Genomic DNA, 124,941 nt, shown 5'->3' with positions numbered 1-124,941 from the left:
TGTCTGAGGTCTGATATGATTGGCTGAATGTTATGTTAGTCAGTCTCTGGTAGTACAGAGGCAGTGCCTCCCCCAGGTTGTTCTCTGCTATTACAGTATATTGTGAATGAGGATAAAGTGAATAGATGATGTGGACTAATAATATACATTTTCTTAGGAAAGGGGGGGTAAATACATGTTGGGGTGGTGGGGTTGGCCTAGCAATGCACACGGTGGCAGTTAATCAGTTAGAATTATTAGACTAAGAAATAATGTAAAGATATTACTGAGGAACATATAACGCTGTCCTGATCAGCTGGAGGATGGAGCTGTTTTATTTCATTCCTGAAGCTGAAAAAAATTCAGATTAAACTCTGTAGAAGACTGCACTCAATTAGCAGTAATACTAACTTATCAGCGCTCAGTAGCAGTAATACTAACCAATCAGCACTCAGTTGCTTGGCTCCCCCTAAACCGGCTTTGGTTGGTATGCAGCTGAACCAGCTTAAACCAGCCTAAACCGGTTTAGTCCAGTATAAACCGGCTTAGACCAGCACAGAATTCACTCCAGTCAGTGCTGTTTTTCAGCAGAGCAAACTCACAGCTCAGTTTCAAAATAACTCTGCAGTTCTGTGAATATGCAGACTTTAAGGTGAGTTAAACTGTACCTGGGTTACTGAGTTCTAGAATAATTTAAATATGAAGTCTGACGATAAATAACGTTAAAGAACACTGCTGAGCAGTTAGCTCACTCGCTTTTCTTAGCCTAGCCGCTGTGTAAATCAGTCAGACTGAACAGGACTGTGACGTAGCTACAGCGCTCACATCTGTGATCAACGCTACGTTTCTCTGTGGTCTGTAGTGACCACTGTGACCAAAAATAAGTGTGGACTGTCAGTAAGATCATGAACCGTGTAGTTTTGTCATGTAATCATAAAGTTGTGTGGTTTCAAACTGAAAACTTCCCTTTGTGAGAAGCTTTTGTTTATGCATTTAACAACACTAGGTTAGCATGATGCTAGTGTATGAGATTCACACCATTATGTAGCGTTAAGCTAACAGTTTGTTCACCAGTTTAACTCAAAGGGTTGAAAACCTCTAATGGCAGCTACAGACTGACATTTGGAGCTTCTGACATATTTTACTTTGTATTTTGCTTCTTTTTCTGCTGTAAATGCTTGAACTAAAAGCCTAACTCTGAACTGGAGTCTGTAAGCCTGTTAGCAATCTGCTGAGATGGAGTTTAGACCAGTCATCAGGTTACTCTAAACATGCGGACCCTTTATCCGTTATCTTTTGTGTTTCTATCTGTTCATGTGGGCAAACAGCTTAATGGGAAAAAGCCTCTCCAGAAGCAGTAAACACTCCTGGCTTAATGGTTACTTTTAGAGACCACTAGTTTCCAGTAACGGGAACCTACTGTGCTCTGATAGAGCTAGTCTCGTCACCGTTGCTGCAGCTACAACCCTGCAAGTGGATGAAGACCACTCTCCATCCCTTTATTTGTGCCCCCTGAGCGACGTCTGCCTGTGTCGCCACATGTGAGCCGCCACCAGAGCTGCTAGAGTCACCAGAGCTCCATCTCTGTTGGCTGATCTGCACCTCACCTGCATGAATCAAATCAAATCAAATCAAATCAGATTTATTGTCACATCACAAGAGTACAGGGACACAGGTGAGTGAAAAACTTGAGTGCGAGTTCCACAAATTATGCAGGGAACAGTATTTACACATAGATAAACAAAACTATACTGTTCTCTGCATAATTTGTGGAACTCGCACTCAAGAACTGACCCTCCTGCTGCTGCTGCTGCATAAACTCAAACTATCTAATTAACCTTTGCTCCACCTGTTTTCCCGTTTTGTATTATAATATTTTATACTAACGCTGTTTGCTGTCTGGTGTGGACCAGAGGAGGATGGGTTCCCCTTCTGAGTCTTGGTTTCTTCCTCTTGCTCTTAGGGAGTTTTTCCTTGCCTCTGTTGCCATTGGCGACGCTCATGTTGCCAATGTTGGCTCGGACCCGGATTTTTCTGTAAAGCTGCTTTGTGACAACACCTGCTGTAAAAAGCACTATATAAATAAACTTTGACTTGACTTGACCAATAAAAACAGACAAGATGAAAATATTTGTGGACACTTTAGATGCAGACTTTAGATGTTGTGATTACTAGATGGTAGATCCATATAACCTGCACATCTCTCAAGTTCAAAAAAATTCAAAGTGTGAGTTTTTACCAAGATTAATAAACACGGCTACTGAAACGCCCAAGGCTCCTAAATAATAAACACATTTAAGCTTGAGTTGGCTTCTTATTCGCCAGGCTCTAATTCGAATTTTCTGTCCCACCTTAAATGGTGCAGCAGTTACATGCAGGCGCCTCATACGTAGAACATTTTTTTAAAAAAAAGATGCTGGCGAATAAGAAGCCAACATCATATCACAGAAATCTGTATGCAGTGTAGCTTAATGAATGCATTAATCAGGAAACACCTTAAACTTTGGCTTGGAGATGTTTAGTGACTAGCTATGAAACAGGTCAGCAGAGCTATAATAAGTCTCACTGGCTGATCTACACACTTCTGTACTTCATCTACTACACTAATGAGTGCACTTCTAATGGCACTGCACTGTTTTGCATACTATTTGGTGTGCTAGTGTGCAGTTTTGGATGCAGCAGAAGTAATGCAGCAGGAAATGTCAGTTTAGATGAAATAAAGGCAACACACTCAAATATATTGGTTAATATGGTTTAAAAATTAGTTTTAAACTGTGTTCCCCCTCCACAAAAAAGTTTTATTAGCTTTGCTGGACTAGCTATGGCTTTGTTATATAATTTTTATCCTTCCCTATAAAAACACAAGTCTGAGGGAGGGAGTCAAGTTACTGAGCGACTTTAGAACAAGTTTAAAGCCCCTGAGAACCTACATCAGTGTTTTGTAATTAGCTCAGTTTGTGGACACTTGCCACAGTATGCCTTATGAATACCTTTCCAGTGTCCAATAAATGACATGTAAACTAAGTATTTCTTGTCTTTTGGTGTAAATTGGGTGGTCCTAATATTGAATAAAGCTTATAAAAGCTTTACTCTCACCAATCACAAGGCTTATACAGCCTTAATAAAAAAAAAAAAATAGGCTTTCTCCGTTCTCTTTAGGTCTAGCAACTGAGAAAGTTAACTAGCTAGTGAAAGGTGACCTAGCAAGCCTAACCAAGCTAGCAATTGACCTCATCTGTCACTGTCTACCTTTTGACCTCAGCAGGGGGTCTAAAAGAAAGAATATCTGCATATTTAGTATTTATTTTATGAATTTTCCCCTTTTTCATGCTTTCACACCTTATAAACAAAAACTTTGTGAAGATACTCATGCATTTTGAAAATGAATGAAACGTTCTAGAAATTCTTTAATGTTACTTGTGTTGACAGTATCTGGGTGTTGTGTAAGCAAAAAAGCTAACAGGCTCCTCCAGTAATCAAGGCAGACTTTTAGATCAACTCTTTTCTGATCTGTATATTTATGTTCCACTATACTAATGATCTATTTATTTGCTCACAAACTGCAGTATCTCAGTCAGTGATGGGATTCAACATCGAGTCAAGTCCTTGGAAAACCTTCAGTCTAAACCAAGAAAACCAGTCCTTCGGCTACAAAGTGATACAGAAAGATGAATCAAGGTGAGAGAGACAGCACATCAAAGACGTTTCACCTTCTGCTGTATTCTGATCTTGAATATCTTAGATATGGGATAAAAAGCAGGCTGAGTTGCCATTTTTTGGGATAGTAGGTAAAATGTGAAAAACAGAAAGCAGTGATTTATAAATCTACTTTGACCTGTACTTGAACTAAATCAGTACAAAGACAGGATAATTAATGTTTTATCTTATCAATTTTGTTTTAAATATGCATTCGCTTTGAAACTGATGCTTGCAATGTGAGAAAAAAAGTCAGGACAAGGGCAATTTAAACACTGTGAAATGTTCAAAAACATCTTAAACAGGTGATGCAATCATGCTTGCATGCTTGGGTATAAAAGGGGCATCCAGGAAGGGCCTAGACATTTCAGCAGTTTAAAAATACTGTTCCTCAGTGAGTGATTACAGCTTTGTAATGTCTGTGTGTAAAGAAAAAAGGCTGAAAACCACAACTGAATGCCTGTGACCTTCGACCCCTCAGATCGCACTGCGTGTTTCTGTGATGGAGATCACCACATGAGCACAGGAGTGCTCTGACAAACCGTTGTCAATAAGTCTGTTGCTGCATCAAAAAATGCAAACTAAACTGTACCATGCACCGTGAAAGCCATATATCAACAACATCCAGAAATGCTGACGACTTATCTGGACTCGAGCTCATCTGAAATGGACTGACTGGAATCGAAAACTGAGAAACTTGGAATGTGGAAAACTGACGAGTCAACCGTTCAGATTGTTTATGGAAATAATAAACATTGTGTTCTCCAGGCCAGAGAAAAGAAGGACCACCCAGACTATTACCAGCATAAAGCTCTAAAGCCAGGCTCTGTCATGTTGTAGGGGGTTATAGGGGGTAACATACACGTTTGTTAACAGTGAACACATTTTGAAGCAAAATCTGCTGCCTTCTAGACGCTGTCTTTTTAAGGAAGGTCCACACTTATTTCAACATAACAGCACCAAGAAACATTCTTTCAATTTCTCCTATTGAAAGTGTGTCTTATTAAGCTAAAAATACAACAACAAAGGCCCAATGAGGTTGCACAGCTGAAGACGTATAAAACAGAAGAATGGCAAGATATTACACTTTCAAACTGGATCAATTTGTGTCTTCAGTTCCCAAATAAGTGCTGTCAAAAGGACAGTTGATGTAACACGGTGGTAAACATGATCCTGTCCCAACTTTTTTGGAACGTTTTACAAGCATCAAATTTACAATTAGTGTGTATTTACAAAAAACAACAAAGTCAATAAGGTAAAACATCAAATATTGTGCTGTTTTCAATTGAATACAGGTCAAACTGAATTCACTAATTATTGCTTTCTGTATTAAGTAGTATTTCACAACTGTTTTTGGAACTTTTGTGGTTTGTACATAAAAATTAATTTGGTTTTCATCAGCATATAACACTATAAACATTAGGTAACAAAATCTTTTCTGTCTGTTCTCAGTTTGATTGTGAGTGATCCCTTACTACAACATCAGAATAAAAGAGGTCAAGTTTATAGCTGTGGGATAAACTCAGACTGCTCACCATTACAGATTAATGGTATTTAATCAACGCATTTAGTATTTTCAGACACATTTTCTTTCAAGTAATGTAGAGCATTTATTGTACTTAAATATTTATTGTATGTTAAGATGTTTTTAGAAGGTGCTGCTGCAAGTACTTAATCAAACTGTCCTCTTTCAAAACTGAACACAGAGCCTCCTGAGGCTGTTAACATGTCCCTTGGTCTTTCAATGACTAAAGATCCACGGTCTTCAAAGATAATGGTAAGACTCCAGACTCTCCCAATCCATACATAAAGAAGGATCAGTGACGCTGTATACAAGTACAGTAAATATATATTCTCCTTCTGTACAAATATCAGACGGAGGACCAAGTTATCTTCGAAATTAGATTGAAAACTGTTTGACAGCTTTGGTTAATTTTCTCAATGCTTGGTGAACGATGAACACTGGGCCCCAACCTAACAGGTTTAGTGTGACCTTTTGACCTTTTTTTCCTCCTCAGGTCTGTGGTCCAACCATCCCCAAAGACTGCAAATCAACCACCACCTACAACGGCATGTGTTTTATGATAGAAGGTAGAAATGTTGATACTGTACCGAGGGAATTGAGAGGTAAGTCAAATGGGGATCTACAAACCCAACAAAAGTCCAAAACTTTGTAAAGATCCATTTTTCATTTGTCCTGTTTTGTTCTTCGTTCTCAGATTGCCCGCCTCCCGCACAAACAGATATTGCTTTTCTGTTGGACGGCTCTGGGAGTGTAAATGACTATGACTTTAATAAAATGAAGCACTTTGTTACAACACTGATCCAAGGGTTAATTAGCCGGGATATTCGGGTACGTACAGAAAAGTTTCAAACAGTATTAATGTTTTCCATAAAGGGCCTTTAAGGGCCTCTACACACTACAGACTGTTGCAGGGTGAAAAGCATAGCCAGACAGTGAGTTTCTTTCACAAACTGTGCACTTTTTTTGTACTTCCATACAAATGCTTTCTGGGGACTTGATTAAATGGGTAATTAAACTGTTGATTTGTGCGTGAATTTCGATAAAGCATGCTCACGTGAAAAGTCTTATGCATATGAGCATAAGAGTTTAATATCAACAGGTCCTAGGTCCTTGGAAACAACTGAGTGAAAGACATCTCATTTGGCAAACAGGTTTATTGTCAATTCCTCCTTCCTCGAATGTTAACCTTGAATCTCTTTCTCGCATCCTCAGAGGAAGGAGCTAAGACGCAAGGAAAAGATGCAAATAAAGGAAAATAGTGTAGTGTTTCCCCGCAATTTATTAACAGCTGTAGTCAGCCATAGCTATGACCTACACAACGGGAGTTTGGCTTACAGTTCGCTCTAAGAATAAGCTCTGTAGTCACGTCTGCATTCCTTCACTTCCAGGCCTTGACCCAGTTTTTCCTGTTCTAACATATATATATTCCCACAAAGAAGGCTAGCAACACCTTCACAATAAGAGTTTTTATCAGAATAAACCCAAAGAATAACTGCTGTAGAACTGATAACCTAGAATAAATATGTCCACATTTCTTCAATATGCTACAATAGCTTACCTTTGTACCTGAGTTCCATTTTTACTTCATCGGTCCACACTTGGCTGATCTAGACGTAGTTTTGCATACTTCTGACATTTTCTGAGGAGGTTGCAGGGAATGTTTCCTTCTGATGGATTTTCTGTGCAGGTCATGTTTGTGCAAGCAACACTGCACAGTAGAATGGTGCACCACCACTCGTGTGTCGGCCGAACCTTCCTGCAGGTCCTTAGCTGTCATAGGGAGAGTTTAATTTTGCCTTTCTGGCCAGCATACGAGCAGTTCTATCTGAGAGTTTTTTATTGGTCCTCCAGATATTACCTTCATTTCCATGGCTCCCCTTAAGTGAATTTCCTTAATGACATTTCAGTCAGCTTTGAAATCTTTTTAAGGGTTTTTCCTGTTTTGTTGGCATCAATTAGCTTCATTTTGAGATCCTCAAAGAGACAAAGAGCTGCTTGGAGGAGCACATAGTTGTTGACTGTTAGCACAAGATTTGAAGAGTCAGAAATTATAACACTGGAATTTTCATCAGCCAAGAGTTTCTAATGACAACTCGACCTGCCCAACCATTTCTAATGAGTCGATTAAGGCCTGACGAGTTAATTATGTTCTGAGAATTTACAACTAGAAGAATTTCCAAACTTTAGCACATGCTACAAATACTATTTTATATATTCTATTTTTAACATCATCAGATTTAAAGTAACCATGTTTTATCATTAGCAGAAAAATGAAAAAAAAATTAAAATAGTTCCCACAGGTTGTTTACTTTTTTTAATGTAAAAAATCAACAACATATATTATTTGGCCAGGGGTTCCCAAACTTGTGCATACAATTAGATTATTCATAACATCCCAGAGGGCACAGTTTTCTCTGGGTAATAGAATTAATGGTTAGCATCCTGAGCTACCCAGAGATTTTGTGGCAGTTTAAAAATATGTGGTGGAGCTTCACATGTCTCAGGGGAAGCACATGCTGGCCTTCACCCTCCCAGCTTGTGGCATTGAGTGATAAGGGGAGACTAAACCGGGGGGACTGGTTTAAAAAATGAAAACGACCATCTCTTATTGCACAGATGACACCAGTCAGTCAGTCACACTGGCTCTTTTAAAACATGTTACAAGAATAAATCAGGTTAAGCTTCTTACTAGCATCATGTCCCACATGTGCAGGTCACATTTTGGATGAGAATTTATTGTATACAATTACAGTGTATAGGTTATATGATGGATTGGCCAGAGGTTAAAGACAATTTCTATTGACAAGACAGTTGCTGAATGCTATTAATGTTAGATAAAAAGTAAAGGTGCGCAACATTTTTCTTGTAAAATTTTAAAATGTTTGTCAGAGGTTGATCATCAAACTGAACTCTCATACTGTTACATTATTTTGTGCCATGTTTTGTGTATGTTGTATGCTTGCCTCACTTGCATTGTTCTCTTTTCCTTTCAGTTTGCTGTTGCACAGTATTCTGGTTACTGTACAATCCATGTAGACTTCACTTCCCATTTAAACACCTATGAAATAATGAGTATTCAACAGTTAAGAGGAGGTACCTACACTGGAAGAGCGATCAACAAGCTTGTGTAAGGATTGTTCATGTGTGTGAAAGGCATGAACTCTGCATTTTTATGTTATGGGAAATGACTGAACTAAATTGCCAGAAACTTCAGGACAAATAATGCCAGTTTTTAAACGTTACTGCTACACTGCTGAACTGAGCCTTTGTTTGATTTGTTACACACAGGAATGAACTGTTTGCCAAAACAGCCAGACCAAACGCTAACCGAGTTTTGATTGTTATAACTGATGGTGAATCTAGTCGTCGTGATGATAATCTGTCGGATGCTGCTGAAAATGCAAAACAGAATAACATCATTCGTTATGCTATAGGGGTAAGACATTCTCCTACATTAACAAAGTTTGAGATTCTTGCAACAGACATTCTTGAAAACCCCAAGTCAGATGACATTTTCTTTTGTTCTAAGTTCAACGTAGTTTCATATATAAATATATCGTTTTGTATATAAATACAAACTGAATTACGGCAATTCGAGCTCTGAGCGAAAGAGTTACCCACTAACATCCCCCCCTTACCATGACAGAAACTGATTTTGAACTTTGCGTTGGTAACAATCAAGATAGTCCCGAGTCCATGTAGTTATATTCATTATAGAAGTATTGTCAGTTTTAAATGTCATGCCGTCTGAGGGATCGGAGGTCACATTCAGTATTAGTTTTTGGCCTTGCCCTTTACACACAGAGGAATCTTTTAATGGTATTATGAATGTAGATGGGGAAATCCCTGAAGTCCCTAAATTATTAAGAAACGTTCTTAATAATTTGCTCACACAGTTTTTCACAAAAAAGTTGACTGAGCCTTTTGTAAATGCTCCTTTTATACCCAATCGTCATAGCATTGCCTGTTACCTATTCACCTGTTTACCTGTAGAAAGTTCCAAAAGTTCCAGCACTGCTCCTGTTTCAGCTTTTTTGGAATGTGTTGCAGTCATCAAGTTTAGGATTAGTGTATATTTACAAAAATCAATGAAGTTGATATGGTAAAATATTACATTTGTGCTGTTTTCAGTTAAATACCTGAAAAAGTTTACAGTTCAAAACTTAATTTCAGTTAAATTTTAATTTGATTGTGTTTTAGCTATTTGTTTTCCATTTGTTACTCTTTTTTACTTCATTATCAACTTTTACTTTTTATTTACTGCTGAGTTATTGTTTAACATTTTCTATTCTTTTTTATTTTATTAACTATTCTAAATAAATTCTAGCATTTTATCACTTTTGTCCCACTGTAAGTGGAAAAAAAAAAAAACAGCTTAAGTGAAAAATGGTGACAAATAGTGTGTTCCATTCTGAAGGCTGCTGCCTAACTAGTCCCTGCCTTCAAAGGCAGCTCTCTCTTTGGGCAGCATTTTAGCCGAAAAGGAACCTTAGCAGGCATTGCATTCTGGACAGTGCTTCAGAATCATCATACGACATATGTTTCACTGCGTTGTTCACGTTTCATCTGTTTACCTACAGTTGCTTGTTAGCTTATGCTCACCTCCGACTGTAAAGGTGGATTACCTCAGTGTAAAAGGCTCCCGAATGTTGTGGAAATTTGTGTATGAAGAACAGGTTGCTTTAAGGAGTCGTATCTGTTGTTATATACTTGACTAGGTGCCTAAGATAAATACAGATAACTGTGAATACTATTTTTTTCAATTATTTCAATTCATTCACTACTTTCATCCACCTTAATGGACCTACTTTATTTTGAAGAGCCAGTGCATTACTAACGTTAGCTTCACCTAAAGAGTTACAAACGCAGCCTGTCTGGTCGCGTTCGACAAGTGAACTGTCAAAAACAAACAACAAGAACAGTTTCTAGAGCTCTCCAAACACAAATATATTAAATACTTTACACAAATACTGCAATCAATCAAAATGGTAAAGACAGAAGTCAAGATATAACTTACATTTGTAAACGGTAACACACAACATTGTGGGCAACCCCACAATACTGTTCACCTTCTCACCATCTGAGAGTTCTATCGCTTCAGTCTGATAAACACAGCGGATGAAGCTGCCGTTTCGGCTGAGCGAGGAGTTTACAAGGTAACACTTTTACAATATTGTTTCGTATTTAATAAGTAACTGATCAGGAACTAAGCAGGAACGAATGAGTAGTGCCGCATTAACGCTTAGGTAATTACTCTTTACTACCAAGGACTACTAGTCAACTATTCTCTGGGTAATAGTGAACTGATGATTAGGGTAGTTCACTATTAACTAAACAATAACTACCTGCTGAACTACTAACTGATGTAGTGTACTCCAACACTTCTAACAGTAGTGAAATACACTACACAGTGTGCAGTCTCTACAATATAATGGATTATACCTTCCATTTCTATTCCCAGAAACAGGTATCCTCAGAGAAGGCTGGGGGCATCACACCACACTGTACTGACTGGTGTCCCTCGTATGTTTGTTTTGATCACAAACCTTAAAAGGCTAATGCACATCTTCATATTTGGCAGTCTGAAACAATTTGCACATCAGCCTACAAATGGGACAATTGCTAAAATTCTATAGTATTCAGTAGACCAGTCTGCTTACCTCTCATCTTTAGAAAAGAAAACAACATTCTTTTCTGCACGAGCACATGTGCCAGTGTTGTTTCTTCTGAACAATAGTTCTCCTTTGATGTCCTCTTGAAGACAGGGTCAGTTGAAGAGAGGGCTCATGGAAATATCTGAATGTGTATGTGTCCTGCCTTCAAATTCACTTGGTTCTACATATTACCAAGTGATTATGTAATTGCTATCTGTTAGATAACGACTGAGATGTTGCTGTTCTATATTAGGAGCTAATGATAATCAGGAACAATATAAAGTGAAACAATGGTAACTCATTATTAATGAACTAGGAGTTAATGATGATTAGGAACAGTATTATAAAGTGAAACACATGGTAACTCAATACTAATGAACTAGGAGTTAATGATTATCAGGAACAGTATTATGAAGTGAAACACATGGTAACTAACTATTAATGAACTAGGAGTTAATGATGATCAGCAACAGTATTATAACTTGAACTACATTAGAAATAAAAACGCCTAAAGAAATGTTAGTGCTTTATTAAACCTAAAGCTGCTGCTGATGTTCTCTTATGAGTGCATGCTAGCTGGGTAGTTAATTTAGCTAATGTGAGCTATGCTAATAGGCAGTAAAACTTTGTGCCTCAGATATGAAACAGAAAGATGTGTAATTAATGTACTAGCAGAACATACTGTGATCAGTCTCAGCTCTCAGACTTTCTCCTTCAGTAGTAATGACAAAATTTCATTTCATTTTGTTTGTGTGTATTATTTTCAATGGTATAGTGAGCTAACCCAGGGATGTTTTCACATTTGGACTGCTCACAAATAAAAAAAGGACTTAATAAACAACTTATTTACTCTAACATGTGCTTATAATTCTGAAATAACACAGTAAAACAGACATTGTACAAGAAGACCGTAGCTATTTAGCTCAGATGAGTTAGCAGCTTAGCTAACTGTATATCTACATTAGTGCTGCAGTCTGAATAAAACCTTGAATCTGAATTAAAAGTCTCACATTAGCGGCCCGGGTGTCTGCCATGAGTCTGATTCACTCATCATACATGAGGAAATACAGCGAGTCACAATTAAAATATGAACAGAATTATCAAACTAATCCACTGAGAATGCAGGATTAACTTTTAATCATTCTTTTGATTAAGATTGAGACTGAGACAAGATTTTTCAGAATTTAAAAATTAAAAGAAAGAAGAGAAAAACCACTGAAACCACAAAAAGTTTCCTTGTTATTCATTATGCATCATATATAGATGAATATTATATTTATAACATATTTTGTAAAACTAAACATTAAATAATATATAGGCTGAAAATATTGTGAAATATTATAATATTATAATATTTGTCCAATTCTGTATTATAACTTTGATGGTAGATTATTCCCTGTTCCTTCTTCTCTAAAATCGTATTATATTTACTAAAAAGATTTAAATTTTTAAATGTGACTTGATGTTTAAATGTGATTTCCTCATGTACGATGAGTGAATCAGACTCATGGCAGACCCCCAGGCTGCTAATCTGAGACTTTTGATTAACATTCAAGTTTTCATTTAGATTGCAGCACTAATGTAGAGACACGGTTAGCTGACTTGCTAACTAATCTGAGCTAAGTAGCTACGGTCTTCTTGTACAATGTGTTTTACCATGTTGTTTCAGAATTATAAGCACATGTTAGTGCTTTATTAAACCTAAAGCTGCTGCTGATGTTCTGTTATGAGTGCATGCTAGCTGAGTAGTTAATTTAGCTAATGTGAGCTATGCTACGGCAACTGGAAAAGATTGTAGTAAAAATGCTGAAAATATCCAAACGTAAATAACACCTTGGAGATGACTTTATATAGCAAGAATGATATGGTGTATTAAATAAATATGAACTACTAATTTAGTTATCTAGTGAATTATCTGAATGTGTTGCACATAACTTTGTTTTTGAATTTTGAACACAACAAGCAACTAGTCACGTGACCGTTTCACCGTGTAAAGCCAGCCCACTTTTACATGTGAGACGTTAACCCTCCAAGAATCTTGTGCCAACTTCAGCATCAGCTGTACGTTACACCAGCACCAAAGCACTCGACCAGCCAAACCTTGCCCCCCCGCCTCCAAAACCTGATCAAAGCTGTTGAGAGAGATTGAGACTCAAGGATGAACCTGAAACAAAACAAAAAGATGACCAATCTATGATTAAATGCTATATTTTTGTTTAGTTACGTCATGAAGCATAATGGCTAGGGAATAAAGGTTAACAGTAGTGTAATTTTTCTGCATTTAAAATGAGACTTTTAGTATGTACTGTTAAAAGCTCTGTATTTTTCTTCGTTAGGTGGGTGGGGCCTTTAATAAACAATCTGCAGAGAATGAGCTGAACATCATTGCGTCTGATCCAGACAGTGACTATAAATTTAAAGTGGATAACTTTGATGTGCTGGATAAAATCCGTAAAACCCTGGAGACGAATATAATTGCAATTGAAGGTATGTCAGAAACCTATTTTGGTGGATAAGCTAAGTTTTTTTCTGAGTAAGCTACTGCTGCTATATCAGAATAAGTGTAGAGATTCATTTTGTCAGATTAATGTTATCCATGGTTCAGACACGTACAGTAAACTACAACTTTAAAACGTTTTACCTTTATTTTTCTGGATGTGTGTTGATCTCTAACTGTCACATTTGGTCCTTCTACCTTTTCAGGTACCCAGACTTCAGGAGATTCCACCAGAATGGAGTTTGCGCAGGATGGGTTCAGTGCAGCGTTTATTCCAAATGTAAGGAACGGATATTATTTTGTACATTTAATTTTGTTATGTGGTTTTAGTGAATTTGCACAAATTAGTTAAATTCCTAGAAAAGGCAACACAGTCAGATGCTGCTTTTCTAGGACAGATCCACTTGATACTTACAGAGTCAGGTGGGTCAGACAATGAATTTCTAAAATAATAAAAGTAAAATAAAAGTGAAAAAACTCACAAGATTAGTTAGTAGTTGCACAAAAAAAGTAAATTAACAGAATTTAAATAAATAAATTTATACATATATATCAGTATATATTGTAACGGTTATTGCAATTTTAATCTGATTATAAATATGATTATTACTGCTTAAACTAAAAAGGTCAGGGTAACTTGGATTTAGTTTAAAGTCTATAGACCAATGCAGGGAAGAGACAGACACTCATGCCGAGGATGCTTCAATCAAAAGTAACTTTATTGGCTAAATATGACACTAAAGTTGGATAACTTGGTTAATAAACAAAAGAAAAGAAATAAACAAACAAGGGAATGGCTCAGGCAATGTAACTTATTTCACAGTGTAAAATGGTCTGCAAAGGTGGCTGAGGGCACTCCTTGGGAAAGCTACTCGGGCCAAAGGACAAAGGATCTATAGGGCAACTTAACCTAAATTAGCATATATCTAAAAGAGAATTCTTATCGAATAAAATAGCGTCGAACCTTGACTGCACAAATGAAAGATAGCCAGCCTTACTTTGAAGTTGGGAGACAGAACTGCGAGTCCTCTGAGATGGGTCGCTTGAGGATCGGCTGGAGCTCGCATGCTGGGCGACTTCACACAGGTGACACACTGTAGTGGATGACCGACTTCGGCGTCTCGCCTGCCCGAGGATGAAGCTTGGAACCAGGGCAGTCTTCTGGCGAGGATTCAGTTCGTCGGTCGAGGCGCGGCTCTGGCTGGGCTTCAGAGTCTCTGGGCTTCTTCTTAGGGCTGCTTGAGGATGGAGCTTGGGACCAGGGCAGTCTTCTGGCGAGGATTTGGTTCGGTGGTCGAGGCGTGGCTCCGGCTGGGCTTCAGAGTCTCTGGGCTTCTTCTTAGGGCTGGGGAGTGCAGTCAAATTTCGAGGCTGATGACCTGAATTACTGCCTATCTTCGTCAGAGCTGAAACTTGAAGAAATTCCTTACTTGGCCATGTAAAGAAATCTTCACTTCCTTCTCTAAGGTTGGGTTAAACTTAAAGTTATAAACAAAAGACAAATTACACGAACAACAAAATATCCAGATCTGATCTAAGCGTTCTAAACTTCTTTCTTTCTATCCGCGGTTGGCACAGACTTGGGGAAGTTTCTCCTTGTTCTCTGGAACACGAACTCGAACTAACTGGAACTGGCGTGCGTGCCGGTTTTACTCGGCTGTTGGCCCCTCCCTTCGGGGGTGGAGCGAAGGTGGTGATAGGTTGTGGTAATTAGCTATTCCTAGTTCTCAATTCTGATTGGGGGTGGTTTCTCTGTGAGCTCCTTCCCAGGGAACTCCCTTCTTTGTTCCCTCTATATTTGAAAAGTTTAATTAGAATAAATCAAAACAGTTTCAGATCATTAAGTTCCAAAATCCACACAGACAAACCTAACATTTGTGCGTCAACGTACAGTTTTATCCACATTACCTGAAAACAACTATTGTAAAGGCAGAAATAGTCTTACAGGTAACCCTTTTGATGTCTTTTCATGGCAGGAGATTTACCACAGTAAAATCATCACTTCAAAGAATAAAATCAAGTGAACGAGAATAGTAAAATAGAAGGCTAGATGTAATAAGTGAAAAGAAAACCTAGGTGCATGCCTAGTGTTCTAAAACCACTACTTTAACTGGTTATTTCAGTAACTTTCAGACAGTTATCCTACACATTCCTAACATCTGGTAAAAGAAAGGAGAATACACACTTTAAGTAACTGGGTACACAAATACAAACATCATCTCTTGCAAATTAGATAGGATTGATAGTCAAACATGCATATCAGTGAGTGTTTCTGGGGTCCTTTGTGAGCAACAGTCCTTACGGTGGTGATGTGGTAATTCTTGTTTTCACACCTTGGGGTGCTGTGGGTTCATGTTGAGATCCTCAGCGGATTTAGAAAGTTTTTAATTCTCAGTTCAGATGTCGTAGCAGTCCCGTTCTTGGTATGTCTAGTTTAGTTAAAATGAGTCCTAACGAATGGTTGCAGTTTGAAATGGATGTATACCTTAGAAATGTACTTTCTGTTACTTAAAGATAAGTCCTGTGGACAACTTTTGGAGAGCCATATGCCACATTCCAGAGGGGGGTGCTCTGTTGCCCACTGGGTCAAGAGAGAGAGGGTGCTGGTTCTTGATTCAGTCGTAAATTTGACTAAGTTTGGGGTTGGGAGTGTTATGTCGACAGATTTACACTTTCAACTCCAGACTCGCTGGAGCCAAAAGGCCCTTAGCTTTTGGGTAAACACTCATCTTGAAGTAACGTTTCAGCCAGTGTTCGCTACAATATATATATGTAGCAGTGGTACTAGTAAAGCTGCATGTGTTGTATGACAAATAAGAGTATTGTAGTACTGAGATAACGATATAAAATGCCCATAATAATACTTATAAAGGGTTAATCCCATTAAGTAGACTGATTTGTCCTTTTAATTGTGGAATAAAAACAAAGGCAGCATGTAAAAGGTCTAAAATTTAATAACCCTTCTGTGAAATGTGCAGGTAAGTCATTTTCTCCACAGTAAGATTCCCTTCAACAAGATTTCCCAAAAGGGGGCATTTCTAGCTCTCAAGCAGATGCCTCCACTGAGAGAAAGGAAACCCACACCAGCAGGAGCTTACTCAAGCTCATGCAGTTACAATTACAAAATTAAAGATGCAAGGCAAAATAGTTGGTTATCTAATGGAGACCTCAATGATGGAAATATGGAATTGCACGTAACATGTGGAAGAACATTTTGTAGCATAGGTTGTGTGATCCTTTCCCCGAGCAGATGAATCTGATGACTGAAAGAGAATTCAAGGAGAACTCAGTCTAAACTTGGTGAAAGACCCATCTTGTATGTATGAGGATGTGAGTCAATTATCTACTATTGTCATCATGTATTCATCAGTATAATGTTGATTTTGAGATCATTTGATATCTTAACATAGAGCTGGACCTTCTCTTTGAGCCTGTGCGTGTGACATTAATACGTAAAGACGTACAACGTGGCGTAAAAAACTTTAAATTAAATCAAACAAAGCTTTAAATTTGTTTTATAATGTTAGAACTACCTGATATTACATAATTAGTTATCAAGAGCACTAGGACTTTTTTATGAGTCAATTGTTTGATTAAAATACTATACAGTAATACTGCATATGCACACACACTCAGTACATCTTTTTCATGTGTGCAACTGTGATCTTTCTGTTATGGCACAGGATTCACTTCTCCTAGCATGTGCGACAATATTGTCCTACTGTACAGCCCTATCGAGGGTGCTGTGGAGGCAAATTTTCAACGCAGCGATGTTTGTGTGCCACCATGATATTAAAAATAATTTAAAAATAGAAGGCCTATCTTGGCACAAAGGAAGGCATGTCTTGGCATTAGGCTACCTTAGTTAAACAGTGGTTAGCTTACTGTGGTATGATTCGCTGAACATAATAACAGCACATATTGGTCTATTTGAAGCTTATTTTATACCAGAAGCCATGCAGCAGAACAGAAAAGTGGAAGGCAAGCTACACAAACCAATAAAGCTGCAGTGACACCAAATGAAAATAAAATTTGTGTAGGATGCAGAAATGTAAAAAAGGAATTAATTTCTGGTAGCAGTTATTTTAACATAAGTTCATCTAGTTGAACAGAAGGGTGAACTGTTACATATTTTTTTCTGAAAAAAACAAAATGGAGCTGCTTTTCAGTCACTGTAGTATCACATATCAAAACTGCAAAAATGAATCTAGTTAACTACCTAATGTTAGATATACCTTCCCTCCAAAACCGCATCACATCCGTACCGCCACATTGATCAACACAGGAGTGCACTGCATGCAGTGCGGTAGCTGCTTTTGCTTTAAAATGCACTTTTGCTTGCATAAAAATGCTTCCACAAAATAAAATAAATAAAGGAATCTTTCCTCCAGAAAGAGTCCTCCTCCGACTCATGCCAAAATACCGCTAACCTGAGACAAGACAAAGACCATTAATCTGGTACCTGGAGACCAAGACCAGACTTCAGCATTATTGTATTTAATTTTAATTAAACAACTGGCTCATAAAACAAGCCCTATGGTCAGGTGTAATACTAAGGTATAAACGTGTAAATCTTTTCTCTATTCAGTTGAATCAGTATTTCAGAAAACCTTCTCTTTGTCATGTGTAAGTTTTACTAAGTAAATACTTAAGCGGTTTGATATCATGAGATGCAAGTTCTTCTGGCAGCAGTTTTCCAGAACTTAGTGTACTCTACGAAGCGTCTCTGTGCAACAGCACTCGTTTTTACAACACACATTCCACCCAGGGGGAGCCTGAATTGGTAAACAATAGATACGCACATTCAGATGGTCTTATTTTCTTGGAGTTGTTATCTGTTTTGATGTTTATGTGCTGGAGCTGATGTTTGTTTGTGTGTTTAGGGAAATGTAATATTAAGTGCAGTTGGGGCTTTCCAGTGGAAAGGAGGATTCCAGGAGTATTCAGCTCGAGGGGCTTATGAATTTCAGAAGGGCAATGAACATGACAGTTATGTAGGTAAGAACTCTAAATTACACTAAGTACATTAATCTCTGGGACATTTGAGCTGAAATGAATATTTCACAAAGGGCTTTTCTGACCCATATAAGTCAAACAGTGCTTACCACATACTTGATTAGACGCAGCTACCTTGTAGCTCCACCACTTCTCCCACTTGTGATGCACAGTTTGTGTTGGCCATCCTCCATCTCAGCACATCATATGGAAAAAAAACATAATCGGAAGGATACAGCACTTGGAAAAGAGGCCTTTTACGTCAACAGCATCTGTGAAGGGATTAGAGGATGCTTAATTTTTAGATGGGAATACAGGTTGGAGATGTTTCCATCTCAGACTACCGTCAGAATTTTCGAAGTACTTTATTACGTATATAGTACCCAACCCTAGTAATTCCACAAAAGCAGTCCTGTGGTCAAAAATGCAAGAAGTGGTTTCTAATAAAGAGGATGAAAATGAATCATTACTGTGTTCGCAGGTTATTCCATGACAGTAGCAACAACATGGAGCTTCACATATGTTGTTCTGGGAGCTCCGAGGCATGAGCATAAGGGAGCAGTGTTCATTTCATCAGTGCAGACAAAGACAGTAAATCAGCTGAATTCATCTGAGGTCATTTTTTAAATTAATATTTTATAAAGCTCAACAACACTTGACTAATAAAGTAACAAAGCCAGAAAAAAAGTTATGCAATACCTCATTCGTACTAATAATACTAAAACTTACCTGAATGAAGGCCTACTAACAAATACTTTAAGGTCAGTGTTTCTCAACCCTGGCCCTGGAGTATCCTCTGACTGTCCAACAAAGTTTAGAGTGTCCTGTGCTCCCTAATTAACTGACTAATTAACAAGCCCTTCCTGAGGTTTTCTGGGTGAGTAAGAGCAGGAGAACGTTACAACATGCAGGTCAGTCTTACTCCAGGACCAGGATTGAGAAACGCTGTTCTAGGTGCTAGAAAAAGAATCAGGAATAGTCAAACAGTGCTGTGCAGAGAGATTTGAAACACTTTTTGAGTGGTGCAGTTTTTTAGAATGAAGTTCTGAACCAGTTCTCTTTCTTTCAGCCTCAGATTGGAGCCTATTTCGGAGCTGAAGTGTGTGCGGTGGACCTGAACTCTGACTCCTACGCTGACCTTCTGCTGGTTTCTGCTCCACTGCACACACAGGACGGTCAGGAAGGAAAAGTCTTTGTATTCTCCATGTCAGACAGGGTAAAGAGAAAGGCAAACATGTCTGTTTTCCTCATAAATTGTCCAAAACAGCACTTTCTTCTCCTGCCTTCTTCCCTTGTGATGATTATAATAAGATGTCACTGACTGGTTATGTAGACTTTTCAAAAGGGATTGCATTGATTTTTCAAAAATTCTGCACTATTTAATTGTTGAGATCTAAACACTTTAAACATTTGAAGTTTGAAAAACTTACTGACTTTCTTTACAGTGGTGGTGATAGGAACCAGACATTTTATTTACTGTCCAAAACCACCAGTGAACCTACATGTATCTTCTGAGTGGGAATGTTGATGATGAAAAATAGTGGAAAATCTGAAAAAAGTTTTGTTTTGCCTCACAACACCCTGCATGTACCTCTCCACCATGAATGGATTTAATTAAGGGCAAAAACTTTTCTCAAAACTAACGTAAAACAATGTATCAGACATCAGGCAGTGAATTCATAACCATTTCATGTAGTAACTTTTAGTGGACGTCTGGTTCCTATCACCACCACTGTGAAAGTCTGACTCTATAAGTTTCTCTATTTTACACCAAACCACTCTGACTGATTTTGTTTACATCTGCATTTATTTAAGCATGAATTTTAACTTCATCTGTATTATTTTTACAGCCAGAATTTAAAAAAATTACCCTGAATGGAATGGCAGGACAGAAGGGCAGGTTTGGCTCCTCAGTGGCCAGTCCAGCAGATCTAAATGGGGATAAGATTCGAGATGTAGTGGTAGGAGCTCCATTGGAGGATAATGGACAGGGCAGCATCTACATCTTTAATGGAAGAACAGAGGACATCACACCTACCTACTCACAGGTGAGCAAGAAAGACACTTTGTCATAAAATGAGAGTCTTGAATATTTTAAGACCGTCTTTCGCCTCCATGTGACTAATTCCTGTCTATACTGCCCACTGGGGAACCTGTGACTGTTACATCTCAGCCTAAAGTTCAGGCTATAATTACTAAAACTAAGAAAACAAGAAGAAACCAACCTCTACATTAATTACACTAATTTCTGCTAGCACTCCTTTGGGCCTTCTAATAATATATTCATACTAAGCTAATGTGATGCATATTTGTCTGTTCTAGATTAAACACAAAACTTTTAAAACGTTCCATATTGTTCCATATTCCATATGTCATATTGTTGATGTTGGAAGAAAAACTTGAGTCTCCATTTTTGTTGTTTTCCCTTACATGATTTGAAAATGTAAGTTGAAGAAGTAAAGGAAGTAAACACAGCATATTCTGTAAATTGGTTTAGAAAATAACATTATTCTGTAATTAATTGTTAATGCAAATATGAATTAACTTAAAATAGAAAAAAATACATTGTAAAAGTTTGAACACCCTTCCAGGTTCAGTCTCAGAACTTGACCTGTTGGGTCTGGTTAGGCAGGTCGAGATTTGTCATTAGGAACTGTCAGTTGATGAGAGCGTAATAAATTCTCTGACTCTTCAAACTTTGTGCCAACTCTCAACGACCATGGGCTCCACTAACCAGCTGACTGAGGATCTAAAATATTAGAAAATATAAGCTAATTAATGCCTACAAAGCAGGAGGATATAAAAAGTGCTTCCAGCTCAGAGTTTCCACAGTCCAAAATGTCATTAAGGAATGACAGTCAAGGGGAACCATGGAAGTCAAGGCAGGATGTGGAAGGCCAAGAAAACAATAACAGGAAATATAACAGCAAAGGACCTGCAGGAAGGTTTAGCTGACACAGGCGTGGTGATGCTTGGTGATCTGAAGTATGCGAGACAACATCTAGCTCTAGAAACAAGTGCTCCGGTATGTTTGGAGAAAAAAAAGGAGCAGTATTTGACGAAAAGAACACCTTGCCAGCTCTAAAGCATAAGGGTGGATTTAATATGTTGTGGGCTTGTGTGGCAGCCAGCGGCACAAAAAACATTGCATAAGTAGATGGAAGAATGGATTCCACTAAATGTCAGCAAAAACTGGAAGCAATTGTGAGACAGTCAGCCAAGAAACTGAGGCTTTCTACAACGAGACAATTATCCAAATCCACCATGAACTGCTTCAAGAAACGTAAGCTCCTGACTGGAAATCTCTAAAAAATCTTATATGGTGAATTAAAACTGTTTCTGGATTAAACATTGCTATGTTTAGGGTTAGTATGAACTGCTGTCATGATTTTGTGACTAAATTTTACAGAAGTTAAGTGTTATCACATGCTAGTTGGTCGAGCTCGACTCACCCCAAAACAGTTTAAAGTTCATTAAATATAAAGTAGCATTTGTAGGGAAAAATATTTTTAAATAATTAGCTGCAGAGGGTGTTGTAATTCCTTTCACTTCAAAAATCTACAAAATATATAATGTGGCCAGGGGTGCCTAAACTTATGTGTAAATGTAAGTGCAGCTCAAGTGCAAAGGGAATGGTTGAATAAAAGTTGGCTTAACGTCAGACTCGTATCTGACAGTCTCTGACTTATATGTGTCTGTTTGTGTGATGACAGAGAATCAGTGGTTCCTCAGTACAGACGGGTCTGCGGTTCTTCGGCCTGTCTCTGAGTGAGTCTGCTCTGGACCACAGTGGAGACCGTTTGACGGACATCGCTGTTGGATCCAAAGGAAGAGTCATTCTCCTCAGGTTCAGTCAAATATGATCAGTAACAGGTGGAGCTCATCTACACTCATGTGTTCATTTTAATACCCTTTAATACCCTCATACTTCCCTATAAATCAGTTTATAACACAGTTCCTACTTACCTCTCCAGAAACTCTGCTCTCTGCATTCTGCTGCCCAGGATTTTGGGTTATTATTATTATCAATATTATTACCATTGTTATTATTATTATTTTACTATTATTATTATTATGGATCATATATTCAGTTTCATATTCTTTTGGACACTTTTTATGAGGTATGTATGTGCATCTTTAGACATCTATTCAGAAATATCATGCCTAAATATGAGAATAAGTAAACATAAGCCCACCCTAAAACCCCGCCCTGGCCATATAAGATAGAATTAAAAAAATAGGTCACATAGCATCATTTAAATCTGATCAAATCTGTAAAAATGTAAGACCTTTGATTTCAAAGAGATGTTGCTGTTAATATAGTAGTGTTGTACAACAGCTGGTTTAAATGAATGTTAATGATGTTACATGAAAAATTCTTTTAGTAAAGTAAATTTTTTTTTGAGCAGTGACAAATCTAAGGGAGGGCCTGGCTTCCTACCCCCCCCCAGTAGACCACCCCCCTCCCCCAACCATGGCTACGCCCCTGATGAAGACATGAAAAATGTTTGAAAGTGACCGTAGAAGTGCAGTCCATTAGTCGAAATTGAGATTCCTAGATTTGGAGTAAAGTAGACTGATTGTATGATTTATAGGACTTTATAAGTCCTGAACTTTTTAATTTCACAATTTATTTTACATGAACATTTGTGAAACAGATCTGTTTGTGTAACCAGTCCTTGCATGAGGCCCACTGTATTTCAAAGAACATTTATATTCTCATGCATGTTTATGTTAATGTATATGTTTGTGATACTCAGGTCCAGACCCATTGTGTCCTTGGTGACCAAAGTAACCTATAGTCCATCAAAAATCCCCACCAGACCCACTGACTGTGCAAATCCTCTCATAAACACTCTACGCTTGTGCTTCACTATGAGCGGACTCAACACTCAGATAAGAGGTCTGTACATCTAACTTAATTGCTTTTCATAGAAAAGTAGTTGCTTCACTTCCAAATAAGAGCTGTGACTTGTTGGAAATTTGATGTAGCAGGTGATCTGTGATCTGTTCTCTTCTGTTCAGACTTGGCTGCAAATATTAACTACACTTTAAAACTTGATGCGAAGCGACAGAACTCTCGGGCGTACTTTTCACCTAAAAACCGCCTTCTAACTGCTAAGATGACTGTTCACCTACAGGAGGTGTGCAACAACCACAAGTTCAATATAGAAGTGAGTGAATAGTTTTGTATATTGTGACTAGGCAGGTGTTTATAAAATTATTATTTTTTTTTTATTTATTGACCATTGCTATCAGGCCCTGTGGTCAACAAAATTGTTCCAATATGAATATAAGCAAGCTAACACTGCTGTGCACTGAACGGAACATCATAAAACAGGCAAGTACACAAAAATACCCCAAACAAACCAGCAGGCTTTGTCCAGTGTGGCAGTTAAGTTGCTTTGGCAGTAGTAGAGTACATTAGGATAGCTGGTTTTCTTATATAAAAGGGTTGAAGATTAATAGTAGACTTACTTCCATGCGACATCAGTTCAGTGCTCAGGAGTGTTAGTTTACTATTAGAATGGATGTAGCATTGTTTGTATTTCAACTCCTTAACAACCTTGTAATTTGGATCCAGTGACATTCAGTGGGAAAATGGACGTAGGACAAAACATATCGGGTTTGGAACGTTTTTGTGTAACACAGGGTGAGATACACACACTGATGGGATCTGTGCTGTACGTGAGATCTGAATTTTGAAAATTAGCCATACAAAACAACTTGAAAATAGATTATTTGGCTCCAAACTGAGTGACTAACACTGAACTCTAGGAAGCAAATGTTGGCAGTCACATCCTAAAGTCATTCCCTTCAAGGTGGGCCGACCAGACTGTGTTATTAAAGTAGAAATGCTGGTATGTAAGCAGATACTATAGTAAGCAGGTCAGGTCTTGGTTTTTGAGGCACCCATCTCCATCCTCCAGCTGTAAATCCTACAAACCTGTGTCCTTTTCCAGCTTTTAGACGTATAAGTGAATGAGAATGCGTTATTGATTAGTAGAGATGAGCATCTTTTTAAGCGTCTTGTGTGTCAGCTCATATTTGTAGTACAGTCCAGAGGGAAAGGAAGTCATGAATGACTCAGTAGCTCCTAAAGATGAATGTAATACTCAAACAAATAAAGAATAATTATGCTGCATGTATTTTATTGTTGAAGAATTTACCTCATTTTGATTTCTCCTATATTAACAGTGTAAGATCAGCAGTGTTACATAACATTTATTGGTCATTCCCTTTTTTGGTTAGCTTTACCTGGGTGCTGATAATTCTCAATCACCATAATTCGTCATACTAATTAAATTCATTAATTTAATGAAGTTTCTGTTTACCACATGTTGAAATAACTTTTTATATGTCATCCAGCTCTGATCAAGGGAAACTCACTACATTAAAAAAAGGTAAAAGGCACACAGAGGTTCAGTGAAAAGCTCAGTGTGCACAAAAAATCTGTTTTTTCTTTGCTTTTTTGTCTCACGCAGGCCTGCGCAGAGGACGCTCTAAACCCGCTGTCCAACGAGTTAACATTTACTTTTGAGGGCCTCCCTCTTAGAAGACAGGACAACTTAACGCCTGTACTTCACCCTGACATAAGACACACCTCAGACCACAAAGTAAGAGCTGATGGTTTACAGTAAGCCTTTCATCTTCAACAGAAATATACATCTGCTGCTATTAAAGATGTTATATAAGGAAAAAACAGATGATACAAAACAAACTCAGCTGCATTCACTTTTCACGCTTCAGATATAGTTTATGAACATCTAAATGAAATCAAATGAAGAATTTTACCTGATAACCTGTGTAGAATAATGCATGTTAGACGTAGCATTGGCACGTGGCTTTATTAACTATATCAACTATATAATTACACAGCTGGATTTTGAAATAGACTGTGGACCCGACAACATCTGCATCGACAACCTCAAAGTGGATTTCAACTTCTCTGGGTAAGACATTAGCGACAAACCCATTAACATGACAGTAATTATGATGAAGTCACTCCATTCCTCTATACTGTATTACAAAAACACGGATAGTATTTTTAAAAAGTACAGAACTGTGCAAAAGTCAAACAAAGCCATTAAGTACTAGTTATTAATTTTTCAGGAGAAATTTATGAGGAAGTTTAAGGAAAATAAGTTGAAAAAAAGGAGTTTTTGAAACTGCAGTTTAAAATATTATTAGAGAAAATAGGACTCCTAACAACTGTGGAAGACCTGGTAGACCCCAAAACTGTCAGATAAACAGCACTTAAAGATTTTATCTTTGAGAGAGGAGAGAAATCAAGCTCCACTCTCTAAGACTGAACTGAAAAATACTAAAAAATGATATTATTTAGTCATCGAGGCTGTTAAATACAGGTTCTCTACTTGTACTTAATGATCGTTTGACTGGAAATGAAATAAATGAAGGGGGGTCTCTTACCTTCGCTCAGTACTGAACTTCTTACATACTTCATTCGTATTTGTTTCAGACACTCAGACATAAAAGTTGGAATAATGCAGGATATGAATGTGACAGTCTTTGTGGAGAACAGAGGAGAAAACTCCTACAACAGTCACGTCAAGCTCACGTACCCCTTTGGACTTTCCTTCAGGAGAGTCACCAGCAGACAGGTAAGACCAGTGCTGTGAAATGTGAGATCTGTTATCGAGAAAGGAAGGAAACACTGTAGTTAACAATGTGGTTTTGAGCAGAAGAAAGAAATCGGTTGCCATGAGTGAGTGGAGAGCAAGTTTGCTCATCTGTTTAGTCTTGATTGGTCTCAAAGTTGACTGATACAGACTGATACAAACTGATATGAGTTTGAGTGTTAAAAATTGCAGGAATGTATTTTTTAGTTAACAGAAATCATTAGGGCTCCTCTGAAGGCCCTGAGGGTTCTTCACTGACCTGTACACTACCAGACTGGGCTACTACTCTATATGAGCAGATCACAGAGACCTTTTAAGTATGTTTTCTACCTTATCAGGGCAGAGTGGAGTGCGTATCTGTGGACAGTGATCAGAAAGGTACACTTGGGACGACCACCTGCTACATCAGTAAACCCATCCTCAGGGAGAATTCTTTGGTGAGTCACAACATCATTGTTTATTTGGACAGACTCATCAACGGTTGCACAGTTAGCTCATTAGTTTAATAAAAATAGTTGAATATAAATGTTCAGTGTAAGATTAGAGGTTTTAGGTCACATTTGATTTAGTCTGAGTAAAGAAAAGGTTGAGGGAAGCTGAACATTGACTACAGTTACAAACAATGTTGTCTCTGCAGGTGGTTTTAGGGATATGCATGCTGCTAATGTTTCTATGCTCTTATTCTAGGCTGTGTTTGAGATCACATACAGCATAAACAAAGAAAGTAACTTTGACAGGATGGTGAGTTTCACTGCGACTGCTGACAGGTATGACCTGATATTATACTGACACACATATCAACTGTATCTATGTCTAAAAATGAGAACTTTTAATCACTGATTGTGACTTTCTTCTTGGAGAAGAGTCAAATATTTAGAACATTCATACATTGAAATACTTGTGGTGAAGCTCAGATCATTCACTCTACAACTGTACAACATCAGAAAGCAAAACAAGGAAAAAGAGAGTTTACAGGCAAAAATACCAGTTATTGAATATGAGTTAATATTCAGTGTCAAATGATAGGATGAAACTTGATTCAACATGAAGCCACAAAAATGTTTAATGGAGAGTTTTTTTTAGGCTGTGGCTGTGAGAGGGAGAGGATAGGAGAGAGGGAGAGAGGGAGGGATAGAAAAAGAAACAAACTCCAGGCCATATCTTATAGCTGGCCATAGCTGTACAGTGTCACATCCAATAAGGAAAAACCCCTACAAAATAGGATGACCACTGCTGCAGGGGGTTGGTGGCTCGAAGAGAGAAAGAAATCTCAAAACAATTACCAACAAAAGAGAGAAGGTGCTTCTACCAGCTACGGCTGAGATGCAAAAAAAATGAAGTATTTGTCAAGAAAAGAGGTGCTTTATACTGAATTCCACTCTAGACTGTAACAAAAGGAGGGCATCCAGTTAAAAACATGTTCAAGGCCTTCACAGGACAAAATAAGTGAACTCTCAAGAAACCATATAAAGAACACAAATAATAAAACATGATCTCTTTTTTCTTTCACATGATTTTCCCCTCTAATTTAACCTCTTTCTGCAGTGCCACCTAGTGGCTATTCAAACACAATACAAACCAATTATGTCGTTCTTGCATTAAAACTCTTTCTCTGGTTTCACAAAGACATTTTGTGATGAGATGGAACTCTGTTACATAACCCTTTATTAATAGTAGAAACAAGCTGAGTGGTCAGAAAACGAAGGGGAGAGTTAATTAAAAGTTACACATATATTTTCATTGAAAGTGTCCGAACATATAGATGCAGTCGAACGTCTATGGAGATACAATATGATTAAACCTTTCCACATGTGCTCTAAACAAACCCTGTCTATTTACTGACTCACTCTTCTCAAACCTTGCAGTTCCAATGATAAACATGCAGCTGACAGCAAACTGTCCAAAAATGACACCATTGGTGTGAAGTACGCCATCTACGTCGCTCTAATAAGGTCAGTTCTCCCTGTTTACCCTCCTGTGTTCTTACTGCTGTTAGTTTTCTACTAACTCAGTCATCACCAGCTCCCAGTACAGTAGAGCTGTTTAGCCCCGTGTGACTGAGCTGTGGTGTCTCTGTCTGGTTGAAAGTCTCTCTGTAGCACCATTTAGTCCTCTCGATATCAGCTCAGTGACTGTTAATAACCTCCTTTTACTGATTTTGTCAAGGCACGAGAATTCCAGCATCCACATTAACTTCACTGCAGGGAAGAACAACCTCGAGAAACCTGTCAATCAAATATTCAAGGTATGAGGAACAAAGAACTGTGGAAGCCCATTCTCACCATGTGGAGGAGGGTTTTTCTGGCAGCAGTATGTCAAAATATTGAATTAGCATCTCAAAATTATGACTTACTTTCTTAAAATATTGAGTTTGTCTTTTGAAATAAGGACTTACTTTCTCAGAATATTGATTTATTATCTCAAAATAATGATTTAGATACTAAGTATTGACTTAGTATCTCAAAATAATTACTTTCTCAAAATATTGACTTACTTTCTTAATGTATTGACAAAGTAATTTAAAATATCGACGTACTTTCTTAACGTAGTATCTCAAAATAATTACTCACTTTTTTAACATATGGGCTAATCATCTCAGAATAATGACTTCCTTTCTTAACGTATTCACATTTCAAAATAATGACTTACTCTCTCAAAATATTGACTTATTATCTCAAAATAATGACTGATTTTCTTGAAATATAAACTTCATATCTCAAAATGATGACTTATTTTCTCAAAATATTCATGAAATATCAATAGCGTGAAATAATTACGAATTTTTCCCAGAATCTTGATTTATTCTCTTGAAAATAATATCGTAAAAGAATGACTGACTGATTTTGAATATATGGAATATATATGGGATTTAGAAACCTTTTAAGAAAGTAGGATAACAGATCTTTATTATTAAGGTATTAAATCATTATATTTACATGGTACATTTTTATTTTGACATAATAAGGTAACATGTCATTATTCTCAGCTACTCAATATTTAGAAAAAAAAAATGTATGAGATACTAAGTCAATATTTTGACATACTGCTGCTGAAAAACAGGAGAAAAATAGGGGGTTACTTAAAGAACGCTTGGGCAGCACATAAAAGAAAGGTATGGATATTCTTGTTCTCTATCGTTCTGTCAGGTGGAGAATGACCTGAGGGATGTAAACCTCACGATTCTCATCAGAGTACCAATAAAACTCGGAGAGAAGGACATCTGGGCCACTAAGAACTTTCAGGTACAGTAGCATTATTAACAAAGTCACACGGGGCAGATTGACTGATATGTGGTGGTCTTAACTAGATCTCTGTCTTATAAGTTACGTTAGTTTTTAAATTGAACAAATGTCTGTCTCTTTAATTAAAGCCCCTCGTCTCAATACTGTGTCATTTACTGTGTAAGACAGTAAGACTTGTGATTTCTGGCACAAGCTATTCGTAAATATTAGAGTTTGCTTTATAAATATGTTATTCCGTGCATTTGCGTGTGTTTACAGTCCCATTGTAGGCAGTGTTAAAGTGTTACCCTTTAGTTTAAGGGCCAGTTTTGTCAGTACAGTGTAACGGTCTGGGTCTATACCAAACAATGTCATTTACCTTGTAAAAGTGAAATACTGACAGACGCTGTTCATAAACTGCTCTATGCCCTGTGCTGTGTTTTTAGATTCCAGACTGTAGCATAGACAGAGACGAGAAACCCACAATCCCTGATTTTGTGGAGGCACTAAAGAAACATCAGTCGGTGGTGAGTAACTGTTACACCTTTAGGCATCAGTATTCTTACCAGTCAATTGTGTAATAAAGGCTTTGCAAATTCAATATTATAAACAGTTCCTTTATTGTGTGTGGAGTAATGTAACCAGTGGGAACTCTCTCTGTTGGGTGCAGAACTGCTCTGTGGCTGTGTGCAGACTGTTCAGGTGTAGTGCAAATCTCATGAAACGTGACCTGAAATTCTACAATATCTCTGCTAATGTCAGCTCTGGCTGGATTGAACAGGTACATTAACCTGAAAGCACCATAGACACATCTGTCTTTCTATCCCTATACATAAATATGCAAAAGCTTGGAGGCGCCCTGGTCAGATTATATTGCATTTTTACATTTTGTTGATTTTCTAAGTGCAAACAAGTTAACACATCTCTATTAATATCTTTTGTTGTATCCTCTCTTAGACTGGACTCCGATCAGCAGTTTTTGAGCTGGTCAGTACAGCAACTCTGGAATACGACAGAAATAAATACATCTACTATTCTTCAGACTCTTTGCACACGGCACCCGTTAGAGAGGTAAATGATGAGTGTCTATTTTTAAACATTGTGCATCTATACAGGCATTACTCTATATTTCAGTGTGAGAAATACCTACCAGTAGTGCTGCTAACTCCCTCACCATTCTTCTTTAGTAAATGCTCTTTTCTAGTTTGGTAACGAGCTCATCCTCACATTACTGAGATCCTCCTCATCTCCTCTTCTGTCTTCAGCTTTAGAAATGAGTAACAATTCACTCTTTCCACCAAACTCTTGGGAAATTGGGTGAATTTTCAAATTTACAAATATGCTACGGTAACTATAAAGTTTTCAGAGTTCTCCTGGGCTGAGTTACAGGCACTAGGCCATGAGGGACCACCTTAGTAAACCAGTTTACTACAGCGCCACCCTGTGGGTGAAGCAACTAAACAATGACCTTTCCCTCAGTTTGCATTTCAGGGGTCCAAGAGGTTATTTAGGGGCTCCTGGACCCCCTGTTGTTTTTGTTGGGCTTCACTTCTACAGTCAGTGTGTTTTACAAATGTTTGTTAACAATCACTTAATGATGTTTCTTGTATTTTGATCACAGCCTGAGCTGGAGAAATGTTTTACAACAAACAGGCTTTGTACTTGAAACTGTAAAGAGAGATTATTTGCCTGAATTCAACAAGCAGCTCCTCTGTGTCTGTGACCCGCTGCTCACGTGGTGGACTGTTTGCACGTCTCTTCACCTTTCTTCTCTTCTGGCTCTCTCATTGGCTGATGCCTAAATCACTCATTCAGTTTTGTTGCTGACCATCTCGCACTACGGGACTCATGAAGGTTTAAAACATTTTTGAAAGTATTGGTCCTCTGATCACTCCACACTCCAGATCTCGATCAGAAAGATAAAGAGTGACTCATTTCCACTCTCACACTGCCAGATCATCCACACCATCAGTTGCCTCCAATCAATCATGACCTCAAAAAATGCTTCAGACTGTTGGAAGGGGCGAATCAGGGTTAAAATCTGGCCAAAAAACATGTAGTGTAGGCTCAGTTTTACTGTGGATGGATTTAAACCTATAGAACCAATCAGATTTAGGGCAGATTTTTATCAATGGCTAATTTCCACAGCCACAGAAGCCAAAGTCTCATTAGTTGTACCCAACTACCATAAAGCAAATTAGCTTAAAAGGAAATGTCTGCATAATTCAGTCACTGAGATTCATTTATAGTGGTTTGGTGTAAAATGGTTGATTGTAGAGTTTCAGATGTCTTTACAGTGGTGGTGATAGGAACCAGGGGTCGCCATGACTACAACACAGATATAGACATTTTATTTACTATCCAAAACCACCATCTCCTGAGTTTTCATGTTCATGGTGGTAAAATTGTGGAAAACCTGAAATAATACGTTTTTTTGGGGGACTATTTTGCCTCACAACATCCTGCATGTATCCCTCCACTATGAGTGAATTAGATAGAAGCATTTCACACCAAACCACTCTGAATGAGTCTGTTTACGTCTCAACCATTTCACATCTTAATCATTTAATTATTGAAAAAATTGTAAAAATTGCTGGAGTTTCCTTTTAACCATGGTGTTCTACCAGTGAAGCTGGGCTTTGGAGAGGAGCTCACAGAGCTGTTGTTTCTCCTTTCTCTGCTGTCACTGGGTGTCTGAGTTGCAGAGCTTAGAGTGCAAATAAAGAAACCCTATGGAACCAAGCGTCTCATCGGCAATCCATTCTGAGAACTGGTTTAAATCTACTGCCAGGGGAATTATGGCGCGTTCATATCCACGCTGACCACAATGAAACATATTAGCATGTAGAATTGTAGTTTTCTGTGATCTACCCTGTTTTCTCTCACTGCATAAAAGATGAACGAGGCTTTCTTTACCATTGGATACACTGTGAAAACTCAGGCTTATTATTGTTTTATCACACTAAAAATGATAGAAATTTTTGATATATTTCTATTGATGTTTTTACTTCTTTAAAAATGTCATTTCTGACAAACTGAATACAAATCTATTCATTTTAATTGTTAGATCACATTTATTACATATCAAAATAAATGCAGCAACAGTGCTGAGAAATTGCACCATTAACAGAGAGGAGCAGATTAAACATCAAGTTGTTTAAATGTTTTAAACAACTTCTATAAATCATAACCACTGAGCCACATTGCTATCTTTTAGCAACTGTAATGCTGTTTGTATGATAACACTCACCACTGCAGTTACCCTAGTCACTCTCTGTTGAACATAAACTGGAATCTCACAAAGGAGATAAATCCGACTTCTGCCAGAAAACAAAAGCTTAGAAAATGTTGTTTAGCTGTTGTGTTTAGCTTTTAACTCTATTTGAAATCATTTTAGGGTCTTTTTTATTAAATCTGACTTTGGTAAGTCACAAATCTTTAGGGTCATTTAGATGCATTTGTAATCCAGTCGACGGCCGCTTTCAATCTGAGCACATTACAGTTTGAATTCATTTGCCAAAGAACGATTTGCTTTACGGTCAGTTTATACTGTGTGCATCTGTGTGTGTACAGATTAATACCCAGGTGGAGGTGTATGAGGAGAAGAACATGCTTAAGGAGATTATTGGAGGAGTGATAGGAGGGCTGCTGCTTTTGGCTCTCATCACTGCTGGCCTCTACAAGGTCAGTGCAGTTATTGTTTTCACTCTCTACTCCCACCTCATTACTTTCAGCACTGGAAGGCTCTGCTGCTCTCTACATTACGGTTCTTCTCTCATTATCACCTCTAGGCCGGCTTCTTTAAGAGCCAGTATAAGCAGATGTTGGAGGACGCAGGAGCTGGGCCTGAGGGGGCCGGAGAGGGGGCGCAGGCGCCTGGAGGAGAATAAACCCTGCGGAGTGACCGCTGTGATTCTGATACACAGTTACTCACCTATATTTGCCAGTTTAAATCTAACTTTACTGTGTACCATAAACTTCATACTGATCTTTATTCCGTGTGTCTGTAAATATCCAGTCTTAAACTGGTTTTCTGTAGAAAATATGTTCAACCCCTTAAAATCCCAGCATTATTTCATACCAAGGGCTATTATTCAGTAACTACATGGACTGCAATGCATTTAAGGGGTTAATGTACACCATTAAACGTTTGTGGAGGCCTAGTTTTCAAAATGTTTGCAATAAATAACAGTATTTTCTGGTTTTCAGTGTCTTAAAGGGCTCATATCTTACATTTGTCTTGTTTTTTGAGGTCCACAGTCTTAGCTAATTTTTTCATGACCATTTTCCAGCCTAAACAGGCTGTTTTTTGTTACGGTGCCTACTAATATATGTAAATGACCACTGTTCTGATTAGCTACCTCATTCAAAAAGCAGTCCAGACTGAAACATTCCCTATAACAGTGTGAATGGGTGGAGTGAAACTGCTGTAAGCTGAATAGGTGGAATTAATTTAACGTTGGTTTTTGGAACATCACACAAACAATTCATTCAAAATGCTTTTGCAGCTCATGTTCCACATCTGGACTGTATGAATGGTACATTTTTGAAACTTTAACAATGTTTACATACAACATCAAACTCTTCTGTTTAAAAAAGTGAGTACATGTTGATTTTCCATGATATGGGCCCTTTAACATTTTAATGTATTAAAATCCAACCAGGTTTATTTACAGAGAAACTGTATTGTGATTGTAAATATTAGTGACAGTGATAGTTTAGGAATAATTTGATGCCGTTGTTGTGATGTCAGCACTCATCTGTACTCAGACTTTCCAGGTGTTTAAACCACCTTTAGACCAAGAGTTTCAACACGTGCCTTTAAATGTGAAGTACTGTAGAGTTTGATGAGCAGAGTCTATATTAAGGCTACAGACTGTGGTGATGTTTAGGGCTTTAACACCAACATACTTCAATTATTAGTGCAACGTATCTGAGCACTTTCTGAGAACAACAGCTGATGTTGCACTACACCCTGCAAACCCCACATTACTGTTATTAATTTTTCAAATTCCAGTCAAAATGGCTATAAAGTACAAGTTATTCATTTTTCAGCAGTGAGTCACTCCTTCTCTTTATTTCAGCTTCCTCTCTTTTCAGGAGACTCACTTTCATTTCCTCAAAGAATCTGCAGACACACCTCCAAAGTTCAGTCTTAGAAGCTGGTTGATCATTTTCTGAAGTAATCAAACCCATTCAGTGGTGTTGAGGTCTGGACTCTGGGGTGGTCAGTCCATTGTTCAGCTTCTTTGTTTGATGTGTCCGTCTCCTTTTCTCAGTGAGGTTCTTCTTGATCAGCTACACATCCTTTTAGACCCACAGCGCTGAGTCGTCTTCTCACAGTGGAAGGATGGAGAGAAACACCTGTGGATGTTTTCAGATCTGAAGCAGCTTGATTTTCTCCTCTCTCTCAGAGATGAAAGCTTTAAGTGCTGTTTATATGATGGAGGCAGTTTTGGGGTCTACCAGCTCTTCCAGGTGGTTGTTAGGAGCCACATTCTGTAGCTTTCAATCAGTTTTTGAACTCTCCTTTCTCATGCAAGTTGATTATCTTGTATCTATTTTTTACAGTACAAAAACTGGTACTTAATGGTCGTTTTGACTGGAAATTCAATAAGGGACTTTTGCACAGAACTGTATGTTTTGATTGCTTACAAATTCTTAAGGTAGCTGTGGACATGAGATTGTGTGCATCATACAGGCCTGTTAAATATAGAATAAAATAGAATAACTTTACTGTCATTATACAAAATATACAATGAAACTAAGCGTGCTACTCCTAAATAAAAATATGTATTTGTTTTTGCTGTTTGTGAGAGACCAGTTAATGTATACGTTAATAAAAACCTTCCTACAAGAGGAACCATTAAATTTATTTGTGTGTTTGTAGTCCTGAATGTACATTTTTACACTTGACTTGCTTTGGAGGCTGTGTGTCAAATAAACAGCATTACTGTGATACAGGTGAATAGCTGAACAGCACAACTTTACAATATTGTCATAAAATGACAAAAACAACATCCAAACTGAATTTTAAAGGAAGTGGAGAGATACAGAGGAACGACCTCAACACAAAACACAATAAGGAAGCAAAAGAAACACCTATAATAGCAAATAAAGGTAAATAAAAATGATTAACATTAGTTTACTAATGATTATTTATATGCACGTCACACATCTTTGTGTTAATGCTTTTCTGTTGAATATGTTTTCTAAGCCTGCGATGGACTGGCGACCTGTCCAGGGTGTATCCTGCCTTCCGCCCAATGACAGCTGGGATAGCACCCCACCGCGACCCAGAAGGATAAGCGGTTTAGATGATGTATGTATGTATGTATGTATGTATGTATGTTTTCTAAGTGATATCTAATATTACCACTTTTAAAAATTAGGGTGCACTTTAAAAGTATGAACTGACCCAAAATAGAACACAGAGAATGATAGTTCTAGTTCCTTTGTTCCTAGTTCCTACCTAGTTGAGAGACAGCTGGAACTGCCATTAATGTAAGTAATTTTAATTTAGTGTAAGTAATGTTAAGTAATTTTATGCTACTCTGAAGCATCTATTTTGGCTAAGTTAACCTGTTACTAGCTAGTTACAGTTAGCTTGACTTATTAGTAATATTAAATAATATACTGCACTGTTTTGAGCTCCCATACTTACACAAATGTCCATAATTGCACAGAATCACATGTAGAATCAAACAAAGCTTGTATTCAGTGCTGGTGAGGGTGAACAAAACACCAGTTCTGTGGATGCTAGCATACATGCTAATAGAGTTAGTGTTAGCATCCCACTAGCTTAGTTTAGCAAACCCTTTACAAACTAATAATTCAAACTACAAGAGGAAAGTTCATAAAGTTGGCTTGTCAAAGCTGTTGCTATGAAATCCCAGGTGGTTGCTAAATTGTTGCTATATTATCCCAGGTGGTTGCTAAGATGTTGCTAGGCCATTTCTATGGATGAGCTTTGGATTGTTAGTATGGAAACATCTTAGCAGTCACCTGAGATAGCAACATTAAAATATTTCAGACAAACCTGTGTATGAGTGTAACTACCTAAATGTGTGTGAGGAAGAGACGGACTGTGTGTGTCTCTATGCATTTTGTTCCATTATCAGCGCAGGAAATGTCAGAAAACAGTGCAAATACTGCCAGATATTTGAACCACCTCAGTGAACAAGGGGTGCCAGTGTAAACAAACTGAAACATCTAAGTGATTATAAGTGATTATTTTACAATCAATCCAAAAACTGAAAGTGAAAGTTAACTTTAGGGCTGTTAACTGCCGTGTCCAGGATTGTTTCCTGATTAATAAACCCCGCTGGGATTCTATAGCAGGTCAGGTCAGGCTGTGCTAAAGATTTAAAGACCATCTTTCCTTCTGCCGGAAATAACAGCGAGTATGCTCTCTTGCACGAACATCTAGCTGTCTACGCTTTTTCTGTTCACCCCTCATGTTACAATGTTAATTCATGGCCTCAATTGATCCAAGTTGAAGAAAGGAGGTCGTCTGCAGCAGGGGAGCCAGTTTGAAGTGTGAATGCTCTAAGGGTTCTCCTCTGGCATTTCTCTACCTAGACTTTAATGAAGTGTGTTCAGTTCTGCATGTCTTGTATAAGCTCTGTTTCTGCTATTTTTCTTAAAGAATCATGTGCTGTCCCACTTCTGACACCAGTGTTGGCAACGGTGTAGAATAAGACATGGGAAATATAGTATGCTTCAAAGGTGAATGTTGTTTTATTGAACAGGCAGCAAAGGAGAAGCACTGCTGAAATGACCAAAATAGCAAGCAGGTCACCTCTAGCCACACATCTTCACTCTATGGTAGGCACTAAAACTGACACTACTACCCCACAGCACAACAAAGTAAAGCAAGAGCAACACACCAGCACCTCATTGAGTTAACAATGACAACTTATTTACAAGGAATGTATCTCCTATCATAGGCGCAACACTTCCCAGGAGCTTCTTTGCATGGCTGATTTGTATGCCACGCCTCCCATGCCTCTACAACAGCGCATGTCAGCGGTATGCTATAATATATAGTACCAACAAATATATAGATAGATAGATAGATAGATAGATAAAGAATGGCAATGACAACTAGAAAAAATACATGAAGATAATAAAAAGTCTGCAAATATGTAAACTGCTATGAAGTGATTGCTTAGAAATCACTTAATAGTGAAAACAATACGGTGTATCAAAAAATGAGCTGCTAATTTGGCTATTGAACATAATGTGTTTAACTTTTTGTTTATGCATTGCTTGTGTAGGTGTCAAGTTGCATGGTAATTATGTTGATGGCAACTTGCAACTAGTTGCATGAAAATTTCACCATGTAAAGCCAGCTTGAAGGTAACAGTATATAACATATGGAGCACATAAAGTGACGTCGTGATTATTTTGGAATAAGGTGTGGCCACAAAAAGCATGCTTTGGTTCCCATGATGTTTTGCTCATGCTTAGTTCTCAAAACAGGTTTTTGGTTGCATTTTGAAGTTTGTGACGTTAATGTGAGGTTACGTCAACTTTAGAGTGGCTCAGTTGGGCTAACTGCAGTGTTAACTGTCGTGTCCAGTATTGTTTCCTGATTAATAAACCCTGCTGGGATTCTGTAGCAGGTCAGGTCAGGCTGTGCTAAAGATTTAAAGACCATCTTTCCTTCCTCCAGAAATAACAGCGATTATCCTCTCTTGCACAAACATCTAGCTGTCTACACTTCTTCTGTTCACCCCTCATGTTACAATATTAATTCATAGCCTTCTTAAAAGACACTTGCCTGTGCTGAGTTCATTCCATATGGAAAAAAATATATATGAACATGTATGTACTTGAAATACTTGAAATAATCTATGCCAAAATACATTTCAAACACTAAAAAGTATTTCAGAAATCCGATAAAGAGGCTGGATTCGAGCTCATTAATTTTCACTGCAGGTAAACCCTCACTCTGATTTCTTTCAGGAAGCAGTGTTTAAAACAGCACCCGCAACAAAACACTTTTGGAGCGACGCTGAAACCGGCTACATGCCTGACATGCCTGTGCTTCATTTTCTAGATGATGTATATTCATATTTTCTGGTAAAGTGACTCGATGTTTAAAAAAGCCTGCATGACGTTTGAGTTTTATGTTATGTTTACGTCACGTCTTATTCTGTGAAATCTGATTACTTTCTGACTCATGTAGACCCGGAGTTTCCCCATTATCTGATTACTCAAGAGCATGAAAACACGCTGAACCAGTTACTGACACAGTCTGATTTTCAGCAGTTATCGGATTATTAAGTGCAGGTAAACACACTCAGTGTCTGTAAGAGCTGCTTAAATATGACTTTCTACAGGGAGCTCTCAGTCCGCGCTCACGCTCTGATCTCCCTCCTCTGAGTGGAGCCTGTAAACATCCAGAGCAGAAGGAGGAGCAGGAGGAGAACTTCTCTCCCTCAGAGAGGTGGAAACTCGCGTCTCATCCGGAGAAGGAGGGGAAAACGCTCAGTTTCAGCGATATTTGCATGTTTTAATCACAAACTGTGTGTATGAAGTAAAAATCCAGATAAAAGGCCTTTCTGGAGCCGGTTTGGACGGTTTGGCAGATGCTAACGGGCTAACAGGCACGTAAGTTACTGCAGTGTTCAGAGTTAATCTTTAACTTCAAATACTGAATTATTCACTCTGAATCTGGTTTGTGTGTGGAGTGGAAAACTTTAAATTTGGTTGAGGGTGAGGGTGTTTATGGGTAAAGAAGGCTACTAATAAAGTAAAAATTCCACAGTAAGCACTGCTATATAACTCTTATATAACTGTTATATCGCTGCTGTCAGGACAAAACGTTGTATCTCCATTTTGTTCCTTTTTCATTTTCTGACATAATTTGAAATTGCCTGTTGTCCTTTACATTGTGTGTAAATTTTATGATGAATGAACCAAAAGAAACAGTCCAGAATTACTTGGAAAAAATTCTGGTTCCACTGACTTACATTAACAGTAAAGTAGGTTTTTTCCTTCTCCTGTAAAGCTATGATTTTGGAGATACGAGGTTTTGTTACAGTGTAACTGGGTCTACAATTCTACAATATCTCTGCTAATGTCAGCTCTGGCTGGATTGAACAGGTACATTAACCTGAAAGCACCATAGACACATCTGTCTTTCTATCCCTATACATAAATATGCAAAATCTTGGAGGCGCCCTGGTCAGATTATATTGCATTTTTACATTTTGTTGATTTTCTAAGTGCAAACAAGTTAACACATCTCTATTAATATCTTTTGTTGTATCCTCTCTTAGACTGGACTCCGATCAGCAGTTTTTGAGCTGGTCAGTACAGCAACTCTGGAATACGACAGAAATAAATACATCTACTATTCTTCAGACTCTTTGCACACGGCACCCGTTAGAGAGGTAGATGAACTGAGCGTCTATTTTTAAACATAACTGTTGTGTATTTGTGCATGCATTACTCTATATATGTGCAAAATACCTGCCGGCATTTGAGGGGGGCGGCTGGGGGGTCCCGCGTTGGTGGGCTGCTCTTTCAATTCTTTTTATTTTCAATTCTTAATCCTCTTCCTCACATTACTGAGATCTTCCTCATCTCCTCTTCTGTCTTCAGCTTTAGAAATGAGTAATAATTCACTCTTTCCACCAAACTCTTGGATAATTGGGTGAATTTTACAAACATGCTACAGTAACTACAAAGTTTTCAGAGTTCTCCTGGGCTGAGTTGCAGGTACTAGGCCATGAGGGACCAACTGGGTAAACCAGTTTACTACAACGCCACCCTGAGGCAGAGCAGTGCTGCCTCTTTAATTAATTAAGAACACCAAAGACAGAAGCTCACAGATTGTGGGTGAAGCAACTAAACAATGCCCTTTCCCTTAGTTTACATCTGAGCATCTTTTCTGAGACATTCAAGGGTCCAAGAGGTTATTTAGGGGCTCCTGGACCACCTGTTGTTTTTGTTGGGCTTCACTTCTACAGTCAGTGTGTTCTACAAACACCACTTTATAATGTTTCTTATATTTTGACTATATAATAATATTGAATGTGACATTTCACCTTAATGAAAAGGTCTTTATAACCATCTGAAGAATCTTTGTACTCCAATATGCTCAGAATCAATAGATTCAAGTTGCTTTTGCTTATATGACAAAAATGAAAATGCTATTGGAGCAAAAGCCCAAAAAAACATACCGATGCTGATTGGAGCTTTAAGAACATACTATTTACGCTGTGAGTGCGGTCATGATGACTAGGTTGGGCACTTCTGTTTCTGTAAATGATGTTATCATATGTTGTTGCCACACTTATTTCTCATCACTGCTAGAGCTGCAGAGAGCACAGCTAAATAAACCACTGTACTGCACCACCTCCACTCGCACAGAATTTCCTGTTATTTTGTCACAGATAAGATTGAAACACAGAGACCACAGTCTGATCCCAGTCTGACCACAGTCTGATCACAGTCTGTTCACAGTCTGATCACAGTCTGTTCACAGTCTGACCACAGTCTGATCCCAGTCTGACCACAGTCTGATCACAGTCTGATCACAGCCTGAGCTGGAGAAATATTTTATGATGAACAGGCTTTGTACTTGAAACTGTAAAGAGAGATTATTTGCCTGAATTCAACAAGCAGCTCCTCTGTCTCTGTGACCCGCTGCTCACATGATGGACTGTTTGCACGTCTCTTCACCTTTCTTCTCTTCTGGCTCGTTCAGTTTTGTTGTTGACCATCTCGCACTACGGGACTCACGATCCCAAGGGTATATTTTGTTTTTTCCATCTGAATTTACATGACCAAATCATAAGGCATATTATTCAGTAACTGCATGAAATAAATGTACATTTTTATTTTATTTATTTATCTATTTTTTGTAAAAGTTCCCCTCAAATTAACAGTGTTGTTTAGTAAATAGCGATGATGTGAAGATGATGAAGAAGTCTCGGCTGACACCGTCTTGCTTGTATAAGATGTTTATAGCAAAGAAAAATAGTATCATATCAAGCAACATAAAGTACCTGAGAGGGGATCCGTGCCAATTCTGAAGTGTCCCCTCAAGAACAGTACAGGCTACTGCTTATATAGAGTGGTTGTTTTCGAATAAGCGAGCATAACATATGGTCCTTCATAGAATAGTCTCATTCATCTGGAACTAAAGACCAAGGGGACCTTGACCCTTGGACCTTTGGATCAGGGGCCCCATCACTTAAACATTACAAACCTGCAACGTCAGATAACACATGGGGCTCGGATACTACATATTTCCCCGCTTCGAGACTACGCAGAGTCTCGAAAAACAAAAAAGTAACACATACATGTTTGCAGTTATAACAAAATAACAGTTCCTCCTACACATGCTTCCTACAGCAGAACCTTTGCAATGCAACAACTTTATGGAGTGTGAGAGCAAAAAACCTGTCAGGCAGCTATCATTCCTGAAATGTCCATCAAACAATCTAGACAGGAAAAATTCTCTCACGGTCCCTCTGCCTTAGGCAACCACATAGAGTACTCCAGCCCAATTTAAAAAGGAGGAATTTTGACAAGTCATGTAGGGATATGACTTAAACAAATACATATGGAAACCTCAGAAAATAAAATCAAAACAATGTCCACATTCAGGCTGGTTGACCCATCTGACCTTCCAATGGACCTTACCCTGCCTTACACCAATATCCCTAAGCACCCGAAACAAGAAAAAAAACATCTGAGGTCCCAATGTACTTACCCCATAACAGAAACATCAGTCTTCAAGCAATTAAACAAAGTGTTATAAATTTAAGCACTACTCATGCAATAAATAATTCAAACACTCAATTCAACTATTATGTCTTACTAAGATTATCACTACCTTATAAATGTCCTCAATCAATATCACAAATTACAATAAAATAAAACAAAATCCAACACTATGCAAATATATATAAGAAGACATAAAAATGTATCACACTGCAGCTCCTCAGCAGCGTCGACTCTCAGTGTAGTGTCGATGATGTGTTGGGCATCGTATCACAGGGTCCTTATTCAAAGTCCTCCAGTCCAGTCTTATTATCCATGCACATCAGGGTCCCTGAACATATAACCACCCTTACAGTGGTCTTCCCCCAACATTGTTCTTGAAGGAAAGAAAAGAAAATCACCAACCAGAATCTTTTGCAAAAACAACAGATGCAAATTGAAACATCAAATACAGATTAACACCTTATAAGTAAACGTGAAATTCACAGTATCATACTTTCACATTATTCCAAGTTATAAGTCACATTTTTCCGTTTCCCCCTGCTATTATCCCACTCTATAGTAAGAGACCACTAAATACCAAAATAGTAACAGAAATAAATGTCAAGACTATAATAAGAGTAGATATTCAAAATGGATATTTCTCCACCAGTTTGCCTTCTATCGCCACTTCCTCATCATCGTCTGTGTCAGTCCTATGTAGTAATGGCATCTGAACTTGATCTCCAGGCATCACAACTCCAACTCATCTCAATATCATAGCCTTCCAAAGGTTAACAACAACATACAGAAACAGAACATCACACTCAATGATGTAAGAACTGCTACCATAATCTGAACCAACACTGCTCCCAATGGTCCTAATTTCTCCTGCAACCAAGCATTCGCAGACCATCCAGCTCCTGCCGATGGACCAAACGCATCCCTTATATGCTTCAATGCATCTATGACACTAGTCATATTGTCAGAACTATCAGGAATCAAAGTATAACAGGCATCTCCAGTTAAGTTCAGAGCCACACATAGGCCACCTTGTTTGGCCAAAAGATAATCAAGAGCCATGTCATGTTTCAGCAACGTCAGTCTATGACTCTTTTGAGTATTTGACAAGTATTCAAAACCTCTTATAGTCTCATTTACAAAACCCTGTAGGGTGTAGGTAATATTATCAATGTGATCTGCCAAAAATGTCACTCCATACCATGGAAACAATCCTATACCCCGCTTCTCTCCTAGACTTATCCTCCAATGATAGGACTCCAGATTATGAAATTGTGCCAATTCTCTTTTCTTCCTACTTCCAGAAATAGCATCAGATTGAACCTCATCAGATACTTTTCCCTTCTGGACAGTAAAAACCTCATATGGAAGGTTCAACGTTGCTATATAACAGCATCCTATCCACCCATACGGTAGAAATATATACGCCTTATCACCACAAACCCACCAAATATCCTTGAAAATTCCCTATAGTCACATTTCAGGCAACTTTTGGTTCCACACCATCAAAGTTCTACTCAGTTTGTGATGTGGTACCTGGGAAGTCACTTTATACAAGTCATCCACAGCCTTATGTTTACGCTCGCCCAAGTCCATAATATAATTGTTACAGTCTGATATTCCCATAAACTTTCCAGGCCCATTATAAATATCATCTGAACAAAAATAGTCTTTAGCCCCCATAGATTTCACTTCCAACGGATCAGGGCTCACTGTTATCATATTTTCATGCTGATTAAGTAAATTCACATATGATAACTCCCTCAACCAAGAACAATTATGTTTAGGTCTAAATAGATGCACTGACAGAGCCATTACCTTATCTTCTGCTGATTGCTGCTGATATAACAGCCACGATAATGCATAAGATTGACATTTAGCACTTAATCGTTTTGGTACCGTCTCTAAAATGGAAGGCCATGTGCCTGGTGTTGGAACTTTAACCACACATGGACAATTCAGTTTCCTAACTGATCTTACAGAATGAGTTAACCGCTGGAACCATAAGTTCCTACCTGCCCATGGGTCTGCGATTTCCAACACCGAGGAATCAAATCCATATGCCTTCCACTTAATTTCTCTCTTCTGTAATACACGATGATGGTCAGTCATGTCTTCTGGTGTCCAGTCAAAGTCAAAAAACTCATCTTTCACATCTAAAATAGTCCTCTGAGCTGTTACAGACGAATCTGCATCATTCTCTTCCACCATCTGTTCTCTAGGTTCAAAAATCTCATTACTACTATTCACACTAAGCTCTGTCTTTAACCTAGGTTTCTGGGTTATATTTCCTACCTCTTTAAAGTTCAAAGATGTCATATCAGGTGTCTGTGTCACATTTACAAATTTTGTAGGTGACAAAAATGTCATCACTGTTTTATTGGCAAAGGTTGCCCTTGGCCCAACAAAGTGACAAAGAAAGAAATTGTCACCATCCCTGTAGCAGCATTCATCCCCTTCAAAGTCGTAGCTAAAGTAATAGCCTGAATTGATGTATTAACACTCTTAGTTGTTTCCGGAGCTAAAGTGGTAAGCTTCATCAATGCAATATTCACCCTTGGAGTGGTTGCTGTGGTGAATCGTTCCTGAACCCTTTTAGTAGCCATGAAAATTCCAGTAGAACTCAAATCTTCTATCATAACTACTACCTTACGAGTTATATAACCCTCTCTCCACACATTCTGAAATGGAACAAATTTAAACTCTGGCTTTAAATAAGTGCATGTGTATTCCCCTTGGTCTTCCCATGTAACATGTACACACAACAAGTGAACAATCATCCCTAACTTTCAACCACCTCTTGTCATTAAACAAAAGAGACTTCCTCTGATCACGAGGCACAGTATCAACTTCAGGTCCTGTTAACAGCACATCTTCACCATGACTATTTTTCAACTTAGGAGGATTATTACCACCAACATTAAATCTTCCACATCGACAGGGGAGATAAATAACTTTTCCTGACTTAGCTCTGATGACCGTCTTCAAAAGAGTTGACGTCGTCGAAATCATCTGAGGCACCAACGTAGTTAAATGTGACACATTTATACCTCCAGTAACCTTCAATGCTAAAAGAGTAGAATTCCCTAAGGTCACTTCAACCCTAGTCCTCGTAACATTTTGGTCTGACCCTTTCTGAACTGGTCTTGGACTCTTTCGTCTAACTGAATCTCTGAATTCTCCTGCAGTGGAATCATAGCCCTTTGAAACCTCTGGCGCTTCGCACTCCAAATAGGCTCTGCTGTTTCTGGTACATGTTGAAAATCAATGTCACCAAATCTTCTTTCCTGTCCATTAACTGCAGAGCCATTTCTGGCATCATCAGAAAGGTGCACAGAATCATCAACATTGTCCACAACATGGACATTCTCCTCTTCTGGATTTTGACTCTGGAGATCTGTATGCATCCCTTCTTCTTCTGCATGTTCTTCCACATTTTCTTCTGGCCCTCCTTTGAGCCTTCAACATCTCGACTCTGTAAGCATGGCGCCTCTTCCCTTGGCGCTTTGACACAATGCGATAAATGATACCATGTTGCAGACCCTTTAACTTGGATTGCAGTTCCAGTACTGCGAACAACTTCAAATGGTCCTTCACGGTGTTTGTTATACCACTTCCTTCTAAACACCTTCACGAACACCTTTTCTCCAGCACTGTGCTCCTTTTTAGCTCATTGAGCTTCGCCTGCACTTCCTCTTTTCTTTGTCTGTCAGAAACGTACGTAAATATTCTTTCATGTAAATTAGCCATATATGTAATGTACACTCGCATTTCATCTTCCAAAAGGGCTACGCTTGGACTCTTTCCACTTGTACGCAGACAAGGCGCTGGCATTCGTCTTCCCATAACCAACTCATGAGGTGTCATGTGCAAATCACACACCTCACTTGAGTGACCCACCATTAGCACCAGCGGAAGTGCCTCTATCCAATTTAAACCTGTGTGCTGGCAGATTTTAACAATGCGATTTTTCAGAACACCATTCATTTTTTCACAAATCCCTTGGCTTTGCGGATGATAGACTGCACCAAGATGCTGTTTAATTCCCAGTTTTTGCAAAATCAATTTCATCATCTTATCCACAAACTCTTTCCCATTGTCTGAGGATATCTGATCTGGAAATCCCCACCTGTTTATGACCTCTCTACACAGAAACTTGGCAACCGACTAAGTGTCCTTCTGCTTGGTTGGACAAGCCTCAGGCCATCGTGAAAATCTATCCACAATGACTAACATATATCTCTTACCTTCAACTGGTTTTATCATGTCAACAAAGTCCACAACTAACTCATGCATAGGACCCCTTGGAGTTGGAATGTGACCAGGAGGAACCATCACACCCCTTCAACCATTATTTTTCAAGCAGATAGTGCACCTGCCTATAGCATAATCAATCTGTTCAAACGAGCATGGTGCCCAAAAACCATACTCCTTTGTAATCTTTCTCCTAACTTCCCCCCTTGCAACATGAGCTAACCCATGTGCCTCCTGAAGGTCTGGAGGTGCTATTATCAGCCCCTCATGATTTCTCCAAAACCAGTAGAATCTCGAGTGGCACCTCGGTCTAGCCACAACTGTTTATCCATTGCAGGAGCAGCTTCCTGCATTAAAATCACGTCCCTAAGTGTGATTTTGTCTTCCAAGTTTACTTCATGAGTGATCAAAAAAAAACTTTGCCCAATTTGTCTGCTCCTGTAACTGCTTTTGCAGCTTCATCAGCCACTGTATTCTCTTGTGTGACCTTCGACACATCCATTTTATGTGCTGCGCATTTAACTATCGCTATTTCTTTAGGCTTCATCATAGCATGCAACAATTTTATTATCTGAGCGTGATGCTGTATTGGAGAACCATCCGTTTTCTTAAACCCTTGGTTCTTCCACACCGATCCAAACAAGTGACACACATTATGTGCATAGGCAGAGTCAGTATATATTGTCACTTGCTTACCTTCCTAACAAACACGCTTCAGTAAGCCCCACAAGTTCAGCAAGCTGTGCAGATGCAGGCTGTGGTACTACTCCAGCCTTCTCAATGACAAATTCAGTTCCTTGGGCTTTTACTATTGCATAACCATAACATTTTCCTACTCTAAGAGCATATGATATTCTCTAAGCCTAGGCATAGTCAATGTGTATTTGCCATAATTCAAAAGATTTCTAAGACTATGATGGGTAAGAATTGTCTCCAGATAACCCATTGTGACAGATGATGCCTTATCATACATTAAAAAAACTCCCACCATTGCTCTATAGCACAGTGGTAGCCCCAGCTCCACTTCTGAATAAGCAGTAGAATAGTAAGAAATAGGCTGAGGATTTGTCCCCGTACCTGTTGGCTGACAACGAACTGCACATGCATATTTACCCCCAGTAGAAGTAGACACATATAACAAGAAATTCTTAGAGTAGTCCGGAAGCGCTAGTGCTGGAGCCTCTTGTAACCTCTGTCTGATCATCTCAAATGCCAAAAGGCCATCCTGTGTCCAGGAAAGGTTACAATGAAGTTGAGCATTCCCAGTATCTTTAATCATAGCTCTCAAAGGCCCGTTAAACTAGTATAATTCTCTACCCATACTGAAGAATAGCCAGCAATACCAAGAAATGTCATCATCTCTCTGACTGTTCTGGGCTTAGGAGCCTTGCGAATAGCTTCTAACTGACTATCAGAAATGCTTCTGTGTCCCTGCGTTATTGTCTGACCCAAATAAACTACCTTCTCCTGACAGTACTACAACTTTTTCTGAGAGGCCTTTTGTCTCTTTTCTGCCAGTATCTGTAGCAATTTAATTGAATCCTTATGACATTTCCTCATCTAGTGAACAAATAATAATGTCATCCACATACCATATCTGATATATCCCTGCCAAATCATCCTTCAATACTTTATTGAAAATATAAGGACTATGTTTAAATCCTTGTGGTAATCTCTTATACTCATAGAACTGTTCATTGTATGTGAACCCAAATAAACCCTGACTTTCTATGCTAAGTGGAACACTGAAAAATGCACCACATAAATCTAATACTTTGAAACGTGTCGCGTCCGGAGGAATTTGGGCTAACAAAGTATGAGGATCCGGCACTTCTGCTGGAAAATCAGCTACCACTTCATTCACCGCTCTCAAATCATCTACCAGGCGATAAGAATCATCTGGCTTCTTCACAGGCAACAAAGACATGTTACTCTGAGGATTCTGTGTTATCTTCAAAACATCTGTTTTCAAAAGTCCTTCAATCTGTGGTTCAGTCCCTCGGATTGCCTCTTCTTTCAGTGGATAATGGTTCTTCCAAGGAGGTTCCAAGGAGGCTTTCACTGGTTGGGCTGACTTCACAAGTCCAATATCTGTACTATGCCGAGACCACAAACATTCTGGAACTTGTCGCAGCATCTCCTATTTCATAGAGTCTGAATCCATCTTAACACTGCAAATTGACTTGTGTCATCCGCACAGTTTGTGGCTGTTCCTGTCCTTGAGCAGAAATCATAATCTTAATAAATCGCTGATCCTTACTCCTCCAGATGGCAAGATTCTCTTTCACCAGTTCAAAAACAGCTTTCTCTGCTTCTGCCATCATTTCTCCTATGTGCTTCTGCTCATATTCTTCAGACACCAACAAAGTCACATGTGAACACTCTTCTCAACGTCAAACTCTTTATCCAAATAATCTTCCCTATCTATCTTCATATCTGCTCCTTGTGGTCCCAAAATTATACAGCACAACCGAAGTTGAACTTGCTTTTGTTGACGATTCAGCCATTCCTCTGAGTTCGATTGGGCAGCATCCTTGAAATACTTGAGCATGCATTCCGGATACTCCGGAAGCTTCGCATCAGGCATGTTTGCTACAAGAAACTTCTCCCACAACTTAGCTGGTTCCAAGAAATCTGCACTAAGATTTCCAATCCAAAATACTTCAGTCTCCGTTGTCATCCATAATTGGTGAGCAATATCATTTGGCACTTCCACCAGACAGCCGTCTGGCATACACTTTATTGTACAGTCCAATCTACACAAAGCATCTCTTCCCAAAAGTGCAATAGGTGTATGTTCTGATACCAGTATAGGTATTGTAGTCTTCATATTTTTATAGCAGAGCTCAATTGGTTCTGTGAGAGGAATCAGCTGTTTCACTCCCTCAAACCCGATTGTCCGAATCCATTGGCCAGACATGGGGAGATGTATAGCATCTTCAGGCCGAATACAGGTGAAAGCAGCTCCACTATCCGCCATCACTTCCAATGGTCGATTATTAACCTTCACCTCTATTGTTGGCTCTCTCTCCGGCCCTAATGCTACCAGCTGACACCCCCCTCTCGGGTCCTCTGGGCACCTGTAGAATCCTGGTTCCGGACCCCTGTAAGCGTTCACCGGTCCCCCAAATGGCCTTGATTGGCCCCTGAATCCTCCTCTGAAATTTCCTCTGAAATTTCCTCCCGGCCTGTTGCACTCACAGGCAAAGTGGCCAAACTGCCCATAATTATAACACACTCCTAAAGACTGTTGAACATTTGGATTAAACCTTCCTCCTCTCCCTCTTTCTAAATTTCCTCGACCTCTTCCTCTCCAGGTCTGCGCTTGACCAAAAACTGGCTGTGGACAGGCAGCAACTGGAACCACTGATAATGGCTGGAACAATTGGGGTTGAACCTGATTCGACTGTGGTTGTGGTAATGGTTGATTTAGCGGAGACTGACTCTGTATAACTAGGGCCTGCTTCTTCTCCTTCTTCTTGTTATCCACCAATTGTATTTGATTAAGTTTTCTGAGGGTTTCTTGGTCCTGTTTCTTTCTGATCATGTTCCTATATAGCTCCACTCGATGGGCTATGTGATCCGTATAAACATCCTTTGGCATGCTTCCAAGACCAACCACCTCTGCCAGTTTACTCCTCACTGGTAGAGGCAGCCCCTTCTGTATCTTGGTTCGCAAAATTGACTGCTCCATTTGATTAATTTGAAATGTATCTCTTAGTGCTCTCCACACTCGACCTCTATTTGCAGAAAACAGCTCTGGATCATTCACAGCAGTCCCCACATATCGATTAAGTCCAGCTTTCTGTAGAATCTCTTCCATAGCTGGAACCCCAAGGAGGTTAGCCAAAAGTCTCTTAATATCTCCTATTGTGGGCTGCGTTCCCACCATAATCTCTTCCAACTTTGAAATCCAAGGATGTGTTCCATCCTGAAGAGTAGGTAACTTCTCAAGTATATCTGACATATCTGTGTTCTGCCAAAGCTTGTACTCCAAGATCTGTCCTCGGATGACCAGTGAACACATCTTCTCATGTGTCTTCCTTTTTCTTGTGCGTAATGCATATTTCATATCCAATTTTTGGGAGCCTCCTTTCCGCAACTCTTTCTTCTGTATCTGCAGCTCCTTCAATTGGTTTTCCAGTGCTTTCCGGCTTTCTGATCTAATGGATTTATCCAAGTACAAAAGACATTGATCTATACTTCTCTCGACCTCTCTTAAAGCTCTCTTTTTATCCTCTTCTATTCTGGTGCTGGATGCCTTCCAGGTCACTTTGATCGCCATCATCTCCAGATTCTATCCTCCTGATCCTCAGTTCACCCTTAGTTTCCAAATGTGCCATTTTCTTCTTACTTTTGGAACTTGGATACATCTCTATAGTTGTTTCCGCTTGACCCGTTTCTATTATCCGATCATCCTCATCTTTGATGCAATATTAACCTTCCTGACTAATCACTAGGAGCTGGGGATAAATACTACCTGTATGTGGGAAGAGGTCCGCAGATGACAATCTTGGCATCCATCTTCTTCCTGGCAGTGTCCAGTAGCTTCTGGTAGTGCTCCTTCAGGACCTCACTACGTCAGTCAGAGATGTCGTTGGTCCCGAAGGCGTTGCGTCTGCTGAGAGCCAAGGGGAGACACTTGGCTATGTCTAAAACACATGCACCTGGAAAACAAGAGATGTAAGGCTGATGTAAGGCTTGGATGCAGCTGCTCGGCCATGGAAACCCATTCCATGAAGCTCTCTAAGATGAGCTAATCTGAAGGCCACATGAAGTTTGGAGGTCTGTAGCGATTGACTCTGCAGAAAGTTGGTGACCTCTGCGCACTATGCGCCTCAGCATCCGCTGACCCCGCTCTGCCATTTTATGTGGCCGACCACTTCATAGCTGAGTTGCTGTCGTTCCCAATCGCTTCCACTTTGTTATACAACCACAGTTGACTGTGGAATATTTAGTAGCAAGGAAATTTCACAACTGGACTTGTTGCACAGGTGGCATCCTATCACGGTACCACGCTGGAATTCACTGAGCTCCTGAGAGCGACCCATTCTTTCACTAATGCTTGTAGAAGCAGTCTGCAGGCCTAGGTGCTTGGTTTTGTACACCTGTGGCCAGGGATGGGGGAGTACCTAAGTAGCACCCAACTTTTTGTAGTTAGATACAAATATTTGTAGCTAGTAACTATAGCCGCTACAGTTTTATAAAATGTAGCTAGTAGCTGTAGCGCCTATACATTTTGTGTAGCTATAGCGATAATTTTCGCTACAATTTCACTACAGGCTTCAGGCAATCCGTGCAAAATCTGAACCACAGAGTGGTCGGTAACTGGGCTGGTGCAATCCTGACTGAGCTGCGGACAGCTTAAGCAAAGGGCACGCGCTGCCCCCACGCACTGATCAACCCTTACTAGTAGGCTTAGCTCAGGCGTCGCAACCAAGCATTTTATATCTGTTTTACCATCTTGGCTGTAAATAAGTCTCAGTATGTGCTAATGTGCTAGTATAGAATAAAACCATAATATAAACGAAAGCACAAGACTTACTTTGCTCTGCTTTAAGCTTTAGATCGGCTGAAGCCGCTTCTCTCGCATCTCTGGCAGGAAACTTTAACATGTAAAATGTCTCTGAATGTCCGACTTTTTCTGAGGCTGAAGTCAGATTCTCATTTACCAGCTTCTTTTTCGAATTTTCCTGTTTCACCTTAAATGGTGCCTGAGGCGCCGGAATGTACATTACTGCTGCGCCATTTAAGGTGGAACGGGAGAATTCGAACGACTTAGTGTTTGACAGTTTCTCGTTGCAGATTAAATGTATGGAGTAATTATAAATCACACCAGCCTAAGTGATTATAAATGCAAATAAGTCCATTCGTCTCCAAATTATTGATGTTCATCTTAAATCTGACAATTATTGATTGTTTCTGTCCGCAATTACTTCAGTAATCAGTGCCTGTGATGTTCGTAACTAGCGTTTGGACTCCAAGCTCCTCAGAAGTTTCTCAGGGTTTTATGAGATCCAAAAAGCGATGAAGCTACACAGCGAGCAGGGTGAGGTTCTCAGCTGACCTCAGTACAGCTGTGGCTCGGCCACAGACTGAACTGCCTGCTTGTCTCTGTATGAGACGCTACACAGCCCAGAGAACCAGAGTAACTTTGACTTGTTGAGATGTTCAGCTATGCAGCACACAGGCTATAAGCTAACACATAACATCGCTATGACAAAAATGTACCTAGCTGAGTTTATGAGCACAATTAACACATTAAGATGGTAAAATGAAAACCCTATATTTAATTTTATTGTTTTGACTGCTCGTAATTTTGCTGGCCAAATCAGCTGCTCTATCCAGCTCCAGTAGCTGCTCAGTTTAGGCCACAGGCTCCATAGCTGGCTACATTAGAGATTAGATGTGAAATTAAAGTTGTATTGTGTTACCTACTTGTAACATTTCCCTCTAGCTGGGCTTTAGTACAGACAGCCTTTAATAATGTAACATAAATTTTATTAAAATAACATATGTTTAATGTGTGCTTTTACTATAATCAGTTAGTACAGAGATGCAAAAGAGACAAGTAGAGATAGAGAGAGAGGTAAATGAAACCATCAGTTGAAACTATCGCCTGATTCAATGTAGGTTTAATGTATTATTTTAGCTGAAAATAAACATATAAATAAATAGTTAAATGATGAATTAAACTTAAACAGGACAATTAAAGTCAAATATGTTTATGGAACATTAACAGCAGTTTATGGAAGAAAGAAAGAATGAAGAAGGAAAAAATGAAAGAAAAAGGGTGCATAACAGTTATAGATGGGTAAGAAAGCAGCAATGATTGAATAAAAAAACAAAAGGAGAAACTTATTGTTGCTGTAATTCTCATATTTGGTAGTTATTTTAATCACGATCAGATGTGAGTAACACTTCTGCAAAATGAAGCTCACAAAAATTCTGATCCTAGTTATGGCCCTGTTAGCAGTTCTACATTAACTCCAGAGTTTAAGACCATTTATTGTTAAACTGTGTTGAACGTTCAGCAGAGCTTTATTTTACTGTAAAGGAGGATTATTTTATTTTTACCTACAAATCTAATTCTGCTGTGGAACCACAACAGGACAGTAAAATAGCCGCATGATCACACCTTTGGTTGTGTAAGTTTGATTGTTGGTTACACTTAAACTCACTTTTTCATGATCTTTTTGTAAATTTGCAACTTTTCAATTGTGTATTTCTTTCTGGCACATGATTAAATGAAGTGTCTTGTTCACAGTGTCAGTTGGGCTTGTTTGATTTGTCAGGAGAAGATTCACAAACATTCTGACAATCACGCATTGAAAGTAGCTAATAAGTAGTACACTACTTTTCAGAAAGTAGCTAATAGGTAGTGCACTACTTTTCAGAAAGTAGCTAAAAAGTAGTCACTACTTTTCAGAAAGTAGCTAAAAAGTAGTGCACTACTTTTCAAGAGGTAGCTAAAAAGTAGTGCACTACTTTTCAAGAGGTAGCTAAAAAGTAGTGCACTACTTTTCAGAAAGTAGCTAAAAAGTAGTGCCCTACTTTTCAGGAAGTAGATAAAAAGCAGTGCACTACTTTTCAAGAGGTAGCTAAAAAGTAGTGACTACTTTTCAAAAAGTAGCTAAAAAGTAGTGCACTAATTTTCAGAAAGTTGCTAAAAAGTAGTGCACTACTTTTCAGAAAGTAGCTAAAAAGTAGTCACTACTTTTCAGGAAGTAGATAAAAAGTAGTGCACTACTTTTCAAGAGGTAGCTAAAAAGTAGTGCACTACTTTTCAGAAAGTAGCTAAAAAGTAGTCACTACTTTTCAGAAGGTAGCTAAAAAGTAGTGCACTACTTTTCAGAAAGTAGCTAAAAAGTAGTCACTACTTTTCAGAAAGTAGCTAAAAAGTAGTGTACTACTTTTCAGAAAGTAGCTAAAAAGTAGTGCCCTACTTTTCAGAAGTAGCTAAAAAGTAGTGCACTACTTTTCAGAAAGTAGCTAAAAAGTAGTCACTACTTTTCAAGAAGGTAGCTAAAAAGTAGTGCACTACTTTCAGAAAGTAGCTAAAAAGTAGTCACTACTTTTCAGAAAGTAGCTAAAAAGTAGTGCACTACTTTTCAAGAGGTAGCTAAAAAGTAGTGCACTACTTTTCAGAAAGTAGCTAAAAAGTAGTTACTACTTTTCAGAAAATAGCTAAAAAGTAGTATACTACTTTTCAGAAAGTAGCTAAAAAGTAGTTACTACTTTTCAGAAAGCAGTTAAAAAGTAGTCACTACTTTTCAGAAAGTAGCTAAAACGTAGTTACTACTTTTCAGAAAGTAGCTAAAAAGTAGTGCCCTACTTTTCAGGAAGTAGATAAAAAGCAGTGCACTACTTTTCAGAAAGTAGCTAAAAAGTAGTGCACTACTTTTCAAGAGGTAGCTAAAAAGTAGTGCACTACTTTTCAGAAAGTAGCTAAAAAGTAGTCACTACTTTTCAGAAAGTAGCTAAAAAGTAGTGCACTACTTTTCAAGAGGTAGCTAAAAAGTAGTTATTACTTTTCAGAAAATAGCTAAAAAGTAGTGTACTACTTTTCAGAAAGGAGCTAAAAAGTAGTTACTACTTTTCAGAAAGTAGTTAAAAGTAGTCACTACTTTTCAGAAAGTAGCTAAAATGTAGTTACTACTTTTCAGAAAGTAGCTAAAAAGTAGTGCCCTACTTTTCAGGAAGTAGATAAAAAGCAGTGCACTACTTTTCAGAAAGTAGCTAAAATGTAGTGCACTACTTTTCAAGAGGTAGCTAAAAAGTAGTGTACTACTTTTCAGAAAGTAGCTAAAAAGTAGTCACTACTTTTCAGAAAGTAGCTAAAAAGTAGTGCACTACTTTTCAGAAAGGTAGCTAAAAGTAGTGCACTACTTTTCAGAAAGTAGCTAAAAAGTAGTCACTACTTTTCAGAAAGTAGCTAAAAAGTAGCCACTACTTTTCAGAAAGTAACTAAAAAGTAGTCACTACTTTTCAGAAAGTAGCTAAAAAGTAGTGCACTACTTTTCAGAAAGTAGCTAAAAAGTAGCCACTACTTTTCAAAACGTGGCTAAAAAGTAGTGCACTACTTTTCAGAAAGTAGTTAAAAAAGTAGCCACTACTTTTCAGAAAGTAGCTAAAACGTAGTTACTACTTTTCAGAAAGTAGCTAAAAAGTAGTCACTACTTTTCAGAAAATAGCTAAAAAGTAGTGTACTACTTTTCAGAAAGGAGCTAAAAAGTAGTTACTACTTTTCAGAAAGTAGTTAAAAAGTAGTCACTACTTTTCAGAAAGTAGCTAAAACGTAGTTACTACTTTTCAGAAAGTAGCTAAAAAGTAGTAGCTAAAAAGTAGCCACTACTTTTCAGAAAGTAACTAAAAAGTAGTCACTACTTTTCAGAAAGTAGCTAAAAAGTAGTGCACTACTTTTCAAGAGGTAGCTAAAAAGTAGTGCACTACTTCTCAGAAAGTAACTAAAAAGTAGCCACTACTTTTCAAAACGTGGCTAAAAAGTAGTGCACTACTTTTCAGAAAGTAGTTAAAAAAGTAGTCACTACTTTTCAGAAAGTAGCTAAAACGTAGTTACTACTTTTCAGAAAGTAGCTAAAAAGTAGGGCACTACTTTTCAGAAAATAGCTAAAAAGTAGTGTACTACTTTTCAGAAAGGAGCTAAAAAGTAGTTACTACTTTTCAGAAAGTAGTTAAAAAGTAGTCACTACTTTTCAGAAAGTAGCTAAAACGTAGTTACTACTTTTAGAACGTAGCTAAAAGTAGTGCCCTACTTTTCAGGAAGTAGATAAAAAGCAGTGCACTACTTTTCAGAAAGTAGCTAAAAAGTAGTGCACTACTTTTCAAGAGGTAGCTAAAAAGTAGTGCATTACTTTTCAGAAAGTAGCTAAAAAGTAGTCACTACTTTTCAGAAGGTAGCTAAAAAGTAGCCACTACTTTTCAGAAAGTAACTAAAAAGTAGTCCACTACTTTTCAGAAAGTAGCTAAAAAGTAGTGCACTACTTTTCAAGAGGTAGCTAAAAAGTAGTGCACTACTTTTCAGAAAATAACTAAAAAGTAGTGCACTACTTTTCAGAAAGTAGCTAAAAAGTAGTGCACTACTTTTCAAGAGGTAGCTAAAAAGTAGTGCACTACTTCTCAGAAAGTAGCTAAAAAGTAGTCACTACTTTTCAGAAAGTAGCTAAAAAGTAGTCACTACTTTTCAGAAAGTAGCTAAAAAGTAGTCACTACTTTTCAAAACGTAGCTAAAAAGTAGTGCACTACTTCTCAGAAAGTAGCTAAAAAGTAGTCACTACTTTTCAGAAAGTAGCTAAAACGTAGTTACTACTTTTCAGAAAGTGGCTAAAAAGTAGTTACTACTTTTCAGAAAGTAGCTAAAAAGTAGTGTACTACTTTTCAGAAAGTAGCTAAAAAGTAGTTATACTTTTCAGAAAGTAGCTAAAAAGTAGTGTACTACTTTTCAGAAAGTAGTTAAAAATTAGTCACTACTTTTCAGAAAGTAGCTAAAACGTAGTTACTACTTTTCAGAAAGTAGCTAAAAAGTAGTTACTACTTTTCAGAAAGTAGCTAAAACGTAGTTACTACTTTTCAGACAGTAGCTAAAAAGTAGTTACTACTTTTCAGAAAGTAGCTAAAAAGTAGTCACTACTTTTCAGAAAGTAACTAAAAAGCAGTCACTACTTTTCAGATAGTAGCTAAAAAGTAGTGCACTACTTTTCAAGAGGTAGCTAAAAAGTAGTGCACTACTTCTCAGAAAGTAGCTAAAAAGTAGTCACTACTTTTCAGAAAGTAGCTAAAAAGTAGTCACTACTTTTCAAAACGTAGCTAAAAAGTAGTGCACTACTTCTCAGAAAGTAACTAAAAAGTAGTCACTACTTTTCAGAAAGTAGCTAAAACGTAGTTACTACTTTTCAGAAAGTAGCTAAAAAGTAGTTACTACTTTTCAGAAAGTAGTTAAAAAGTAGTCACTACTTTTCAGAAAGTAGCTAAAACGTAGTTACTACTTTTCAGAAAGTAGCTAAAAAGTAGTGCACTACTTTTCAGAAAGTAGCTAAAAAGTAGTTACTACTTTTCAGAAAGTAGCTAAAAAGTAGTGTACTACTTTTCAGAAAGTAGCTAAAAAGTAGTTACTACTTTTCAGAAAGTAGTTAAAAAGTAGTTACTACTTTTCAGAAAGTAGCTAAAAAGTAGTCACTACTTTTTTCTGGAAAAGTAGCTAAATTGTAGCTGCTACAAATTTTGGGATAGTAGCTACAAAGTAGCTAACTGCTAATTTTTCAGTAGCTATTCCAACCCTGCCTGTGGGCCATGGAAGTGATTGGAACACCTGAATTCAATGAGGGAATACTTTTGGAAATATAGTGTGTGCGTCTGTCTGTCTGCCCTGTGATGGACTGGCAACCTGTCCAGGGTGTATCATGCCTTCCACCCAATGACTGCTGGGATAGGCTCCAGCTCCCCCCCACGACCCAGAAAGATAAGAGATTAGAAAATATGTGTGTGTGTGTGTGTGTGTGTGTGTGTGGTGGTCCCATGGAGTTGAAAAGGTTAATACAATAATCATATTAACTTAAAATGTAAACTGCCTGTTTTAATTTTTCAGATTCACTGAGCGTAACAGAAGGACACTACTGAAGAATCTTTAAATAAAAAAAATTAACTGCACATTTTACAGGTTAATTAAAAACATACTGGATGATGATCAACCAGAATATACAGTTCTACAGTGATCTGGGCTGATCACTACATCTTTACACGCCCAGCCAACATATCCTCTCATCTGTACCCCTACAGAGTGGAAGGAAAAGAGTTTATCTGCTTGTCAATTTCCACCAGGTGCATGATGGGGAATAATCTCAAAAATCTAGTTGCAGTCTTGCAAATAGTGACACTGCAAGATTCACAGTCTTTGCAAAATCACAGTCTGTGGCTAAAAACTCCGATCGTCTTTAGGTGTGAAAGGGTGTCGAACGTTAGTCTTTCAAAAGTCTTTTTAACCTCTTCAACTTCTTGAGACCACCGGTGGTTCCAAAACGCACTTCGTCATATTCTTCATCACTTTCATATTTCATAAGTTTCATTCAAAAGGTGGGGGTCGTATGAGAGCTGTAACTGTCTTCTTTCCAGTCAAATAGATGGGTGATGTCATTTTAAACCCTTATAATAAAAGAAGCTGAACCCAGATGGCGTTTCTTCAGTGATCTGCTCTGTAAAAATTATTTTTATAAAATAATACAAAGAGTGTCTAAGATTTGTGGCTTTCAGCAGTAAATTGTAAGCATATAGCAATATGTGTGATCATAAAACACATGTTCTGTTAATTTGAGGGGAGCTTTTACAAAAAATAAATAAATACATAAATGAAAAATTTACATTTGTTTCATGCAGTTACTGAATAATTTGCCTTATGAGTTGGTCATGAAAATTCAGATGGACAAACCAAAATATTCCCTGGAGAATAACAGGTTAAAGACTCTTGCCGATCAGTGGTGAACAAAATACACAAACCCTGTACTTGAGTTAAAGCAGAGATACCCAAGGTAAAGTATTACTCCAGTAAAAGTAGAAGTTCCTTCCTTTAGACCTCCACTTGAGTAAAAGTACTAAAGTATTTGCCTTCAAATGTACTTAAGTATCAAAAGTAGAAGTACTAAAAGATTAATTATGGCTTTAATGTCTTATTGTCATTTCTGTAAGAAGACTGTTGCTTCATTAATTCATTTTAGGTGAAAATACTCCAGTGTCTCTCTTGGTAAACCAGTCTTTAATAGAATGTCATTAATTAGTGACGCTGATGTCTATTAAAATTATCATAAGCACAAAACACTGAAGGCAAACAGTTTTCATCAGGTAGAACTGAGTGGCTCTGAAATAACTTTTTACAAACAAGCAAAGTTTCAGTTTAAGATTTATTTGCAACTTAAGTTTAAGTTTAATGAAAACTTGCTTTAAACTCAGATTCACAAATGAGTTTCCTTTACTAAACTGCATCTGTAGGTCTCTGTTCATAAACATAAACTAGACAAAACTAATTTACTATAAAATGAAATATTGTTTGTATAAATTCAGAAAAAAGACACGTCAGTCACAACTGCATATGTGTACATATTTCTATATTGTGGTCTATTTACACAAAGTTAGGTTAGTTCATCATTTATGTTGAATAGACTCTCCCAAAAATTTACACTGCTGCACTGATGTTGAACCGTGTGCTGCACTGGGTCGGTATGACCAACAGGTCAAAACAAGCTCAAAACAAAGTGCGCTGTGTCCTGATTGGTGTTCTTGCTTTGCGCTTCTTTCGTTTTGACATGTTTCGTTTTTACACACACATAAACCAAAAGGAGCGACAGATTTCTCATAATGTAGTGGAGTAAAAAGTGAGATATTTGACTTTGAAATATAGTGGAGTGAAAGTAAAAAGTCGCTCAAAATGAAAATACTTCAGTACAGATACATGAAAAAACTACTTGACAAATTGCATTTACTTCCTGTCCACCACTGCCGCCAATGCATGCTTCTTGCAGTCATTAAGCTGGGATCACTCCCTAAATAGGCAGTAAATTAATTCAAAGCTATGAAACCACATTTACGGAAACCAGGCCGCCCTAACAGGACTTTTTACCTAGTTCATATATTTACGATGACTCAGTGTAGGAGCACTACACATGCAACTACACACTTCCACCAGAGAGGTCTCCAAATCTCTGAAACTTAAATAGTGCAGCTTTAAATACTATAAACATTTCATTTCTGTCCCTTAAATGCTACGAAGTATTTTTTTCCTTTAGTCATTCAGTAGAATGACGGCCTGTCCCCAGAGACAGATTGTGGTCCCTCTTCCGAAATGAAGTGTTAAGTGTTCCCTCATCCAGCCGTGTGTTGTATAAGTGCTGTTCCCTGTTATGAAATGCTTCTTGACACACTGAGGTTTAGAAAACCAGCCAGCTACTTCAGTAAAAACCAGTGCTGTGTTTCTTCACCACACTTCTACATAATACTTGGCTTGGAATTATGGTTCTAAGTGATATTTGAATTATATTCAGGTTCTTTAAACATCAAAACTTCACACATCTAATTCACACACTGTTCTAGAATGTCTAGAGTTCTAGAAAACAGTCCTAGAATGAGCTACCCAATTCACACTGTTCTAGAACAGTATGTCTTGTGCAAAACTTTCCAGAATAGTGTAAAATGAGAGGCCATTCTAGAACAGGGTGAACTGTATAGGAACGTTTTTTCTGGAATTCAGACAATCTAGAACAGCATGGCTACCCAACTCACACTGATCTAGAACGTCCTCCTCCAGTTCACTCTGGTTTGTTTAGTGTATCAGCTGCTTTTCTTAATGTTCTTAAACAGTCTGCATTATGATGTTGCTGTTCGCTGTGTAGGTGTGATTTTCGTGCTTATATTCTCCACCAGACGTTGCAACACAGTGCCAAGTTCTGTGCACAGTGATGATAGTTTCCTCTTCAGAGTGGAGGGTGGGGGGTTTGTTGTGCTAGAGATAAGCAGGTTGATGGTGAATAATCAACTCGAGTTTGAAAAAGAAGCTGGGGGCGAGTGTTACTGTCACAAATATGGCCTTTCAAGGTTTTAATTTTGGAGACTTTGTTTTTGCTTAGTCCCCCTTCTCTTTTTGTATCGTGTGTAGCTGTTTCCTCTTTTACTGGCTGTTCCTCTTGGAAAGATTGTGACATTCCCCACTCCTATATCTAGAACAACTGCTCAGCTTCCAGCACACCTTCAAACAGCGCTCGTACGTCTGCAGCCTCCACAGCCTCCACAGCCTCCACAGCCCTTCTAATACATCCTCCACCTCCGTCTCTCTGATCCTCATCACGCCGTTCAGGATGGACTGGAGTTCTCTGATCTGCTGTTTGCTGTTTTCTGGTAAGAGCAGCTCAGCTTTGAACTGTTTCTTATTAATCCAGTGTTTCAGTCGTTCCTTCATTCATTAATGAAGATATTAAGCTTCTCTTCTTCTCTGAGGACTTCAGGAAGGCAGATGTAGCAGATGTGGTTGTGAAGCTGGTCTGAAAGGCAAATTATAATTTAATGACAAAGTAATGAATGATTGGCTGGTGCTGGTTGTGGATTTGCATTTATAATATGTAATTTAATGGATTGTAAATGTATGTTGTAAATTGTAAACATGTCAGTAAATTCAGCACTGTGGATTTTAGAAGTTTAGCCAAGAAAGAAGGTTTTAGAAAGTGCAAGTATATCGAGGGGAGTTCCACTAGTTTCTTAACATTTCTGCATAATTTAGTGCTTTGGATGTAAACAGAGTCATTCAGGGTGGTTTGATGTGAAATAATTCATTATAGAGAAGCTTACTGACTTCTTTACAGTGGTGGTGATAGGAACCAGGGGTCACCACACAAATATAGCCATTTTATTTACTATCCAAAACCACCAGTGAACCTATAGGGGTGTGTTTTTATATGGAATGTTGATGGTAAAACAGCAGAAAATGTGATAAAAAAACAAACTGGGGACTATTTTGCCTCAGAACACCCTGCACATACCTGTATGTTTTAGGCCAAAGCTTTTTAAAGATAATTGTAAAACAGTGTCTCAGTCATCAGGCAGTGAATTCATAACCATTTCTTGTAGTAACTTTCTGTGAGGGAGCTTTTAGAGGTGGACGTCTGGTTCCTATCACCACCACTGTGAACAATTCTGACTGTAAGTTTATCTAGAATGGAGCGTTTCACACCAAACCACTCTGAACGACTCTGTTTACATCTTAACTATTTAATTATGCAGTAATTATTATGCAGCATGTATGAAACCGATCATTATCAATAAAATAGAACGAGACACTTTGCCACTTGTTGGATGATCTCTTGCGGGTGACACATGGGCTGCTCGCTGGTCTGCGGTTTCCAATGGTGACATGATACAGTATTAGTATATTCAAAATGTCCTTTTATGGCAGGTGATGAAGTATACAGTCATTGGCAACTTCCTTATTTCTTTTCTTTTTGTCTGCATCTCTCTCTTGCTGTTTTACCCACCCATCTGAGATAATTTCTTCCTTTGTTGAAAGTCTGATGAAATGATGCCATTCTATATGGGAAATGCATGACTCAGTAGGAGGTGTTTATGCTTGATGCATTACGGTTTAAGGTGTTTTAAATAGAGTTCTAGAATGTTCTAGATTTAATGTGGCCTAACTCCGTCCTCTTAAAACAAACAAATAAACATATTTTCTACATTATATAACATATTAAATTCCTTTTAAATTTGTGTCACATTTGAATACGTTTTGTCTTTTTGGCCCTCAGCCAACCAAAAACATTGCACTCTTGTCCCTAAGACAAAACATTAATTATTAATAACAGTTATTACCATTCATCATAATCTAAAAAGGTCTCTTAAAGGGGAGTTCCACTGATCTCGCAAAACCTCTGCATAATTTAGTCACTGAGATTTAATCAGAGAGATTCAGAGTGGTTTGGTGTGAAATGGTTCAGATGTCTTTACAGTGGTGGTGATAGGAACCAGGGGTCACCATGACTACAACACAAATATAGACATTTTATTTACTATCCAGAACCACCAGTGAACCTACACGAGTCTTCTGAGTTTCCATATAGAATGAATTTCAAAACTATCATAAAACAGTGTCTCAGACATCAGGCAGTGAATTCATAACCATGTAGTAACTTTCTGTGAGGGAGCTTTTAGAGGTGGACGTCTGGTTCCTATCACCACCACTGTGAACAGTTCTGACTCGTAAGTTTCTCTAGAACAGAGCATTTCACACCAAACCACTCTGAATGACTCTGTTTACATACAGTTTAATTATGCAAAAATGTAAAAATCAGTGCCTTTCGTGTCTCAGTTGTTTCTCCCAGAGAATAATGAGATCAGGTGGAAGGAGAAGTCAGACGTTTGCTTATAAATTTGAGTGTAACAGTTTAACAACCTGAAAAAAATGCTTAAGCTGACCAAAACTATTGTCAATATCATCAACAATACCATAATAAGAATCTTTTATATGCACATTGGTGCAAACAAATGCTGCAACTGCTCCATTTAAATATAACACTGTGCTTTGTTTAATGTTTCTGACTCCACCCACAAACAATACAAAACACAGCTTGTGTAATACACTGCAATAATGCAGCGCTTAAATATGTTATATCAGGAGAATAACCACACTACACTGTCACATCATTATATCTTCTAGAAAAACTAAGACAAGTTGTTTTTAACATTTTATTCTTTCCAGTGGTCGTTCTTTTAACACTATAAAGTTTGGTCAGTAGGGGGAGCAGTGCAGTCACTGCTCCACCTCAATCTCTGCCTACAAGCACAGCCATTGGCTCATGAGTTGCTGAATGCTGTTGTTTTATTGGTATTATGTAAATGAAGTAAATGATATGCAAATAAGGTGCTAGTAGGCTGGCGCTTGATTTCACGCACTGAAGCTCATTCATCATTTGCGCTCAAATGTCCACTTGTTTCCATGTCATTAAAGGTGATCAAATCTGCACTCTTGTTTAGGCAGCTTTAACCAATAAGGGCCAGATATGCAGAGATAAAAACACTCTTCATCTGCAGCTAAACTCTTTATCTCTCCTGTATCTCGAGTTTGCTTTGTGTTTATTGCTATTTCTCCTGTGAAATTTCTGGAGAATTTTCAAACACAAACATTTGAGTGTCTATTTTCCGGGAGGCACGCCAATTTCCAAACGGCAAAAAAAGAACATTAACAAACCACTTGTCTGCTCATAAACTTGGAAAATGTTAGAATAAGAAACAGGAAATATGCTGAGAAGCCCAGCACAGTATGTTCCTCTGTCAACATCTTAACCCAGTAGCACATTTGTGTATGTGTAGACTTTTGTTTTAGCACAACATGTTCTGAAATGAGCAGTGCGTTTTAAAATATTTTTACACTGCTTTTAAGCACTTTTTTTGATTTATATTTGCATCAAATTTCATTCATAACACTATAATTAGCACTTAAATTATGCTGGCCAGTCACAACTGTCTCAATGTTCCTTCATCTATAAGTGAAGGGAAATTCCTTCAAAACAAACCTGCAGTGAGAACAGCAGTGGCAGCAGGGGCGTCACTAGAGGTTCATGGATAGGGGATCTGGGCCTGTAGGAGGGGGGTTTTGGGGGTGTGGTCCCCAAAGAGAACTTTTTAAAGGCCCCAAATGTTTATAATGCACTTTTAGAAAAGCAACAGCCAGAAAATGTCAACTACATCAGCCGTGTTAAGGGTATCAAAAATGGTTATTCGGTCAAATTGGCACACAGTAGATCTGCCTCTCCATAGTTTGTATTAAGCCAGTATAACAAACACTGTATCCATCCACTTACAGCAGACACAGATCAAGCAGAGGTGCTGAAGTCAAGCAGTGCTCAATCCTCTCTCTTAGATCAGCTGCAGGGCCCTAGAAACATTGTTCAAATACACAGATTATAGATCAGTTCAGTCTCAGTTGGTGACAGAATTTCATGGTCATGGCTCCTTCAGTCCTGTCAGTCTCCTTCAGCTTCTTCTCTATTTTCTGTGTAATAATACATTCATTTCATTAAACTCAGGAAATGAAGGAAATGAAGGAAATGAAGATCAATCAGTTTGACTTTTCAAGTGGTAAAAATCTCGTCCGACTGGCCTTTGATGGAGCTGCTGCCTCTTAATTTCCATCTACAGGTTGAGGAATTGAGGGATGTAAAACTGTGTTATGTTGACCTTTTTACAAAAAGCTGAATCAGCTTTCTGTATGAATTGTCCCGTTCCACCTTAAATGCTGCAGCAGTTACATCTTGAGGCCTCGCAGCGGGAAACTCGAACAAGAATCTGGTGACAAGAACTTCAGCCTCATCCTTTTCACTGACATTGACTTACAGTAAACAACAAAAATAATGAATTATGATAAAAATAATGAAGATAAATCCAAAAGACTATAAAGAGCAGTCAATAACGTTGTTTCAGTCCTTCTTGTTCCGTCACTCTCGCTCTCACTATGAAGTGAGGTCAAACTAGCTTGTCAGCTAGTTAGCTAATGTTAGTTTTAGCCTAGCCTCTTTTCTTTACCTCACCTCAAACCCAAAGTTAACTAAAGTTAGCTAGCTAGAGTTAAGCAACCAAGTCAGAAAACAGATGTCCAGCTATACTGACCATAATTTGCCACAATTCCATATTGTAGGTGGACATATTCACTCTAACACTGCTTCATTCTGTATATGATAGATTTCTAATAAGGTCTAATGTTTATTTTAGTGAGCTTTTAGCCAAAATCCTCAAATTCAGCTCGGCTACTGATTATTTAGCAATGCATAAACAGATATGCTATCCCAGATCTGATATGACCAGGGCCTATTTCCCCCATCATATCAAAAACAGGACTGCTAAACAGCAGAGGGCGCCCGCGAGCGAGTCCTCAATGAATGGGAGTAAATGGAGCTCAACGGATAAAAACAAAGTTGAAATAGTTTCTAATCACTGAACCAGAACTTTCCTTTAGTTTTAGACAGTAGAAGGATGGATTTCACTAAAAAAAACAAAGAAATCTCACCTGTATGTTTCCTTTTTTCTACAGCAAACGGGTTTTGGGCAGCAGGAGGCGGGCATTACTGCTACCGAGTGCTGATTGGTTGGCGAGCGGAGGAGCTCATTGGCTGTTTGCGCTCATTGACGTCATGAATATACATGAGGCGCTGTTTTAAACTCCTATAACTCGAGTTTAAAAGTTCTGAAAAATATAACAGCTGTGTTTAATGTTTTATGCTGCTCTGTGTTCAGGAAATGAATTAATTCTTTTATGATAAAAGTATTTAAGCATTTATAAACAATGATTTTGCTCAAATGCTCCATATCAACCCATTCATTTTGGACTCGCTCGGGAGCGCCCTCTAGTGTTTGAGAAACCATGAAGACATTGCAGAGTGGAAATTCTCCTAATTAGAAGTTCTCTGATATGACTGTCAACGTCATACAACGTCTGAGATCTGATATGATTGGCTGAATGTTATGTTAGTCAGTCTCTAGTAGTACAGAGGCAGCACCTGCCCCAGGTTGCTCTCTGCTATTACAGTATATTGTGATTGAGAATAAACTAAATAGATGATTTGTACTACTAATATACATCTTCTTAAGAAAGGGGGGGTAAATAACATGGTTGCTGGGGTGGCCTAGCAATGCCCATGGTGGCAGTTAATCAGTTAGAATTATTAGACTAATAAATAATGGAAAGATATTACTGAGGAACATATAACGCTGTCCTGATCAGCTGGAGGATGGAGCTGTTTTATTTCATTCCTGAAGCTGAAAAAATTTCAGATTAAACTCTGTAGTAGACTGCACTCAATTAACAGTAATACTAACCAATTAGCACTCTGTTGCAGTAATACTAACCAATCAGCACTGAGTAGCAGTAATGCCAACAATTAGCACTCAGTAGCAGTAATGCTAACCAATCAACACTCAGAAGCAGTAATGCTAACCAATCAACACTCAGTAGCAGTAATGCTAACCAATCAACACTCAGTAGCAGTAATACTAACCAATTAGCACTCAGTAGCAGTAATGCTAACCAGTCAACACTCAGTGGCAGTAATGTTAACCACTCAACACTCTGTAGCAGTAATACTAACCAATCAGCACTGAGTAGCAGTAATGCTAACTAATTAGCACTCAGTAGCAGTAATGCTAACCAATCAGCACTCAGTAGCAGTAATACTAACCAATCAGCGCTCAGTAGCAGTAATGCTAACCAATGAATACTCAGTAGCAGTAATACTAACCAATTAGCACTCAGTAGCAGTAATGCTAACCAATCAGTGTTCAGTAGCAGAAATGCTAACCAATCAGTGTTCAGTAGCAATAATGCTAACCAATCAGCGTTCAGTAGCAGTGATGCTAAACCGGCCTTGGTTGGTATGCAGCTGAGCCAGCTTAAACCAGCCTAAACCGGTTTAGACCGGTATAAACCGGCTTAGACCAGCACAGAATTCACTCCAGTCAGTGCTGTTTTTCAGCAGAGCAAACTCACAGCTCAGTTTCAAAATAACTCTGCAGTTCTGTGAATATGCAGACTTTAAGGTGAGTTAAACTGTACCTGGGTTACTGAGTTCTAGAATAATTTAAATATGACGTCTGACGATAAATAACGTTAAAGAACACTGCTGAGCAGTTAGCTCACTCGCTTTTCTTAGCCTAGCCGCTGTGTAAATCAGTCAGACTGAACAGGACTGTGGCGTAGCTACAGCGCTCATATCTGTGATCAACGTTACGTTTCTCTGTGGTCTGTAGTGACCACTGTGACCAAAAATAAAAGTGTGGACTGTCAGTAAGATCATGAACCGTTTAGTTTTGTCATGTAATCATAAAGTTGTGTGGTTTCATACTGAAAACTTAGCATGATGCTAGTGTATGAGATTCACACCGTTATGTAGCGTTAAGCTAACAGTTTGAAAGGGTTGACTTCACATGGCAGCTATAGACTGACGTTTGGAACTTCTGAAATATTTTACTTTGTATTTTGCTTCTTTTTCTTCTCTAAATGCTAAAACTAAAAGCCTAACTCTGAACTGAAGGAGTCCGTAAGCCTGCTAGCGATCTGCTGAGTTAACACTACTAGCTAAACAAAAAAGAAATCTGAAAAGATGGAGTTTAGAGTTTCAGTCATGGGGTTACTGTTAGCATTCAGACCCTTTATCCATTATCTTTTGTGTTTCCTAGCCTATCCAGAAACAGTAAACACTCCTGCTGAAAAAAGACCAGTAGAACTATTAGGATTAAAACCTGAGGGTTTTGCTTTCTAATGGGAATTGGCTTAAAGGTTACCATGATAAACTACTAGTTTCCAGTAAGACACCTTTAGATCCCATTAGGAATCATCAAATGCATCTGGAATCAGCTGTTAAACTGAAAACACAGAATACCACTAGTGGCTATTGGAGACTGTCACGGAAAAAAGGCTTCTAATTCAGAAATAAAGCTTAACCTGGTTCAAAACAGAAAACTATTAAACACCAAGAACGACAGAGAAACGTACACTTTTTCATTAAGGATTACGCACAGAGAGAGAACCAACACATCTTATTGTTAACTATGGAATCAAATCAACCATTAATGTGGTTACAACTGAGTCTCTCTACATAAAATCCTGAAATTGAATGAAAATAATTTCTATTTCTATATCAGACTTGACCAATACATCATGTAGCTTGAACTAAGACAGTAAAGTGGTTGTTACGGTGCTAGTGCTAATCTAAATAGCAGGCTAACACTCTCTAGCGCTGCCATTTTGGTAGGAAATGGTAACGTCACCGTTCCTGCAGCTACAGCCCTGCAGGTGGATGAAGACCAAGAAAAACAGACAAGATAAAAAATATATATGGACACTTTAGATGCAGTCTCCAGGAAACACGGTGACTAGTAGATGGTAGATCCATATAACCTGCACATCTCTCAAGTTCAAAACATTTTAATGCGTGAGATTTTACCAAAACTATCAAACATGCCTACCGAATCTGCCAAAGCTCATAAATAATAAACACGTTTAAGCTTGAAGTGGCTTCTTCTTCGCCAGGCTCTCACTCAAATTTTCCATTCCACCTTAAATGGTGTAGCAGTTACATGCAGGCGCCTCATTCTTAGAATAGATTTTTTAAAAAGAAGCTGGTGAATAAGAAGCCAACATCATATCACAGAAAAATTTGTATACAGTGTAGCTCAATAAATGCACCCTTAATCAGGAATGTTTAATGATCAGCTAACAAACAGCTCAGTAGAGCTGTGATCAGTCTCACTGGCTGATCTACACACTTCTGTACTTCATCTACTACACTAACGAGTGCAATTCTAATGGTACTGCACTGTTTTGCATACTATTTAGTGTGCTAGTGTGCAGTTTTGGACACAGCAGAAGTAATGCAGCGGGAAATGTAGATAGATAGATAGATAGATAGATAGATAGATACTTTATTGATCCTGAAATTGAACCATTTAGATAAAATAAAGGCAACACACTCTAATATATTGGTTAATATGCTTTAAAAATTAGTTTTAAACTGAGTTCCCCCTCCACAAAAAGATTTACTGCCTTTGCTGGACCAGTTATGGCTTTGTTATCTCATTTTTATCCTTCCCTATAAAAACTCAAATCTGAGGGAGTGAGTCAAGTTACTGAGTGACTTTAGAACAAGCTTGAAGCCCCTGAGAACCTACATCAGTGTTTTCTTTCTGATTAGGTCAGTTTTGCTCTTGTGGACACGTGGCACAGTATGCCTCATGAAAACCTTTCCAGTGTCCAATAAATGACGTGTAAATGAAGTATTTCTTGTCTTTTGGTGTAAATTGGGTGGTCCTAATATTGGATAAAGCTTACAGAAGCTTTACTCTCACCAATCACAAGGCTACTGTGGATTTTCCCTGTACACAGCCTTAATAATAATAATAAAATAGGCCTTCCCCGTTTTCTTTAGGTCTGAGCAACTTATTGAGCAAAAGTTAACTAGCTAGTGAAAGGTGACCTAGCAAGCCTAACCAAGGTAGCAATCAACCTCCTCTGTCTCTGTCTACCTTCTGAGCTCAGCAGGGGGTCTAAAAGAAAGAATATCTTCATATTTAGAATTTATTTTATGGATTTTCCCATTTTTCAGACTTTCACAACTCACAATTTTGTGAAGATACTCATACATTTTGATTCTTATTGTTGCTTGTGTTGAAAGTATCTGGGTGTTGTGTGAGTAAAAAAGCTAACAGGCTCCTCCAGTAATCAAGGCAGACTTTTAGATCAACTCTTTTCTGATCTGTATATTTATGTTCCACTATACTAATGATCTATTTATTTGCTCACAAACTGCAGTATCTCAGTCAGTGATGGGATTCAACATCGAGTCAAGTCCTTGGAAAACTTTCAGTCCAAACCAAGAAAACCAGTCCTTTGGCTACAAAGTGATACAGAAAGATGCGTCAAGGTGAGAGAGACAGCACATCAAAGACGTTTCACCTTCTGCTGTAATCTGATCCTGAATATCTCAGATATGGGATAAAAAACAGGTTGAGTTGCCATTTTTGGGAAACTTTAGCAAATATCAGGTTCAACAGGAGGGCTGAATAAAGAATGTGTAGCGGGAAGCAGAATCACTTAAAATAAAAAATAGAAATGTGTTTAGTGTAAATGTAAAAGAGACAGCAGGATTAAAGGTAAAACTCAGACTTGGTGTAAATTTGGAATCTTAGATTTCTCTGTAATAAGAAAACATACAAACACAATTCCAAAAAAGTTGGGATAGTAGGTAAAATGTAAAAACAGAAAGCAGTGATTTATAAATCTACTTTGACCTGTATTTGAGCTAAATCAGTACAAAGACAGGATAATTAATGTTTTATAGTGTCAATTTTGTTTTAAATACGCATTCGTTTTGAAACTGATGCAAACAAGCAAAGTTTATTTATATAGTGCTTTTTACAACAGGTGTTGTCACAAAGCAGCTTTACAAGGAAATGAGCATTACAAAAAGAAATCCGGGTCCAAGCCCCCATGAGCGTCGCCAGGGGCGACAGTGGCAAGGAAAAACTCTGTAAGAGAAAGAGGAAGAAATTTTGAGAGGAACCAAGACTCAGAAGGGGAACCCATCCTCCTCTGGTTGACACCGGATAGTAAACATTGTTAGTATTGTAGTACAAAACAGTGAAAACAGGTGGAGCAATGGTTAATTAGATTAGTCTTAGTTCATGCAGCAGTGGCATGCCTGAAATGTGAGAAAGAAAGTTGGGATAAGGGCACTTCAAACACTGTGAAATGTTCAAAATCATCTTAAACAGATGATGCAATCATGCTCGCATGCTTAGGTATAAAAGGAGCATCCAGGAAGCGCCTAGACATTTCAGCAGTTTAAAAATACCGTTCCTCAGTGAGTGATTACAAAGCTTTTAGGGAGAAATCTGTGTGTAAAGACAAAGGCTGAAAACCACAACCGAATGCCTGTGACCTTTGCCCCCTTAGATGGCACTGTGTGTTTCTCTGATGGAGATCACCACATGAGCACCGGAGTGCTCTGACAAACCGTTGTCAATAAACACCGTCCATTGCTGCATCCAAAAACTGTATTATGCACACTGAAAACCATATATCAACAACATCCAGAAACACTGATGACTTATCTGCACTCGAGCTCATCTGAAATTGACTGAATGGAATGGAAAACTGGGAAAACTGTGGAAAACATATACTGTGGTCTGACGAGTCAACCGTTCAGACTGTTTACTGAAATAATGGACGTTGTGTTCTCCTGGCCAAAGAAAAAGAAGGACCATGCAGATTGTTACCAGCACAAGTTCTAAAGCCAGGCTCTGTCGTGGTGTAGGGGGGGTTATAGGGGGATAACATGCATGTTTGTGAAAGCACCATTAACACTGAACACATTTTGAAGCAAAATCTGCTGCCTTCTAGACGCCGTCTTTTTAAGAAACATCCATGCTTATTTCAACATGACAGCACCAAGAAACGTTCTTTCAATTACTCCCATTAAAAACTTGTCTTATTAAGATAAAAATATGACAACAAAGGCCCTGTATGGTTGCACAGCTGAAGACTTGTCTAACACACGAATGGCAAAATATTACGCTTTCAACCTGGATCAATTTGTGTCTTCAGTCCCCAAATAATTATTAAGTGCAGTCAGAAGGACAGGTGATGTAACACGGTGGTAAACATGATCCTGTTTCAACTTTTTTGGAATGTTTTACAAGCATCAAGTTTACAGTGAGTGTGTATTTACAAAAAACAACAAAGTCAATAAGGTAAAATATCAAATATTGTGCTTTTGTACCGTTTTCAGTTTAATACAGGTCAAACTGAATTTACTAATCACTGCTTTCTGTTTTTAGTAGTATTTAACATACTGTCACCAGAATTCCTCTGCAAAGTATTAAACTAGTAAACAGCAATAAATACAGTATATTTTAGGTTTTACAATTACATGGAAACTAATAAAAATAATAACATTGATCAACAACAATAATAGTGGCATTATGCAGTCACAGTGAAAGTACATTTAAATGACTGTCGATCCCTCTACATAACTTTAATGAGGCCGTATATAAGAATATAAATATTATCTAACAAAATCTTTTCTTCTGTTCTCAGTTTGATTGTGAGTGATCCTTTACTACAGCGCGGGAATAAAAGAGGTCAAGTTTACAGCTGCATGATGAACTCAAACTGCTCACCATTACGGATTAATGGTATTAAATCACCACATTTGGTATTTTCAGACACACTTTCTTCTAAGTAATGTAGAGCATTTATTGTACTTAAATATTTATTGTACATTAAAATATTTTCAGAAATCCTTTTGCAAAATGTTAACCAAACTGTCCTCTTTCAAAAATGAACACAGAGCCTCCTGAGGCTGTAAACATGTCCCTTGGTCTTTCAATGACTAAAGATCCACGGTCTTCAAAGATAATGGTAAGACTCCAGACTCTCCCAATCCATACATAAAGAAGGATCAGTGACGCTGTATACAAGTACAGTAAATATATATTCTCCTTCTGTACAAATATCAGACAGAGGACCAAGTTATCTTCGAAATTAGATTGAAAACTGTTTGACAGTTTTGGTTAATTTTCTCAATGCTTGGTGAACAATGAACACTGGGCCCCAACCTAACAGGTTTAGTGTGACCTTTTGACCTTTTTTCCTCCTCAGGTCTGTGGTCCAACCATCCCCAAAGACTGCAAATCAACTACCACCTACAACGGCATGTGTTTTACGATAGAAGGTAGAAATGTTGATGCTGTACCGAGGGAATTGAGAGGTAAGTCATATGGGGATCTACAAACCCAACAAAAGTCCAAAACTTTGCAAAGATCCATTTTTCATCTGTCCTGTTTGTTCTTCGTTCTCAGATTGCCCGCCTCCCGCACAAACAGATATTGCTTTTCTGTTGGACGGCTCTGGGAGTGTAGATTACCGTGATTTTAATAAAATGAAGGAATTTGTTATAAAACTGATCCAAGGGTTAATAAGCTGGGATATTCGGGTACGTACAGAAAAGTCTCACACTGTATTAATATTTTCCATTTAGGGCCTGATAACTTATTGTCATTACTGTAGAGGTTGGAAACTGATATGGATACATTATTGTTGCAGGGTGAAAAACAGCCAGACAACGGGGTCTCATTCACATATAGTGCATATGTACTAAATTGTGCTTTTTTTTCTACTTTCATATAAACACTTCCTGGAGACTCAAAAAAATTGATTGTTGTTAATCCTAAAGTGTTGATATATGATTAAATTTCAATACAGCATGCTCAGGTGAAAAGATAAATGCATAAAAGTTCAATATCAACAGATTCTTTAAGCCCTGTAACCGATGAGTGAAAGACATGTCATCTGGCAAAAGGGTGTGTGGTCAATTCCTCCTTCCTCTAATCTTATCTTTGAATCTCTTCCTCGTGTTCTCAGAGGGAGGAGCTAAGATGCAAGGAAAAGATACAAACAAAGGAAACATACAATTAAAGATATGTGAAGCACCCCTTTGTGTAACTGCCTTATATGGAGTCTGGGATGTGTAATAGGCTCATTTCCAGTTGTGGACATGCGCTAATTAATTTAGAATAAATCAAATTCATCAACATTCACAAGATGGTAGGTTAAATTAGTTAAAATAGTAAATATGTTAAATTGGTTAAAATAGTTACAAAGATATCTTCACTGATTGTGGCCAAAGAGTTCCATTATTACTTTATTGGTTTCCAAAATGCTTCTGGCTGATTGAGATGTAGTTTTGCTAACTTTAGACATTAAGTTTTGTGATGAGTTTGCATTTAAAGTTTTCTTCTGAAACCATACAGATCATGATTGTGAAATTCAGTGGTGGATGCAGTACACAAATCATGTACTTGAGTTTAAGCAGAGATACTCAAGGTAAAATATTACTCCAGTAAAAGTAGAAGTTCCTCCCTTTAGACCTCCACTTGAGTAAAAGTACTAAAGTATTTGCCTTCAAATGTACTTAAGTATCAAAAGTAGAAGTACTAAAAGATTAATTATGACTCTGATGTCCTATTATCATTTTAATCTTAATCATCTTTTAATAGAATGTCATTAATTAGTGACACTGATGTCTATTAAAATAATCATAGGCACAAAACACTGAAGGCAAACAGTTTCCATCAGGTAGAACTGAGTGGCTCTGAAATAACTTTTTACAAACAAGCAAAGTTTCAGTTTAAAATGAAATGTGTTTGTATAAATTCAGAAAAAAGACACGTCAGTCACAACTGCATATGAGTACATATTTCTATATTGTGGTCTATTTACACAAAGTTAGGTTAGTTCATCATTTATGTTGAATAGACTCTCCCAAAATTTTACGCTGCTGCACTGACATTGAACCGTGTGCTGCACTGGGTCGGTATGACCAACAGGTCAAAACAAGCCCAAAACAAAGTGACCGCTGTGCCCTGATTGGTGTTCTTGCTTCGCGCTTCTTTCGTTTTGACATGTTGTTTTTATACACACATAAACCAAAAGGAACGACAGATTTCTCATAATGTAGTGGAGTAAAAAGTGAGATATTTGACTTTGAAATGTAGTGGAGTGAAAGTAAAAAGTCCCCCAAAATGGAAAAACTTCAGTAAAGTACAGATACACGAAAAAACGACTTTTATTACATTTACATTCACTTCATTACTGTTCACCACTGGGGAAATTGTGATATTTCAGACAGATTTGATATCTTTTTATAGCCTGTTTTGTTGACATCAATTAGCTTTATTTTGAGATCCTCTAAGAGAAAGAAAGAGCTACTTAGAGGAGCACATGGTTGTTGACTGTTAGTACAACATTTAAAGAGTCAAAGACTTTATAACACTCTGGAATTTTCACTAACTGACAATTCCTAATGACAACTCTTGACCTAACTATTCAGTTGAAATGAGTCGATTAAGCCTAATGAGTTGATTATGTTCTGACACTTTACAACAAGAAGGGGGTTAAAATCAACAGCAAGCAAGCAAAGTTTTTTTATATAGCGCTTTTTATAATAGGTGTTGTCACAAAGCAGCTTTACAGAAAAATCCAGGTCTGAGCCCCCATGAGCGTCGCCAGTGGTGACAGTGGCAAGGAAAAACTCCCTAAGAGCAACAGAAGGAAACCTTGAGAGGAACCAAGACTCAAAAGGGGAACCCATCCTCCTCTGGTCCACACCGGATAGCAAACAACAAAATGTGTAATTTGGCCAGGGTTGCCCAAACTTTGCCCAACCACCTCAGCATTGGCCCTACGCCACAGCCATTCATAGCCAGGAGTCCAAGAGGGCACAACTTTCTGTGGGTAACAGAATTAGTGGTTAGAGTGTTCAGCTGTCCAATGACATTGTGGCAGTTAGAAAAGATGTGGTGGAGCTTCATGTGTCTCAGGGGAAGCACATGCTGGCCTTCACCCATCTCTTATTGCACAAAAGACATCAGTCAGTCAGTCACACTGGCTCTTTCAAATAATGTCACAGGAATAAATCAGGTGCAGCTTCTTACCAAAGTCATGTCCCATGTGTGGAGGACACATTTGAATGTACAGTTACAATGTGTAGATTATATGACTGATCAGCTAAAGGTTAAAAAGATAGTTGCTGAATGTTATTAATGTTAGATAAAAAGATGTGCAATATTTAGTTTTGACATTTTAAGGTTTTTCAGGGGTCGATCATCAAACTGAACCCTCAGAACTGTTATATTATGTTGTGTTGTGAATGTGCCGTAAACTCGCCTCACTTGCATTGTTCTCTCTTTCCTTTCAGTTTGCTGTTGCACAGTATTCTCGTTACTGTACAATCCATGTAGGCTTCACTTCCCGTTTAAACACAGATGATATAATGGATATTTCACAGATGGGAGGAGGTACCTACACTGGAAGAGCAATCAACAAGCTTGTGTAAGGATTATTCATGTGTGTGAAAGGTGTGACCTCATGTTATGGAAGATGACTGATACAACTAACTGTAACTTCAGAACAAATCATGTTTTTAAATGTTACTGCTACACAGCTGAACTGAGCCTTTGTTTAATTTACACACAGGAATGAACTGTTTTCCAGAAAAGCCAGACCAAACGCTAACCGAGTTTTGATTGTTATCACTGATGGTGAATCAACTTATGGTGATGATGATCTGTCGGATGCTGCTGAAAATGCAAAGCAGAATAAGATTATTCGCTATGCTATAGGGGTAAGACATTCTCCTACATTAACACAGTCTGCACTTCAGATTCTCACCTCAGTCACTGAAAACCCCAAGCCAGTCCATATTTTTTATTTTCCATAAGGTTTTTATTTTAATTTGTATTTTGTATTGTTGTTTAAGTAAAACTTGTAGTTTTCCATTTATTTGTGTGATTTATTCGGACGACGATAAATTAATACAAGCATGTATATCCACTGCTTCCCTGGTGGTCTAGTGGTCAGGCAAGTCCTCTTTTTCTTGTGGAGGCCGTCAAGGGCTGGAGGTTAGGGTACCAGCCTTGTGACCGGCAGGTCGCCAGTTCGATTCCCTGAGGCAAAAGTACATGACTGAGGTGCCATTGAGAAAGGCACCTAACCCCCAACTGCTCCCCAGGCATTGTGGATAAGGCTGCCCACTGCTCTGGGCAGGTGTGCTCACTGCCCCCTAGTGTTTGTGTTCACTAGTGAGTTTCACTGCATGGATGAGTTACAATGTATCTTACAGACCTAACACAATTTTTCAGACAGAGAGAAGGTGTCATTATTTTATTCGCCCTTTGTCTGATTTTTGCGAACTTTCGCCAGTGACAAAAACTCACTGACCAGTCACTGTCACCTCTGCTGCTGGCATGACAACAACCAAGATGACAGATCAGTTGTGTTTTAGCAAAGAACTGTAGCATCAGCTCGGAAAAAGACGTAGAAAACAGAGTCAGAAAAAATGCCCAGCTCAGCACGACCAAACAAAACACAGATGGGGTAACATAGCAGGACCCAACATACCGGGAGGGTAGAAACTTCTAACCACTAGTTACGCTACAAAGCCCTACATCCTTGGATACAATCACTCAAACCACAAGAGCAACATCAGCAGTACCTTTTTAAACAGGAGTGTGATACGCCCCCAGGAACAACTTTGCATAGCCAAACCCCCTAAGCCCCTCACGGCAGCGTGGCCACTGAACTTTTCACAAACACTAAAAGGATCAGAATCTCCAAAAGCAGCTCAAACTGATATACAGTTTGTATATAGCCTGTGTGGAAGCTCTCAGAGTTTCAGCTCCTGAATGAAGTGATGAAGCTCTTCACACTACACAAAATGCGCAGTAGCCCCATGTCACTGTTTGCTTGTTCAGTGAGTAGTAAAGAAGGTCTTATTTGTACTTAACTGAGCTACAGAGATCCGAGCTGTGAGTCAGACAGTTCGTAAAGTTTTAACTACTGAAATGAGGTAGTTGTGTTCTTTTTTCACAGCATAAACAACTTGGAGAAATGGGAAAAAAATATTGTGTCATTTCTGGTGTGTTGTTTGGCGGTACGGTGGCGCAGTGGGTAGCGCTGTCGCCTCACAGCAAGAAGGGCCTGGGTTCGATTCCCGGGTGGGCGACCGGGGTTCTTTCTGTGTGGAGTTTGCATGTTCTCCCCGTGTCTGCGTGGGTTTCCTCCGGGTACTCCGGTTTCCTCCCATGGTCCAAAGACATGCAGTCAGGTCAACTGGACATGCTAAATTGCCCCTAGGTGTGAGTGTGTATGTCTGTCTGTCTGCCCTGCGATGGACTGGCGACCTGTCCAGGGTGTATCCTGCCTTCTGCCCAATGACAGCTGGGATAGGCTCCAGCACCCCACTGTGACCCAGCAGGATAAGCGGTTTAGATGATGTATGTCTGTTGTGTTTAGTTTTCATGTGAAAAAATTTTGAGGTTATATTTTAGAGGATCCAGTGATGGTTGGAGTAAAAATATCTGTAAGGGAAACTTTAGCTGCTTGAAACCAATATGAAACTAAATTGCTGCATATGTAAAGCAACTCATTTGAAACTCAGCCACAACAATTGCAATTGTCTCAACTTCATGAAACAGCCAATCAAATTGAATTAGATTAATTTTCTCGTCTCTTCATGCCCCATAATTTTACACAGATCTCAGATTTAAAAAGGTCCAAAAGATGGAAATTATTACCGAAGGGGAGACTCATGCTTCTGGGACAGATTGAATGAGACTTTAAATAAGCTGTAACCATAATGGTTACTTAAACATGCCTTTGAAAATGAATAACATGAAACAACAGATTAAAGCCTAAAATATATAGTAAAGAAACATAGTTGGATGTATAGACAAAAGATAGGTATAGAGATTTAGGAAAAAAATGGCAACAACAGCTCGAAAAAAAGGTGACAAATGCAGGAAATATGTAAACATAAATAACACCTCTCTGAGTGGGTAGGATGGCCCTGCCTCTCCCCCCATCACTCCCCGTGCTATATTAATTGTTTAGTTATGTCATGAGGCACCAAATAATGACCAAAAAATAAATAACTAGAAATTTCATAATGTAAAGCTGGTAGTATTTCTCTCTATGTGTGCTGTATTTTTCCTCATTAGGTTGGTCAGGCCTTTACCAAACCATCTGCAGAGAATGAGCTGAACATCATTGCATCTGATCCAGACAAAGACTATAAATTTAAAGTGGATAACTTTGATGTGCTGAACAAAATCCTTGAAAAACTGCAGACGAATATAATTGCAATTGAAGGTGGGTTCAGAAACTTATTTTGGTGGATAAACTTGAAGTTTTCTCTGAGTAAGCTACTGCTGCTATAAATGACATAATAAGTAAAAAGATTCATTTTATCAGATTGATATTATATGTGGTTTAGACATTACAGTCTAGTACAGTAGACTATAAATTTACAAGGTTTTACCTTTATTTTTCTGGATGTGTGTTGATCTGTAACGGTCATACTTGGTCTTTCTACCTTTTCAGGTACCCAGACTTCAGGAAAATCCCCCAAAATGGAGTTTGCGCAGGATGGGTTCAGTGCAGCGTTTGTTCCAAATGTAAAGAACAGATATTATTTTTCACAGTTTCATTACGTGGTGAATTTGCATCAATTCATTAGATTCGTAGAAAAGCCAGCACAATCAGATGCTGCCTTTCGAGGATAGATCCATTTGATACTTACAGAGTCAGGTGGGTCAGACAATGAATTCTTAGTTTCTGTTTTGTTTATTTTACTTTTGACTGCTTGAGTAAAAGTGAAGAATTCACAGTATTTGTTACTAGGTACAAATACATAAATACATAAATGAAAATAAATAAAATTAGAATAAATAAATAAATAAATAAGCAAGTATGGAGATCAATGGTAGCCTGTGTAAAATTAATGTTATTTTCATTGACTGGATTCCGAATGAGGAGAGCAGTGACCTATTTATCTCCCATTTGCCAGTTCTGTGTATGTTTTAGATATGTAGATGGTACAATGTGGTGTTGATGTACTGATTTTAAGCATGTAGCAGTGGTGCTAGAAAGCTGCATGTGTTGTATGACAAATAAAAATAGTGTAGTACTGAGATAAAATGCCCATAACAATCTTCATAAAGTGTTAATCCCAATAAGTGGACTGATTTGTCCTTTTAAGTGTGGAATAAAAATGCATGTACATTTTTAAAACCCTTCTATGAAATGTGCAGGTAAGTCATTTTCTGCACATTAAGGTTCCCTACAATAATATTTCCCAAAGAGGGCATTCCTAGCTCTTAAGCAGAAGCCTCAATTGATATAGAAGAAACCCACACCAGCAGGAGCTTACACATGCTCATACGTTGCAGAGATGAAATAGTTGGTTATCTAATTGTAAAATTCAAAAATCCTAAAATTACTGGCTTTAAATATAGCATTGAAGCCCTAGTTTAATCAACTTTTGGATGTTTTTTGTTGGAAAACAGTCTGTTTACAAATATTTAAATTTGGAGATCTCTCCAGTGGAAATGTGTAATTGCACACAATGTGCAGAAGAACATTTTGTAGTGTAGGTTGTGTGACCGTTTCCCTGCGCAGATGAATCTGATGATTGAAAGAGAATTCAAAGAGAACTCAGTGTAAACTTGGTGAAGGACACCTCTTCTGAGGATGTGAGTGAATTATCTACTCTCATCATATATTCAACAGTGTAATGTTGATTTTGAGATCTTTACATTAATATGTAAATTAAATCAAACAAAGCTTTAAATTTTGTTTTATGATGTCAGAACTACCTGATATTACATAATTAGTCATCAAGAGCACTAGGACTTTTTTTAATGGAGAAACTGCATATGCAAACACACTCAGTAGATAGTACAGGATTCATTTCTCCTAGCATGTGCGACAATATTGTCCTGCTGTACAGCCCTGTCAAATTTCCAACACAGCGATGTTTGTGTGCCACCATGATATTAAAGATAATTTAGAAATAGAAGGCCTATCTTGGCAAAAAGGAAGGCATATCTTGGCATTAGGCTACCTTAGTTAAACAGTGGTTAGCTTACTGTGGTATGATTCGCTGAACATAAAAACAGCATGTATTGGTCTATTTGAAGCTTATTTTATAGTAGGCCATGCAGCAGAACAGAAAAGTGGAAGGCAAGCTACACAGAACAGTAAAGCTGCAGTGACACCAAATGAAAATAAAATTTGTGTAGGATGCAGAAATGTAAAAAAGGAATTCATTTCTAGTAGCAGTTATTTTAACATCACACCAAGTTCATCTAGTTGAACAGAAGGGTGAATTGTGAAACAAAGCGGAGCTGCTTTTCAGTCACTGTAGTATCACATATCGCAACTGCAAAAAAGAATCTAGTTAATTACCTAATGTTAGATATACCTTCCCTCCAAAACCGCATCACATCCGTACCACGTTAATCAACACAGGAGTGCACTGCATACCGTGCGGTAGCTGCTTTTGCTTTAAAATGCACTTTTGCATGCATAAAAATGTGGAATTAATAAAGTTAAATAAAATAAATAAAGGAAACTTTTGTCCAGAAAGAGTCCTCCACTCCTGCCAATATACTGATAGCCTGAGACATCACAAAGACCATTAATCTCGTGCTTGGAGACCAAGACCAGACTTCAGCATTACTGTATTTTAATCAAACAATTGGCTCATAAAACAAGCCCTCTGGCCAAATTTAGTGCTGAGGCTTAAACGTGCAAATCTTTTCTCTATTCAGTTGCATCAGTATTTCAGAAAACCTTCTCTATGTCAGCTGTAAGTTTTGCTAAGTAAATACTTATGTGGTTTCATATCACGAGAAGAAAGTTTTTCAGGCAGCAGTTTTCCAGAACTTATTGTTCTCTACAAAGCATCTCTGTGCAACAGCACTCATTTTTACAACACACATTCCACCCAGGGGGAGCCTGAATTGGTAAACAACAGATACGCACATTCAGATGGTCTTATTTTCTTCCCTCTTTAAAATATGAGTTATTATCTGTTTTGATGTTTATGTGCTGGAGCTGATGTTTGTTTGTGTGTTTAGGGAAATGTAGTATTAAGTGCAGTTGGGGCTTTTCGAGTGGAAAGGAGGATTCCAGGAATATTCAGCTGGACAGCCTTACGAATTTCAGAAGGGCAGTGAAAACGACAGTTATGTAGGTAAGAACTGTCTCTAAACACTAAGTACATTAATCTCTGGGACATTTGAGCTGAAATGAATATTTCACAAAGGGCTTTTCTGACCCGTATAAGCCAAACAGTGCTTACCACATACTTGATTAGACACAGCTAACTTGTAGCTCCACCACTTCTCCCACTTTTGATGCACAGTTTGTGTTGGCCATCCTCTATCTCAGCACATCATACAGAAAAAAACATAATTGGAAGGATACAGCACTTGGAAAAGAGGCCTTTCAGGTCAACAGCATCTGTGAAATGATTAGAGGATGCTTAATTTTTAGAAGGGAACTCAGGTTGGAGATGTTTCCATCTCAGACTACCGTCATAATTTTCGAAGTACTCTTAAGTAAAGTGGAATGGTGAGGGTACATTTTATTTTTCATTGCTTATATTGTGAGCTACAGTCTTCTTAAACAGCAATTCAGAGACTAGCTTAGGTCTTGAAATCAGAGCAGTTTAAATAAATGTAATGGAGATTGATGACTAAATGCCTACATGTTTGAATTAAATGCAAATTAACAAGTTTAAATTTGAAAGTGAATGAATTGAGGTCCAGGACTCCAAATATTAAACATATTTAAGCAAGTTACAATAAGTTTGTTTGATATAAAAAAAATTAAATATCATTACTGTGTTCGCAGGTTATTCCATGACAGTAGCAACAACATGGAGCCACACATATGTTGTTCTGGGAGCTCCGAGGCATGAGCATAAGGGAGCAGTGTTCATTTCATCAGTGCAGACAAAGACAGTAAATCAGCTGGATCCTCCAGAGGTTGTTTTAAATTAATATTTTATAAAGCTCAACAACACTTGACTAATAAAGTAACAAAGCCAGAAAAAAAGTTATGCAATACCACATTCATACTAATAATACTAAAACTTACCTGAATGAAGGCCTACTAACAGGTCAGTGTTTCTCAACCCTGGCCCTGGAGTATCCTCTGACTGTCCAACAAAGTTTAGAGTGTCCTGTGCTCCCTAATTAACTGACCAATTAACAAGCCCTTCCTGAGGTTTTCTGGGTGAGTAAGAGCAGGAGAACGTTACAACATGCAGGTCAGTCTTACTCCAGGACCAGGATTGAGAAACGCTGTTCTAGGTGCTAGAAAAAGAATCAGGAATAGTCAAACAGAGCTGTGCAGAGAGATTTGGAACACTTTTTGAGTGGTGCAGTTTTTTAGAATGAAGTTCTGAACCAGTTCTCTTTCTTTCAGCCTCAGATTGGAGCCTATTTCGGAGCTGAAGTGTGTGCGGTGGACCTGAACTCTGACTCCTACACTGACCTTCTGCTGGTTTCTGCTCCACACCACACACAGGACGGTCAGGAAGGAAAAGTCTTTGTGTTCTCCATGTCATACAGGGTAAAGAGAAAGTCACACACACCTGTTTTCCTCATAAAATTGTTCAAATGTACAAAAACAGCACTTTCTTCTCCTGCCTTCTTCCCTTGTGATGATGATAATAATAAGATGTTACTTATTGGTTATGTAGACTTTTAAAAGGGGATTCCATTGATTTCTCAAAAATTCTGCACTATTTAATTCTTGAGATTTAAACACTCATTTGAAGTTTGATGTGAAACGGTTAATTGTAGAAAAACTTACTGACTTTCTTTACAGTGGTGGTGATAGGAACCAGGGGTCACCATGACTGCAACACAAATATAGACATTTTATTTACTATCTAAAACCACCAGTGAACCTACACGAGTCTTCTGAGTGGGAAAGTTGATGATGGAAAAATTGTGGAAAATTTGAAAAAAAGTTTTGTTTCGCCTCACAACACCCTGCATGAATGGATTTAATTAAGGGCAGAAACTTTTCTCGAAGCTAACGTAAAATAATGTATCAGACATCAGGCAGTGAATTCATAACCATTTCATGTAATAACTTTTAGAGGTGGACGTCTGGTTCCTATCACCACCACTGTGAAAGTCTGACTCTGTAGATTTCCCTATTTCACACCGAACCACTCTGACTGATTTTGTTTACATCTGCATTTATTTAAGCATGAATTTTAACTTCATCTGTATTATTTTTACAGCCAGAATTAAAAAAAATGACCCTGAATGGAATGGCGGGACAGAAGGGTAGGTTTGGCTCCTCAGTGGCCAGTCCAGCAGATCTAAATGGGGATAAGATTCGAGATGTAGTTGTAGGAGCCCCGCTGGAGGATAATGGACAGGGCAGCATCTACATCTTTAATGGAAGAGCAGAGGACATCACCCCTACCTACTCACAGGTGAGCAAGAAAGACACTTTGTCATAAAATGAGAGTCTTGAATATTTTAAGAGTGTCTTTCACCTCCATGTGACTAATTCCTAAGTTGAAGAAGTAAAGGAAGTAAACACAGCCTATTCTGTAAATTAGCTTATTCTGCAATTAATTGTTAATGCAAATATTAATTAACTTAAGAATAGAAAAAAATACATTGTAAAAGTTTGAACACCCTTTCAGGTTCATTCTCAGAACTTGACCTGTTGGGTCTGGTTAGGCAGGTCAAGATTTGTCATTAGGAACTGTCAGTTAATGAGAGCGTAATAAATTCTCTGACTCTTCAAACTTTGTGCTAACTCTCAACGAGCATGGGCTCCACTAACCAGCTGACTGAGGATCTAAAATATTAGAAAATATAAGCTAATTAATGCCTACAAAGCAGGAGGATATAGAAAGTGCTTCCAGCTCTGTCATGTCAGCCAAGGGGAACGGTCAAGGCAGGATGTGGAAGACCAAGAAAACAGAAAGGCAAAGCAAAATGATGGCAAATATAACAGCAAAGGACCTGCAGGAAGGTTTAGCTGACACAGGCGTGGTGATGTGTGGTTATCTGAAGTAAGATGCTTGGTGATCTAAGTAAGACAACATCTAGCTCTAGAAACAAGTGCTGTGGAATGTTTGGAGAAAAAAAAAGGAGCAGTATTTGACGAAAAGAACACCTTGCCAGCTCTAAAGCATAAGGGTGGATTTAATATGTTGTGGGCTTGTGTGGCAGCCAGCGGCACAAAAAACATTGCATAAGTAGATGGAAGAATGGATTCCACTAAATATCAGCAAAAACTGGAAGCAATTGTGACTCAGTCAGCCAAGAAACTGAGGCTTTCTACAACGGGACAATTATCCAAAACATCTCCAAATCCACCATGAACTGCTTCAAGAAACATAAGCTCCTGACTGAAAATCTCTGGTGGGTATATCCTAAACATGCTGTGCATCCAAGATGGACTAAGAATATTGCAGAACTAGAAACATTCTGCGAGGAAGAGCAAGCAGGGCTTGAGACTGCATTCCTGAAATGCAAAGCAAAACTCTGTAAGTTCTGAGTCAGGTTTCTTGTAAAAACTCTTAAAATTATTATGTATTAATATTGAAATATTGCTGCTCTTCAGGTCCAGAGTGCATTGTAATGGGCTTCAGAAATAGCCAGTAAAGAGTAATTATCAACTATTATTAACACTTTTATCATCATTTAGGGTTAACTATAGAATAAGTAAGGAGCAAAATCATAGTAGTATTCTATGTGACATCATTGGCTAATCACGTGAGTGTAGTCTGTGAATATTGCTTCCATTTTCAACCACATTTTGGAGAAACTGTACAAAATAAGTAAAAAAAATGTTACTTGAATGTCTTTAATTATTAATGTTTAATGTACAGCATGCTAAACATAAATAGATACAATTCTTAGCTTGATGCTAACATCATATTGGAATTCCCTTTGATGGGATAAAAAAATTAAGATTAAGCTTGCAATAGAAATTCATTTGCATTTGCAGAAAAAAATAATAATTAGCTGCAGAGGGTGTTGTAATTCCTTTCACTTTCAAAATCTACAAAGTATATAATGTGGCCAGGGGTGCCTAAACTTATGTGTAAATGTAAGTGCAGCTCAAGTGCAAAGGGAATGGTTGAATAAAGGTTGGCTTAACGTCAGACTCATATCTGACAGTCTCTGACTTATATGACTGTGTCTGTTTGTGTGATGACAGAGAATCAGTGGTTCCTCAGTACAGACGGGTCTGCGGTTCTTCGGCCTGTCTCTGAGTGAGTCTGCCCTGGACCACAGTGGAGACCGTTTGACGGACATCGCTGTTGGATCCAAAGGAAGAGTCGTTCTCCTTAGGTTTGGTCAAATTTGATCAGTAACAGGTGGAGCTCATCTACACTCATGTGTTCATTTTAATACCCTTTAATACCCTCATACTTCCCTATAAATCAGTTTATAACACAGTTCCTACTTACCTCTCCAGAAACTCTGCTCTCTGCATTCTACTGCCCAGGATTTTGGGTTATTATTATTATTATTATTATTATTTTTACTATTATTATTATTATTATTATTATTATTATTATTATGGATCATATATTCAGTTTCATATTCTTTTGGACACTTTTTGTGAGGTATGTATGTGCATCTTTAGACATCTATTCAGAAATGCCATGCCTAAATATGAGAATAAGTAAACATAAGCCCACCCTAAAACCCCACCCTGGCCATATAAGATAGAATTAAAAAAATAGGTCACATAGCATCATTTAAATCTGATCAAATCTGTAAAAATGTAAGACCTTTGATTTCAAAGAGATGTTGCTGTTAATATAGTAGTGTTGTACAACAGCTGGTTTAAATGAATGTTAATGATGTTACATGAAAAATTCTTTTAGTAAGGTAATTTTTTTCTTTTGAGAAGTGACAAATCTAAGGGATGGGCCTGGCTTTCTAGCCCCCTCCCCCAGTAGCCCACCCCCCTCCCCCAGCCATGGCTACACCCCTGATTAAGACATGGAAAATGTCTTGAAAGTGACCGTAGAAGTGCAGTCCATTAGTCAAAATTAAGATTCCTAGATTTGGAGTAAAGTAGACTGATTGTATGATTTATAGGACTTTATAAGTCCTGCACTTTTTAATTTCACAATTTATTTTACATGAACATTTGTGAAACTGTGATCTGTTTGTGTAACCAGTCCTTGCATGAGGCCCACTGTATTTCAAAGAACATTTATATTCTCATGCATGTTTATGTTAATGTATATGTTTGTGATACTCAGGTCCAGACCCATTGTGTCCTTGGTGACCAAAGTAACCTATAGTCCATCAAAAATTCCCACCAGACCCACTGACTGTGTGAATCCTCTGCAAAACACTCTACGCTTGTGCTTCACTATGAGTGGAGTGAACACTCAGATAAGAGGTCTGTACATCTAACTTCATTGCTTTTTTAGAGAAGTAGTTGCTTCACTTCCAAATAAGAGCTGTGACTTGTTGGAAATTTGATGTAGCAGGTGATCTGTGATCTGTTCTCTTCTGTTCAGACTTGGCTGCAAATATTAACTACACTTTAAAACTTGATGCGAAGCGACAGAACTCTCGGGCGTACTTTTCACCTAAAAACCGCCTTCTAACTGATAAGATGACTGTTCGCCTACAGGAGGTGTGCAACGACCACAAGTTCTATATAGAGGTGAGTGAAGGGTTTTGTATATTGTGACTAGGCAGGTGTTTATAAAATGATTATTATTTTTTTATTTATTGACCATTGCTATCAGGCCCTGTGGTCAACAAAATTGTTCCAATATGAATATAAGCAAGCTAACACTGCTGTGCACTGAACGGAACATCATAAAACAGGCAAGTACACAAAAATACCCCAAACAAACCAGCAGGCTTTGTCCAGTAGTAGAGTACATTAGGATAGCTGGTTTTCTTATATAAAAGGGTTGAAGATTAATAGTAGACTTACTTCCATGCGACATCAGTTCAGTGCTCAGGAGTGTTAGCTTACTATTAGAATGGATGTAGCATTGTTTGTATTTCAACTCCTTAACAACCTTGTAATTTGGATCCAGTGACATTCAGTGGGAAAATGGACGTAGGACAGAACATATCGGGTTTGGAACGTTTTTGTGTAACACAGGGTGAGATACACACACTGATGGGATCTGTGCTGTACGTGAGATCTGAATTTTGAAAATAAGCCATACAAAACAACTTGAAAATAGATTATTTGGCTCCAAACTGAGTGACTAACACTGAACTCTAGGAAGCAAATGTTGGCAGTCACATCCTAAAGTCATTCCCTTTAAGGTGGGCCGACCAGACTGTGTTATTAAAGTAGAAATGCTGGTATGTAAGCAGATACTATAGTAAGCAGGTCAGGTCTTGGTTTTTGAGGCACCCATCTCCATCCTCCAGCTGTAAATCCTACAAACCTTTTCCGGCTTTTAGACGTATAAGTGAATGAGAATGCGTTATTGATTAGTAGAGATGAGCATCTTTTTAAGCGTCTTGTGTGTCAGCTCATATTTGTAGTACAGTCCAGAGGGAAAGGAAGTCATGAATGACTCAGTAGCTCCTAAAGATCAATGTAATACTCAAACAAATAAAGAATAATTATGCTGCATGTATTTTATTGTTGAAGAATTTACCTCATTTTGATTTCTCCTATATTGACAGTGTAAAATTAGCAATGTTAACATTTATTTATCATATTTTGGATAGCTTTACCTGGGTGCTGATAATTCTCAATCAGCATAATTCGTCATACTAATTAAATTCATTAATTTAATGAAGTTTCTGTTTACCACATGTTGAAATAACTTTTTATATGTCATCCAGCTCTGATCAAGGGAAACTCACTACATTAAAAAAAGGTAAAAGGCACACAGAGGTTCAGCGAAAAGCTCAGTGTGCACAAAAAATCTGTTTTTTCTTTGCTTTTTTGTCTTACACAGCCCTGCGCAGAGGACGCTCTAAACCCGCTGTCCAACGAGTTAACATTTACTTTTGAGGGCCTCCCTCTTAGTGGACAGGACAACTTAACGCCTGTACTTCACCCTGACATAAGACACACCTCAGATCACAAAGTAAGAGCTGATGGTTTACAGTAAGCCTTTCATCTTCAACAGAAATATACATCTGCTGCTATTAAAGATGTTACATAAGGAAAAAACAGATGATACAAAACAAACTCAGCTGCATTCACTTTTCACACTTCAGATATAGTTTATGAACATCTAAATGAAATCAAATGAAGAATTTTACCTGATAACCTGTGCAGAATAATGCATGTTAGACGTAGCATTGGCACGTGGCTTTATTAACTATATCAACTATATAATTACACAGCTGGATTTTGAAATAGACTGTGGACCCGACAACATCTGCATCGACAACCTCAAAGTGGATTTCAACTTCTCTGGGTAAGACATTAGCGACAAACCCATTAACATGACAGTAATTATGATGAAGTCACTCCATTACTCTATACTGTATTACAAAAAACATGTATTTTTAGTATTTTAGTATTAGTATTTTAAAAAGTGGTGTGGAAAAATATAAAAAAATGATATTATTTAGTCATCGAGGCTGTTAAATACAGGTTCTCTACTTGTACTTAATGATCGTTTGACTGGAAATGAAATAAATGGTCTCTTACCTTCGCTCAGTACTGAACTTCTTACATACTTCATTCGTATTTGTTTCAGACACTCAGACATAAAAGTTGGAATAATGCAGGATATGAATGTGACAGTCTTTGTGGAGAACAGAGGAGAAAACTCCTACAACAGTCACGTCAAGCTCACGTACCCCTTTGGACTTTCCTTCAGGAGAGTCACCAGCAGACAGGTAAGACCAGTGCTGTGAAATGTGAGATCTGTTATCGAGAAAGGAAGGAAACACTGTAGTTGTGGTTTTGAGCAGAAGAAAGAAATCGGTTGCCATGAGTGAGTGGAGAGCAAGTTTGCTCATCTGTTTAGTCTTGATTGGTCTCAAAGTTGACTGATACAGACTGATACAAACTGATATGAGTTTGAGCGTTAAAAATCGCAGGAATGTATTTTTTAGTTAACAGAAATCATTAGGGCTCCTCTGAAGGCCCTGAGGGTTCTTCACTGACCTGTACACCACTAGACTGGGCTACTACTCTATATGAGCAGATCACAGAGAGCTTTTAAGTATGTTTTCTACCTTATCAGGGCAGAGTGGAGTGCGTATCTGTGGACAGTGATCAGAAAGGTACACTTGGGACGACCACCTGCTACATCAGTAAACCCATCCTCAGGGAGAATTCTTTGGTGAGTCACAACATCATTGTTTATTTGGACAGACTCATCAATGGTTGCACAGTTAGCTCATTAGTTTAATAAAAAATAGTTGAATATAAATGTTCAGTGTAAGATTAGAGGTTTTAGGTCACATTTGATTTAGTCTGAGTAAAGAAAAGGTTGAGGGAAGCTGAACATACAACAGTTACAAACAATGTTGTCTCTGCAGGTGGTTTTAGGGATATGCATGCTGCTAATGTTTCTATGCTCTTATTCTAGGCTGTGTTTGAGATCACATACAGCATAAACAAAGAAAGTAACTTTGACAGGATGGTGAGTTTCACTGCGACTGCTGACAGGTATGACCTGATATTATACTGACACACATATCAACTGTATCTGTGTCTCAAAATGAGACCTTATAGGAATTTAACTTTTAAAAAATCAACTTTTAATGACTGACTGTGACTTTCTTCTTGGAGAAGAGTCAAACATTCATACATTGAAATGCTTGTGGTGAAGCTCAGATCATTCACTCTACGACTGTACAACGTCAGAAAGCAAAACAAGGAAAAAGAGAGTTTACAGGCAAAAATACCAGTTACTGAATATGAATTAATATTCAGTGTCAAATGATAGGATGAAACTTGATTCAGCATGAAGCCACAAAAATGTAGTTTAATGGAGAGTTTTATTTAAGGCTGTGGCTGTGAGAGGGAGAGGATAGGAGAGAGGGAAAGAGGGAGAGATAGAAAAAAGAAACAAACTCCAGGCCGTATCTTATAGCTGACCACAACTGTACAGTGTCACAACCAATCAGGAAAAACTCCTACAAAATAGGATGACCACTGCTGCAGGGGGTTGGTGGCTCAAAGAGAGAAAACAGTTACCAACAAAAGAGAGAAGGTGCTTCTACCAGCTACGGCTGAGATGCAAAAAAAATGTAAATATTTGTCAGGAAAAGAGGTGCTTTATACCGAATTCCACTCTAGACTGTAACAAAAGGAGGGCATCCAGTTAAAAACATGTTCAAGGCCTTCACAGGACAAAACAAATGAACTCTTAAGAAACCATATAAAGAACACAAATAATAAAACATGATCTCTTTTTCTATCACATGATTTTCCCCGCTAATTTAACCTCTTTCTGCAGTGCCACCTAGTGGCCATTCAAACACAATACAAACCATTTATGTCATTCTTGCATTAAAACTCTTTCTCTGGTTTCACAAAGACATTTTGTGATGAGATGGAACTCTGTTACATAACCCTTTATTAATAGTAGAAACAAGCTGAGTGGTCAGAAAACGAAGGGGAGAATCAATGAAAAGTTACAGATACATTTTCATTGAAAGTGTCCGAACATATAGATGCAGTCGAACATCTATATAGATACACTATGATTAAACCTTTCCCTGTGTGCTCTAAACAAACCCTGTCTATTTACTGACTCACTCTTCTCAAACCTTACAGTGGCAATGATAAACACGCAGCTGACAGCGAACTGTCTAAAAATAAAACCATCGGTGTGAAATATGCCATCTACGTCGCTCTAATAAGGTCAGTTCTCCCTGTTTACCCTCCTGTGTTCTTACTGCTGTCTGTTTTCTAGTAACTCAGTCATCACCAGCTCCCAGCACAGTAGAGCTGTTTAGCACCGTGTGACTGAGCTGTGGTGTCTCTGTATGGTTCAAAGTCTCTCTGTAGCACCATTTAGTCCTCTCGATATCAGCTCAGTGACTGTAAATAACCTCCTTTTACTGATTTTGTCAAGGCACGAGAATTCCAGCATCCACATTAACTTCACTGCAGGGAAGAACAACCTTGAGAAACCTGTCAATCACATATTCAAGGTATGAGGAACAAAGAGCTGTGGAAGCCCATTCTCACCATGTGGAGGAGGGTTTTTCTGGCAGCAGTATGTCAAAACGTTGAATTAGTATTTTAAAATTATGACTTACTTTCTTAAAATATTGAGTTTGTCTTTCGAAATAAGGACTTATTTATAATATTGACTTAGTATCTCAAAATCATGATTTACGTTTTTAATGTATTGATTTGGAATCTCAAAATAATGACTTACTTTCTTAATGTATTGAAAAAGTATTTTAAAATACCGACTTACTTTCTTAACATAGTATCTCAAAATAATGACTTACTTTCTCAAATAATGACTGATTTTTCTTGGAATATTAACTTAATATCTCAAAATGATGACTTTTTTTCTCAAAATATTTATGAAATGTCAATAGCTTGAAATAATTATGTATTTTCCCAGAATATTGATTATTGTCTTGAAAATAATTGTAAATGCATGACTGATTTGAATATATATAAGTGATTTCTTAAGAAAATGACTTATTATTTGAGATACTATTAAATTGTGAGATACTGAGTTATTAAATTTTAGAAAGTAATTAATTATTTAGTATATAAATGTCATTATTCTCACCTACTCAATATTTAGAAAAAAATATTTTTTTGAGATACTAAGTCAATATTTTGACATACTGCTGCTAAAAACAGAGGAGAAAAATAGGGGGTTACTTAAAGAACGCTTGGGCAGCACATAAAAGAAAGGTATGGATATTCTTGTTCTCTATCGCTCTGTCAGGTGGAGAATGACCTGAGGGATGTAAACCTCACGATTCTCATCAGAGTACCAATAAAACTCGGAGAGAAGGACATCTGGGCCAATAAGAACTTGCAGGTACAGTAGCATTATTAACAAAGACACACGGGGCAGATTAACTGATATGTGGTGGTCTTAACTAGATCTCTGTCTTATAAGTTACGTTACTTTTTAAATTGAACAAATGTCTGTCTCTTTAATTAAAGCCCCTCGTCTCAATACTGTGTCATTTACTGTGTAAGACAGCTTATATCGGCTTGTGATTTCTGGCACAAGCTATTCATAAATATTAGAGTTTGCTTTATAAATATGTTATTCAGTGCATTTACATGTGTTTACAGTCTCATTGTAGGCAGTGTTAAAGTGTTACCCTTTAGTTTAAGGGCCCTTTTGTCAGTACAGTGTAACGGTCTGGGTCTATACCCCCCCCCCAAACAGTGTCATTTACCTTGTAAAAGTGAAATACTGACAGACGCTGTTCATAAACTGCTCTATGCCCTGTGCTGTGTTTTTAGATTCCAGACTGTAGCATGGACAGAGACGAGAAACCCACAATCCCTGATTTTGTGGAGGCACTAAAGAAACATCAGTCGGTGGTGAGTAACTGTTACACCTTTAGGCATCAGTATTCTTACCAATCAATTGTGTAATAAAGGCTTTGCAAATTCAATATTATAATCAGTTCCTTTATTGTGTGTGGAGTAATGTAACCAGTGGAAACTCTCTGTTGGGTGCAGAACTGCTCTGTGGCTGTGTGCAGACTGTTCAGGTGTAGTGCAAATCTCATGAAACGTGACCTGAAATTCTACAATATCTCTGCTAATGTCAGCTCTGGCTGGATTGAACAGGTACATTAACCTGAAAGCACCATAGACACATCTGTCTTTCTATCCCTATACATAAATATGCAAAAGCTCGGAGGCGCCCTGGTCAGATTATATTGCATTTTTACATTTTGTTGATTTTCTAAGTGCAAACAAGTTAACACATCTCTATTAATATCTTTTGTTGTATCCTCTCTTAGACCGGACTCCGATCAGCAGTTTTTGAGCTGGTCAGTACAGCAACTCTGGAATACGACAGAAATAAATACATCTACTATTCTTCAGACTCTTTGCACACGGCACCCGTTGGAGAGGTAAATGAACTGAGCGTCTATTTTTAAACATAGCTTTTATGTATTTGTGCATCTATACAGGCATTACTCTATATTTCAGTGTGAGAAATACCTACCAGTAGTGGGGGGGGCTGCTAACTCCGAGCTCATCCTCACATTACTGAGATCTTCCTCATCTCCTCTTCTGTCTTCAGCTTTAGAAATGAGTTACAATTCACTCTTTCCACCAAACTCTTGGGAAATTGGGTGAATTTTCAAATTTACAAATATGCTACGGTAACTATAAAGTTTCAGAGTTCTCCTGGGCTGAGTTGCAGGTACTAGGCCATGAGGGACCAACTGGGTGAACCAGTTTACTACAGTGCCACCCTGAGGCAGAACAGTGCTGCCTCTTTAATTAATGAAGAACACCAAAGACAGAAGCTTGCAGATTGTGGGTGAAGCGACTAAACAATGACCTTTCCCTCAGTTTGTATTTGAGCATCTTTTTTGAGACATTCAGGGGTGCAAGAGGTTAATTAGGGGCTCCTGGACCCCCCGTTGTTTTTGTTGGGCTTTACTTCTACAGTCAGTGTGTTCTACAATCATAGGCTAACAATGTCTTAATGATTTTTGTTATATTTTGACTATATAATAATATTTAATGTAACATTTCACCTTAATGAAAAGGTCTGTATAACCATCTGAAGAATCTTTGTACTCCAATATGCTCAGAATCAATAGATTCAAGTTGCTGTTGCTTATATGACAAAAATGAAAATTCTGTTGGGGCGAAAGCCCAAAAAAACATACCGATGCTGATTGGAGCTTTAAGAACATACTATTTACGCTGTGAGTGCGGTCATGATGACTAGGTTGGGCACTTCTGTTTCTGTAAATGATGTTATCATATGTTGTTGCCACACTTATTTCTCATCACTGCTAGAGCTGCAGAGAGCACAGCTAAATAAACCACTGTACTACACCACCTCCACTCGCACAGAATTTCCTGTTATTTTGTCACAGATAAGATTGAAACACAGAGACCACAGTCTGATGACAGCTCCTCTGTCTCTGTGACCCACTGCTCACATGGTGGACTGTTTGCACGTCTCTTCACCTTTCTTCTCTTCTGGCTCTCTCATTGGCTGATGCCTGAGTCACTCGTTCAGTTTTGTCGCTGACCACCTCGCACTACGGGACTCATGAAGGTTTAAAACATGTTTGAAAGTATCGAAGGTCCTCTGATCACTCCACACTCCAGAGCTCGATCAGAAAGACAAAGAGTGACTCATTTCCACTCTCACACGGCCAGATCATCCATGTGGATGGATTTAAACCTATAGAACCAATCAGATTAAGGGCAGATTTTTTATCAATGGCTAATTTCCACAGCCACAGAAGCCAAAGTCTCATTAGTTGTACCCAACTACCATAAAGCAAATTAGCTTAAAAGGAAACTGCACCTTTTTTTTTAAAAAAAATTCTGCATAATTCAGTCACTAAGATTCATTCAGAGTGGTTTGGTGTGAAATGGTTCAGATGTCTTTACAGTGGTGGTGATAGGAACCAGGGGTCGCCATGACTACAACACAGATATAGACATTTTAATTAATATCCAAAACCACCAGTATCTTCTGACTTTTCATGTTCATGGTGGTAAAACTGTGGAAAACATTATTTTGCCTCAAAACGTCTTGCATGTATCCCTCCACTATGAGTGAATTAGATAGAAGCATTTCACACCAAACCACTCTGAATGAGTCTGTTTACGTCTCAACCGTTTCACATGTTAACCATTTAATTATTCAAAAATTGTAAAAATTGCTGGAGTTTCCTTTTAACCATGGTGTTCTACCAGTGAAGCTGGGCTTTGGAGAGGAGCTCACAGAGCTGTTGTTTCTCCTTTCTCTGCTGTCACTGGGTGTCTGAGTTGCAGAGCTTAGAGTGCAAATAAAGAAACCCTATGGAACCAAGCGTCTCATCGGCAATCCATTCTGAGAACTGGTTTAAATCTACTGCCAGGGGAGTTATGGCGCGTTCATATCCACGCTGACCACAATGAAACATATTAGCATGTAGAATTGTAGTTTTCTGTGATCTACCCTGTTTTCTCTCACTGTATAAAAGATGAACAAGGCTTTCTTTACCATTGGATACACTGTGAAAACTCAGGCTTATTATTGTTTTATCACACTAAAAATGATATAAATTTTTGATATATTTCTATTGATGTTTTTACTTCTTTAAAAATGTCATTTCTGACAAACTGAATACAAATCTATTCATTTTAATTGTTAGATCACATTTATTACATATCAAAATAAATGCAGCAACAGTGCTGAGAAATCGCACCATTAACAGAGAGGAGCAGATTAAACATCAAGTTGTTTAAATGTTTTAAACAACTTCTATAAATCATAACCACTGAGCCACATTGCTATCTTTTAGCAACTGTAATGCTGTTTGTATGATAACACTCACCACTGCAGTTACCCTAGTCACTCTCTGTTGAACATAAACTGGAATCTCACAAAGGAGATAAATCCGACCTCTGCCAGAAAACAAAAGCTTAGAAAATGTTGTTTAGTTGTTGTGTTTAGCTTTTAACTCTATTTGAAATCATTTTAGGGTCTTTTTTAATTAAATCTGACTTTGGTAAAGTCACAAATCTTTAGGGTCATTTAGATACATTTGTAATCCAGTCGACGGCCGCTTTCAATCTGAGCACATTACAGTTTGAATTCATTTGCCAAAGAACGATTTGCTTTACGGTCAGTTTATACTGTGTGCATCTGTGTGTGTACAGATTAATACCCAGGTGGAGGTGTATGAGGAGAAGAACATGCTTAAGGAGATTATTGGAGGAGTGATAGGAGGGCTGCTGCTTTTGGCTCTCATCACCGCTGGCCTCTACAAGGTCAGTGCAGTTATTGTTTTCACTCTCTACTCCCACCTCATTACTTTCAGCACTGGAAGGCTCTGCTGGTCTCTACATTACGGTTCTTCTCTCATTATCACCTCTAGGCCGGCTTCTTTAAGAGCCAGTATAAGCAGATGTTGGAGGACGCAGGAGCCGGGCCTGAGGGGGCCGGAGAGGGGGCGCAGGCGCCTGGAGGAGAATAAACCCTGCAGAGTGACCGCTGTGATTCTGATACACAGTTACTCACCTATATTTGCCAGTTTAAAACTTTACTGTGTACCATAAACTTCATACTGATCTTTATACTGTGTGTCTGTAAATCTCCAGTCTTAGACTGGTTTGCAGTAGAAAATATGTTCAACCCCTTAAAATCCCAGCATTATTTCATACCAAGGGCTATTATTCAGTAACTACTTGGACTGCAATGCAAACTGACTCACACTTATTCTTAGGTTATAGGAGTGTGTAGTAAATCTTTGGTTCTGGCCATTTAAGGGGTTAATGTACACCAGTAAACGTTTGTGGAGGCCTAGTTTTCAAAATGTTTGCATTAAATATCAATGTTTTCTGGTTTTCAGTGTCTTAAAGGGCTCATATCTTACATTTGTCTTGTTTTTTGAGGTCCACTTATAATGTTTGTGTGTTTTCTATTCCAAAAAACAGTCTTAGCTCATTTTCCAGCCTAAACAGGCTGTTTTTTGTTACGGTGCCTACTAATATATGTAAATGACCACTGTTCTGATTAGCTGCCTCGTTCAAAAAGCAGTCCAGGCTGAAACATTCCCTATAACAGTGTGAATGGGTGGAGTGAAACTGCTGTGAGCTGAATAGGTGGAATTAATTTAACGTTGGTTTTTGGAACATCACACAAACAATTCATTCAAAATGCTTTTGCAGCTCATGTTCCACATCTGGACTGTATGAATAGTACATTTTTGAAACTTTAACAATGTTTACATACAACATCAAACTCTTCTGTTTAAAAAAGTGAGTACATGTTGATTTTCCATGATATGGGCCCTTTAACATTTTAATATATTAAAATCCAACCAGGTTTATTTACAGAGAAACTGTATTGTGATTGTAAATATTAGTGACAGTGATAGTTTAGGAATAATTTGATGCCGTTGTTGTGATGTCAGCACTCATCTGTACTCAGACTTTCCAGGTGTTTAAACCACCTTTAGACCAAGAGTTTCAACACGTGCCTTTAAATGTGAAGTACTGTAGAGTTTGATGAGCAGAGTCTATATTAAGGCTACAGACTGTGGTGATGTTTAGGGCTTTAACACCAACATACTTCAATTATTAGTGCATCGTATCTGAGCACTTTCTGAGAACAACAGCTGATGTTGCACTACACCCTGCAAACCCCACATTACTGTTATTAATTTTTCAAATTCCAGTCAAAATGGCTTTTAAGTACAAGTTATTCATTTTTCAGCATCAGGAGAAAAAGAAGCCACAGAAGTGTTCAGTGAGTCACTCCTTCTCTTTATTTCAGCTTCCTCTCTTTTCAGGAGACTCACTTTCAGTTCCTCAAAGAATCTGCAGACACACCTCCAAAGTTCAGTCTTAGAAGCTGGTTGATCATTTTCTGAAGTAATCAAGCTCATTCAGTGGTGTTGAGGTCTGGACTCTGGGGTGGTCAGTCCATCGTTCAGCTTCTTTGTTTGATGTGTCCGTCTCCTTTTCTCAGTGAGGTTCTTCTTGACAGCTACACATCCTTTTAGACCCATAGCGCTGAGTCGTCTTCTCACAGTGGAAGGATGGACAGAAACACCTGTGGATGTTTTCAGATCTGAAGCAGCTTGATTTTCTCCTCTCTCTCAGAGATGAAAGCTTTAAGTGCTGTTTATCTGATGGGGGAAGTTTTGCGGTCTACCAGGGTCTTCCAGGTGGTTGTTAGGAGCCACATTTTCTCTGTAGCTTTCAATCCATTTTTGAACTCTGACTGCTTACAAATTCGTAAAGTAACTGTGGACATGGGATTGTGTGCATCATACAGGCCTGTTAAATATGGAATAAAATAGAATATCTTTATTGTCATTGTACAAAATATACAATGAAATTAAGCGTGCTACTCCTAAATAAAAATATGTATTTGTTTTTGCTGTTTGTCAGAGACCAGTTAATGTATTCATCAATAAAAACCTTCCTACAGGAGGAACCATTAAAATTATTTGTGTATTTGTAGTCCTGAATGTACATTTTTACACTTGACTTGCTTTGGAGGCTGTGTGTCAAATAAACATCATTACAGTGATACAGGTGAATAGCTGAACAGTACAACTTTACAATATTGTCATAAAATGACAAAAATGGCATCCAAACTGAATTTTAAAGGAAGTGGAGAGATACAGAGGAATGACCTGAACACGAAACACAAAAAGGAAACAAAAGAAACACCTATAAAAGCAAATAAAGCTAAATAAAAATGATTAACATTAGTTTACTAATAATTATTTGTATGCATATCACGTCTCAATGTAGCAGCCACTTGCTTCTAGCAGAGTCAATGCTTTTCTGTTGATATGTTTTCTTATTGATATCTGATATTACCACTTTTAAAAATTAGGGTGCACTTTAAAAAGTATGAACTGACCCAAAAAGACAGTTCTAGTTCTAATTCTTTTATTTACCTACTTGAGAGACAGCTGGAATCATAATAACTGCGATTAATGATTTTATTCTCTTTTTTGGTAGTTTTATGCTGCTCTAAACTTGCTGGTTACAGTTAGCTTAACTTAGTAGCTGATATTACATGATGAACTCAAGCTCACTTACAGAAGCATCCTTAATTACACAGATTCGTGTGTATAATCAAACAAAGCTTCTGTTCACTGCTGGCAGCCCTTGTTTATGTTTACACAAGTGAAGCAGTTCAAATATCTGGCAGTACTAGCACTGTTTTTTGGTGTTTCCTGCGCTGGTCAGCTGATGTTGGAGCAACATGCTCAGATACACACAGATGCACACAGTCCATGTCTTCCTCACACACATTTAGGCCTAATCCCATTTCTCATTTTTACCCCTACAGATCCACTCTGATTTCTTAGATCGGAAGGCCTAGAAATCTGATAAAGAGGATCTGAGCTCAGTAATGGGTTTTTCAGTGCATGTAAGCCCTCACTCTGATTTCTTTCGTTTCTCTCAGTCTGCGCATGTGTGAAAACAGCGTTTAGCACATTACGAGACACACTACAACACTTGTGGAGTGACGCTGAAACGGAATACATGCCTGACAAAATGAAGGATTTGATTATTCTTCGTTTTCTAGATGATGTATATCCATATTTTCTGCGAAAGTGACAAAATAGAGCACGTAAACACACTGAACCAGTTACTGACACGGTAAACACACTCAGTGTCTGTAGGAGCTGCTTAAATATGACTTTAAAGCAGCTGTTACTCCTCAGGGAGCTCTCAGTCCGTGCGGTCATGTTCTGATCTCCCTCCTCTGAGTGGAGCCTGTAAACATCCAGAGCAGAAGGAGGAGCAGGAGGAGAACTTCTCTCCCTCAGAGAGGTGGAAACTCGCGTCTCATCCGGAGAAGGAGGGGAAAACGCCCAGTTCAGAGATATTTGCATGTTTTCATCACAAACTGCGTGAATGAAGTAAAAATCCTGATAAAAGGCCTTTCTGGAGCCGGTTCGGACGGTTCGGACGGTTCGGCAGATGCTAACGAGCTAACAGCCAAACAAGTTACTACAGTGTTCAGAGTTAATCTTTAACTTACTGAATTATTCACTCTGAATCTGGAACACAGGGAGTTAAACGTTACCTGAATGACTGTTAGAAGCTTCGTTTGTCCAAAGTCTGTGTGTGGAGTGGACAAAAACTTTAAATTAAAATCTTCTATAGCGAGTTAGCATAAATTAGACTGGTTGGGGGTGTTTTTTGGTCAAAGAAAGTAACTTTTCTAATAAAGTACTAATACTAATAAAGTAACCACTGTTATATAACTGATATATGAATATGCGTGCGCTGGAAAGGCCATTTACATGGTGTTAAAGTGCAGAAATAAGTCGTTTATTTCATGCTCTTCATGCTGTGTGTTTGTGGTGGAGCTTCTTCACAGCTCTTAGTAAAGTTCTCACTGGCAGATTCACCAAATTCAGTCCTGACAGCAGATAATCAGTGAGCGTCATTATGTGGACAGTATTTTATTTTTAATGATTAATTTATTGTAAATACTACAGATGTGTGTTTAAAAAATGACTTTCAGAACATATATTTTTTTTTACCCGATTTTCTCCCCACTTTAGTCGTCTCCAATTCCACCCGCTAGTTAGGACTCCCCCAATCACACGATGCTATCAACGCTAGGAGGGCGAGGCTAACACAGGCTTCCTCCGAGACCTGGGAAACCAGCCACCGCATCTTTTCGAGCTGCCGCTCACGCAACGTCATTGAAGGAAAGCGCCAACCGCCAGATCTGTTACGTCAGCTAACAGACGCCTGCGCTGACTAGCATCGCGCTGAGTGAGGGATGGGGGAGAAAGGCAGCCATCCCACCCACCCAGAGAGAGCGAGGCCAGTTGTGCTCTCTCGGACTCCCGGCTACGGATGGCTGTAACATCACCAGGGATCGAACTCGCGATCTCCTGATGACAGGGCCAACGCTTAGACGGTTGCGCCACTCGGGAGCTACATTTAGAACATATTTTGATGCCTCTAAAAACCTATTTTACAACTGTAAGCCATGAAAAAGTGTTGGGCCATTACTGGAATAACATGTTTCTGTTCTAGAATGTTCTTAAAAAATTTACACTGCGTTAGAATGGGGGGAACATCCATATTTATTCAGTCTAGAACAGTGTAAATGTTCTTCATCTTTCACACTGTTCTAGAATGCACCCCCCCCCCATTCACACTGATCTCAAATGTTCTCTCTATTCACGCTGTTCTGTAGCGTCATCCCCAATCACGCTGATCTTGAATGTTCTCCCCCATTTACACTGGTCTAGAATGTTCCTCCTGTTCACATTGTTCTAGAATGTTCTTCTCATTCACGCTGATCTCAAATGCCCTCCACATTCACACTGATCTTGAATGCCCTCCACATTCACACTGATCTTAAATGCCCTCCACATTCACACTGATCTTAAATGCCCTCCACATTCACACTGATCTTGAATGCTCTCCTCCATTCGCACTGATCTTGAATGCCCTCCACATTCACACTGATCTTAAATGCTCTCCTCCATTCGCACTGATCTTGAATGCCCTCCACATTCACACTGATCTTGAATGCTCTCCTCCATTTGCACTGATCTTGAATGCCCTCCACATTCACACTGATCTTGAATGCTCTCCTCCATTCGCACTGATCTTGAATGCCCTCCACATTCACACTGATCTTGAATGCTCTCCTCCATTCGCACTGATCTTGAATGCCCTCCACATTCACACTGATCTTGAATGCTCTCCTCCATTCACACTGATCTTGAATGCCCTCCACATTCACACTGATCTTGAATGCCCTCCACATTCACACTGATCTTGAATGCTCTCCTCCATTCGCACTGATCTTGAATGCCCTCCACATTCACACCGATCTTGAATGCTCTCCTCCATTCTCACTGACCTTGAATGTTCTCCCCATTCACACTGTTTTAGAATGTTCTCCCCATTCTCACTGATCTTGAATGTTCTCCCCCATTCTTGGTGACCTGGAATGCTCTCCTCCATTCACACTGATCTTGAATGCTCTTTCCATTCACACTGTTATAAAACGTTCTCCCCATTCACAATGTTCTAGAATGTCGTCACCCTTTTAGAGTGCCCTAGAATGTTCTCCATAATACACACTGTTCCACTCTGTGAAGAACATTCTAGCACGGTATAAATGTTCTAAAATACTCTCCTCATTCTATAACAGTGTGAATCCAAACTGTTCCAGAATGTTCTCCCCATTCACACTGTCATATTTTAATATATGTCCTATGTATGCAAGTTATTACCAGTTTGTTCTTTTACTGGCTGTTCCTCTTGGACGGGTTGTGACACTCCCCACTCCTCTATCTAGAACAGTTTAACTGCTCAGCTTCCAGCACGCCTCCAAACAGCACTGCAGCCTCCACAGCCTCCACTGCCCCTCTTCTGCGTCCTCCTCCTCCGTCTCTCTGATCCTCATCACACCGTTCAGGATGGACTGGAGTTCTCTGACCTGCTGTTTGCTGTTTTCTGGTAAGAGCAGCTCAGTTTTCAACTGTTTCTTATTCATCCAGTGTTTCAGTCGTTCCTTCATTCTTTAATGAAGATATTAAGCTTCTCTTCTTCTCTGAGGACTTCAGAAATGCAGATGTAGCAGATGTGGTTGTGAAGCTGGTCTAAAAATTATAATTTAATGACAAAGTAATAAAGGATTGGCTGGTGCTGGTTGTGGATTTGCGTTTATAATGTGTTAATAGATTATAAATTGTAAACATGTCAGTAAATTCAGCACTCTGGATTTTATAGAAAGGGGAATTCCACCACTTTCTTAAAATTTCTGCATAATTTAGTGTTTAAGATGTGAACAGGGCGATTCAGAGTGGTTTGGTGTGAAGGGCACCAGGGATCGCCATGACTACAACACAAATATAGACATTTTATTTACTATCCAGAACCACCAGTGAACCTACACGAGTCTTCGGAGCTTTTATTTATAGTGTAAATCTTCTCAAAGCTATCATAAAACAGTGTCTCAGTCATCAGGCAGTGAATTCATAACCATTTCTTGTAGTAACTTTCTGTGAGGGAGCTTTTAGAGGTGGACGTCTGGTTCCTATCACCACCACTGTGAACAGTTCTGACTCTGTAAGTTTCTCTAGAAAAGAGCATTTCACACCAAACCACTCTGAACGGCTCTGTTTACAGCTTAATTATATAATTATGCACAAAAGTGAGAAAGATCTGTAGATTTCTCTTTAAATGTCTCTGTAGTTTCTTCTAGACAGCAAAATCAGAAGGAAAGATGAAGGAGATTATAGCTTAAGTCTCTCCTGCTGCTCAGATGTTTCTCCTGAGAAAAAGAGCTCAGTAGCGCCACATATGTCTCCTCCTGAGCTTTAGTAGATACCTAAAGTCACACACTGTGTGCAGATTTGCTGAGATAATCGCTCATTTTTATCAGCAGTTAAACTCTCATCTCTCCTTTTTGTCTAATGCTGTTTCTCCTAAGCAGATTTAGAAGAATCAAGGTTGAGTCTCAAAGACTTAAAGGCATCAAAGAATTTCCTTTAGGAGACAGATTAAGATCTAAACAGGAAGAGAGGGCCCTAACAAAACAGTTAATCAGGAACCGATGCTGCCCACAGGACTCTGTTGGCTGGATATTTTTGGTTGTTGGACTATTCTCAGTCCAGCAGTGACACTGAGGTGTTTAAATACTCCAGCAGCACTACTGTGTCTGATCCACTCGCACCAGCACAACACACACTAACACAACATGGCCTGCTCTCCTCCTGACCCCCGAGTTAAGAACCCATGGTCTGAAGCTCTCTTTAACTATCTTAGACTCTTCTGTGTAAGTAGACTTTATTTCCCTCACTAGAATAGGTTAATAGCTCTGCAGATGGCTGAGAGGATCCCCCAGTAATCAGAGAGAGTCTTTATGTGATGTCTAATCTTTGCTGATTTATTTGTTGTGTTTTCCACTAAACTATTTCAAATTTTCTGTTCCACATTAAATGATGCAGCAGTTACATGCAGGCGCCTCAAGAACTTGGCAAATCAAGTGACTTTAGACCAAGCTTAAAGCCTCAGGGAACCTACATCAGTGTTTTCTTTCTAAGTAGGTCAGTTCTGCTCTTATGGACGGTTGCCACAGTACGCCGCATGAATACTTTCCATTGTCCAATAAATGACGTATAAATAAAGTATTTCTTGTCTTCTGGTGTAAAAGACAAGAAATACTTTTCCCTCCTATTCCCTCCTGTACAGCTTTAATAAAAAACAGGCCTTCCCCGTTCTCTTTAGGTCTGAGCAACTTAGTAAGCGAAAGTCAACTAGCAAGCAAAAACTGATCTAGCAAGCCTAACCAAGCTAGCAATCGACCTCATCTGTCTCTTTGTCTACCTTTTGACCACAGTGGGGGTGTCTAAAAGTAAGAATACCTGCATATTTAGAGGTTGCTTATTATTTTACTTCTATGTCACACTTTTACACCTTATAATTCAAAATCATTTTGAATATATATATATATATATATATACACTGATCAGGCATAACATTATGACCAACTCCTTGTTTCTACACTCATTGTCCATTTTATCAGCTCCACTTACTATATAGGTGCACTTTGTAGTTCTACAGTTACAGACTGTAGTCCATCTGTTTCTCTGCATACTTTGTTAGCCCCCTTTTACCCTGTTCTTCAGTGGTCAGGACCCCCATGGACCCTCACAGAGCAGGTGCTATTTGGGTGGTGGATCATTCTCAGCACTGACGTGGTGATGGTGTGTTAGTGTGTGTTGTGCTGGTACGAGTGGATCAGACACAGCAGTGCTGATCCACCACCTGCTCTGTGAGGGTCCATGGGGGTCCTGACCACTAAAGAACAGGGTAAAAGGGGGCTAACAAAGTGGAGGTCATATATCAACATTGTCCAGAAACACTGCTGACTTCTCTGGGCTCAAGCTTATCTGACATGGACTGATGCTCAGTGGAAACGTGTGTTGTGGTCTAACGAGTGAATCTTTTAGATTGTTTATAGAAATAATTGACTTCTAAAGCCAGGGTCCGTCATGGTGTAGGGGGGATATAGTGGTAACCTGAATATTTGTGAAAGCACCTTCAACACTGAATATATTTTGAAGCAAAATTTTCGACCTCCTTGTAGATGCTGTATTTTAAGGGGCGTCTATGTTTATTTCAACATGACAACACTAAGAAACATTCTCTCAATGTCTCCTATTGAAAATAGGAAATGCTTTCAAAGGAACATGTGGGAATCTGTTGCTGGCATCAAAATTGGAATGAGCATATATTTACAAAAACAATGAAGCTGGTAAGGTAAAACATCGTGTTTTCAATTTAATACAGGTCAGACAGAATTCACTAATCACTGATTTCTGTTTTCAGTAGCATTTTACATATTGTCACAATTTTTGGGAATTGAGGTACATTATCATCGTTATCATGAGCATCAGAATTCCTCAGTTTTAAACTATTACGCAGCAATAAATACAGTACATTTAAGGATTAACAATTACAGGGAAACTAGTTGTAAACAATATAAATTTTACAAAAACACAAAATGTTTGAAGGCAGTGGAATTATTATTGTACAAAAGAATATAATTAATATTAGCTACCAAAATCTTTTCTGTCTGTTCTCAGTTTGATTGTGAGTGATCCTTTACTACAGCGCGGGAATAAAAGAGGTCAAGTTTACAGCTGCATGATGAACTCAAACTGCTCACCATTACGGATTAATGGTATTAAATCACCACATTTGGTATTTTCAGACACATTTTCTTTTAAGTAATGTAGAGTATTTATTGTACTTAAATATTTATTGTACATTAAAATATTTTCAGAAATCCTTTTGCAAAACGTTAACCAAACTGTCCTCTTTCAAAAATGAACACAGAGCCTCCTTAGGCTGTTAATATGTCCCTTGGTCTTTCAATGACTAAAGATCCACGGTCTTCAAAGATAATGGTAAGACTCCAGACTCTCCCAATCCGTACATAAAGAAGGATCAGTGACGCTGTATACAAGTACAGTAAATATATATTCTCCTTCTGTACAAATATCAGACAGAGGACCAAGTTATCTTCGAAATTAGATTGAAAACTGTTTGACAGTTTTGGTTAATTTTCTCAATGCTTGGTGAACAATGAACACTGGGCCCCAACCTAACAGGTTTAGTGTGACCTGTTGACCTTTTTTCCTCCTCAGGTCTGTGGTCCAACCATCCCCAAAGACTGCAAATCAACCACCACCTACAACGGCATGTGTTTTACGATAGAAGGTAGAAATGTTGATGCTGTTCCGAGGGAATTGAGAGGTAAGTCATATGGGGATCTACAAACCCAACAAAAGTCCAAAACTTTGCAAAGATCCATTTTTCATCTGTCCTGTTTGTTCTTCGTTCTCAGATTGCCCACCTCCCGCACAAACAGATATTGCTTTTCTGTTGGACGGCTCTGGGAGTGTAAATCGCTATGACTTTAACAAAATGAAGGAATTTGTTATAAAACTGATCCAAGGGTTAATAAGCTGGGATATTCGGGTACGTACAGAAAAGTCTCACACTGTATTAATATTTTCCATTTAGGGCCTGATAACTTATTGTCATTACTGTAGAGGTTGGAAACTGATTTGGATACAATGTTGTTGCAGGGTGAAAAACATAGCCAGACAACGGGGTCTCATTCACATATAGTGCATATGTACTAAATTGTGCTTTTTTTTCTACTTTCATATAAACACTTCCTGGAGACTCAAAAAAATTGATTGTTGTGAATCTTAAACTGTTGATTTATGATTAAATTTCAATACAGCATGTTTAGGTGAAAAGATAAATGCATAGAAGATCAATATCAACAGATTCTTTAAGCCCTGTAATCAATGAGTGAAAGACATGTCATCTGGCAAACAGGTGTGTGGTCAATTCCTCCTTCCTCTAATCTTATCTTTGAATCTCTTCCTCGTGTCCTCAGAGGGAGGAGCTAAGATGCAAGGAAAAGATGCAAACAAAGGAAACACAGAATTAAAGATATGAGAAGCACCCCTTTGTGTAACTGCCTTATATGGAGTCTGGGGTGTGTAATAGGCTAATTTCCAGTTGTGGACATGCGCTAATTAATTTAGAATAAATCAAATTCATCAACATTCGCAGGACGGTAAGTTAAATTAGTTAAAATAGTAAATAAGTTAAATTGGTGAAGATATCTTCACTGATTGTGGCCAAAGATTTCCATTATTATTAATCGGTTTCCAGAATGCTTCTGGCTGATATAGATGTAGTTTTGCTAACTTTAGACAAGTTTTGTGATGAGTTTGCATTTAAAGTTTTCTTCTGAAACCATACAGATCATAATTGTGAAATTCAGTGGTGTACGAAGTACACAAACCCTGTACTTGAGTTAAAGTAGAGATACCCAAGGTAAAATATTACTCCAGTAAAAGTAGAAGTTCCTCCCTTTAGACCTCCACATAAACCAAAAGGAACGACAGATTTCTCAGAATGTAGTGGAGTAAAAAGTGAGATATTTTAACTTTGAAATGTAGTGGAGTGAAAGTAAAAAGTCCCCCAAAATGGAAAAACTTCAGTAAAGTACAGATACACGAAAAAATGACTTTTATTACATTTACATTCACTTCATTACTGTTCACCACTGGGGAAATTGTGATATTTCAGACAGATTTGATATCTTTTTATAGCCTGTTTTGATGACATCAATTAGCTTTATTGATCCTCTAAGAGAAAGAAAGAGCTACTTAGAGGAGCACATGGTTGTTGACTGTTAGTACAACATTTAAAGAGTCAAAGACTTTATAACACTCTGGAATTTTCACTAACTGACAATTTCTAATGACAACTCTTGACCTACCTATTCAGTCTGAATGAGTCGATTAAGCCTAATGAGTTGATTATGTTCTGACACTTTACAACAAGAAGGGGGTTAAAAATTTGCACATGCCACAATTAATAGTTTTTAGTCTATTAACTTCATCAAATTTAAAGAAACCATGTTTTACCATTTTCAGAAAAATGTTATTTTTTAAATAGTTCTCAGGGGTTGTTTAATTCTTTTGATGTGAACAACCCCTTTTTGATGTCAGAAATCAACAGCAAGCAAGCAAGCAAAGTTTTTTTATATAGCGCTTTTTATAATAGGTGTTGTCACAAAGCAGCTTTACAGAAAAATCTGGGTCAGAGCCCCCATGAGTGTCGCCAGTGGCGACAGTGGCAAGGAAAAACTCCCTAAGAGCAACAGAAGGAAACCTTGAGAGGAACCAAGACTCAAAAGGGGAACCCATCCTCCTCTGGTCCACACCGGATAGCAAACAACAAAATGTGTAATTTGGCCAGGGTTGCCCAAACTTTGCCCAACCACCTCAGCATTGGCCCTATGCCACAGCCATTCATAGCCAGGAGTCCAAGAGGGCACAACTTTCTGTGGGTAACAGAATTAGTGGTTAGAGTGTTCAGCTGTCCAATGACATTGTAGCAGTTAGAAAAGATGTGGTGGAGCTTCACGTGTCTCAGGGAAAGCACATGCTGGCCTTCACCCTCCCAGCTTGGTAGCTTTGTGTGATAAGGGGAGACTAAACTGGGGGAACAAGTTTAAAAAAATGAATATGACCATCTCTTATTGCACAAATGACATCAGTCAGTCAGTCAGTCAGTCAGTCAGTCACACTGGCTCTGTCAAATAATGTCACAGGAATAAATCAGGTGCAGCTTCTTACTAAAATCATGTCCCAGGTGTTCAGTTGAATGTACAGTTACAATGTGTAGATTATATGACTGATCAGCTAAAGGTTAAAAAGATAGTTGCTGAATGTTATTAATGTTGGATAAAAAGATGTGCAATATTTCTGTTTTGAAATTTTAAGGTTTTTCAGGGGTCGATCATCAAACTGAACCCTCAGAACTGTTATATTATGTTGTGTTGTGAATGTGCCGTAAACTCGCCTCACTTGCATTGTTCTCTCTTTCCTTTCAGTTTGCTGTTGCACAGTATTCTGATTACTGTACAATCCATGTAGACTTCACTTCCCGTTTAAACACCTATGAAATAAGGAATATTCAACAGATGGGTAGTATTACCAACACTGGACAAGCGATCAACAAGCTTGTGTAAGGATTATTCATGTGTGTAAAAGGTGTGATCTCATGTTATGGAAGATGACTGATATAACTAACAGTAACTTCAGGACAAACATGCCAGTTTTAAATGTTACTGCTACACAGCTGAACTGAGCCTTTGTTTAATTTACACACAGGAATGAACTGTTTGCCAATAAAGCCAGACCAAACACTAACCGAGTTTTGATTGTTATCACTGATGGTCAGTCAAGTCCTGATGATGATGATCTGTGGGCTGCTGCTGAAAATGCGAGGCGGAATAAGATTATTCGCTATGCTATAGGGGTAAGACATTCTCCTACATTAACACAGTCTGCACTACAGATTCTCACCTCACTGAAAACACCACATCAGTCCATATTTTTACTCTCCATAAGGTTTTTATTTTAATTTGTATTTTGAATTGTGCTTCAGTAAAACTTGTAGTTTTCCACTTATTTGTGTGATTTATTTGAAATTAATTCAAGCATGTGTATCCACTGCTTCCCTGGTGGTCTAGTGGCTAGGACTTGGCACTCTTACCGCCACAGCCTGGGTTTGATTCGCGGTCAGGCAAGTCCTCTGTTTCTTGCGGGGGCTGTCATGGGCTGAAAGTTAGGGAACCAGCCTTGTGACCAGCAGGTCGCCAGTTCGATCCCCTGAGCCGACAGTACATGACTGAGGTGCCTTTGAGCAAGGCATGACAACAACCAAGATGACGGAACAGTTGTGTTGCAACAAGGAACTGAAGCGTCAGCTCGGAAAAAAGACGCAGAAAATGCTCTTTTATTTTGAACAGGCACCTCAACAGAGGCAGAAAAATGCCCAGTTCAGCACAACTCCAACACAAAACACAGATAGGGGGTAACATGGGAGGACCCAACATCCTAGGAGGGTAGAAACTTTTAACCACTAGTTACGCTACAAAGCCCTACGTGCTTGGATACAATCACTCAAACCACAAGAACAACACCAGCAGTACCTTTTTAAACAGGAGCGTGATACGCCCCCAAGAGCAACTTTGCATAGCCAAACCCCCTAAGCCCCTCACGGCAGTGTGGCCACTGAACTTTTCACAAACACTAAAAGGATCAGAATCTCCAAAAGCAGCTCAAACTGATATACAGTTTGTATATAGCCTGTGCGGAAGCTCTCAGAGTTTCAGCTCCTGAATGAAGTGATGAAGCTCTTCACACTTCACACTATACAAAATGCGCAGTAGCCCCATGTCACTGTTTGCCTGTTCTGTGAGTAGTAAAGAAGGTCTTATTTGTACTTAACTGAGCTACAGAGATCCGAGCTGTGAGTCAGACAGTTCGTAAAGTTTTAGCTACTGAAATGAGGTAGTTGTGTTCTTTTTTCACAGCATGAACAACTTGGAGAAATGGGGAAAAAAATATTGTGTCATGTCTGGTGTGTTTAGTTTTCATGTGAAAAAATTTGCGTCCAAGTAATTTGCATTATTTTTGTCCTTTTTTTGCGTTTGGTGGTATCGGCCTTTAGAATTTAACAGGCTGTTTTTTGTTACTGTGCCTTTAAGAAAGTTATATGTACATGATCTGTGTTTTGATTGGATGCCCTGCATTGTGCCTCAATCAAAGCAGTCCAGGCTGAAACATTCCTTACAACTTCAGTATGAATGGGCGGGGCTAAACTGCTGTAGACAAATACATGTAAATATCACAAAAACCATTGCATTCAAAACAGTGTGGACTGGGCAGACTACATGGTATTTTTTGAAAATTTAACAGTGTTCACTACTAAATCAAATTCTTTAATTAAAATGAGAGAATATAATAATGATATAATAACAATTTGACAAACTGGCTTTTAAGTACAAACCCATGTTTAAAAAAGTTAGGAAAAATGTAAATAAAAACAAACAGCAGTGTTTTGCTTTTGATTTGTGTTCCACTAAAAGCAGAACAAAGACAAGATATTTGCAACTAATTAATTGTATTGTTTTTCATATATGTATGCTTATTCTAAATTTGGTGCCTGCAAATGTTCCAGAAAGTTGTGACAGAGCTGAATTTTGAGCTCTGCGTTGGTAACAATCAAGATGATCCAGATCTCATGTGGTTATATCCATTATAGAAGCATGTTGGTTTTCAGTGCCGTCTGAAGGATCGGAGGTCACGCGCATTCAGTATTGGTTTTCAGCCTTGCCCTTTACGCACATCACTGCATCTTTTAATAACATTATGACTGTAGATGGTGAAATCCATAAATTCCTTGTGTTGGGAAACTTTGGTCACACAGTTTTTCTCAAAATGCTGACTGAGCCTTTTGTGAATGCTCTTTTATAGCCAATCATCATAGCATCACTTCGTACCCATTCACCTGTTTAGGAGTTTCCTGTAGAATTTTTTTTTCATCATTTTACATTTTCCCATTCTTACGCTGCTCCTGTCTCAACTTTTTTGAAATGTGTTGTCATCAACAAATATGGAACTAGTGTACAAAAATCAATAGAGTATATGTGATAAAATACTACATTTGGGTCAAGCGTCACGCTGTGGTTGAAGTTTGGCCTACATTATGAACTCGCTGGAGTTGGCAAAATGAAAGGGATTTTCAAAAATCACTGCTATCGTATCCTGTGGTAAACTAAATGGTTCCAAATGCAGTATGTTCTGTCCTACATACATTTGAATACACTGAATATCACATAATTATCTGAATTACAAGATCATTAAGGAGTCAGAATCCACTGTTAAATACCAACACCAGCCATTCAAACTGTAGTTTATAACTGCCAAAGCAACTTAACTACCACCCTGGATAAAGCCTGCTAGTTTGTTTTGGGGTATTTTGATTAGGTCAGTCTTATGATGTCAGGTCAGTGCACAGCAGTGTCAGCATGCATGAAGGCATATACATATTTTAGAGGTTATATTTTAGAGAATCCAGCGATGGTTGGAGTAAAAAAAACTATAAGGGAAAATGTATTGTAGCTGAAGCATTTCTGTTTATTTCAGGGCAGTGGCGATCTTTAAAAAACTATTAATTTTTCTCATAGAGAAATCCTACTTAAGCCGTCTTTACAACTTTAGCTGCTTGAAACCAATATGGAACTAAATTGCTGCATATGTAAAGCAACTCATTTGAAACTGAGCCACAACAATTACAATTGTCTCAACTTCATTAAACAGCCAATCAAATTGAATTAAATTAATTTTCTCATCTCTTCATGCCCCATAATTTTACTCAGATTTAAAAAGGTCCAAAAGATGGAAATTATTACCGAAGGGGAGACTCATGCTTCTGGGACAGAATGAACGAGACTTTAAATAAGCTGTAACCATAATGGTTACTTTAACATTCATTTTCAAAGGCATAACATAAAACAACAGATTAAAGCCTAAAATATATAGTAAAGAAACAGTTGGATGTATAGATAAAAGATAGGTATAGAGATTTGGAAAAAAAAATGGCAACAACAACTCGAAAAAAAGGAGACAAATGCAGCAAATATGCAAACATAAATAACACCTCGCAGGTGGCTTTATATAGTTAGAATGATACAAAGTACGAAACAAATATGATTTGGGCTCTTGAGTGGTGTAACAGTATAAGTGTTGGCTCTCCGAGTGGGTAGGGTGGCCCTGCCTCTCCCACATCACTTCCCGTGATGCTGGTCAGTGCAGGCATCTATTATCTGACCTAACATATCTGGCGGTTAGTGTTCTCCTCCGAGCGCATTCAGCTGTCCAATGATGTTGCATGAGCGGCAGTTCGAGAAAATGCAGTGGCGCTTCATAGGTCTCAGAGGAAGCCTGTGCTGGCCTTCACCCTCCTAGCGCTGGTGGTTCGTGTGATTTAGGGAGTCCTAACTAGGACTAAAATTGGGGAGAAAATTGGGGGAAAAAAATCTTGTCCCAACTTCAGCATCAGCTGTTCAGCTGTACGTTACACCAGCACCAAAGCACTTGACCAGCCAAACCCTGCCCTCCGCCTCCAAAACCTGATCAAGGCTATTAAGAGAGATTGAGACTCAAAGATGAACCTGAAATAAAGCAAAAAGATGACCAATCTATGATTAAATGCTGTATTAATTGTTTAGTTATGTCATGAGGCACCAAATAATGACCAAAAAAATAAATAACTATAAATAAAATTTCATAATGTAAAGCTGGTAATATTTCTCTGTATCTTTCCACATTAGGTTGGTGGGGCCTTTAACAGCCCAAATGCAGAGAATGAGCTGAACATCATTGCGTCTGATCCAGACAAAGACTATAAATTTAAAGTGGATAACTTTGATGTGCTGAACAAAATCCTTAAAACTCTGGAGACGAATATAATTAGAATTGAAGGTACGTTCAAAAACTTACTTTGGTGGATAAACTTGAAGTTTTCTCTGAGTAGGCTACTGCTGCTATAAATGACATAATAAGTATAAAGATTCATTTTATCAGATTAATATTATATGTGGTTTAGACATTACAGTCTAGTACAGTAGACTATAAATTTACAATGTTTTACCTTTATTTTTCTGGATGTGTGTTGATCTGTAACGGTCATACTTGGTCTTTCTACCTTTTCAGGTACCCAGACTTCAGGAGATTCCACCAAAATGGAGTTTGCGCAGGATGGGTTCAGTGCAGCGTTTGTTCCAAATGTAAAGAACAGATATTATTTTTCACAGTTTCATTACGTGGTTTTAGTGAATTTGCATCAATTCATTAGATTCGTAGAAAAGCCAGCACAATCAGATGCTGCCTTTCGAGGATAGATCCATTTGATACTTACAGAGTCAGGTGGGTCAGACAATGAATTCTTAGTTTCTGTTTTGTTTATTTTACTTTTAACTGCTTGAGTAAAAGTGAAGAATTCACAGTATTTGTTACTAGGTACAAATAAATAAATACATAAATGAAAATAAATAAAATTAGAATAAATAAAGAAATAAATAAGCAAGTATGGAGATGAATGGTAGCCTGTGTAAAATTAATGTTATTTTCATTGATTGGATTCCGAATGAGGAGAGCAGTGACCTATTTATCTCCCATTTGCCAGTTCTGTGTATGTTTTAGATATGTAGATGGTACAATGTGGTGTTGATGTACTGATTTTAAGCATGTAGCAGTGGTGCTAGAAAGCTGCATGTGTTGTATGACAAATAAAAATAGTGTAGTACTGAGATAAAATGCCCATAACAATCTTCATAAAGTGTTAATCCCAATAAGTGGACTGATTTGTCCTTTTAAGTGTGGAATAAAAATGCATGTACATTTTTAAAACCCTTCTATGAAATGTGCAGGTAAGTCGTTTTCTCCACATTAAGGTTCCCTACAATAATATTTCCCAAAGAGGGCATTCCTAGCTCTTAAGCAGATGCCTCCATTGATATAGAAGAAACCCACACCAGCAGGAGCTTACACATGCTCATACAGTTACAATTACAAATTTAAAGAAGCAAGACGAAATAGTTGGTTATCTAATGGTAAAATCCTAAAATTACAGGCTTTAAATATAGCATTAAAGCCCTAGTTTAATCAACTTTTGGGCATTTTTGTTTGTTGCAAAACCCTCTGTGTACAAATATTTAAAGATACACTCTGTACATTTTGAGGATTTGGAGACCTCTCTGGTGGAAATATGTAATTGCAAGCAACATGTAGAGAAACATTTTGTAGTGTAGGTTGTGTGAGCCCTTCCCTGAACGGATGAATCTGATGATTGAAAGAGAATTAAAGGAGAACTCAGTGTAAACTTGGTGAAGGACTTTTAACTGCACTAGGACTTTTTTAATGGACAAACTGCATATGCACACACACTCAGTAGATCCTGTCTATGTGTGCAACTGTGATCTTTTTGTTATGGCACAGGATTCACTTCTAGCATGTGCGACAATATTGTCCTACTGTACAGCACTGTCAAGGCTGCTGTGGTGGCAAATTTCCAACACAGCGATGTTTGTGTGCCACCATGATAATAAAGACAATTTAAAAATAGAAGGCCTATCTTGGCAAAAAGGAAGGCATACCTTGGCATTAGGCTACCTTAGTTAAATATTGGTTAGCTTACTGTGGTATGATTTGCTGAACATAAAAACAGCATGTATTGGTCTATTTGAAGCTTATTTTATAGTAGAGGCCATGCAGCAGAACAGAAAAGTGGAAGGCAAGCTACACAGAACAGTAAAGCTGCAGTGACACCAAATGAAAATAAAATTTGTGTAGGATGCAGAAATGTAAAAAAGGAATTCATTTCTGGTAGCAGTTATTTTAACATCACACCAAGTTCATCTAGTTGAACAGAAGGGTGAACTGTTATAGTGTTATAGGGTGTAGCTGCTTTTGCTTTAAAATGCACTTTTGCATGCATAGAAATGCTTCCGCAAAATAAAATAAATAAAGGAATCTTTTCCAGAAAGAGTCCTCCTCACTCCTGCCAAAACCTGAGACAGGACAAAGACCATTAATCTGGTACCTGGAGACCAAGACCAGACTTCAGCTTTACTGTACAGAATTTTAATTATACAATTGGCTCATAAAACAAGCCCTCTGGTCAAATTTAGTGCTGAGGCTTAAACGTGCAAATCTTTTCTCTATTCAGTTGCATCAGTATTTCAGAAAACCTGCTCTAGGTCAGCTGTAAGTTTTACTAAGTAAATACTTATGTGGTTTGATATCATGAGATGGAAGTTCTTCTGGCAGCAGTTTTCCAGAACTTATTGTACTCTACAAAGCATCTCTGTGCAACAGCACTCATTTTTACAACACAGATTCCACCCAGGGGGAACCTGAATTGGTAAACAACAGATACGCACATTCAGATGGTCTTATTTTCTTCCCTCTTTAAAATATGAGTTATTATCTGTTTTGATGTTTATGTGCTGGAGCTGATGTTTGTTTGTGTGTTTAGGGAAATGTAGTATTAAGTGCAGCTGGGGCTTTCCAGTGGAAAGGAGGATTCCAGGAGTATTCAGCTGGGCGGCCTTACGAATTTCAGCAGGGCAGTGAACACGACAGTTATCTAGGTGAGAACTGTCTCTAAACACTAAGTACATTAATCTCTGGGACATTTGAGCTGAAATGAATATTTCACAAAAGGCTTTTCTGACCCATATAAGTCAAACAGTGCTTACCACATACTTGATTAGACACAGCTAACTTGTAGCGCCACCACTTCTCCCACTTGTGATGCACAGTTTGTGTTGGCCATCCTCTATCTCAGCACATCATACAGAAGAAAACATAATTGGAAGGATACAGCCACTAGAAGCATTTGGCTATTCAGTGGAAAAGAGGCCTTTCAGGTCAACAGCATCTATGAAGCGATTAGAGGATGCTTAATTTTTAGATGGGAATACAGGTTGGAGATGTTTCCATCTCAGATACCATCATAATTTTCGAAGTACTTTATTACGTATATAGTACCCAACCCTAGTAATTCCACAAAAGCAGTCCTGTGGTCAAAAATGCAAGAAGTGGTTTCTAATAAAGTGGATGGTGGGGGTACATTTTATTTTTAATGATTATATTCTGAGCTACAGTCTTCTTAAACAGCAGTTCAGAGATTAGCTTAGGTCCTGAAATTAGAGCAGTTTACATAAATATAATGGAGATTGATGACTAAATGTTAAAGCCTACATGTTTCAATTAAATGTAAATTAACAAGTTTAAGTAAATTGAACGAACTTATTATTTAAAGGGCCAAGGCTCAGCATAAACATATTAAACATATTTAGGCAAGTTACAATGAGTTAATGTAATATTAAAAATATTAAAATACAACTACTGTGTTCGCAGGTTATTCCATGACAGTAGCAACAACATGGAGCCGCACATATGTTGTTCTGGGAGCTCCGAGGCATGAGCATAAGGGAGCAGTGTTCATTTCATCAGTGCAGACAAAGAGATTAAATCAGCTGAATCATCCAGAGGTTATTTTAAATTAATATTTTATAAAGCTCAACAACACTTGACTAATAAATTAACAAAGCCAGAAAAAAAGTTATGCAATACCACATTCATACTAATAATACTAAAACTTACCTGAATGAAGGCCTACTAACAGGTCAGTGTTTCTCAACCCTGGCCCTGGAGTATCCTCTGACTGTCCAACAAAGTTTAGAGTGTCCTGTGCTCCCTAATTAACTGACCAATTAACAAGCCCTTCCTGAGGTTTTCTGGGTGAGTAAGAGCAGGACCTGGATTGAGAACCACTGTTGTATGTGCTAGAAAAAGAATCAGGAATAGTCAAACAGTGCTGTGCAGAGAGATTTGGAACACTTTTTGAGTGGTGCCGTTTTTTAGAATGAAGTTCTGAACCAGTTCTCTTTCTTTCAGCCTCAGATTGGAGCCTATTTCGGAGCTGAAGTGTGTGCGGTGGACCTGAACTCTGACTCCTACACTGACCTTCTGCTGGTTTCTGCTCCACACCACACACAGGACGGTCAGGAAGGAAAAGTCTTTGTATTCTCCATGTCAGACAGGGTAAAGAGAAATTCATACTTTTCAAATTTTAAAAGCTCATTTGAAGTTTGATGTGAAACGGTTAATTGTAGAAAAACTTACTGACTTTACAGTGGTGGTGATAGGAACCAGGGGTTGCCATGACTGCAACACAAATATAGACATTTTATTTACTATCCAGAACCACCAGTGAACCTACACGAGTCTTCTGAGTTTATATGGAATGTTGATGATGGAAAATAGTGGAAAATCTGAAAAAAGTTTTCCTTTTGCCTCACAACACTCTGGATGTGCCTCTCCACCATGAATGGATTTAAAATATATGTTTAAGGCCAAAAACCTTTCTGAAAACTATCATAAAACAATGAAATCAAGCAGCGTAATCATAACCATTGCATGTAATAATTTTCTGGAGGGAGCTTTTAGAGGTGGACGTCTGGTTCCTATCACCACCACTGTGAACAGTTCTGACTCGGTAAGTTTCTCTGTTTCACACCAAACCACTCTGACTGATTTTGTTTACATCTGCATTTATTTGAGCATGAATTTTAACTTCATCTGTATTATTTTTACAGCCAGAATTTAAAAAAATGACCCTGAATGGAATGGCGGGACAGAAGGGCAGGTTTGGCTCCTCACTGGCCAGTCCAGCAGATCTAAATGGAGATAAGATTCGAGATGTAGTTGTAGGAGCCCCATTGGAGGATAATGGACAGGGCAGCATCTACATCTTTAATGGAAGAACAGAGGACATCACCCCTACCTACTCACAGGTGAGCAAGACTCTGTCATAAAACTTTGTCATAAAACAAGGGAGTCTTGACAATTTTATGACAGTCTTTCACCTCCATTTGACTGATTCCTGTCTATACTACCCATTGGGGAACCTTTCACTGGCCAAAATGTCATTAAGAAATGGCAGTCAAGGGGAAGATGTGGAAATGTGATACTTTTTGTGTGTGGTCATAGCGTCCAAGAGGAGGTGCTAGAGAAGCCAGGACAGTAGGAGTTCCAGTTTAATAGCCACAGCTTTTATTAGTTCTCTGAAACCACAAAATAAGTGCACTATTTACAAGTGACGAAAGTAAAATACAAAAAGAGCAAACAAAAACTGAAATATATTTACACAATAAACGAGGCTCAATGCAGCCTTTATATAAGTTATTTATCCCCACAACTTAGGGCTTGACAGCATTAACTTCTGGCTTTAGTCCATAGATTCTGTCCTCTCACAACTGCTGCTGTTCGTCTGCAGGACAACTAAGGAAGACTTAGTCCGCTCAGTCCACCTCTTTCCAGCTTCGAGCAAGCCCCCCCTCTTTCTGAGTTAAGCTCTATCGCTTTTATGCATTCCTCTTCCCGCCAAACGCGATCAGACCGTACCACTCAACGGTGGTAGTCTCCTTGCTCATTTATAAGTCCATATGGAGAGCTGCGGAAAACCAAACCGCTCCCCCTTGGCGGAAAACGGGTAGTTTCTACCCTCTCCCATATAGGACCACCGTCTGTCTGAAAGTAAGTATACAGTTTCTTTATCATCCTCTTTTATGTTTTCCTCCTTAGGTTTCTTTGAGTACCGAGTTAGATATTTGGGTTTTGTCAATTAACGTGTTTTTTAAAGTGAAAGTTTGTGCTGTCCGCTCCAATATGTACACTCTCTTTACGGAAGCATTTAAATGAATAATCACATCCTTATACATCACCTCAAAGTCTGTTGTCCGTTCCCTTTTCCTGTGAGGAGGTGTGGCCTCGTAGAATTTTTCTAGTGACTGAGTCGTAGTCATCACAGGAAGATCAAGAAAACAAAGGCAAAGAAAAGTGACAGCAAATATAACAGCAAAGGACCTGCAGAAAGTTTTAGCTGTCACAGGCATGGTGATGCTTGGTGATCTGAAACAAGTGCTGTAGGATGTTTGGAGAAAAAAAGAGCAGCATGTGATGAAAAGAACACCTTGCCAGCTCTTAAGCATGGGGGTGGATTTATTATGTTGTGGGCTTGTGTGGCAGCCAGCGGCACAAAAAACATTGCATGAGTAGATGGAAGAATGGATTCCACTAAATATCAGCAAAATCTGGAAGCAAATGTGACACAGTCTGACAGAGGCTGAAGAGACTGTTTTCTACAACAGGATAATTATCCAAAACACCTCAAAATCCACCATGAACTACTTCAAGATATGCAAGCTGAAGCTTTTGGAGTGGCCCTCACAGTCTCCTGACTGAACATCACTAAAAATCTGTGGGTGGATCTTAATCATCAGAACATTAAACACATCTATGGTCCATAAATACATTTATGCATATATAAGAGTATGTGTATTAAAAGCTCTGTAACTAAATATATAATATTTATTCCTTCTAAAAGACTGCATTCCTGATGCTAATATTCATCACACTTCTGAAATCCCAGATATCGACTTGGTCCAAAACATTCCTGGTGGTGGTAAACAAGCATGCCCCTTATAAAAATGTTAGAATCCCAGATAGTTCAAATCCCTGGTTCAACTCTGGAATATCCTCCTTGCTTGGTGCAAGAAATAAAGCAAGAAGAAATGGGGATAAAGGCTTGCTTTCAGACAGCTAAGGAATAAATGTCCTTCCTACATCAGTAAAGCTAAAGCAGACTATTACCTTCAGTTATTTACAAATGCAGCTTCAATATCCTTTAAATTCTGGAAGACATTTAATTCACTCAGAGACAAATCGATGCATATGTCAACCCACATCTTGATTAATGATTATCTTAATACTTAAGTACTTATTATTTTTTTTAAACCTGTGGATATTTAATAATACTATATGGAAACACCTCTTATTGAAATAGATACACTCCCTGCTTTAAGGCATGGTCTCTTTACGATTCATCCTTTCTCTACTTGAATAGTAGCTAAAGCCCTTAACCACCAACACTGAAAAAGTACAGGAGTGGATCGTTTGGACCCCTTTTTTCTAACACATTACATTTGGATTACATTTATATTTTTAATCTATTTTATCAAGCAGAATTCCCAGTGTCTGGAAAACAGCACATGTAATTCCTCTTCACAAAGGAGGTGATGCCTCAGATCCTAATATGTATAGACCCATCTCCAAATTGTCATGCTTCGCAAAAATCTTAGAATCCTTAGTGAACAATCAGCTTAAGACATTTCTCCATGGAAATTTAGTTTTGTCAGACTACCAATCTGGTTTTAGGGAAAAGCGTAGCACAGTCTCTGCTGCTACACTCATCTTAGATGATCTTTTCAGTGCCATCAATAGAAAGAAACATTGTGTAATCATTTTCATTGATCTCTCTAAAGGCTTGATACAGTTGATCATTCCCTACTTTTAAAAAGACAAAATATTGGATAGACAGCAGTGTGGCCCTGGGACACAGTAAATTAGAGCTACTACCGGTAATTAAGAGGGCCCCCCAATGTTCAATCCTCTGACGAATATTATTTAACATTTATACTAATGACACTGCCACCTTCTTTGTCAATTGCAAAGTACATTTATATGCTGATGACACCAATCTGTAGGGCAGCATTCTTTTAATGCCTTACAATCAACCTTTCACAATAATAAACTAAGTCTTAAATGTAGAGAAAATTAAATTCATGCTGTTTTCCAGAGCCTCTAGTATTGAGCGCTGGAGGCATCCATGCAATCCAGCCAAAAGAACAACATCATCTGCAAATAGTAGGGATGCCACCCTCCGGCCTCCACACATAATGCCCTCCTGACCTCGGCTACGCCTTGACACCCTGTCCATGAATCTCACGAACAGGAGTGGAATCATACCTCTCTAGGTCTGTCAGTCATTGCAAACATGAGCACTGAAGTCTCCCAGCAAGACTATGGAGTCTGTAGGCGGGGCACTTTCCAGAACCCTGCCCACTCTCTCCAAGAAGGCAGAATACTCCGACCTGTTGTTTGGTGCATAAGCCAACTTCTACTACTTGTGAGTATCCCTACACCCGCCCAGCACCTCTTACCCTGTGCAACTCCTAAGTAGTAGAGGGACCAACCCCTATCAAGGAGTTTGGTGCCAACACTGTGGGTGGAGGCGAGCCCAACCATATCTAGTTGGTACGTCTCAAAATCCCACACAAGCTCCGGCTCCTTTCCCCCCAGTGAGGTTACATTCCTTGTACCAAGAGCCAGTTTCCGCCGCAGGGGTCTATGCCGCCAAGGGCCTCCCTACCATCTCCCACTGCCTATATGGCACTGCATGGCTGGGTTGCATGGGCTGCCCGGCAACCAGGTGCTCACCGAGGAACACTACCCTCAGGCCTGGCTCTAGCGGTAGGTCCCAGTAACCCTTTCCCGGGCAGGGTACACGATTTTCTGCGTCCTTTTGTCATGGAGGATTTTTTGGATTGAGTTAGTCTGGGTCTTCACTCCAGACCTGTTTGCCTTGGGAGACCCTACCAGGTGAATACTGCTACAGAAAAATGCTACTTATATGGTGAATTAAAAACTGACTCACCCCAAAACAGTTTAAAGCTCATCAAATGTTAAGTAGTTGTGCATTAGTTTTGCGGAAAATGTGTTTTTAATTAGCTGCGGAGTGTGTTTTTACCTTATTTCACTCAAAAAAAAATCTACAAAATATGTAATGTGGCCGGGGTGCCCAATCTTATGTATAAATGCAAGTGCAGCTCAGGAGCAGAATGTTTGAATAAAGGCAGAACACCTGACTACAGCTATATGACCGTCTCTTTTCTGCTTGTCTAATGACAGAGAATCAGTGGTTCCTCAGTACAGGCGGGTCTGCGGTTCTTCGGCCTGTCTCTGAGCGAGTCTGCTTTGGACCACAGTAGAGACGGTCTGACGGACATCGCTGTTGGATCCAAAGGAAGAGTCATTCTCCTCAGGTTTGGTCAAATATGATCAGAAACAAGTGGGGCACAACCCCCCCCCCGCGGCACAACCCCCACTTTCTTGAAAGTAACAATACATAAGTGCAATCGTTTTGTGAAGTTTCCTAGATTTGGAGTAAAGTTGACTGATTTGCATGACTTATTTGACAGGTCTCATGATTTTTCATTTCAAAGTTTTATTTTATTTGTGAATTAAATCTTCTGAACAAATCTGTTTGTGTAACCAATTCTTGCACAAGGCCCACTGCATTTATATTCATTTGCATGTTTATGTTAATATATATGTTTGTGATACTCAGGTCCAGACCCATTGTGTCCTTGGTGACCAAAGTAACCTATAGCCCATCAAAAATCCCCACCAAATCCACTGACTGCGCAAATCCTCTGGAAAACACTCTACGCTTGTGCTTCACTATGAGCGGACTCGACACTCAGATAAGAGGTCTGTACATCTAACTTAATTGCTTTTTATAGAGAAGTAGTTGCTTCACTTCCAAATAAGAGCTGTACTTTGTTTAAAATGCTGTTCTCTTCTGTTCAGGTTTGGCTGCAAATATTAACTACACTTTAAAACTTGATGCGAAGCGACAGAACTCTCGGGCGTACTTTTCACCTAAAAACCGCCTTCTGACTGATAAGATGACTGTTCAGCTACAGGAGGTGTGCAGAGAGCACAAGTTCTATATAGAGGTGAGTGAAAAGTTTAGTCTGTTGTGACTGGACATGTGCTGATTATAAAAAAAATATGATAATTAGCTAACCGCTTCATGATTTATAATGTTGTTATATCATTTACATTTACAGCATTTAGCAGATGCTCTTATCCAGAGTGACTTACAAAAAGTGCTTTGTTGTCCACTCAGAGAAAGTATCTTTGTTGCAAATAGGTTAGAGAGAAAGCCAGTCCTGAGTTCAGATATATTAGAAAACAAAGCAGGTTCTACATTATATTATTACATTATGTTACAGTTTGTTTTAGAAGAATATTTCTTCTACATATATTTTATTAAACTATTAGACTTAAACTCATTTAGATTTCTCCCATATTTAGAGTATAAGGTCAGCAATGTTAATTAAATTTTTTTTGCCGTCGCTTTTTTTGGTTAACTTTGCCATGGGTGCTTGTAGCTCTTAAAGGCACTAAATTGTCATACTAAGAAAGCCTAAAATGATGCATGAAAGTTCAGTGAAAAGCTCAGTGTCCACAAATAATCCTCTGTTTTTTTTCTTCTCTTTCTTGTCCCATGCAGACCTGCACAGAGGACGCTCTAAACCCGCTGTCCAATGAGTTAACATTTGCTTTTGAGGGCCTCCCTCTTAGCAGACTGGATAACTTAAAGCCTGTACTTCACCCCGACATAAGAAATACTTCAAATCACAATGTAAGAGCTGAGAGTTTACAGTAAGCCTTTCATCTTCAACAGAAATATACATCTGCTGCTATTAAGGACATTAAATACAGCAAAAGACATTAAATGATACAAATCAAACTGAGTTGCACTCACTTTCCACACTTTATGGCCCAATCCCATTTCACCCCTCGCCCCTACCACTTAGCCTTACCCCTCCATTTTGCACGTTCATGTCCAGGGTTAGGGTTGTCCCGATTGTTGTTGGGATAGAGTGTATGATGAAGTGTTAGGGCTACATGACTCTCCAAACGGAGGTTTTTCAGAGTCACACTCCAAACAGTGTTATGAGAAATCAATGTACAAATCAATAAAGGAAACACATTATGTGCCTATCATAAGCAGGTTCATCAAACGATAAAAGAATCCAAAGTCACTAACTTTATACACGCTAGCTAGTGTGCTGTGTAGCTAGGCTAACTACAACAAAACGTGTTTGCAGTCTGTCCTACATACCACAAACCAATCCACCAGCATTCCCAGGTGCTGAAGACATTTTCATTTTCTTACATTTCTCTGATTTGCTGCAGACAACCGTAAAAGCCACCAACTACTGGTGACGTGTTGAGTTCATGAAGGGTTGCCCAATTTTGTAGGGGAAGATTTCAACCACTACCCCATCTAATTCAGTTCCAAGGGGCAAGGTGGCACTCAAAAGCAAGGAGTAAGGGTAAATATAGGAAATGGGATTGGGCCTATATATACAGTAGTGCTAGAAAGTTTGTGACCCCCTTTAAATTTTTGCTATTTCTGCATAAATGTGACCTAAATTGTGATGACAACTAAGTCGTAACAAAATAAAGAGAACCCAATCAAATAACGCCGGCAGCGTTATTTGTTATTTGAGCGTTATATGGTATGTTTGAGGTTGTTCTCTTGCTTCAAGACCCGTCT

General features: G+C 38.4%; 2 protein-coding genes and 1 pseudogene across 2 annotated transcripts; all 3 read left to right on the top strand.

Moving 5' to 3' along the window:
• Window positions 1-3,545: 3,545 nt before the first annotated feature.
• Window positions 3,546-35,078, top strand: LOC118800274 (integrin alpha-X-like; the record flags this gene model as incomplete). Its single annotated transcript, XM_036560485.1, is given in 29 exon segments — window positions 3,546-3,657; window positions 5,128-5,225; window positions 5,382-5,452; window positions 5,694-5,802; window positions 5,895-6,028; window positions 8,194-8,327; window positions 8,489-8,636; window positions 13,191-13,341; window positions 13,558-13,631; window positions 18,235-18,349; window positions 18,828-18,961; window positions 19,416-19,562; window positions 20,197-20,394; window positions 22,060-22,193; window positions 23,107-23,249; window positions 23,372-23,520; window positions 24,832-24,963; window positions 25,226-25,299; window positions 25,827-25,968; window positions 26,325-26,423; window positions 26,674-26,753; window positions 27,852-27,938; window positions 28,153-28,231; window positions 29,133-29,228; window positions 29,654-29,734; window positions 29,878-29,988; window positions 30,165-30,278; window positions 32,781-32,891; window positions 32,999-35,078. Coding segments are annotated over 29 exon segments (3,356 nt in total), but the record flags the coding sequence as incomplete, so codon positions are not given.
• A 25,893-nt stretch (window positions 35,079-60,971) lies between these two features.
• On the top strand, window positions 60,972-97,127 carry LOC118800273 (annotated as a pseudogene).
• Window positions 97,128-103,990: 6,863 nt separating this feature from the next.
• LOC118800275 (integrin alpha-X-like) lies at window positions 103,991-124,020 on the top strand (the record flags this gene model as incomplete). The annotated part of the gene is given in 17 exon segments (XM_036560486.1): window positions 103,991-104,068; window positions 105,853-105,979; window positions 106,135-106,205; window positions 106,446-106,554; window positions 106,646-106,779; window positions 109,223-109,356; window positions 109,503-109,650; window positions 113,513-113,663; window positions 113,895-113,968; window positions 116,218-116,332; window positions 117,105-117,238; window positions 117,645-117,791; window positions 118,346-118,543; window positions 122,499-122,632; window positions 122,938-123,080; window positions 123,180-123,328; window positions 123,889-124,020. Coding segments are annotated over 17 exon segments (2,178 nt in total), but the record flags the coding sequence as incomplete, so codon positions are not given.
• Window positions 124,021-124,941: the final 921 nt, after the last annotated feature.

The sequence above is a fragment of the Colossoma macropomum genome, unplaced genomic scaffold (genome assembly GCF_904425465.1).
Source record: "Colossoma macropomum unplaced genomic scaffold, Colossoma_macropomum, whole genome shotgun sequence".
NCBI classification, from domain to species: Eukaryota; Metazoa; Chordata; class Actinopteri; order Characiformes; family Serrasalmidae; genus Colossoma; species Colossoma macropomum.
The sequence above is the reverse complement of the archived record's forward strand: the minus strand, read 5'-3'. Positions and strand labels throughout refer to the sequence as shown.